The sequence below is a fragment of the Equus przewalskii genome, chromosome 10 (assembly GCF_037783145.1).
Source record: "Equus przewalskii isolate Varuska chromosome 10, EquPr2, whole genome shotgun sequence".
NCBI classification, from domain to species: Eukaryota; Metazoa; Chordata; class Mammalia; order Perissodactyla; family Equidae; genus Equus; species Equus przewalskii.
Window position 1 is genome coordinate 22,545,009 of NC_091840.1, and position 118,398 is coordinate 22,663,406.

Genomic DNA, 118,398 nt, shown 5'->3' on the forward strand with positions numbered 1-118,398 from the left:
AGTTCTGAAATATTATGGCCATAGGCTAGTCTTTTCACAGATCTTAGCCTGGATTTGCATCACCTGGGTGTTTCAGAGAAGCTCAAATAGCGAATTTAGTTTGAGGTTCCAGGATTGGTTGTGTCCCCAGATGCCTGTCAGAATCAAACACAAATCTTTTCTGAAGGAAGTCATCTTCATTTCCACAAATAATTTTTTTTTTTTGAGGAAGATCGGCCCTGAGCTAATGTCTGTGCCCATCTTCCTCCACTTTATATATGGGATGCCTGCCACAGCATGGCTTAATAAGCAGTGCATAGGTCTGCGCCTGGGATCCGAACCAGCGAACCCTGGGCTGCCGAAGTGGAGTGCATGAACTTAACCACTACACCACTGGGCTGGCCCCCACAAATAATTTTTTAAGGACAATGAGTGGTTCTCAATAAAAAATAACAAAGCATACAAGGAAACAATACCATGAGCAAGAATAAGCAGAAACAACAAACAACAGAAAGAGGCATATAAAAATATCAAATATTGGAATTATTAGACTATATCATAAAAATATGCTCATATGCTTAAAGAAATTTTAAAATGAGTTTGAAAATACCAATAACAAGAAGAAAACTATAAAAAGTGACCTATCATATTTGAAAAAGAACCAAATAGAACTTTTAGAAGGTAAATTTAGAAGAAAATTTTGATCCTACCTAAAAAACTTAATGGATCAGTTTAAGAGTATATTGGATATAGCTGAGGAGAGAGTTAGTAAAATAGAAATCAGAAAAAAAATATTCAAAATATAGTACAGAGACAAAAATATAGTACAGGAACAAACTATAATAGAAAAAAATGTAAATAATAAAACTAAATGATAAAAATTAAAAAACTAAAAAAACTACTATCAACAAAAAGAATACAAGAAATGAGAGAAAGAAAAACCTAGAACAGATGAAACAAATAAAAAACCCAAAAGAAAATGGTAGAATGAAATCCAAATGTATTAGAAATTACATTACATGTACATGGGCTAAATGAACCAGTAAAAATGCAAATATTGTAAGAATGGATAAATTTATCTACTTGCTGTTTATGAGAAATATCTAAAACATAAGGATATAAAATATTGAAACCACAAAGAAATATACTGGATATGTAAATACTAATGAAAAGGAAACTTGCATAGATATATTAATATTAGGCAAAATAAATTTAAGGCATAAATCATTATTAGTGGCAAAGAAAGTTACTTCACAATGATAAAAGTTTCAATTTACCAGGAAGATATAACAATTTTGAACTGCTATGCATATAATATAGCCTCAAAATACAGAAAGCAAACATCGACAGGTTGGAAGACAAAACAGTCAGATACACAACCATAGTGAAGATTTCAACACATTTCTATTAATAATTGATAAAATAAGCAGCTAAAAAGGTCAGTAAGAATATACACGATTTGAACAACATGATTAGCAAACTTGACACAATGGACATCTTTAGAAAGCTGTACCCAGCAACAACAGTAGAATGTACACCTGGAACATTTACAAACATTGTCTACATGTTGATCCATAAAATAAGTTTCAACATATTTTGTAGGAATGAAATCATACATAGCATCTTCTCTGACCACAATAAAATTAAGCTGGAAATCAATAACAAAAACATTACTAAATATCACCATTATGTTAGAAAAGTAAGGGACACATTTATGAATAACTCGTGAGTCAAGAAAGAAATCCTAATAGAAATTAGAAAATATTTGTTTTTGTATTTAACAATAAGAAAAATATACATATAAAACTTGTGTGGTTAAGCTGAAGCCATTTTTAGAGGAAAAAATATGTATCACCTTAATTGTTTATGTTAGAAAAGAAGAAAGGCTAAAGACAAAAAAATGAAAGAGTTATGTATCTATGTCAAGAAGCTAGAAAAAAAGCTAGCAAAATAAATCCAAATAAATGGAAGGAAAGAAAATAAAGAAAGAGCACAAGTTAATAAAATAGGAAACAAATAATAAGAAAGTTCAATAAAGACAGACCTTGGATCTTTGAAATGATTAATAAAATAGACAAACCTCTGACAAGAGTGATAAAAATAGAAAGAAAGAATGAGGACATATAATCAATTTCAAAAGTGAAAAGGGAACAGTTCTATAGATACAATAGGTATTAAAAAGATAAGAGAATATTAGGAACAACATTATGCAAATAAATTTGAGATTTTAGATGAAATGGGAACTATCCTAGAAAAGCATAATGTGCTAAAACTAAGCCAAGAAGAAACAGAAAATATGAAAAATCCTGTAACCACAAACGACATTATATCAATAGTAAAATATCTTCTCACAAAGAAATTCCAAGCCCAGGTAGTTTCTTCAGTAAATTCAATTAAGCATTCAAAAATAAATAACCTTATACAAACTCTTCCAACCTTATACAAACTCTTCCAGAGAATAGAAAAAGAGGAAACACCTCAAACTCATTTATGAATGCTAGTAAAACCTAACAAGAACAAGAGAAAGAAGAATGCAGGCCAGTCTCACCCATGAACTTAGATGCAAAAATGGAAAATAAATTAGTAAACCAATCAAGGAATAAAAAAAGGATAATACATTAAGATTAAGTTAGGTTTATCTAGGATTTCAAGGTTGGTTTAACATTGAAAAATCAATTTACGTAATTCACTACATTAACAATTTAACAAGAAAAATTACATGATCATCTCAAAAGATACAGGAAATACACTTGATAAAATTCAATTTCCATTAATGATAAAAATTCCTAGATGGGGCCGGCCCCGTGGCCGAGTGGTTAAGTTCGCTCGCTCCGCTTTGGCGGCCCAGGGATTCGCCGGTCCGGATCCTGGGTGCGGACACGGCACCGCTCATCAGGCCACGATGAGGCGGCGTCCCACATGCCACAACTAGAAGGACCCATAACTAAAATATACAAATATATACTTGGGGGATCTGGGGAGTAAAAAAAGGAGGAAAAAAAAAAAAAAAGATTGGCAACAGTTGTTAGCTCAGGTGCCAATCTTTAGAAAAAAAAATTCCTAGACAACTAGGAATAGAAGAGAACTTCTTTAATCTGATATGAATATTACAAAATATCTACAGTAAACATCGTATTTAATGGTGAAATGTTATAAGCTCTCTGAGATCAGAAACAAGACAAGGAGGCAGGTTATCACCTCCTCTATTTGACATTATATAGTTCTAGCAAGCATAGTAAGTCAAAAAGGAAACAAAATACATAACGATTTTTTTAAAAAAGAATATTGCATTACTTGCGGGTGATCCAATGTATACTACATATAGAAAATCCAAAAGAATCTACAGATACGGGGCTGGCCCCGTGGCTGAGTGGTTAAGTTCTTGTGTTCCACTTTGGTGGCCCAGGGTTTCACCAGTTCGAATCCTGGGCGCAGACATAGCACTACTCATCAAGCCATGCTGAGGTGGCATCCCACATGCCACAAATGGAAGGACCCACAATTAAAAATACACAACTATGTACCAAAGGGCTTTGGGGAGAAAAAGAAAAAAATAAAATCTTAAAAAAAAAAGAATCTACAGATAAATTATTAAAATGAATAAGATAATTTAGCAATTTGCTAAAATAAATATATATAAACCAATTGGTGTTTGTTTTTTTTTTGGTGTGCAAGACTGGCCCTGACCTAACATCTGTTGCCAATCTTCCTCTTTTTACTTGAGGAAGATTGTCTCTGAACTAACATCTGTGCCAATCTTCCTCTATTTTGTATGTGGGATGCCTCCACAGCTGGATTGATGAGCGGTGTGTGGGTTGATGCCCAGGATCAAACCCTCGAACCCTGGGCTGCTGAAGTGGAGCAAATGAACCTAACCACTGTGCCCCCGGGCCAGCCCCCCAATCGTATATCTATCTATCTATATCTATATCTATATTAACAACAAAAAATGAAATTTGAAAAATGCCAATTGTAATAGCACCAAAAATATGAAATACCTAGAAATATATCTAACAAAAGGTCTGAAAGAGTTCTAACACATTAAATTACAAAATCCTATTGAGAGACATGAGAAAACTTAAACAAAAGAGATACTATGTTGAAGGATTAGAAGATACAATATTGTAGAAAGGTTAGTTCTTCCCAAATTAATTCACGGATTCAATGTCATCCCAATAAAATCTCAACAGTTTTCTGTGTGTATAACTTTACAAGCTGATTCTAAGTTTATATAAAAGTGCAAAATAGCCATGATACTCGAAGAACAAGGTGGAAAACTTGCTCTACCAGATAACAAGATGGATTATAAAAGCTTTAATATTTTAGAGTAGAATTGAGGAGAGATAGACAAGTAGAAAAATAGAAGAGACAGCTCGGACACAGATTCTCGTGCATAAATGGGCACTGATATATGACAGAAGTATTGCTGCAGATTAGTGGGGAAAGGCTAGACTTTTCAATAAACAATGCCAGGACTACTGAGTAACCACAGGGATAAAAAATGAAATTTGATCCCTACCACACAGTATATATAAAAATTAATCCCAGGTGGATTTTAGATCTAAATGTGAAAGGCAAAACTGTAACTATATTACCATTAAAAACTTTTGTTCATCAAAAGATATCATGAAGAGGTGAAAAGACAAACTATAGAGCGAGAGAAGATATTTAAAACATACGTAACTTACAAAGCAATAGTATCCAGTATAGGGAGCTTGTACAAATCAACAAAAAAAGATGACCCAATGAAGAAATAGACAAAAGTCTTTTGCCAAACTTTTTGCAAAAGAAAATCCTAATGGCTAACAAATGCATGAAATAATAATTAACCTCATTAGTAATCAGAGAAATACAAATTAGAACCACTATGAAATACCATTACTTGCTCACCAGATTGGCAAAAGTCTGAAAGTCTGACAATTTCAAGTGTTAAGTACCTGAAACAATGAGAACTGTCATACACTACTGTTGAGAAGATAAATTAGTACAAGCACTTTGAATAACCGTTTGGCATTACAAATGGAAGATTTACCTACCCTAAGACCCAGACATTTGACTGCTAGGTATAAATTCTACAGAAACTAGTGCACATGTGCATCACATAGGATATACTTTTAAGAATTTTCCTTAGTAGGATGTTTTAACAGTTAAAACCTGGAAACTTAGGGGCCAGCCCCGTGGCTGAGTAGTTAAGTTTGCACACCCTGCTTCGGCAGCCCAGGTTTCACTGGTTCAGATCCCGAGCGTGGATATGGCACCGCTCATCAGGCCGTGCTGAGGCAGCATCCCACATAGCACAACCAGAGGCACTCACAGCTAGAATATACAACTATATACCCAGGGGACTTTGGGAAGAAGAAGGAAAAAGAAGAAGATTGGCAACAGATGTTAGCTCAGGTACCAATCTTAAAAACAAAAACAAAAAACAGGAAACAAATGTTCCCCAACAATAGAATGGATAAACAAACTGAAGTATATTCATATAACGGAATACTCTACAGCAACGGTTATCAATGAACTAACACTATGTGAACTTAATCTTTAGAAAGAATCAAGGAATAAAAATATATTCAATATGATTCTTTCCACATAATGTTCAAAAACAGAGAAACTATATTGTTTAGTGATCCAAACTTTGGTGGTAAAACTCCAAGAAAAGAAAGGAAATAATTATTATGAATCATTCTCTTTGGAGGAGGAATGATATGATCAGGGAGAGGCACGTGGGAAAGGGATGGGTTTCTAGGATGCTAGAAAATTTTATTTCTTCAACTGGGTGGTGGGTAGCTCAGAAGTTTATTTGCTAATTATTAATTAAGCTATACTTTTGTGTTTAATGCACTTTTCTGTATGTAAGTTTCACAATAAAAGTGATGAAAAAAAGAGAGAATGGTGATGTTTGCTGTTCCATTTGAAGCTTTGTGTGTGTGTGTTGCAGCAGTATAAAGCTTTCCTCCATCCTCTGAAATCTTCCCTCAAGTCTACCACCTAAATACTCAAGGAACAGAAGGTCCTAAGCTGCATCTAGTTTACAATGGCACTTAATCAAACAGCACTGTACTTATCTGTCTCAGACACTAGTCTGTGCCCTCCCTGGTGAGGGATGAGACTACTGAGCATAGTGCCTATAGTAAATAAAAGCTTAGTGATTCAATGTATACAAATTATGGTGAAAGCTGTGGATTCCTGGCTGTACAGAATTACTTATCTATCATAGCCCCCACAAGCTAATACAGAGCCTTAAAACTGTTGGTGTTTTATGATTTACAAAGTTCTTTCATATACATTGTATGATTACATAAAGTTACATTGTAAGAGAGGTTGAAAGTGGTATTTGTTTCCCCACAGCAGGGATGAGAATATATACTAGAAAATGATAGACCCAGGAGTAGAACACAGAAAGCCAGAGTCTTTCCATTGCAGTCTGCAGATGTCTTCCTCACTTGTTTTCTGTCATTCAGGGAAGATGTCTCTTGGGAGATGCTTTAAATCCATTGGATATTAGACTCAAACAGAGCTGGCTATAAGGAAGGAAGAGAGGTACACACACACACTTTCACCTTGAATTTAGTCTTTCCTCTGCATTTTAAAGTTTGGCTGACTTCCTTCTATGTGAGCCACATTCCAGAAAACTTCCACAGAAATGAGGTAGGGTCGAGGAGCCTAAATTAGAGCTGTTCAGTCAAAGCTGTGTGACTACATCTGCAAGATAAAGGACTTCAAGCTCATTTGGACTGAAGTGTGCTTCCTCCACCTTTTGAGTTGTATGCAACCTTTTTCATTCAACGGTCAGTGGTTAAAACCACTTTTTTCTCTTCCCCCCCCCCCCCCCCCCGTCTCCTTTTCTTTGTTTTCCAAATACCTTCATTGCTCTGTTTGTTTTCAGATTCTGATAACTGGTATCAATGTGTTACCCTGGGATGATCAAAGGGATAGCACAGAATCTGTTTATCTAAACTCCACCTCCCATATCTAGCAGTCTTCATAACAAACACTGCCACTCTGGAACTATACTTTGACACCAATCATGTTTCTGCAACCTCCTGGTCCTTCAGACCTACATAATTCATTATTGTGCTACAACTGTCTGGAGTTATATTGCTTCTGACAGCTGCAACCTCTGACTCAGTGAGAAATACAAAAGTTCTTTCTTTGGCTACTTAATTTTCAATTCTGAGGAATGGGTTACCGGTGAAATAATAAGCCTGCCATGGTAAGGAAATAATTTCCACCCTAGGCCACTGACTCTTGCACACACCTGGCATTGATATAAGTATTTTTCCCCATTATTGTAACTTAAAAATTATTTTTTCTTGAGATCAGATTTTTGTTGTTGAGGAAGACTGGCCCTGAGCTACCATCTGTTGCCAATCCTCCTCTTTTTGCTTGAGGAAGATTCACCCTGAGCTAACATCTGTGCCATTCTTCCTCTATTTTGGATGTGGGTTGCCACCACAACATGGCTGACAACAAGGGGTATGTGTAGGTCCATGCCCGGGAACCAAACCCAGGCTGCTGAAGCAGAGTGAGCTGAACTTAACCACTAGGCAATGGGGCCAGCCCCCAGGTTTTGTTTTTGACTGTAAAACTATTTCCACTCACAGAGCTAAAGGCAATCATACGAATCTGTCAGTTTATCTATTCTCTTCCTTCTGAGGAACTGAAGAAGCTTATGAAACAGAAGGAGGAAGGCAAGAAGGGCCCTGAGAAACATTTATCAGATGTGTGGGCTGTGGGGCAAGGAAAGTTTGCCAAGGGTGAACACAGTTAAGTTAAATATGGCAGCAAAATAAGGAGTAATAGGACATTGGAGGGTGAAAAACAAAATATAAAAGGAGAAAATAGCTTCCCAGCTTAGGGAAAAAAAAATTCACAAACTCAAGAGCAGTGTCTACATTCTGTGGGATTTCCTAAGGAGAGGGATAGAAAAGTCAAATCAGCTGACCTCATCAGAAAGCAGCAGGTGGCAATCTTGGGGTAGTCAATACCATCACTAGTTCACCCTTTATCTTGCACTGTTAGTTTTCCCTCACTGAGGTTGGTTAAAATTTGTATTTTGTTATATCTTATTTGCCTAATGGGTACTTTCCCATTAAACTGCTTTGTTTGGAGAGCTCATATAAAACGTTAGGAATAATTATTTCCTGTTAAGATAAAACTTACTATGAAAGACAGAATAGTTAGTAATTAAGACCCTAGATTCTGGAGACTTCCAATGCCAACTCTACCACTTACTAGCTGTGTGACTTTGGGCAAATTACTTAACAATTACGTGCCTCTGTTTGCACTTTATAAAATGTGAATAATAAGAATACCTTCCTACTATGATAAACACGAGGATTATTGAATAAATACATCAAAAACTTCAGAATAGTGCCTGGCACATAGTGCTATATATGTGTCAACTATTATTTGGTGGCACATACAGCTTTTCCCTTTGAACTCCCTAGGCATCTATCTCTCTAGGATGGTCCTGGTGGTAGTTCTACCTTCAATAAGATGACACTTAATTCTTAAGGAAACAGAAGTTTCCCTTTAGAATTCTATCATTAATATGTTCATATTCTGAATAAACCTCAAATATAGGATAGTGGTTACCTCTGAGGAGAGGCTGGGGGTAATGACATAAGGAAGGAAGATACAAGTTGATTTAGGCATTCATTTAAAATATTTATTAAGCACCTACTATACACTAGGCACCACTCTAGATCCTGGGCTTAGAGCAGTGAACAAAAGAATTGTGTGAATGTTCTTGTTCTTTAAACAGCTCATGAGTGTTCACTTTATTATTATGCTGTATAACTGATTTATATATTACATGTATTCCTTTGTATGGCTATATCAGCACATAAAAGAAAAAAGCTTCTGTTTCTCAATTTATGAAATTTTTCCATTTCAAAATAAAACATTATTATAAATCAAAAATAATAATGCGTTAGTCTATCTCAGGATAACCTTATATTCATTAACCTGTGTGCCCAATTTTTTTTTATACTGAGGGAATAAACCTGTCCAAACAACAGATTCATCCTTACTGGAATAGATACATATTCTGGATGTGGATTTGCCTTCCATGCTCCTAATGCTTCTGCCAGCACTGTCACCAGTGGACTCATAGAGTGACTTATCCACCATCATGATATACAGCATTGTGTCTGATCAAGGAACTCATTTCACAGCAAAGAAAATAAAGCAAAGGGCTCGTGACCATGGAATTAAATGGTCTTATTACCTATCCCGTCACCCAGAATAACCTGCATAACTGAAAGGTGAAATGGCTTACTAAGATCTCAGTTACAGTGTCAGTTGGAAGACAACACCCTGAAATGAAGGGGTTCTGTTTTATAGGATGCAGTATATGCTTTGAATCAGAGACTAATACATAGTGCTGTCTCCTTCCTAGTGAGAATAGTCCAGCAATCAAAGTTGGAAGTGGGAGTGGATCCTCTCACTATTACACCTAATAACCCACTTGCAGAATTTTTGCTTCCTATCCTAGCAACTTTGAGCTCTACCGGTTTGGAGATCTTTGTCCCCAAGTGAGGAATGCTTCCACCAGGGGACACAACAGTGGTTCCTCCCTTAATTGGAAGATGAGACTGCCACCTGGATATTTTGGTCTCCATATGCTACTGAATCAACAGGCAAATAAAAGGAGGGGGGTGTTGTTAATCTACTGGATGGAGTGATTGATCCTGATTACCAAAGGAAAATTGGGTTGCTATACAATGGTGGCAAGGAACACTGTGTCTGTAACCCAGGAGATTCTCTTGGGTGCCTCTTAATTCTTCCATGCCCAATAGTAAAGGTTAATGAAAAACTACATAGCAACAATAACAATAAAAAAGGGCAGAACAGTGAGGACTCAAACCCTTTGGGAATGAAGGTTTCGGTCATTCCACCAGATAAAGAGCCCAGAGCAACTGAAGTTCTGGCTGAGGGCAAGAAAAATATGGAATCAGTAGTTCAAGAAGGAAGCCATAGGTATCAATTACAACCTTATGAGCAATTACAGAAACAAAGTAGCTTTGCATATTTTCCCTTTGCTTGTTATATTCATACGTTTATTTTAGTACACTACCCATCTTCTTCTTCTCTCTCTTTCCCATTTTTATTTTATATACAAGTTGTTGAAAGTTAATTCTAAAATTTAGCCCACAGGTAACAGAATGGGACTGTGACTGAATTTGAGGAGTAATTAATATAGCCAGCAATAGAAACAATGACTTTTGGGACTACGTGTTTCCACATTTTTGGGAAAAGGTCAATATTTGTAAGATGGATAGCTGTTATCTTCTTCGGTAGAAATATAAAACTGCTTTGTTAATGTACAAGAGTTCAAATGCGTGTAGAAAGGTGAATATGGAAGCTGAGTAGCCAAAGGGTTGGACTGTCCCAGTTATTGCTTCTCAGTTCCAAATAAATACTTTTTGCCTGATTTGTAAAAATGGATCTGGGCCTTGTAGACATTTTCCTTTGCTGGCTGGCACATTAAACTCTGTCAGAAGAAGATGCTGGAGAGACACTATAGGAGGAAAGGAGTTTTCTTCCTGGTTCTGAGCTGTTCCCTTGGCAGGCTCTTGTAGCATGTGAATGTTTCCAGTGTCCATATCCTGCAGTGCATGGTGGCCAGTAGCTTTGCCAACAACCCCTTCTCCTTGTGTGGTTTTGTAGCAGAGCGAGAAATTTCCTCAAGAACAGCTTTCCTTGGCATACTAGAGGGTGGATCTCTGGAAAGTTCCAGAGAGTGAATTTCCAGCATCAGTGACTTTTCTGCCGTCTAGTGACCCACTGTTGTGCCCTCTTCAATAAGGTCTGGATCTCAGCCCTAGCAGATCGTGGCCCTTTCTTGGACACTTTATCTCAGTCCTAATGGTAGTAGCTGCTCTTTATATATGCTATTCCTATATTTTTTATGGTTCTCTTTATATCTTACTAGCCAATTCCTTGTTACTCTAATCCCCTGTTACAGTTAATAATTCTTTATATTAAACTTTGTTCAAATTACTTTGTGTTTTCTGTCTCCTGATTGGATCCAGACTGACACACATACCTATGATGTTAATACTAATACTAAATAACCCTAATACTAAAACCAGATAACAATATTACAAGAAAGGATAACTACAGACCAATATGTCTCATGAACATAAACACAAAAGCCCTCAACAGAATATTCACAAATCAAATCCAACAATGTATAAAAGTAATTATACACCATGACCAAAAGGGATTTATTCTGAATATGCAAGGATGGTTCAACATCTGAAAATCAATTAATGTAATCCTTCACATCAACAGGCTAAAGAAGAAAAATCCTATGATCATATCTATAAATGCAGAAAAAGCATTTTGCAAAATCCAATACCCATTCATGACAAAAACTCTCAGCAAATTAGGAATAGAGGAGAACTTCCTCAACTTGACAAAGACCATCTATTAAAAAACTATAGCTAACTAGCCCTGGTGGTCTAGTTGTTAAGATTCGGCACTCTCACTGCCATGGCCTGGGTTCATTTCCTGGCCAGTGAACAACACCAGCCATCTGTCAGTTGCCATATGTGGTGGCTGCATGTTGCTGTGATGCTGAAAGCTATGCCACCAGTATTTCAAATACCAGCAGGGTCACCCATGGTGGAGCTTCCAGACTAAGACAGACGAGGAAGAAGGACCCGGCCGCCCATGTCAGAAAAAAATGGGCCATAAAAATCCTATCAATAACAGCATAGCATCTGGCTAACATAGTACTGGAAGGTGAGAGGATGGCCTAAAAAGACAGGGCAGGGGGTTGGTCCTATGGCCAAGTAGTTAAGTTGGCATGCTCCGCTTCAGTGGCCTGGGGTTCATCGGTTCAGATCCTGAGTGTAGACCTACACACTTTTCATCAAGCCATGCTGTGGAGGCATCTCACATAGAAGAACTAGAACGACTTACAACTAGGATATACAATTACGTACTAGGGCTTTGGGGGGAAAAAAAGACGAAGATTGGCAACAAATGTTAGCTCAGGGTCAAGCTTCCTCACCAAAAAAAAAAGCATAAAAAAAAAAAGAATTAGGGGCCAGCCCTGTGGCTGAGTGGTTAAGTTCCTGCGCTCTGCTTCAGCAGCCCAGGGTTTCACCAGTTTGGATCCTAGGTGCAGACATGGCACCACTCAGCAAGCCATGCTGAGGCGGCATCCCACATAGCACAACCAGAAGGACCTGCAACTAGAGCATACAACCAGGTACTGGGGGGCGCTGGAGGACTGGGAGAGGCGGGAGAGGGGAAGGGGAGGGAGAAGGGAGGGAGGGGGGAGGGGAGGGGGAGAGGGAGAAGAAAGATTGGCAACAGCTGTTAGCTCAGGTGCTAATCTTTGGGAAAAAAAGGAATTACAAAAAAAAAAGGGCAGGGTTCCTCTCTGCTGTACACAGACTCGCTGGGAGTCAGAATCAACTTGACAGCACTGACAACAACAAAGCTAACATCATACTTAATAGTGATAAATTGGATGCTTTTTCCCTAAGATCAGGAACAAGGCATGGATGTCCCCTCTCACCATTCCCATTCAACATCATACTGAAAGCATCTAGTTAACACAATAAGACAAGACAAAGAAGTAAAAGATACACAGATTGGGAAGGAAGAAATAAAACTGTCTTTGTTTGCAGATGACATGATTGCCTACATAGAAAATCCCAAAGAATCAACAAAAAACTTCTTGGTATTAATAAGTGATTACAGTAAGGTCACAGGATATAAAGTTAATATACAAAAGTCAATTGCCTTCCTAAATATCAGCAATGAATGCATGGAATTTGAAATTAAAAATACAATGTCATTTATATTCACACCAAAAATTAAATATTTAGGCATAAATCTAAGAAAATATGTACAGGATCTTTATGAGGAAAACTACAAAACTCTGATGAAATAAATCAAAGTAGACCTAAGTAAAGAGAGAGATACCCCATGTTCCTGGATAGGAAGACTCAATATGGTTAAGATGTCAATTTTCCCGAGCTTGACCTATAGGTTCAATGCAATTACAACAAAACTCCCAGCAAGTTATTTTGTGGTTATCAACAAACTGATTCTAAAGTTTATACAGAAGGGCAAAACATCCACAATAACTAACACAACATTGAAGAAGATGAATGAAGTCAAGAGGACTGATATCAAATTTAAGACTTACTATACAGTAATCAAGGTAGTGTGGTACTGATAAAAGAATAGATAAATTGATAAATGGAACAGAATAGAGGACCCAGACATAGACCCACACAAATGCAGTCAAGTGATCTTTGACAAAGGAGCAAAGGAAATTCAACGGAGAAAGGATAGTCTTTTCAACAAATGGTGCTAGAATTGGACATCCATATGCAAAAAAATGAACTAGACATACAACTTACACTTTTCAAAAAAATTAATTCATCTTAGGCCTAAATGTAAGACATGAAACTATATAACTTCTAGAATATAACAGAAGAAAATCTAGATGACTTTGGGTTTGGTGATGAGTTTTTAGGAATGATACCAAAAGCATGATCTAGGAAAGAAAAATTTGATAAGCTGGACTTTACTAAAATTAAAAACTTCTGCTCACTGTACGACACTGTTAAAAGAATGAAGGGACAAGTCACAGAATGGGAGAGAATATTTGCAAAACAGGTATCTGATAAAGAACTTGTATCTAAAATATACAAAGAACTCTTAGAACTCAACAATAAAAGAATAAACAATCCAACAAAAAAAATGGACAAAGATCTGAAAACATCTCACCAAAGGAGATGACAAACAAGCATATGAAAAAAATGCTCAGCATCAGACATCAGAGAAAAAACGCTCAGCATCAGAGGAAATTTCAAATTAAAACAACAATGAAATACTACTATATACCTATTAGAACGGCCAAAAAAAAAAAACAAAAAAAACACAACTGAAGATACCAGAAGCTGGTAAGGATGAGGAGTAACAAGAACACATTCATCGCCAGTGGAAATGCAAAACAGTAAACCAATTTTGGAGACAGTTTGGCAGTTTCTGACAAAACTAAACATAATCTTACCATACAATCCAGCAATCATACTCCTAGATATATATGCAATTGAGCTGAAAACTTACGTCTACACAAAAACCTGCACACAAATGTTTACAGCAGTTTTATTCATAATTACCAAAAACTGGAAGCAACAAAGATGTGCTTCATACATCTATACAATGAAATATTATTCAGCAATAAAAAATGATCTATCAAGTCACAAAAAGACATGGAGGAACCTTAAATGCATATTGCTAAGTGAAAGAAGCCAGTCTGAAAAGTCTAAATACTGTATGATTCCAAGGACATGACATTTTAGAAAAGGCAGAACTATAGAGACAGTAAAAATATCAGTGGTTATTAAGGGTTTTGGGAGGGAGAGATGAATAGGTGAAGCATGGTGATTTTTAGGGTAGTGAAACTATTCTGTATGAAACTGTAATGGCGGACACATGTCATTATGCATTTGTCAAAATCTATAGAACTGCACAACACAAAGAATGAACCTTAATGTAAACTATGAACTTTAGTTAATAACATATCAACATTGGCGAATTAATTGTAACAAATGTATCATACTAATGCAAGATGTTAATAATAGAGGAAACTGGGGAGGGGTAAGGGCATGGGCTGGAGTGGGTATATAGAATTCTGTAATATCTGCTCAACTATTCTCTAAGTCTAAAAACTGTACTAAAAAAACAAGTTAATTATATGAAATTAATAAAATTATTTTATCTTATATTTTATATATAAATATAATAAAATTAATTATTTTAAAAATAAATTAAAAGCAAAGGGACCAAAAGAAATAACTTTTTTGGTTCTAATTACAAAGGTAATATATACACCTTTATATCATGTAAGAGTGATTTTGAACAAATTAATATATGGAAAGTATAAAGTTTTTATTACATTATACTTTCTACTTTTGTTGACCTTAATACAGTCTTAGGTACAGAGCAACAGACTTAATTTGTAAACAACAAAACATATTTCATTAAAAATCACCCACTAATACTTACACTTTCCTTTGTACACTGGAGATATTAGATTAAATGCCTTCTTAGAAATGCCATGTCAACAATCTTTTTAAAGTTTCTAAATTGTATGTTTTCCAATGTCTTGGTCTTACCGATCTTACTTAATGAAACTATCTATGATGCTCTGGGATGTAAATAAATCATCTTATCTCCCCACCCCCACAAGCAAGTAACAATGCTTTCACCTCTAGTCTTCATATTGCAATTTTTGTTTGAAGTTTATGGGCAAGATTTAGCTCCATAGATATGGACGGAAATGCAGGTCTGACAAGTAACATCAACATCAGGACTAAAAGTTCCAGGACTACAAACCACTGCAAAGGAAAACACATGGAGTAGATTATTATAATTTCGGTTAGAGATATTTTATACCAGTAACAGAAATATGCCTTCAATATCACACCATTTCTATACTGATGTTATACTGAGTAACGTTTAGCCAGTTAAGTTGTGGAAGATTACTTATAATTTTCAAAATTTTAATTTGATGATCTTAACGGTAGGTGAAAGAATCCTAACTATTTTTTCCATTATTATCAGAATTTTACATTATCTTCTGCAGTGCCCCATTTCTGAGTTCCTATTTCTAGTTCCTATTTCCAAGTCTCTGTTTTCTAAGTAGGACCATTCTGTTTTCCTTCACAGTACAGTAGCTTAAGCCAGAACACTACAGAAATGTTTTATAATACAAAAGAGCACATTAGGAAGAATTAATATACATGAAGATAATTATATTTAGAAATTATAGTAAGAAATTTTTATTTCCCTTTAGCTAAACATAATTTTTTGTAAGAGTCACTACAAAGATTTAATTCAATTATCCTTAGTGGATTACTTATCTATTCTTCTTATTATATAATCTACATATTTAGATATTTATATTTTATAGTTACCACAACAGCTAGCACAATTACTGTGTAGACCTTCATTTTTTCCAAAGCCTGGACGACAGCTATCCAAACGTATCACTTGAAAACTGTGGTCCACAAAATGCATGGCTGGTAGAGTTTTGTTAAAGTCGTGGTAGAAAATATAGGCTTGGCTCCGGAAAAATTCTTCTATCCGATCTCTTGCCTAAGATTTAAAAATACCAAACAGAAGTACAATTACTAAACTGTTAAACAAATTTCTCCTCCTGTATCAGAGGCAATGAAGCGTAGTATAAGCATGCCATGCTTTATACAACAGATGAATTCCTGAAAAGTTGTGGGTTATACTAAAATTAGTCTAGCCTTGAACTTATCAATTATTGCCAATTCATATTTACAATGGTTAAGAAAAATTAAATTGAGGTTAAAGAACACTTGCTTTGAATTATTTGCAGCATGTATATTCCATACATAGATAACTAGGAGTTCATTATCTCTAATTCCAAAAAGCCAAGAAAAATGGAAACCAAAACTTCTCTCTAATCAGCATTACAAACTACTGATGTAAATTTTATTTTATTTTATGAGCACAGAGTTTAATAATAACTAATATTAACTGAGTGCTTCCCATAAGCCATGCACAATATTAAGGGTATGGGCTCAGGAACTAGATCAAGAGAGTAAAAGGAGTTTTCAGACTATGTCCTTAACCTCTGAAGATGGCAGAAGAGAGAGCAACTATTATGACCAATACAGACACAATTTTGGAAGAACCACTGGTTTAACCTAAGCTGACATGATTGTGAGTTTGTTGAAAGATGCTGCTCAGTTACCATTCGGGGAACAAAGAACCCATCCTTCCATCACAGAAAAAATACTTTATATCAACCTGAGGAGCCATGTAATATTCCAGATATACCATTCCAAAACAAAACATCTTGAAGTAGCCAAACTCTATCTTAATTTAAAAAACTGAAACCAGTCGACCAGCCCAGTGGCACAGCAGTTAAGTGCACACGTTCTGCTTTGGCGGCCTGGGGTTCGCCGGTTCGGATCCTGGGTGTGGACATGGCATCGCTTGGCACGACATACTGTGGTAGGCGTCCCACATATAAAGTAGAGGAAGCTGGGCACGGATGTGAGCTCATGGCCAGCCTTCCTCAGCAAAAAGAGGAGGATTGGCAGCAGATGTTAGCTCAGGGCTAATCTTCCTCAAAAGAAAAAGAAAACAAAAACTGAAACCAAAAATCAGTAATACTTCATATTTAAGATTTTTTAAAAGAATAATTTAAATCTACTTCCTTAGAATGTCTTTACTATTGATGAATATTCACAAAATGGAGAAATAGATTTTTGAAGAAACTTTTTAATTAATAAAATGAAGTGTTTACAAAAATTTTTAAATAGGTTCACTGACTATTCAAACACTTTCCCCTTACCACTGAAATTCTCACCTGGAGGATATTATGATTAGTGATATCTTCACAGTCGATGGAATCCTTACAGGCACCTCTCCACCCTGGTGCAAAAGGATTAACTAGAGAGGAAAAAAACGGCATCTTCACAAAAAGATTCTATGAAGTTCCAAACATTCCAATAAAGCTCTAAAAGTTGAATTCAGTATGCATGTGTGCATGTGTTTAATCTATCTGATCGTAGTAATAAAGCAAGGTGCACGATTTGAGTAATGTATACATTATGATTTCACTCCATCTGGGGGCTAATCAAAGTAACTACAAGGCTTTAAAATGAATAAATTTGGTTTGGTTCCTCCCTTTTATTAAGTTTTCAAAAATACAATTAAAATTCTATAAGAAATTATAAGCCAAATGTTAGGTGCACAGTTAAAGCCCATATTTATAAAATGATATTGACTTCTATAAGATAAGCAACAATATATCATAATTGAAGGTAAATAATTAATGTGTTAATTTTAAAAACCATAACCAGGCTAAGAACAACAATATACTTTAGAGCTGAACAAACATTTAAGGTCTACTATTTGTAGGATATCTCATATTAATATGGTAATTAATTTTGTGATATATTAATTAATTAGTTGTTCAATATTAAACTCATAATGTTAAACAAATGTTGAAATTTTTTTACCTTGAAAGGCTATAAATAGCTCAGGAATGAGGCCATTCTTGGGAACTTTAACAACATGGCATTTATATGATGGTTCTATGACATGGCACGACAAATCAGAGATTAAATTATCCAAGATTTTCTTCAGCACTCTAAAAAGCAGGTCATTGTATCTTCCTATACAAGACTTTGTGGTAAAACGTACAGCCATCTGATATGAATAATCAGGTTCCCGATAGGCTTTAAAAAAAAGATGAGAATAAAAACAACTGTGCCTCAAATTAATTTCCTCTACCAATTTTCAAATAACATGTAATATTAAATCCCATCAATCTTGCAAATCAGTGTAGAAACTTATCTAATAAAATGTTTTATCAGTTTATCCTCACAAAATATATAAATCTAATAACTTTAACGAGAAAAGGTTACTTTCATCTGATATATCATCTATTCAGTACAAGAGAAGAAATGCCTTCTGTGGGCTGGCTATCTAGATAAGTTACAGTATCAAGAAAAAAAGATTTTGTGAGGGAAGGTCTTTTTTTTTCTTTGTTTGGTGAGGAAGATTGTCGCTGAGCTAACATCTGTGCCAATCTTCCTCTATTTTGTATGTGGGACACTGCCACAGCATAGCTTGATGAGTGGTGTACAGGTGCGTGGCTGGGATCCAAACCCACAAACCCCAAGCCACCAAAGCAGAGTGCGGGAACTTAACCACTACAACACCAGGCCAGCACCGAGGGAAAGTCTTAATTTGCAGAAAGTGTCATTGCTGTCAGCAATGTCCAGTGAAAAGGATCACTAATGTGATTTTACGGAATTAAACATCAGCTTTTAAATTACCTGGCAAAGTTGTGGTAGATTGTCCTTGCATACCTAGATAGTGGGAAGTGCGAGGCTGAAAGAGGATTATTTAGGATATACTATGTTGATGTCAAGTTAAGGATTTTCTGGTCAAATACACTCCAAATACTCTGTAAGTCATAATAATTATATATAACAGGCTCATTTTCACTAAATGAAAAAACTATACACTTAATTCTTATCCAAACTAAATGTATGTTAAAATGTGCCTACATTCTTACCAAAGATCATAAAGTCATATCTCTGCTTTACCATCTTTTCTTCTTGGGTTTCTGCTCTGACAGTCTTATAAGAAAGAGTACATGTGTAAAGTCCAGACAAAGGCTCCAGAAAATCTTTTACCATCAGCTTTCCTGTTTCAGTTATATTTATTCGGTAATTTCCTAAACAGAAATAGTAAATTATTTAGTTATTTAATGTATGACAATTCCAATACTATTTATTTGGGGTTACAACTAAACACATAAATTTAAAAATTAATGGACTATTTAAACTTCAAGAATTCAACAAAATCTTAATTCTGTCCTACTTCTCTATGAAAAACCACATAAGCACACTTTTCAAATATATCTTGGTTTTCTTTAATTCATTTCTTGACATCTAATTTTGACTGGTTTATGCCAGTAATTGAGTAAATGAGATTATACTGCCTTGTAGTACTATACGATTTCTTTGCATAAGACAGAAATTAATAATGCTTATATTCCAAGACACTCTTCTAACATCATGAAAAACTACATATCAGGTACTTCATCTCCTATTACAAACGCTACAAGCATAAATTTTAGGTTTCATAAAAACTTTTGAAGTAATACAGTTCTGGGAAATAGAGTACAAAAATTACTGCTTCGGTTTTTGCATAAAGAGAAAATAAGCCACAGATCAAGATATAACACGATTTGTCTGGGTATGGAGCAAGTGAAACTGCTGTTAAAATTAAATTTCAATTTGTTCATTCCAATAAGCAACAGTGCTTTTCTAAAATGATGTTCATATCATTAAAAATGATTCTAAGATCAAATAATTTACCTGTTAACTGCTTTTCATTAGGCCCAATCCATAAGTAGGTGGGGTCCACTGTTTCTTTTTCAGCGCGTTTAAAATCCATACAGACAAGGATTGGGCTATTGCGATGTAATTTTACATATATTTTTACTGTGTCAAAATAAAATATTTAACTACATTATATAGCAAATTTAAATTAAGAAATACACTTCCCCCATTTTGTCCCAAAGATACCCTCATTAATTCTTTTTCGATTTCACTATTTTAAAAATCAGCATACTGGTATAACATTTACAATGCTACTTTAAAGTCCTTTTTGCTTCTCATAGTAAGTTTTTAAAACTCTAGACTGCTAGAGTCAGTATTTTTTCATTTTTCTGTGATGTAACAGTTTTGTTTATAAAAATGTACATGATATGAGGCCAGTCCGTGGTGGCGGAGTGGTTAAGTTCCCGGGCTTCACTTCGGTGGCCCTGGGTTTCGGATCCTGGGTGCAGACATGGCACTTCTCATCAGGCCATGCTGAGGCACCGTCCCACATGCTACAACTAGAAGGACCCACAACTATGTACTATGTACGGGGTGGAGGTGGGGGGCTTTGGGAAGAAAAAGGAAAAATAAAATCTTTTAAAAAATGTACATGATACACTTAGAAGTTTAACATACAGATTCAGAACTCACTAGAATCATAATTTTTTGAAGGGTTAGTAGAATCAATTTAAAGATCAGAAAAGGACTTCAGCTTGGTTGCAAAACTATTTTAAAGATGATCATTGTCATCCCTAATGGAAACTTTATATTTAACTATAAATGTCCTCTGTTGGGAACAATAATTAAGCCCATGTGGGGAATACTAGGAAGATTTTCTGCAATGACCTACTCTGTTTCGGATTTGGTGGAAGCAACAATAGTCTGCTTGGAACCAAACCACTCTCACGAGATATTAATTTGAGAGCCTACTGAATGCCAGGCTCTAACTTATAAAGAAGACTGCATCCTTCAATTTGGTGGAAAGTGAGGAACTCTAAACATGGAGAGATTCCAAACGTGACAAACGCTATGAACTGGCCCAAAGTTATCTAAAGTTAGCCATGTGACTAATTTTCCTTGGAGAGTGTGGGAAAGTTTCATCACAGTGATAACATCTGAGCTGAGCCTTAGAGTATGCGTAGGAGTTCTTCTGGCTAATGAGGGAAGGGGTAAGGGTGTTGCAAACCGAGGCACTTCCAGGCTTGGAAATCACTCCTGTGAGTGAGCCTCGCAGGCTGCAAAGCAGCAGAGACACCTGGAAGTGAGGTGGCATCAGAGACAGACATCTGGATTGAATCCCAGCTCCTTACAGCTGTGGGGCTTTAGGCAAGGCGATACAACTAAGGCGTACTGGGGTCGCTGTAAGGATGAAACATCGCAGCCTTCGGGAAGTGCGGAGCACACGGCAGACGTTCGATAAACGTTCGCTCCCTTTCCCTCCGCGGGAAGAGCCTTAGCAGGTCCACGGCACCCCCAGCTCTTCTCTTAGACTCTGCGGGTGAAGAGGTCCTCATTACCTAGGTGTCCTGGCTTGCCATAAATGAAGCCTTTCTTAGTGCGTTCGGAGTAACGCTGCCGTCCAACTGCAGAGGAAAGAAACCACTGACTTTTTAGACAGAAGAGGAGCCAGGGATCAGACTGGGGCGGGGCGAAGCGGAGGAGGCAGCACGGGGAGGAGGGGAGAGGCCTGGGGCCAGGCGGGACGAGCCCCACCTCCTGTGAGGTACCAGAGCACCGCGAAGAGTAGGACCCACGCTCGCATCACGGCTCAGGGGCTAGCGTGGCGGGAGGCGTCGAGGGACGGGCTCCTTCCTACCTCAGCCCCGGCCCAACGCCTCCCCATCGCCCCGCCACACAGCGGAACAAACCACCGGGGCCACCTCCCCTACCCGTCCGCCTCTATCGCGGGAGCTGACGCGCAGGAGAGTGCGTGCATGCTCCAAGGCACGCAGGCGCGTGGGGGCGGGGCGCAGGCGCGTGGGGGCGGGGCGCAGGCGCGTGGGGGCGGGGCGCAGGCGCGTGGGGGCGGGGCGCAGGCGCGTGGGGGCGGGGCGCAGGCGCGTGGGGGCGGGGCGCAGACGCTGGGTGGGGGGGCGCGCGCGGGGCAGGGGGTGTAGCGCGCTGCGCTTCGCGCCTCGTGTCCGGCGCCATTTTCCCGCGCTCTCGGCGACTGACGTCTCTGAGCAGCCCCTGAGAGCAGGAAAGAGTGAAGGAAAGGAACCCAAGGCTTCGCGTTTCAGTCACTTCCTTAGTCTAGGGGCTGAAGAGATCGACGAGACCGTAGGTCCCAATTGGGTCCCAAGTACGGCGGTGAGGTAGGGCGGCGAGGGGGTATGCCATTTAATTATATTCGCGCCTGAGGCAGGGAGAAGCTGTGAGAATTTCCTCCTCACAGGAGACAGGGAGCCCCGCGTGGGAATTTCCTATGCCTTTCTCCTCATGAAGTCCGCCCGAAACTGTGTGCACAATCCTTTTCAAACGCTCACACCCAGTTTTTCCCTAACTGCATTCTTCTGCCCGCAAAGCGAAGAGCCACTAGTGCGCCAACAAGGCATGTCCAGGCCTTCCTGCCCTAGAGGAGCATTTACTCTTCATTTTCAACTTCAAGCCTCAGACGACGTGGAGACCCCGCATGCAAATTTATCTAGAGTTGTGTGCGGTAACATTGCTTTAAAAAGCGGGCCCAACTGAAAGGCGAGATGCCCAAATCTGCTTTTCCTGTGGGGATGGATGATAAGTCAAGATCAGAGAGCTCCAAAGAAACCATGCCCGTGTCTTTCATGGTTCCCTCTTCCCTACTCATTTGGCGGCCTGAAAGGCCCTGTGTGTTGTCTGTTTCTTAGCAGCGGGACACCCTCAGTCGTGGTTTTGAGTAGGCTGATGAGTAGAGAGCCCAAGGTTCAGACAGGGTGCAGAATGATTATTTGGGGGTGAGATTACGAGTTTTCAGTTTTATTTCCTTTGAGCCGAATATGTACTTGGACTCTCTGAGATGGTCCACGGAGCAACCTTTGTCAGTGATTTCATTTTTAGTCACTGTTAATTTTATCTACATAGCATAAGCCAGGAATGTGATTCAGTGAGTCAGATCCACCCCTGTCAGTTACCGCGTCTAGATTCATGGTTTAGTCTCAACTGTTCCCTTCTTAAGGTGATGCTAATGAAGACAAATTTAGGCATTATCTTTGATTCCCTAGGAGTTTATCAGTCCAGTTTTAGTCAAAGTGCATTATAAACCCACAGTGTTTTATTAGTTTCCCAGTTATAAGTAAGTGGTCCTTGTAACTCCTGTGTGATAAACTTTGAATACTGTGAGAAGAGATTTAACGAAATGAGTAGTTTGTTGAAAGTACCCATCCACTGTTTTAAAATAAACTTTAGAACTGTTTTAGATTTACAGAAAAATTGTGAAGACAGTACAGAGAGTTCTCATGTACTCCCAGCTAGTCTTCCCTACCGTTGACATCTTACATTAGTAGGGTACATTTCTCACCATTAATGAACCCATATTGATACATTATTGAAGTCTTTACTTTATTCAGCTTTCCTTAGTTTTTACCTACTGTCCTTTTTTTTTTGCTCCAGGATCCCATCCACGATGCCGCATTACATTTAGTTAGTCATCGTGTCTCTTTAGGTTCTTCTTGGCTGTGACAGTTTCTCAGACATTTCTTGTTTTTGATGACCTTAACAGTTAATGACAATTTTGATGACATTGACCTGATTTTAACTGATCAGGTACTTTGCAGAATGCCTCTCTATTGGAATTTAGTTGATGTTTTTCCTCATTATTATACTGGGGTTATGGGTTTTTGGGTGGAAGACTACAGAGGTAAAGTGCCATTCTAATCACATTGTATCAAGGGTACATACTATCAACATCCTTTATCACTAGCCGGTTACCTTGATTACCTGACTGAGGTACTGTTTGTCAGGTTTCTCTGCTATGAAGTTCCCCCCCCCCCCACCCTTTTCGTACTGTACTCTTTGGAAGGAAGTCACTATGTGAAGCCCACGCTTAAGCAGTGGGGATTTATGCTCCACCTCCTTGATGGTGGAGTAGGGACATAAATTATTTTACCTATTTACTTTTTTCTATCCCCTTAGGTATCGCTCTCTGGAGTTTGAAATACTCAATTCTGAACTAATTATTTACAGAGTAGTAACACGTTCCAATGTTAAGTATAAAGAACATTGTGATGGAAGATAATAAGTTTTTCATAACATTTTAATAACCAAATAACCATTCATCCTTACACCATCCCTGTGAAATTTTACAGTTCCTCTTCTGCTACTTTTGATGTGCTATTTTTGCTTTTAGAAACTAACAAACAACAAATTTCCCCTTTCAATACTAAAATTAGACCTAGTGTTTAGAGTATTTCTCCAAAATTGATATTATCCTGTAGAACTCCAACTCATGCAAGCTATGGAGATGCTGCATGGTGCCATGATCTTAAAGCAAATGCAAGTTATTCACTCATTTAAAAAAATCATACACATGTACACATATATGTGTATATATATCTTGACTTCCTATACCAATGCATATTTAAAATAAACTAAAATTCATAAAATTATGACATGCATACATTAACTCATAAGTGTGGATTTCTTCTAATGTGGTCTGCTGATGCACAAACCCCCAATCTTAACTCTCAAATATATTTTTATACAATAACAATGTAATTTTTTAACGAGTGAAGGTGGCCTTTTTGAGAATTATTCGCATGTCCAATTCGACATTACTGGGTACCTTTATAAAGACTCACCTCAACAATGCCCCTTAGACCTCAGTATGAAGAAAAGTTCTGCTTTTGAAAAATTATGTGGTCATTTCCCTTTGCCTTTCTCTACAGTCAGATGTGTGCTTTATCTCTATAAGGTGAGAAGGATGTTGGGAAAAGACAGTGACTGGTACATCTCTGTGTACGAACATCTTTGAGTTTACTATCTTATCATCCGCCTCTCCTTAGCTCTATTTTCTTTACTTTTCTGATATATTACATATGTATTTTTGTAAGCTGTCTCAGATCCTATTTGGAAGAAGGCAGGGTAGTAGAAAATAAACACGCATAAATAGAGTATGTAAGTATTCTGTGAGCGGTGGCAAGTAAACCAAGCAGTTCCCAGAAGGGAAAACAAAAGTGAGAGAATTGCATTCAAAAATGAAAAAGTCGAGGTGATAAAAGTGCCCAAAGCGTTTTGAACTGTCTTAGAACTTTCTGAAAACTTGGACCAAGAAATTTTATCACAAGAAAGGAGAAACTGAGAATGAAAAACATAATACTTCGAATGTCGTGAGTTTTCATCGATGGTATTCATGGCTGTCATCCCCGAATCTAGACCCAAAGTTCCAGATTTTGCTCAATTTAAGACACACCTCTTTGAACTTAAACTTGCGAGAAAGCAATCCAGATCGCCTCTCCCCCATGTGCTGGTACTCTCCTACCCATTATCCTTCTAAAATAGACATTTTGAGACAATGTACTGATGCGCCATTTCCATCCTATCGGGGTTCTCGGCTTTGACATTCAAAAGGGGGCTGGAGGAGCGGTACCTCGGGCGCTCGGCGGTGAGCGTCCTTTAAAGCCGCCGCCAGCCAGCGCCGCTGTAACCCCGCGCACCGGCCGGTCGCCGGTTCCTGCCCCTTTCAATCTGCGCCGACGCGGCGGCGGATCCCGGGGACTCCCCGCGCCGGGAATCTCCCGCCAGCTGTGCGCTGCGTCCCGACGACGGCAGGAGCACGTGGAGCGGCCGGGTAGCCAGAGCGGCAGCTCCAGCCCAGCCCAGCTCGGCGGCAAGATGGAAGGTGAGCCTCCAGCCCGCTTCTTTTCTAAGGGGTCTTTGAAAAGCTCGACTGGTGCACGCAGCAGAGAGAGTTCCTTCTGAATCTCGGTTTTGCTTCTATTTATTTCTTTGGTCAAAAGTAAATATGAGGCATTTCAGAGGGCAAAACGTGTAGGTTCTCATACATCTCTCATTTGCCCCCTACCCCCTCGCCTAACTTTGGAAAGTGATAACTTCTCCGCAGTTTTATTTCTTAGGGGTTGTCAGGGGTCAACTATAAGTCTGCAGAGGAAGAATACTTACGGGGCTACCCTGAAATGTCAGCAAACCTGGGTTGGAACAACTAGTCCTTTTGAATGTTTTTTCGTCCATGGCCTCAGTGTCCATTAGAATTAGGCTAATCTGAGTGACTTGATTAGAATGAAAAATGATTGTTTTTTTCTTCTAAAGGGTAAATGTTGTCATATGGGAAAGATAAATTTTAAAGTGGTTGGCACCTGTTCCCTTGGAACTCGATCTTCTAATGATCCTTCTTTACCCAAAGCAAAAATCAGGCTTAAATTAAGAGTTTCATTTGAATTCATTTTCAAAGTCATGAAATTATCCTTGCTTCTAAAAAATTTTTCAGTATGTACTTTCTTGGAATAACTAAATTTCACACTACTGTTGTAAACTTTTCAGTAGTCTTTTCAACGAGTTTCTTAAACCTTGAAAATGGCAGATGCATCTCAACTTGGGGGAGGTGGTGATATTTGGAAAATCAGAATTTGTGAGAAACATATTTATTCTATTAATAAATGAGATAGTGACACCTAATTAAAATGTCGATTTGATAAATATTGCAAATAGTGTGGACATTTTCTTCGCCATAATCGAAGCATCTCTTACTGCCAATGAACCTTGGTCTTTGGCGACTTTAGAGCTAAAGTATATGCAGTTTTCGAAATCTGATTAAATACTTTGGGAGACAAGATAAGTATGGTAAAGCTTTTGTTTCAACGGTATAATTGAGAACAATATTCTGGTCTTAAATCCTCAGTTTGTACATGGGTATGCTTACATTTTTTTCTTAACTGCCTTGGCCCATATAAGCATTTTTTTCTCTATGTAGAACGCCAAATGATAAGTCAATGAACAGTATGTATTTAGTATGTATATAGAAACTTTTAAATGGTCATTATTGAATAATGCTTCAAGTGTTTTCTCTTATGAAAAACTCCTTATGCTTTTAAATTTTTTAATTATCAGGATTTAAAAAATAGCTCTAAAAACTTGCACTTTGAATATTTGGAAAATGGTTTGTGAAGTCTAATTTTTAACATCTAAAGGTTTCATTGGCCAAGAACAGGAAAAAAAATTAGGCTGCTGTACTCTATGAAAAAATAATTTTAAAAACTCTCATACTTTGATTATTATAAATAAAATGCTGAATTTTTTTGTGTGAAATTATAAATCACTACTCCAGCACTAATTTTTCCTAGTCTTAACCATTTCACTGAGAGAATAACGTACATAATAGTGTAAATCAGTGGAAACTGAAATGTTTCTCTGTAAATGTTAACACTACTGAGTTAATTTATTTAATGTGAAATAGAGAAATTATTAACTAAATAGCATAATTTAGGATATTAAAGCCCTAATAGAGACTTTTAGATAAGCCTGAGTGAAGACTCTCTGAATAAGAAAGGAATGAAAACTTGTGTAGAATTTAATTTAGAATGTATAGACTATTCATGGGAAGAGATAGATTATAGATCAGTGATCAGTTGTGAGTTTAGATGACTAGATTAAATTCCTAGGTCCATAGAGCTAAATGGTGTATAGTATGCTTAATGCAGAAACTTCAACACTCTAATAAAAAAATTAAATTAAAAAAAGGTTAATGATGTGAATTTAGCTATTTGAGGACAGAGTTTTTGATGTAGTAAAATATCTGGTTAATTATAGCCCCCCAAGATTGACTAATCTGGTTTGTGTGTTTGATATTTAAAATAAAGTATTTTTACATTATTTTGATATTTTGGTCTCAATCTAGAATAAAGATTTGACCTCTAGTATGTACCTCACATTTCTTGGCAATTTGAGAAAGTAGAATACTTTATGGAATCCCTTTATTTTATGCCTAATTTGGGGCTCAAATTAATATGCTACAGTTTATTATGAAATGTGAGGCTGTATAGTCAGTCATTCCTTCAGCATATAAAATCTTTTTTAAACTCATTCGTCTTTTCATTCATCAACAGACATTTATGAGACTTTGAAGATGTCAGATGAAATAAGCTTTTGAAATAGAAATCTTGTCATGTAAAAATGAAAAGAGTTAATGCATATAATAAATCAGAAACTATAACTTTTTTCTTTTATCACAATCTGGGCCTAGATATTTTCTATCCAAAGTCTCTTTATGTTGCTAACTTTTGTTAGTTGTGCTTAATAACATCTCTTCTGTCTGGTATGGTTGAGAAATGAGGTGGTTCACAAATATGAATTTCATGGATATTGGCAAATGTCTCATTTAATATAAAACCTTTGTATTTAAACAATATCGGATAGAGATCTAAGTGTATTTATTACATAGCTCCCTGTTTATAAACAAGGTACACAAAAGATAACTTTATTTTGGTGACCCTGGGTCACTATTCTAACTATCAGGTAATGTATTGTTTTATAGTATATTCTCAAAGAGGTCTTGAACCATGTAGAGCTGAATGCCCCTACACTAAATATTCTCAGGTTATTGTGCAATTTTTGTTTCCTTCTTGATGTCAACTTCTGCTTCTCACCACATGGCTTTTGTGGTAGCCATTTTTCATTTCTAGGTCCCTTTCTATGCTCTGGATGTTTGAGATTTACAGAGATATAGCCTCCAGGTGGTGGAGTTTACTAGAGCCTATGAAGGTTGAAATGGTAAAGTTCAAAAGAAGAAGAGCCACAGAAAGGCTATGGGGTCCTGGTAGAACATGATTTTAGAAAGTTCCTGTTTATGCTTCCTATAATCCAATATGCTATTCCACACTTCCGTATCTTTACTGAAATTTTCACCCCATTCTTTACCTGGGTATGTCTCTTAATTTTTCAAGACTTCTCAGGCATCATCACCATGAAGGCCCTGCAGATGATCTCCTTCTTATGACCTTCCTTGGTGCCTTGTGGTGGTTACCCTACCCAGTCCCTCACCTCCCTCGACCTAGGCTAAGAGCCTTTCCTTTCTCCACATACCTCTGCCAATTATGTTGATATTATTTGTTGATTTAAGTGTTTATTCCCCGACTGGTCTTTAAGCTTCTGGAGGGCAGAGACTATGTCTTATTTTTGTATGCTCAGTGCCAAGAACAGTTCCTGGTTCGTAAAACACCCTCAAAGTTTGTTGCATTCAATTAAGAAAATGGTGCTGAAAAGTAATTTTCACTATGTTTATTATGATGCCTTTTATTTAGTTAATTTTTGTGAGTAGGAGATTGGTGCTAGCAATTCTTTGTTAGGACTCACAAATTTTTTTAAAGTACTTAAATGGTATAACAGAGAAAAAACCTTAGAAAACAAAAATGTTATTGGGTTTTTTGGCCGGACTATCACTTATCACTTAAAACCAAATCTTATCTATTAACTTTACATTAGATTTCAGGATCACATATTAGTCCATTAAAATATGGATCAAATATGAGCAGAAATTTGTTTTCTTAATCAGTAAGATGTAGATGGTGCCATAAAATTAGCATAAATATTTCCAGTGATACCTTTTTAATACATTATTATAAACTTGCCATTAATATATAAACGTATATACTTACATTTATTTAGGACTAAAAGATTGTTAGTAGATCTTTTATCAGACATCCAATATTAATTGGCTGCTAACTCAAGTTGTAGTTCTAGACCATGTATGAGAAGAACCAAGTGATTAGCACAGAAATCTGCCTGTAGTAAGTGCTCAATAAATATTTTCTTCTGTGCTAAAGATTCATTAATTATTGTGAAAAGAGACCCTAGACATCACAAGGACATAGAGTTCACTCTGCTATCTAGCCTTTTAAAAATACAGCTCTCCCATTAACTGGTACATTTATAGTAACTAGAAATCATAGGGAGGACCCTAAGCCCTTTTGAATCAGTTTTTAGAAAGATGAAATAATGAAACAATAATTATAATGTTCTATTATATGTAGGTCGTTTGAAAAGCGATCTGTAACTCAATTATTATTACTATGTAATGTATCAAAATACTTTAATCCCCAGTGATTCTGAATGAGAAAATTTTTTCATTCTTAATTGAAATTTGTTTTGTGTATCCAAAATAAAGTCCAAAGTGGTGTAGAGTAAATCAAAATAATATGGAGTTGATACTGTATTATATTGGATATGTGTCCTATCTAAGAGAGATAAAAAACTAGGTGTTGGGACCAGTCTGGTGGCATAGTGGTTAAGTTTGTGTGCTCCACTTCGGTGGCCTGGGGTTTGCAGGTTTGGGTCCCTGGCGCAGACCTACACGCTGATCGTCAAGCCATGCTGTGGTGGTGTCTCATGTACAAAGTAGAGGAAGATTGGCGTGGATGTTAGCTCAACAAGAATCTTCCTCACCAAAAAAAAGAAAAGAAAAGAAAAGAAAGAAAACTAAAACCACAAAATAGATGTTTAATAATGGATATGAAACAGAATAAAATGCACTTATAGAACAATACTCTTTACTCCTTGTCAATAATTCAAAATCAACTTACCTCCTGACTTTTATATCAATGAGATTGGCAACATATCACAAATTGTATTTATTAATGAGTGTTCTTAGGGATGAAAATTTTGGCACATTAGTTTATTTGTGAGTTTATAAAGAAACTTTTAAAATAAGAAATAGAAAACATTTCAATAGCAACACTGATGAAACAATGCAAAACTATATTTTCTGCTCTTAACTTTTAATTGTCTAAAGATTATTTAACTAGATTTCTTGCTTATTTTGGTCAGTAATATACCTGTAACCCTTTCTAAACTGTCAGGTCCGGAAGTTTATGGGTTTTTTTTAATCACCAGTGATAACTAGTACCCAGCCCAGTCCCCAACACATAGTAGATCCACAGTCATATTTATTGAATAAATTAATGAATGAGTTGCCTCTGTGTTTGGTCATATGACTGTTTATTTGTTCAGCTTTTATGGTAAAGAGAGTAAGAAAAACAGTGACATTGAAACTACTTAATTTTGCTCGTTGATTTGTCAGAGGTGCTGTTAAAGGTTCAGCAGAAGAGTTTGGAATGTTGGCTAAATCCAACAGGATGAATACTACCATCTTTTTATAATCCAATATTGTCTTTACACTGGGCAAAATAATATAATACCTTTAACTTTTGGATTTGTTTAAAAATTTTGCTACATTCTTTATTTCAGTGAAACTCCAATTTCCACAATAAATCATTTCTTCACAACAAATGTTTTGTTCTTAAAGTTGAGAATAACGTTTTACTTACTTGGAATTCTCTATCAGAGCGCTATCAGTTCATTTGTAACGTGATGTCTGTTTGAGAGACTATTATCAGAATATTTGGCACATTAGAACAATTTCCTGTAAAAGCAGTCATATAGATTCTGTGAATGTGAAAAAAAGATCATGCTCACCAAACTGTAAACATTTTTTATAGATGTGGAGTTACATCATAGCCAATATATATTAGCTCCAGTCTGAAGAACGGTAGTAACTAATTTTTATATTTAACAACTAGTCATTTTTGCCATCATCTGCCTTTCTCAAGTTAAGAAATCACTTGCTAACACTCGTTAATAGTTGATTATGTGCTTGCATACAGTGTCAACAGTACCACAAATGTGTGTTGGAGGCTAACTTGATTTAAATTTCATTTGACTTTCATGCATATCACTTAAATTTTAATGCATTGAAGATTATCAATGTATAAATTTATACTCTGACTTCAGAATAAAACTTTTTTACCAACTCCTTGAAAATATTAACATTTTATAAATATTTATAAATATTTTATAAGTATGACTTGAGTAAGATTGTGGTTCCGCACTAGTATGTTTTTTCCTGTGCATATTCACTCATGTAAAAATTATTTAAGTAGGAATATCACTAACTCTCCTATTCCCTGTATTTAATTAAATTCCTATGAAGGCTCAGGCTAAGGTGCTTGGGACATGCTTTTGTCACAGTGTAGTAATCAGCTGCTCAATAACAAGAACATGTAGCAAGGCACATCATGATTATATGTTATGAATTTTTTAAATACTTATTGTATGGTTGGGGTACTTCTTGTGTGATTTTTAGACATGTTCAGAATTAAAGGATGTGAACAATTGTTAGATATTTTTAGTGATTCAACTTTGAAACAAAGATTACTTACCATCTTTCAAGTTTCAAGGAACAGTTTAACTAAAAAGTATTCTGAAATAATATGGTGAAACACTTGTAAGTGGTAAAAGCTTTTATATATAGGCATCTTCATTTTTTTTTCATATTGGCAAATAAGACAAAATACAGAAATAATTTGTGCATTGAAGACTGATATAAAGCTGCAACTTTCATCCGTAACTCTAGATTTTTAGTTTTTGTCTACTAAAACAGCCTTATTATTCTCATTGTTTGGCTTTTTAGTAATTATTATATATTTGAACTTATTATAATTGTTACTGCTAAGATACTCCTTTATCTGTTTTATGTATGGTAATCCATGTAAGATTTCCTTTGAAAAAATGAAATGCCTCTTTTAAAAAATTTCAAAACTACTTGTATAGGAACAAATGCTTTCCTACTATGTAAGTAGTCTCTGGAAGCTGGTATTGTTTAAGATTCAGCAAGTTCTGTATAAATTATGATTGTCAGAAATTAAACACCTGGTCCCTTTGGCTTCCTTTGTAAGACAGAACTTCCTAACTTTGTTTTGGTACTGTGGATGTTATTCTGTACCATTCTCAAACTTTGAGAAATAGATGGCCCGTGGGCCTACAAAAAATACTTGTCTAAAGCAGTCGTGTGCCAGTAGATTCAAGAGGGCCAGGTAGGGGAAATTATTCAAAACTGGTATAAACTGCTAATTCTCTACCTCTCTTGATTCGTGAATCATCAGCAGGACAAAAGAGTTTATGGGCCATCCTAATCAACACACTTCTGCTTGCCACCATAAAAACAAAATTTCCCAGGATTAATAGGAATATTTTTGTGAGTGGATGAAAGAATTAGGATGAGACACCATTTTAATATTTTTTATGCATTCTAGAAATAAAATTGTGAACTTGTTTGGTAAACAGTAATTCAGTGTAAAATAGACCTTTGGCATTTGTGAATGCTATTTTGATTCTTTGCGAGTGACCCTTATGGAATACAATAATGGTAATTTGTAAATGTTATGGGTTTTGTAAAGATTTAAATAGGATAATGTATATAAAAGTTCTGGCTCAAATTTGAATTAGTAGGGCTGGGAGACTGAAGCACCCGAACAAATATGTGGCTTCTATGTTAGCCAAGCCAACAGCATTCATATACATCTTAATAAATGGAATTTGGAGAACCTCAAAGGACTCCACAGTTATCTGTTGTAAACATCAGTGACCTAATGTGGTCCTATTTGCCCCAAACTTAAACAACTAGGAAATTTTTACAGGTAATCTAATTTGGGGTTGGAGGCACATGCTGTATAATAGGACAAATAATGATTAAACAAGTTGATGGTGAGAGTATAGTGCTTATAGGTCTTACAGCTTCTACTCTATACAGTGATATTTGGTAGTTGTATGATGACCCCCTGAGCTATTACACAGTCTCACAGTTCAACAAGAATTAGGATGAGACAGAAAAACAAGACAAAATGTGTTTTTATCAACAGAACACCCTTTAATACCAAAATCTCATGTGGGACGGATATAAGTGCAATGTTCCAGTTGGGAGAGGGGAGAGGGCAAGCCACCACTGCCAGGCCTACGTAGCTGTTGACCTTTTCCTTCCCCTCTACAGATCAGCGCCTGTGGTAAACCTCTGGGACCCTGGAGTTCCACAGAACACCTTTTGGAAACTACTGATTCAGACTGTTAGATGTTTTTTTTTCTGCTGGTAATCCTGTATCTAGACTTGCCTCTTTCAGTCCATTTTGAGGATTGCTGCCAGAATGATCTTCCTCAAATATCAGTTTACTCCCCTGATCAAAAGCCATTTTAAGTCTTTCTTAGTTGTGCATTTAAAATAATCCACAATGTAGCTTCAATATCCCTTGCCAGTGGTATCCTCTGGCCTCTAATGTTATTATTCTGGACTACTTCATGTTGCCTGAACATGCACTGCTTTTCCTAACTCCCCGTTTTTCTAATGATGTTCAAACTCAGCAGATTAAAAAATGAACCCATTGTCCTTCCAACCCAAACCAACTCCTCCTGACTTCCCAACACTGTTAATAGCACCCTAATCATGCCAGCTGAAATTCTCCCTCATCATTATAATCTATCCCAAATGCCATCTCTTTTAGGAAGCCGTCCCTCATTCTACGTTAGAATCGCTCCGTTTTCTGAAACTTAGTAACGTTTTATGTCTGTCTAATGTCTGCTAGAACCTAACTCTATTTTATGTATAAACATGAAGTATTTTTATATGGTTTTAATACAATCTAAATTGTCAAAGTATGCAATTACTATATGAATTAAGAGAAGATGATTCTTTGTTTAGGTCAGAATCAAGACTCTTGTCATTATTGATGCAACCTGTACCCTTCTGCATTTTTAGCTCTTGTAGTCATGCTGATGCTACAAATACATCTGACTACCTTATTATTATGTCTTCTAGAATAATTGTGCTGGGACATTTACATATTGAAGTACAAATTATTTTATTATCATTTATTTTACCTTTATGTTATAGTTAGGGCTTTATTTAAAAAAATTATGTGTGTGGGTAGGTTATATTTCATTCATGATGGCAAGAGGCCTTATAAAATATTTTTTCTAGTGATGTTCAAACAAAGGGGACACCTGGTCTCGGTAAGGTTGAGAACCACTCTAAGTTTACTGTTTTATAAGAGACCAGTCACAGCCTAAATAAGATCATGTTTATGAAATCACCTTGCATAATGCTAGACACAGAGTTAGGGTCCAGAGAATGTTCAGTTCAATTCATAAATCATTTATAAGGATCCTTCAAACCCTTGCTAATCTTAGTATGGCCTGTGGACCAGGAGCATTGGCAATATAGGGGAATGGTTACAAATGCAGAAGCTCACGCCAGACTTGCTGAATCAGAATCTGCGTTTTAACAAGGTTCCTAGGGGATTCTTGTGTACATTAAAGTCTGATAAGCATTGCCCACAGTTTGAAAAGTATCAGTGAAACTTATCATCACTGTCATAGCACATGTTGGGTTAGTGGTGAGTCATCTGTATATAAGTATTTAGAATATATTTTTTATTGTTTGCTGATTTTAAGAGATAGTTGAACAACAAAAACTTTATAACATTTAGTCTTTACTTACCTTGTAATATAGCCTTTATGACAATGTAATTCAAAAGTCAAAACTCTTCGTTCATTCTTCATTCAAAAAATATTTATTGAATGCCTGTTCTGTGCCATGTATGCAAAATATTGGCGCTACAGTGGTGAACAAGACAGACAGTGCTTTTGCTCTTGTGGAATTTATGGTCAACTGAGGAAGACAGGTCCCCAAAACAAGTAAATTACAAATGAAATAAGTAAAATTAGGCTAAGTGCTATGAAGGAAATAAAGAGTGCTAATATGGAGAATAATGGTTGGGCCGGGTTGGTGAACCCTTCCTCTTCGGGGCCAGTCTTCCTCACCAAAAAAAAAAAAAAAAAAAAAAAAAAGAAGTCTGGCTAAAGACAGAAATTTGGTCATCTTCAGCACATAGATGATGTTTAACGCCATGGGAATGAATGGGATCACCTCAAGAGAAAATATTTTGTGAGAAGGGGGCTCAGGATTGAGCCCTGAGGAATATCTCATTTAGGTGGTCAGGTAGAGGAAGAGCTGGCAAGACAAGAGGAAAACCAGCAGTGTGGTGTAACGTAATTCAAGAGAGGAGAGGGTTTTGCTAAGGAGTGGTTAGCCAGCTATGTTGAACGTTGTTGAAACATCAAGTTAAGGTGAGGAGGACAAAAAGTGTGGGTTGGTTTTGGCAACATAAAACTTGCTGGTGACCTTAATAAAAGTGGTTTTTGTGGAGTGGTGGGGATGGAAACCAAATTGAAGTGGTTAAAGCAGGAATGGGAATAGAGGAAGTAGAAACAGTGATACCATTTTTTTCCAGAAGTTTAGCTAGTAGGCGAAGCAGAGAAATAAGTGGGATTGTTGATGGAGAGGAATGTAGATCAAGAGAGTTTGTTTGTTTTAATTTTGCAAAGATAAATGACAAGCTATTTTTAGCCTAAGTTTACTGAAAAAAATCAAAGACCAAGATTGAAACAGATCTTGAAATCTGAATTCTCAGGGAAGTTTGATTGCAGAATTAGCTATCACTGAAAATATCTTCTTATTTAGTTGGCACATGACATGTAAATGAATTTTCTCACCGTGAGAATTTTTAAGATATATGGTACCCATTCAGTGGATGGTTGGTATAGATATAACCTGTAAAGACTATAAAAGAATCATGAGAAACTCTTGAAATAGAAACTTTTTTCAAAAGTGGGAACATATTTCTTTAATTACATTTCTAAGGTTTTGGATTTTAGATATTTGAGAATGTTTGAGTGTTCATAGATTTTTTTAAAATTAAGGAATAACTTATGCAATGAAGTGCACATATCTTAGTTATATAGCTTGATTAAATTTTACCTGTATACACACTTTCCAAGATATGAAACATTTGCCTCACTCCATAAGGTTTCTTTGTGCCCATTTATAGTTAATATCCCCCCTTAGCCCCAAGTTAAACACTGTTCAGACTTGTGTCATTATAGATCAATTTTCCTGTTCTTGAATTCCATATAAGTGGAATCACACAGTATGTGCTGTTTTCATGTCTGGCTTCTTTTACTCAGCATACTTTTGAGATCCATCCATATTGTTACGTTTATTAGTAGTTCGTTCTATTTTATTGTTGAATGGTATGAATATACCACAGTTTATTCATTCTACTGTTGATAGACATTTGATTGTATCCAGTGTTTTTCTATACTATGAACATTCTTATGCATATCTTTTGGTGGACATATACATTTATTTCCCTTAGGTAGATATCTAGGACTAGCAATTCTGGGTCATACGGTAGGTGTATGTTTACCTTTGATACACACTGCCAAATATTTTTCAAAGTGATTGGACCAGTTTAGCCTCCCACTAGCAATGTCTGAGAGTTCCAGTTCTTCCACATCTTGCCAACACTTGCTATTGTTAGTCAGTCTTTTAAATTTTAGCCGTTCGTTTTGGTGTGTAGTGGTATTTCATTGTGGTTTTAATTTGCAGTTTTCCTGATGTTGAGTATTTTTCATGTTTATTGGCCATTTGGATATCCTCTTTCCTGAAGTGCTATAAGTCTTCTGTACTTTAAAAAAAATTTTATTAAAGTCATAATAGTTTATAACATTGTGAAATTTCAGTTGTACATTATTTGTCTGTCACCATGTGTATGTGCCCGTTTACCCCTTATGCCCACTCCTCAACCTGCTTCCCCTCTGGTAACCACTAATCTGTTCTCTTTGTCCATGTGTTTGTTTATCTTCCACATATAAGTAAAGTCATACTGTGTTTGTCTTTCTCTGTCTGGTTTATTTTGCTTAACACAATACCCTCCAGGTCCATCCATGTTGTTGCAAATGGGATGATTTTGTCTTTTTTATAGCTGAGTAGTATTCCATTGTATGTATATACACCACATCTTCTCTATCCATTCATCAGTCGTTGGGCACTTGGGTTGCTTCCGCATCTTGCCTATTGTGAATAATGCTGCATTGAACATAGAGGTGCATAAGTCTCTTTGAATTGTTGATTTCATGTTCTTTGGATAGATACCCAGTAGTAGGATAGCTGGGTTGTATGGTATTTCTATTTTTAATTTTTTGAGAAATCTCCATACTGTTTTCCATAGCGGCTACACCAGTTTGCATTCCCACCAGCAGTGGATGAGGGTTCCCTTTTCTCCACATCCCTTCCAACATTTATTTTTTGTCTTGGTGATTACAGCCATTCTAACGGGTATATCTCAATATGGTTTTGATTTGCGTTTCCCTGATGATTAGTGATGTTGAACATCTTTTCATGTGCCTATTGGCCATCTGTATATCTTCTTTGGGAAAATGTCTGTTCATATCCTCTGCTCATTTTTTGATCGGTTTTTTTTTTTTGTCGTTGAGTTGTGTGAGTTCTTTATATATTTTGGAGATTAACCCCTTGTCAGATAGATGATTTACAAATATTTCCCCCAGTTAGTGGGTTTTCTTTTCATTTTGTTCCCAATTTCTTTGCCTTGCAGAAGCTCTTTAGTCTAATGAAATCCCATTTGTTTATTTTTTCTTTTGTTTTCCTTGTCCAAGTAGACTTGGTATTCAAAAAGATCCTTCTAAGACTGATGTCAAAGAGTGTACTTGCCTATATTGAATTCTCGGAGTTTTATGATTTCACATCTTACCTTCAAGTATTTAATCCATTTTGATAATTTTTGTGTATGGTGAAAGATAATGTTCTACTTTCATTCTTTTGCATGTGGCTGTCCAGTTTTCCCAGCACCATTTATTGAGGAGACTCTCCTTTCTCCGTTGTATGTTCTTAGCTCCTTTGTTGAAGACTAGCTGTTCGTAGATGTGTGGTTTTATTTCTGGGCTTTCAGTTATGTTCCATTGATCTGTGTGTCTGTTTTTGTACCAGTACCATGCTGTTTTGATTACAGTAGCTTTGTAGTAAATTTTGAAGTCAGGGATTGTGATTCCTCCAGTTTTGTTCTTTTTTCCCAGGATTGCTTTAGCTATTTGGGGTCTTTTGTTGCCCATATGAATTTTAGGATTCTTTGTTCTGTTTCCATGAAAAATGTCATTGGGATTCTGATTGGGTTTGCACTGAATCTTTAAATTGCTTTAGGTAGTATGGACTTTTTAACTATGTTTATTCTTCCAATCCATGTGCGTGGCATGTCTTTCCATTTCTTCATGTCATCATCGATTTCTTTCAATAATGTCTTATAGTTTTCATTGTATAGCTCTTTCACCTCCTTGGTTAAGTTTATTCCTAGATATTTTATTCTTTTTGTCGTGATTGTAAATAGGATTGTATTCTTGAGTTCTCTTTCTGGTAGTTCATTATTAGAGTATAGAAATGCAACTGATTTTTATAAGTTAATTTTGTACCCTGCAATTTTGCTGTAGTTATTGATTATGTATAATGGTTTTCCAATGGATTCTTTAGGGTTTTCTATATATAAAATCATGTTGTCTGCAAACAGTGAGACTTTCACTTCTTCATTGAAAATTTGGATACCTTTTATTTCTTTTCTTGCGTAATTCCTCTGGCCCAAACCTCCAGTACTGTGTTGAATGAGAGTGGTGAGAGTGGGCACCCTTGTCTTGTTCCTGTTCTCAGAGGAATGGCTTTCAGTTTTTCCCTGTTGAGTATGATGTGTGGGTTTGTCATATATGGCCTTTATTATGTTGAGGTATTTTCCTTCTCTACCCATTTTATTGAGAGTTTTTATCATAAATGGATGTTGGATCTTTTCAAATGCTTTCTCTATGTCTATTGAGATGATCATGTGGTTTTTATTCCTCATTTTGTTAATGTGATATATCACATTGATTGATTTGCGGATGTTGAACCATCCCTGAATCCCTAGTATAAATCCCACTTGCTCATGGTGTATGATCCTTTCAACGTATTGCTGTATTTTTTTTTAAGTTGGGTTGTATTTTTTCGTATAGATTGTGTGGGCGTTCAAAAAAATATTTTGGAAAAATGCACTTTGTCAGGTGTGTATTGCAAATATTATCTCCCAGTCTGTAACTTGCCTATTTATTTTCTTAATCTATTTGATAATAGAATTCTTAATTTTAATGAAGACTAATTTATCAATAGGACATAAGTGTGCTTTATGTTCTATTTAAGAAATCTTTACCTACTCTAAGGCCATGAAAATATTCTTCCATGTTTTCCTCTAGAAATTTGATGGTTTTAATTTTCACAGTTAGGTCTATTACCTACTTCAAATTAATGATTATATTTTTCACCCCCGTTATTTTATAAGAAAAACTAGGCATTTTAAAGTTATAAAATGAAAATCTTACTTGGAATATGTTGGATTCAACCATTTTAGCACAAACTTTTTTTTAAGTAGCAATAATATGAAATGCCCATTCCTCTTTTTCTCTCTACGTGTTCATTTGGTGGCATGTGATATCCATGGTAAAATAGAAATGTATTTATTTTTCTAAAACTTTAGAGTAATTGACCTTTCAAGGAAAATAACACTGCATATTGAATTTTCTGTTTTCAACCTGTGCCCCATGGTCTATAATTTCCTTATTAGATATTTAATCTGGGGGTAAAAATGAAATAGTTTTTATGTAAAAGGGTAAGTTAGGAAGAACAGGAATGGTAACATGGGCTGCATTTGATCTAGTGTTCTTAGATAAGTAGTGTGATATTTCTTAGCCTTTACCTTAGTCCAAGGAAGAAAGAAAGGGAGTACTTCATGGTTGGAGGGATTACTCTTATTTTAAGGCATGCTCTTTGTTTATATATCTTCCTTTCCCCTCAATCTTAGTCAGTTGAGGTGTTTGAAATCAGTTAGGTCTAAAATCTGTTCTAGTTCTGACCCTCTTCCAAGATCTATAATCTATGTAGGGAAGCACTTGAAAACAGTGCTTAAGGGGCCGGTCCTGTGGCTGAGTGGTTAAGTTCATGCACTCCACTTAGGCAGCCCAGGGTTTTCCCAGTTCGGATCCTGGGCACAGACCTAGTACAGCTCATCGAGCCAAACTTAGGCGGTGTCCCACAAAGCAGAACCAGAAGGACCTACAACTATGTACTGGGGGGCTATGGGGAGAAGAAGAAAAAAAATAAAAAATAAAACAGTATTTAAATCCTTTGAAACAAATGTGAAACTCAAGAAACAAATCTTGCTTCTCTTCTTAATATGTCACTGACATTGTACCCTTGGACAATCATGTGACTTTATATTTTTTGTCATTCTTTGTGTCTTGAATTTTGTCTGTAGAATGGGGAGAATAATAAATGCCATTGTGCCTGTTTATCTTCCAGAAATGCTATGAGATAATATAAAATCTCATTCACACTACTGAGCTAAGTGCTTGGTGCCGTATTTTTGGAAGACCACAAGCAAACAGAACAGGGGAAGAAAACTCTCACCACGGTTAGGGAGCTGAGTGGTAGCATCTGAGTAATAACTTATTGTCTATGTTCCCCGAAAGCTGAACTAAGACCTGAAATGGACATTGCAGGAAATTTGAGTTGAGCTACATTTAAGAAGGAACTTTATTAACCATTGGAGTTTTTCTGAAATGGAAAGGAATAACTTCTATATTATTGGAAGTGTCTAAGCAGAGGCTGTACAACCCAAATAGGGGGATATTGGAGGAAATTCAAGCATCAGGTGGCAGAGGAAGGAGAAGTAAGCTAGTTAGATATCCACTCTAATTCTGATATTCTAATTTCGTTGGTTATAGGGATCGTTTTCATTATGCAGAACTGTTCTTGTGATGACAAGATTCCATAAGTGATTGTAGGTAGAAGTAATAAAGAGAACTGGTAAAGGACGTTTCAGAAATATTAGCTAACACTGTCTGGCATTTATAGTCCCAAGTGTTAATGTTGTGATTGTGAATACATTTTTGTAGTCAGTGACTCAGTTTCCAAAGCTTTTAGTTAAAAAGTAAATGTGGACCTTTTAGATAAGAGAAACTGTTTTTTTAAAAAGAGGCATGGGGCTAGGGGAGTCAGTTTACTGTTAATGAAGATAAAAAGGTATGTCAACATTCAGAGACAGCTTTGTGGCAGCTGTCAGGCACCAGTGCTGCTGGCAGCCGGCAAATTCAGTACAAGATTCTTTCTGAGATTTGACATTTTTCTCTCCTTTAGCACCTACACTTCCTCCTGGGAAAACAGACCAGTGAGTGGAAATCTGATCTCTGAAACTAAGATTAGAATTTTGTTAGCTGATATTCTTAATTGAATGATAATTACTTAACGGTATCAAAATAAAGGTGTTTATAACCATTTGAGTTTAAAATATGGTTACAAATTTCCTTGCTAACGTTAAGTATTTGGTTTAGTACATAGATAATTTATTAGAGCTAAAAGGTAAAAACATTCACGTGAGAACTTTGGTAAAATCTCAATTAACCAGACTCCTGCCATTTCCCAGTTTAAATTTTATTTGTCATCTATCACCTTTCATTTTGTAGCACATGAAATGCTAGAATCTCTGAGAAAAATCTTAGTATCTTAACAAAAATTCTAACTAGTGAAATTTTTTAAAATGGTGTCTTTGTCTATGAAAAGAGAATCTGAAGACATGAGAACAAGTTTGAAACTGGCGTCTCTCAGTAAGCATGTGATGAAGGCTTGTTTTGAATACTGGTAGAAAACAATTTGAGATTGCTAGTAAAGCTTTGAGAAAGCTACAAAGCTTGGAAAGCTACAAAAGAAATAACTTTTAACTTTACAGTCCACTATATTTATCAGCTGTCTCAGTAACATAATAATTATAAATTTTACAAGATTTGTTATTTAACAGGGAAGGTGTCAATAGAAAACACTAATGATTTAATTAAACCTAAAACGTATCAGGAAATTGGTTATTTAGTTGTGGGAAGGGCAGGAGGGCAAATGATATGAAAAAAGTATTAGAGTTTTCTGCTAGATTATAATTTTGGTTTTTAAATGAGATAATAAAAATGGTTTTATCTAATGATATCAAAAAATCCTAATGTAAACATAATGCTAAGTATGTATTTGTACACATACATATAAGTACATTTTAAAATATCTGTATTTTTGGCATCATGTGGTATTTGTTTTTACCCTCTGAAAAGTCACATTAATTTTTCAGTCAGTGAAATTTGTAAAATGCTGTGTATGAAAGATGCTGTCTAGATGCTTTATATCTTTGATTACTGCATTAAGGGAAACCTGAACTTTTTCCTAAAATTCCAATTGCAGGAGTTTGGGAAATATTGATAGAAGATGGTCATTGTTAAGCTGTTTCTTGGTATAATATCTTTAAAATTTTGATTGATATTCATTTTTTATACGTGGTTTGATTTATTTCTTTCTTCCTGATCCAGAGTTTTAATGTTTGTTTTAAGTAAGTAGCTTTACAGTGGTATCCCAGACAACAGCGAGATATTCTAAAACCTAAATCAGTGCTATTCAGTAGAACTTTCTGCAATGATGGAAGTGTCCTTTATCTGTGTTGTCCAATAGAGCCACATGTTCTGTTCAGTACTAGAAATGTGGCTGGTGCAACTGAGAAACTAAATTTTTTATTTTAAACTTTTAAATTTAAACTTAAATCACCATGTGTGGCTGGTGGCTACTGTATTGGACAGTACAGTATTAGTATTAGTGATAGATCTAGAACAGGACTTGGCAAACTTTTTCTGTAAATGACCAGATAGTGAATGTTTTAGGCTTTGCGAGTCATACGGTCTGTTTCGACTGCTCATCTCTGCTGTTGGAGTACGAAAGCAGCCATAGACAGTGCAGAAATGAATGGGTTAGGCTGTGTTCCAATAAAACTTTATTTATGGACACTGAAATTTGAATTTCATATACTTTTCAAGTGGCAAAAAACAGTATTCTTCTGATTTTTTTCAATGATTTAAAAATGTAAAAACCATTCTTGGTTCACATGCCAAACAAAAACAGGTGGTAAGCCATAGTTTGCAGAACCTTGATCTGGAGTGTTCAAAAGTAGTATCAATGATAGAGATGTAAAAATTCATGTGTTCATTCAACAAATATTTATTGAGTGTCCATCACGATTGGGTACTATTTTGGATGCTGAAGATATAGCAAAATAGCAATAAAAATGCAGACAACATCCCTGTTCTCACGGAGCTTACATATGGGGAGACAGATAAAAAAAAGGACAAATATATATCAGGTGGTGACAATGAAGAAATTTTATGAAGAAAAATAAAGCAAGGTAAGAGAAAAGAAACTGACAGTGGAGGATGACATTTTATATAGGGTAGTTAGGTAAAGCTTGTTTGGGAAGGTGACTTTTGAACACACACCTGAATGAAGAAAGGAAGTGGACCAGGTGGCTATCGTGGGGAAGAGCATTCTGGTCAAAGGGAAGGGTAAATGCAAAGACTCTGAGGCAGGAGCATGCTTTACCTGTTCAGGTGACAGGAGAGATGTAGAAAATTGGCAAGATTCATGTTTCAACAAAATTAACCAGCTTTGGAATTCTTCCATCATTTGCATCAGATAGGTATAAACATCAGTACAGGAAACTTTATTTCTATCAAAAGCAATATAGGGACCCTTCCTTCTTAGCTTTCCAGAACATTCTTTTGAATATTTTAAAGCTATATTGAGTGCCAACACATTAAAAAGACCCCCGTAGACCCCATCAAATGGAAACTTTCTGAGGGTTTTTTGGACTGAAGTATAAGAAATTACAAAATAGCCCATTAAAAACGTAAAAGTTTTTGCTGCACTTAGAAATACTTAAAAGTTTTCTGGTCTTCAGTTGGGAATCCCTTCACTATATATCCACTACTGCACTTCATGTTTTTATAAAGATCTTTAAATTCAGGGTGGAAAAATGTACTTCAATCTATTTTGTCCTTGTGTTTTAAATATTTTTTAGTACCTAAGAAGAACATCCATGTAGCCTGATTGTAGATGGGTTTAATGTCTCCTTTAAGTTCTGAATACTAAGATAATCAGAATCTACTTTTTCTCTTAGAAACTGTGCTCAGTTACTTCTGGTGTTATTTACAGCACACAAAGCCCACTTGAAAAAGTATTGAGAACTATTTAAATGTCATTGTCAGAGGGTTTAAAAGGTTCAGGGGACCTTTTTTATTTAGGTTATCAAATCAAAAGTCATCGTGCTCTATAGTAACTAAATGATGTTTTCACATGAAGATTGCTTATGTGAAACCTTTGAGCTAGTTTTCTTTCTTTTTTTTCCTGTTAAGAATCCCTTTAGTGTGCATTTAGAAGTTTCACAGTTAGCTTTTTTTCTTTAACTTTTTTTAAAAAAAAAAAAAAACATCAAACTTACAGAAAAGTTGCAATACAGGACAAAATACTATTTTTTCCGGAAATTTTGAGAGTAAGTTGCTGACGTGATACCCTGTCACCCTTGAATACTTCTGTGTGTATGTTCTACCTTCTACATAACCAGGAAAAACCATCAAAATCAGGAAATTAACAGTGATACATTACTACCATTTAATCCTCAGACCCCATTCAGATTTCTCCAGCTGTTTCTATAATGTCCTTTACAGCAAGAAGATTCAGCTCAGAACCACACATTGTATTTAGTTCTCACATCTCTTCACTCTCCTTCAGTCTGGAACAGTTGCTCAGTCTTTCATGACCTTGACACTTTTGAGGATTACAAGCCAGTTATTTTGTAAACTATCCCTCAATTAGAGTTTGTTTTTTCATGGTTAGGTTCACGTTATGCATATTTGGCAGGAATATCACATAAGTGATGCTGTGTTCTTTTCATTATCAGGTGGCATGTAATTTTTGTTTGTCCTGTTACTGATGATGATCACTTTGCTCAAAGTGGTGTCTACCAGGTTTTCCACTATATAGTTATTTTTATCTTTGTAATAGTAAATATTTTGGGGAGAAGCACTTTGAAACTATATAAATATTCTGTTCATCATCAGAGTTTCAATTTATTCACTTACTTATTAATGTCAATATGGACTCATGAAGTTCTGTTTTCTTCAATGGGTTATAATCCAAAACTATCATTATTATTTTGATGCTTCCTTGTCCCAGATTTGGCCAGTGGAAACCCCTTCAAAATAATTTCTATATCCTTTTAACGTATCCTCTTCATTCTGAGTACTTCCTTGCTTTCTGTCACAAAATGTTCCATACTCGTCTTGTACTTTCCCTGCCTCAATCCTGGAATTAGCCGTTTCTCCAAGGAGTCTGGTTCTTTTAAGTGGAGAATGATATTTAGGAGTTAATATCTGGATACTAGAAGCTGTTGTAGTGTCACTGCTCCTAGATGCTCTCAGTGACAGGACTAGAGACTATATGTATGTATATCATACGTAGACATATACACACATTTACACCTATATTTTATATCTATTTATATGTAGTAGAAGCCATGTGTTCATGCCAGTATCTCCATTTCCAATACAGTACCACAGATTTCCATATATGTAACTCCCTTCTCTGACAGAAAAAACTGGCCTTCATTGTCCTTATTATATTTTTCTTATTTGATCAGTCCTCCTTTGTATAACCTAGTCATCCATTGCCACTGCCAGCTTCTCCTCAGTGCAAATGCTCTCCTTGCCTCCTTTGGGTTCTGACATCCTTTACCATGGCCACTGTTCTGTGTGGACGCTTCTCAACTGCTTGGGCTCTGATATACTCATACAAGGCTGCCCCTAATATATTGGTGCCCTCTTCACCCCACTCAAGTTCTGACACTTTGCGCTGGACCAGTGCCATGCATAGAAGCTCTCCTCACTATATTTGGGCTCTGTGGTGCTGCCCCCGCCCCCCTGTCCCCATGTGGGTGCCTCGCTTACCCTGTTTAGGCTCTGAAACCCACACCAGACCACCTTCATGCATAGGTGTCCTCTTCACTATGCTCAGGCTTTGACTCCTCATGCTAGGCCGTCCTTTAGCGTGGATACCTTCTTCATCCATCTCAGACTCCAGCATTCCAAGTCAGGCAATTCTCCTGCCTGAATGCCCTTCTTACCCTGCTCGGGCTCTGATTTCCCATGCTGTCGGCCCTCCATGTAGAATCCCTCCTCACCTCATTCAGGCTTCCCATGCCACACAGGCACTCTCTTCATGCTGGTTGGTCTTCAGCAGCCTGCCCTGGGCTGCCCCTACTCCCTGCATGGACATTCTTCTCTCATCTTGCATTTTGACACCCCATACTTGGTTACCCCTTTGCTTATTTGTAAAATATGTGTATTTTCCCTGACTTTATGCTTTTCTGCTAACATCTAATGGGTGATGTGTTAAATTTTTAAAATGAGGACAGGATATAAGTACATTGACTGTGTTTTTTAAACAAAAATTGGAATATGACCAGATTATAGTATAGAATATTTGAAGTCAGTACTGTCCTGAACGGTTTTGGGCATATGATCACCATTAAAATAAAGAACAAAGGAGAGTTTAAATTTCTAATAATGGAGGAGTACCTCCTATGGAACCAAACTTCCAACAGCTAACAATTACAGATTCTGGACAAAATATGAAAGAAATATGTTATCTGAAAGCATTGGAAAGTGACCAAAACCAACCTGTTTTTATGGCTTTTTTGCCCAAGGGCAGGCCCCAGTTTTAGACTCAGGGTGACCAAAACTTGGGTAGTAAATCCATAGTTTTACTGGCTTAAAAAAACGTAGCAACTACAGCAGCTGGTAAGTAAGTGGAGAAATCTTGGAATGGAGAATACTGAGAAGGCTTTTTTGTGTATAAATTCTCTGGCTGATCCAAATCTCTAGCCGATCCTTGAACTATGCATATCTGGGTCACACTCTGAGCAGCCCATCTAAGGCTAAGAATAGAGATTTATGATTCTACAAGGATGACCAACTTGTCCCAATTTCCCTGAGACTGTGAAAGTTCTGTCATCTGGGAAAACCCTCAATCCCAGGCATGCTAGGACATTTGGTTACCCTAGGCTGCTGCCCACCACAAGTGAGACAGAACTTGAGTTTGAGTCCAGACAAGTTAAATACATGCTTTAAAAGTAAAATAAACAGGGGGCTGGCCCTGTGGCTGAGTGGTTAAGTTCATGGGCTCCGCTTTGGCAGCCCAAGGTTTCGCTGGTTCGAAACCTGGGCGCAGACATGGCACCGCTCATCAAGCCATGCTGAGGCGGTGTACCACATGCCACAACTAGAAGGACCCACAACTAAGAATACACACTATGTACTGGGGGGGCTTTGGGGAGAAAAAGGAAAAATAAAATGTTTTTTAAAAAAGTGAAACAAACAGAGAAAAATTCCTATACTCTTCAGAGGAATATAACAGAACCCAGAAATCCTGTAACATATCTTTACATTGTCCAGGGTACAAACCAAAGTTATTAGGTCATATGAAGAAGCAGGAAGATGTGACCCATACACAAGAGAAAAGGAGTCAATGGTGACTGACTGCAAAATAATATAGATATTGAAACTGGGAGACAAGGATCTTAAACAGCTATAATAATTGCACTCAAAGATGTAAAGGAAAATATACTTGTAATGAATTAGTGAATAGGAAATCTCAGCAAGAGAAACTATAAAAAAAGAACAAATTGGAAATTCTAGAACTAAAAATTACAATATCTGAAATAGATAACTCATTAGACAGGCCTAACATAAAATTAAGATGACAGAAGAAGGAGTAAGTGGACTTGAAGGTATATCAGTGAAAGTATTCAGTCTGATTAACAGAAAAAAACATTGTGGGAAGAAAGAACAGAGTCTCAGGGAACTTTGGGAAAATATGAAAAAGTCTAACATATGTATAATTCAAGTCCTAGAAGGAAAGGACCAAGAGAATGGAGGAGAAAAAGTATTTGAAGAAATAATGGCTCAAGTTTGCTGAAAAACATAATTTTACAGATAAGTTTAGTGAAGCCAAGTGGGATAAATTCAAATAAAATCACACCTAGGCATATCAGAGTCAAACTGCTGAAAACCAAAGGTAAAGAGAAAATTTTGAAAGCACTTAGAGAAAAAGAATACATTGTGTATAGGAAAACAACAATACAAAAATCACTGATGTCTTATCAGAAACAATAGAGGCTAAAAGATAGTGGAATGCCATCTTTAAAGTGCTGGAACAAACTATCAACCCAGAATTCAGTATCAAGTAAAAATATTCTTTAAAATTGAAGGCAAAATAAAGATATTTCCAAGTAAATGAAAACTAAGAAAAGTTGTCACTCACACAGTTGCACTACTGGAAATACCAAAGGAGGCTCTTTAGACTGAAGATGATACCAGATGGGAACTCAGATCTTCATGAAAAAATGAAAATCACAAATGTTAAGCATGTGGGTAAATACAAAGTACTAGTTTTTTCCTCTTCATCTCTTTAAATTACAATTGCTACATAGATAATTCCTGTTATTCTCCTTGAGGCATTTTTTTAGGGAGGATGTAGAGAAGGAATAGTCTTGCTGGGAAGAGGGAATCTGCTGCTAAGGCTTCCAAAATGGTATCCTTATTAAACTCAGAATGCTCAACTCTGAAAAACTTTACTCTAAGTTGCTAATATTTGTAATCCTTTTCTTTTCAGATATCAAACCAGATGTGGAACTAAAAAGCACTCAGGAGCAATCTGTGGCCACAGGTAATATCATGTCTTTCCTCTCTAGAAATACACCTTTAACTGAAATTACCAAGACAGAGAAATATTCTGATTGCAGTAAAAATGCTATCGAGATACTTTGGGGGAAAAAATGTGGTTGTGTCTTCCTGATAAAAAAAATCACTCATCCATTTAGAGCATGTAAGTTCTTTGGCATCATAGGGCCAAACCACACCCCACCTAATGTTAATCACTTTTTTTTTCCTTAAAAAAATTTTTCAACTGATTGGTTTTGAACAAAGATAGTTTTTGTTGAATAATGTAGAGGCTTGTATTTGAATGACTTGTGCTTTTCATCGTAGAACATAGTTAGCAACCTTTTCTTACAAAGAGCCAGATAGTAAATATTTTAGACTTTTTGGACCACATATGGTCTCTGTTGCATATTCCTCTTTATATTTTTTACAAACCTTTAAAAAAGTAAAAACCATTCCTACCTCCTGGGTTCATACAAAAGCAAGCCATGGCTAGATCTGGCCCTTGGGCCATAGTTTGGCGACCTCTGCTCCAGGATAAACTATAAACATTTAAAATTATTTCCTAAAAATAACTTCCATATTTTCTCCATTGATTAACTCACTTTGAATCAAAGGTTGTGCTATATTACAAAATTTACCACTTGTGCCTTTTTGTGTTATTGTGAGTTATAACCTTATATATATGTGTGTTTTTTAGAGTGAATTTCTTTTTTAAGATTGGCCCCGAGCTAACATCTGTTGCCAATCTTCCTCTTTTTTTTCTTCTCCCCAAAGCCCCCCAGTACATAGTGGTATATCCTAGTCGTAGGTTCTTCTAGTTCGTCTATGTGGGGTGCCACCTGAGATGGCTTGATGAGTGGTGCTAGGTCTGCGCCAGAATCTGAACCAGTGCTCCGGGCTACCACAGCAGAACACGTGGACTTAGCCACTCAGCCAGGGGCCAGCCCCTAACCTTATATTTTAATTTAAACTAAATTTAAACTAATTTTAACTGTACTTCATATTAGTTGTTCAGGTGTGCACTTTATGTTAGTCATTTCAGGCTTGAGAAAAGAGAACCACTGTTTAGAACAGTCTTAGGGTTCATAGAGTATATGTTACAATATGCAGGAATTAGAAACTTTACTTATTTATAAATCAAAACATGAGTTCATGATGACCACATTTTCAGAACCTCTTAGTCATGGATTTTATGAAATGTTTCCATTTTACTGCTGAATTCCAGTAAAAGTCCTGCAACATGTGTTTGGCAGCTGAAAGGAATGCCACTGCAGAGTTTACAGTCACCTCTGCTGCTTCAGCCCAGCTTAAACACCACAGAATTCAGTGTCTTTGACTATTTGTTGCATGTAATAGGTTCTCTGAATATTGAGAAGGAGTTTGATAGAAAGTGGGTAACTTTTCAGTTCATTTCTTCTGTTAGCATCTTTTGTTGAGCTACCATGCTTACATGTGAAATAATTCCAGCTACATTGTTTCTTTTTTCTTACTTCTAATATTATCAATATTTATTGTGCAAAATTATATTTCCATTAAATTTGATTTTAACAAGTTTGCTGTTTATTTAAGCATGCTTTTATTATGTCTGCTCTCTTTCACTAACGAACTCCCATAACACTTTGTATTTCCCTTAATTTCTTACGTTATAGATATATAATCTCTCTGCATTATAGACTTCTGTTATCTCTTGTTTGAGTCTTGCATTATAGTTACGGGCTTGTCTAATCTACAACTGCAAAGTATAAACTCCTTGAGGATAGGAATTATGCCTTATTCATCTTACCTACAGCCTTGTTAGCATTTAGTAAATGTTTGAAGAAATAAAGGATCTTGGGGGCCAATATGTTTTCCTCAGAATCACATTTATAATGTGAACAGACAGGGAAAGTAGGATTTGGTATACAGAAGCTCATATGCTTCCTCTCAGGAAAGTGTCTTTCCCAAATTGGATTATGCCAGTATTTTCAGGCTTACTATTTCTCATCACCATATATTAATACTTCTTGGTCATCAATAGCAATAGCATCCTGCTGAATATTGAGACATACCAAAGGAGAGAGAATGTCTGTCTAGAAGGAACTTGAGTTCATTTTAACTCAGATGAAGGAAATATTTGAGAAAATCTTGTCTAATGGAAAGGTACATCAACCCTGGACATGTGTTTCTAAACCTCAAGAGTTTTCATATATATCCCACTTGGAGTATATGTGAAAGAGATACTGTCTATCATGAGATTGTATCAAGCTGAAATGGGAGTCTACTTATTACATGTTTATAAAAACCCTTTAAAGTTGACTGCATAGTTAAAATTCTTTTTATCTCCCAGAAGGTCCAGTGATTTTGAATGACTACAATTTAACCAAACCTCATGAAACAGAAAATGTGGATAGTGCAGAAGGCCCAACAAATGAAGATGAAGATATAGGAGGTGAGCCATAGTGTACAGACTAGAAACTAATGGTTATAGATGTGGTCGAGGCTTAATATGAAGAAGAAATCTGGAACTCTCCAAGGAAAACTTGCATTTGTGGGTTAAGTTGGGAGTAATTCAGTTTTGTTCATTTTACAAATATTTACATTTAATAATTTGCTATAGAATATCAGCAAATTTTGAGAATTTAAGGTGCTTATTCAGTGTTCAAGTTATACTAACTTCATTTTTAAAATAACATTTATTTTACTCTTTTGTATTATAAAAGTAATGCACGTTCATCGTAGAAAGTTTGTCCGGGGTGTTTTGTAACACCAAGAACCAATTCTCCAATTCTCCAGACACCAACTGGGCATCCAGCAATCCAAACTCTCATACTAACTTCTAGAGTTAATGCTTGGTCTCACAAGACTGCCCTCACTTCAGACACCAGTTGAAAGTACCAGGTCCCAGGTTACCTGCACGTCTGTCTAACTTGGCTACAAATTCAGGGTTTTGCACAACCTCCCCTCAGATTCAATAATTTGCCAGAATGACTCACAGAACTTAGGAAAGCGCTTTTCTTGCCATTAGTGATTTGTTATAACAGACACAACTCAGGAAGAGCCAAATGGAAGAGATGCGTAGGGCAAGACATGAGGTGGGAGAGCGTGGAGCTTCCATGGCTTCTCTGGGCACACTACCCTTCCAGCACCTCTGTGTGCTCACCAACCCAGAAGCGCTCTGTATCTTATTGTTCAGGAGTTTTCGTAGAGCTCAATCTGCAGTCCCTTCTCCCTTTCCTGGAGGTTGGTGGATGAGGCTGAAAGTTCCAATCCTCTAATCACTTGGTCTTTCTGATGACTAACCCACACTGAAGCTATCAAGACGCCCCATCCTAAGTCACCTCAGTAGCATAGACTCAGGTGTGATTGAAAAGGGCTTGTTATGAATAGCAAAAGACACTCCTATCACTCAGCAAATTCCAAGGGTTTTAGGAACTCTGTGTCTAGAATCTGGGACAAAACCCAAATATTATTTTTTGCATTGTACCACAGGCTACCCGCTGGTCTTTGACCACAAATCCCTTATAGCAAAAGGACCATAAAAGTCAAGAGATACTGGCACATTAGTAGGGTCCATTCAGTCATTAATGATTAGTCCAGTCCATTATATCATATGAAAATGTCTCCCAAGGTAAAGGCCACTCAGGTTTGCAGGCTTCCATTTGATCTTGTCAGGTTCCAAAAGCAAGAGTAGTCTCAGCAATATATGCCTTCACCTTTTTGGTCATCTGGTATAATTGAGCTAAGAGACAATATTATTCTCTTACTCTGAGCCTCTCTTGAGATTTTAATATAATATTGGACTTCCTTCATTACATAAACCATTGCTTCATTCCTTTATCCTCAGCTACATTCTTCAATCTTTCCGTTTATACCTGAACTTTTCCACTTTTGGAAGGAACATTAGGTTTAGCCACTGTACTGCAGCAGCAGTACTAGTCTAACAAGTGCCTCCCCCTCAGTCCTATTCATATAGGGTAGAGTTACTTAGGTGCAGAACTAGAGGGCTTTTTTACCACTAGGCAACATAGCTGCATTCACTGCTAACTTCAGTTTTGCCAAATGGAGTGAAGGCACAACCTGCCCTATCAGGCCTTTAGGAATTCTGACATAAAGATTTAAAGCTATAGTTACAGTTTCTTGCCTAGGAATCATCCCTGTTTCCAGCACTTGTAGTTGCAGCCCTGGTCCTGTGACCACTGCATCAAGTAGGAAAGAGAAAGTTGAAGTGATGTGGGGAAGAAAAAGAAAGTATAGTCATCATACCAGTGTCCTCTCCCCTTGGGAAAAATTTCACAGTCATACTAGCATCCTCCTCCATCCCGTCTTCCCCAGATCCACCAGAAAAACAGAGGAATTTATTTAGTGAGGACACTCCCTTAGCCCCTCTCGTGTTGAGTGTGAGCACACACTCTTGAAGACATGTAAACCAACCCTTCATGCCCACGTCTCTCCCTGTCTTAAACAACCAGTGTTTCAGTTGCCTATTCCAGTTCTCGATGAAACTATTATTCTAAGGAAGGTATCTCTCTGCCCATTGTTTGACATTATGGGCTGTAAAGCATGTTCCTTGGCCTGAAGAAATGTGACTTGGTGGTCCAAATTGGTGCAATATCTTCTGTTCTGGTTGTTTTATAGTACTCTGACCATTTGCGTCAACCATCAGGTAAGCAAAGCCTAATCCAGAGTCAATGTTATCCTATCAAAACCCATTTGTAGCCCCTCTGGAGCTACTGGCATTGGTTCAGTGTAATCCACTTGCCGCTTAGGTGTGGAACCTTCCCCTGAGGAATTTTCCCCATAGCCACCTGCAGCTTCTGTCTTTCTTGCTGACAGAAAAGTTCTTGTTGGCACTTTGAGCCTCAGAGCGTGCAAAAGGAATATGTCCAGATTCAGCCCTTTGCCTTACTGCGGTCCCTAAATGTCTACTCATTTCATGGACCCATGTGGCCACCTCAAGTGAGTATACCATGATATCCACTTTTTGGTTCCAATCACCTTCCAAACCTGGGCATCAACATGTCCTACTTTAATGCAGCCCTCAAATTCCCGTAGTGATTTCCATAGGACCATGCCGCATTTGGTCATCCCCTTAATAGATCAAGTTTCCATTGCCTTTCTGCCTACATGGCCAGGCCATTGGCCATCATCCGTGAGTCAGGTAAAAACCAAAATATAGAGGCTTTTATCATTGTTCAGTTCTTCTATCACTGCTAGGAAAACAGCATGTAATTCATCCTACCAAGCTGATTTGTTTTTACCTTCTTCAATCAGAAGGGTGATTTTCCAAACAGGGTATTGTCCATGTATCTTAGAACTGCCATCCATAACCCAAGCACCTCTTTGTTGGTCTATCAAGAGCTGTTTATAGGGCACTGTCCAAGTAATGATAGAATCCGGCAGCTCTTCACACAGTTCCAAAGTCAGTCCTAGGAGAGAAGAGGCTCCCTGCTTGTCTGTATCTCCTGCTTGCATTCCCCAGGTAGCATAATCCTCTATAAACTATTTCCACTTTATTATGGAATTCTTCTGGGCATTGCCCTCCCCGTTAGAGCATTTCTCTGACACCACCTAAGACATCATGAGTATTTCAGATATTAAGAATTTTTTTGTCCTGCAATCATAGGGGCAGTTCCAATTAATGTCAGGTAGCAGACTAATAATTGCCCCTGAAATGGAAATTCTCTATTCCATAGTCCCAATAGTCATCGCTGGGAAGCACTCACAGGCTTGCCGTAAGACCCAGTCTACACTCCACATAGCGCTATTGCACAGAATTTGTCTGTACCAGCACTCCAGCTTCTCTTCTACCCTGTGTGGACTTGGGCAATCTTATCCACTCCCATTCAGCATATCCGATTAATATTGCTTGAAGGACCAATTTACATGCCTTCTGTTTTACAGAAAGTTTCCCAGTCGGACACAATGTCCGTCCACGTAATATGTTCATGTAAAAGAAACTCAACCACTTCACACATACCAGTTTTCCTCCAGATGTTCACCTTAATCTGTCAACCCTTACATTCATAACTGTAACCTCCATTAGAACTTCATCAACAGGTTTTGATTTAATAGAACTAGGTAGAAGTGTTCCCCAGTCAGACATAATATCCATTCCCACAAAATATTCAGGTAAAGGAGATACAACTTTTTCACATAAAGTCTGTTTAAACATTCCAATTTTCACCCAAACTTCTACCATAATCCTATCAACCCCTATATTTCTATACTCTCTCAGTCTAATTGAAGCCCCTTTATGGCTTTACTAACAAGTTTTGGTACCATAGTGCATGAGGCACTCATGTCAGGGAGTCTCAGAAACTTTTCTTCTCCACCCCCTGACCATTTTACCCCTTCATGTGCAAAAGGCTTTGGGTCATGAGTGAGAAGCTGAGCCAAGGGACTGTGGCCCTTTTGTCATGACAAAGATTAATCTGCCTGTTGTCCTAGGCGATTTCAGATTGTAATCTTTGCCTTCTGGCTTTTTAAATTCCTCCAAATGGAGTGAATAGAGTGGACTTGTTTGGGGCCCTTTAAGGTGGGAGAATCAGCAGCAGGTCCCTTGGGTCCACCCAACCTTCCATAGTGCTGTATTAAGACCTTTGTTTCAAGCCCATCAATGTCCATTTTATTTATCCCATTTCTTAATAACCATCTAAAGATTTTCACCCTGCTGAGACAAATCTCTTGACTCTCCCCTTTCTTTTTCTTCTTTGCTTTAGCCCTATCAATATTTCCTTTATTCATCTTATTTCTTTTTCTTTCTTTCTTTTTTTATTTTTTTTGCTGAGGAAGATTCACCCTGAGCTAACATCTGCTGCCAATCTTCCTCCTTTTTGTTTTTTTGTATGTGAGCTGCTGCCACTGCATGGCTGCTAACAGACAAGTGGTGTAGGTCTGCGCCCAAGAACCAAACTTGGGCCACAGAAGCAGAACGCGCAGAACTCAACTACTAGGCCACCGGGGCTGGCCCTATTCATCTTATTTCTTAATAACCATTTACAGTTTTCCACCTTGCTGGAATAAGTCCCTTGACTCATCCTTCTGCCTCTTCTTGTTTTCTTGTTCATTAACCTAATGTTTTTATTATCATGTGAAGACCCAATAGGGGAAGCTGAGACCGCAGATTCAATAAGGCTTCTAGCACTGTTGCTTGATCTTGCAGGAGTAACGGTACATGGGATGCCCACGCAAAAGGGGCCCCTGTTCTAACCATGTTTTCTTAGATTCCATATTTGTCTCTTTGGCATCTGTTCATCACAGGACCAATTATATTAACTATATTTTCTTATTTTCTGAATTTTTGATGCTTTGACATTTGAGGGCCTTACAGACCCAAGGAAAGACTGCCCCTCTCAGGGATAGCCAGTTCTTAGAGATAGTAAAGGGCTTGGCCAGGACCATGCTTTTCATATGCAAATTAACTAGTCCAGACTCTATACCCATTAGCCATCTCATTAACTAACTCTCATACTCTAAACTAGTATTTCCCCTTCTTGAATTCACCCAGGGCCAAGTACCAGACAACTAGAGACCACTCTTATGTCCCAAAGCCTGCTGGGATTATTCAAACCAGCCAATCCTAAACTGTTTATCCTTCCTGCTTTGCCTTTTCTCGGAAACTCCAATAAAGACTCTGGCCTAAGATTTTTCTTCACTCTTCTTTTCTGCCTCCTGACTGACACTGGTGCTTTCCCCAGTGGCCCTGTGTAGCATGTGGTGACCCCTCTCTATGGGGCTTGTGAATATAATAAAGTACTTCTTTCCAAGCCCCATTGTCATCTCTTCCAGTGGCTGCACCAACTTTACCATACCACGTCCAGCATGTACATTCTTAGAACACCCCCTTAAGTCATAGCATTTACCATGAGCTAGATAACAGGCATATTCTGTGGGTGAATATCTCGGTTTTTATAAAGCCAGTCCCATATGGTTGACCTACAAAGCATATCAGTTACTCCATCTAGAGTGTTCCATTGGCATTTATAGAGGGAATGGACAGTCTTCTTTTTCCGGGTAAATAAACCTTACAGTGGTTTTTATCCAGTCCACCAGCCTGGCTCTTCTCTCAGGAAAAACCTGCTGTAGTCTGGATCATGTGTAACTATCTGTGATTGTTCCATATGAGGTGTGGGTCCTGTGTCAACCCAAACATGCTCTTCCGTTCTGTAGCATTCAAAACCAAAGACACTGCCCCTAAATTAGTCACCCTCATGATCCATATTAATAAAGGTTCTCAGGAAGCTGATGATACTAATTCATAAAATAAGACAGCTCTTCCACACTATACCACCTGGTTTCATGGTTTTGCCCTCCCCCCCAACATGAACTACCTTTTGGTGAGCAGAGATCTTGGAGGTACTCTCTCCAGCATAATTTTTCCTTTTAGGGGAAGCTTTGATCCTAATATCTGAAGCTAAAACCAACCAAAATCTGAAACTGGTCCATCATCAAGGTCTGATCCAGAACTCTCTTTTCATTTCATTTTAGCTATTACAGATAACAGTAACCAAGAGATTGTACATTTCACTTTTTTATTAGTTTGCATTTCCTTATGCATCCAGTGAACCAGCTCCCCAGGGATTGGATCCATCACTTTAGTAACTGATCGCAGACAGCTCCTGCTCCATGGTCAGGAATCAGAGGTTCCTCATCTCCTGTTCTTTCTTCCTTTCTCATTCCAAACCACATGTTTCTATGAGCCAGGACTATTCTAGCAAGTCCCACTCATGATACCAATTCTGTGGTGTTTTCCAACACCAGCAACCAATTCTCTAGATACCAACTCACCACCAATTCAATTCTGATACTAACTCCTAGAGTTAGTGCAGAATCCACTGGTTAAGGGCTCAGTCCCACAAGACTAACGTCACTTCAGACACCAGTTGAAAGTACCAGGTCCCCAGGTTACCTGCACTTTAGCCCAGCTTGGCCACTTAGGGGTTTCCCAGAAATCCCCCTCAGGTTTGATAATTTGCTAGTATGATTCACATAACTTAGGAAAGTGCTTTACTTACTATTGCCGGTTTATTATAAAGGATAATATTCAGGGAAAGCCAAATGGAATCGATGCATGGGACAAGGTCTGGGGTTGGAAGGCATGGAGCTTCCATGCCTTCTCTGGGCACACTACCCTTCTAGCACCTCCATGTGTTCACCGGAAGCTCTCTGAATCTCATTGTTCAAGAGTTTTTAAAGAGCTCAATCTGCAATCCCCTCTCCCCTTCCTGGAGGTTGGTGGATGGGGCTGAAAGTTCCAATTCTCTAATCACTTGGTCTTTCTGGTGACCAACCCATACTGAGGCTATCAAGGGGTATCACTCTAAGTCACCTCAGTAGCATAAACTCAGGTGTGATTGAAAAGGGCTTGTTATGAATAACAAAAAACACTCAGCAAACTCCAAGGGTTTTAGGAACTCTGTATAGGGAATTGGAGATAAAGACCAAATATGTTTTTGTGTTTTATCACAGTTTGGAAAGTTCATAGAAGTAGAAAGAAAACAGAAAAACCCACCTCTATTCTGTTACTCAAAGATAGTCTGTATTAGCATTATGGAATACTTCTAGGCTTTTTTGGTGAATTTTGAGTACTATATTTATATTAACATTGCACACATTTTATGCTAATATTTATGTTGATAAATCTGATCACTGTTGCTTTATGAATGTCGCTCAGATCTCATCTTAGGTGTCATTCCTTCAGAGAGATTTTCCCTGACAACCCAGTCACTATTTTAACACATTACCCTATTTTAATTCTCTGCATGGCACTCACCACAGATAATTTGGGAGTTTTATTTGTTTATTGTCTCTCTCCCTCCACCCTTCTTGAGCCAGGAGCTTGGGCTGTCTTTTTCACTGCTAGGTATTTGTAGCACCTAGAACAATACTTGGCCCATAGTAGGTGTGCAATAAATGTTTGCTGAGTAAGTGACTCAATGAATGCCTTAGATTAATTATATGTGTATATATATGTGCTTCTTAAAGAAAGAAAAGAAAAAGAAAAGAATTGTTTCTTGGGATCTTTTCTTTTCTAAGAGACCAAGAAATAGAGTTCTATGTCTAAAACTTCAGAGATTCAAATCACAGCTTCAACTAACATTCCAGCTCTGCCTAGCTGTACATTAATTTGTACCAGTTCTTAACCACAGAGACTGAAAAATGCTGCCTGGCACAGGATGTGGTCATTTGTGCTGAGGAAAGGCGTATGGTGTTCTACCAGCTTTATGCAACTTCTTGAAGGTGACATCCATGGAGTCACATTCAGAATGAGGCAAATGATAGCTGTGCCTTTGGCTTGTGTTTTTCTGAGTTAGGGTTTCTGAGTTCTGGTAGGTAATGCCATTAAGTTCATGTTTGAAATGATGACCCCTATACAACTTTTGGTCTGGGAATTTATATTTTATGTTAGAATTTGCGCAGGGTTCAGAAATGGCCTATGAGTTTTATATTTTCAGGTAATTGGGGACAAAAACCAGAAATACTCAAACGTAAACAAGAAACCAAATCACTTCCATCCAACAATAGGAGTTTAAAACAAATATTGTAAAAACCTATGTGGTGCAGCACTTATCCTGGAGTCCATACAATAGATTGCAGGCCTCTGCATTTGACCCTGCTCCACAAGTGCTTCCAAGGAGAAAAGAGGTTCAGTCTCTGTGGTCCACTCAGTTTGAGTTATCTTTGACTGCTGTAGCTGCCTATGCTATTTCTATCACCTTACTTCCAACTACATGTCAGTGGATTAACGGGTTATCTGTATATTTTTCTCAGTTGTTAGGAGTCTGGGAGTGTCATTCAGTTCTTGGCAGAGACTAGAAGATATAATCAATCATTCTAAATAATTTGGGAAAGAGAGAAGAAATGGGATTCTTTTCTCCAAGCCTGACTTAGAAATGAATAGACTAAGTTTAGTATTGAAAGATGAATCCGTTATTTCATGATTAAGCTCCAAACTGATTACTCTTCTGTTAATCTTGGCACTTAATCTGGGTCATATACCTTTGGAAAAGGTTGTTACCAGGCGCCTGCTTTTTAGAAAGATTTGATATGATGAGTATATACAAATTATACATGCAGAATTATATAAAATAATAGAATTAAAAAGTACCATTGCCTGATAAAAGAAATACCTATTGCATAAAAAGGTAATTCTGCCATATGCAGCACAGGGAAACATTAAGACTAGAATTAGGATTATATTTTTAAAGGTAGTTAGGAAATTTAGCTATAATATAAAAATGATTATAAATAACTTTAAAGCATGCTTTAGAGGATCCTATTCTTTTCTTTTTTTTTCCTGAGGAAGATTCACTCTCAGCTAGCCCTGAGCTAACATCTGTGCTCATACTCCTCTATTTTTTAGTATGTGGGCCACCAGCACAGCATGGCCACTAACAGCTCTTAGAAAATTATTTTATAGAAAATTAGAAATACTATGTTATTGTTCTCTTGTAGAGAATTGTTTGAGAAACAAAATGACATATTTGGAAAATAATTTTAAAAGGTATTAACGTTTAGCATAAATTCACTTGTTTCCCACCCCACAGATATTTTGATCATTTTTTTTACAATATATACTGAGCCTAGCACAAGAGTTGCCAAATTTTTTCTGTAAAGGGCCAGATAGTAAATATTTTAGGCTTGTGGGCTATATGATCTCTGCTGCAACTTTTCAACTCTGCTGTTGTAGTGAAAAGCAGCCATAGAAGATACATAAATGAATGCGTGTGGCTGTGTACCAATAACTTTATTTCCAAAAACAGGCAGTGGGTCAGATTTCATCTGCAGGCCGTAGTTTGCTGACTCCTGGCCTAGTGTGTATGTTTATTGTGTGATGAGTTAAGAAAGCTTCTGGTCCTTGAAAGGAACGGTGTTCATATAATCATTTCAAAAGGGCATCAATGGGGACTCTAACACTAATATTTTTTAAATTAGAAAAACATACATCACTAAGAGCTCTGTTTATCACACACGTATATAGTGAGTATAGCTCTGTACCACTACAATTTGCATATATTAACTGATCACAAATAAAACCATATGTGGATTAAATGTTGTGTTACCACTTGATTGATTCCTCCTTTCTTCCTGAAAATTTACATCTAATAGACTAATGCACTGGATATATTTACATCAACTCAAGTTTATTTCCTCCACGAGGCCTCCTTGTACTACCCCAGCTTCCCCCAAGTGTAGTCTTAGAGCTGGGTTTTTGGAGTGTGTTTGATTAGTACTTGTTTAAGCACCTAATTATACCCTACCTGGAATTGTTTGTGCATGACAAACTTTCACCCCGTTACATTATAAACTTTTTGAAAAAAAAGAGCCTTAGTAGCCCACATTTACATCTTTCTAAAAATACCTACCTATGAAGTGATATAATCCACCTGAATTGAAAAGCACAAGAAATGAAGAGGTTCAGGGTTCTTTTTCCAGCCTGGTCCTTGACTCCTGTGAGCAGTGATCATTTCCCTTCTTAATGGTAACCAACTGCAACTGTTGTCAGACTGATCTTGAGCAGTAGGAAATAACCCAGGGATCCCCAAGTCTTTATTTTTGTTTAGTGTTGGGAATATCATGGGTACTTCACTGAATCTAAAGGATATTGAGACCTTCTTTTTGGACCTAAAATGTCATTGAAATACCGTAATGTCAAAAGCAGAACCTAAAGCAATATTTATAACATATTGTGAGAAAGAATTTCCCTATTGCTTGTATCTGGCCTGTGTTCACAGAGGATCACGATAAAATAAAAGCCTCTGGATATCAGGACTGTCAGACGTGTTTAACAGTAGTGTACCCAGGATTATAACTAGGTAGAGATGAGACAGGAGATGGTGGATATTATCCCAGCAAGGCTCTATGACAAAGAAATGCAGTTAGGGACAGAATGACTGAGGTGGAACCTCACAGCTTTTCATTTCAGTTTGTCTTCCTCTGAAATTGGGTCCCCATCTTGTCGTATCCCACTTAGAATATGGAAGGAAAGATTCTGTTATGAGCATGTATGTTCTGAGGTTGTGATTCTGCTTGCATATGCTGGTGGCATTACTTTTCCTCTTTGAATAATTAGGGAATATAAATTTGGTTACCAACTCCCTGCATTTAACACTCTACTGGCCCCCATTTTTCAGCAGCTCCCTAACAATCCCCATCTCTTTGTACTTACACTAGCAGTTTGTTCTTGAGCTGCTATGGGGCAAAAAGTACATAATATACTCAATATCCATCAGCATCAGCTTTTACCCTGCTTAAGTTGCACATTTACCCTTTGTATTAGTTTTCCTAGAGGTTCTATAATACATTACCACAAACGAGGTGGCTTACAACAACAGGAATTTCTTCTCTCACAGTTCTAAGGGCTAGAAGGCCCAAATCAAGGTGTCAGCACGGCCATGCTCCCTCTAAAAGCTCTAGGGAAGAATCCTTTCTTGCCTCCTTCTAGCTTCTGGTGACTCCCAGCAATCCTTGGTATTCCTTGGCTTGTAAACTACATCACTCCAACCTCTGTCTCTCTTGTCACATAGCTGTCTTGCCTGTGTGTCTCTCTGTCTATCTTCTCCTCTTCTTATAAGGACAACAGTCATTGGATTAAGGGCCCACCCTAATCCAGTGTGACCTCATCGTAACTAATTACATGTACAAAAGTCATGTTCTGTGGTTCCTGGCAGACATGAATTTTGGGGGGACAACTCAAGGCACTACACCCTTCATCTCACAAATCTTTACAACTGAATATCAAATATACCTGGTACTCATCATGAAATAGATTTCTTTTTAATTAATTGTACACTGGTGATCAATTGGTTTATTTATTTAATTATCTCTGTTGTAAAAGAGAATCATGCCGGATCCCATGAGAAAAGTTGAATTCGATAATTTTTTGAAAGGCCTTCAATTTTCTCTATTGTGATACCTTGTGTGATGCTTAGATCAAAAACAAGAACTTTAATTAGAAAGTTTGCTGAAAAAAATCATTCTTCCTCCCTTAGGAGGTACAGCTCCCATCTTCAGTAGCTTTCCATGTCAGAGTCTCAGTCTCTTTTGAGGTGTACGACTTTCTGCGCTCATGAGAAATACAAACTACTTTGATGCTTCTGAAAGGGGGAAGAAAAAAAGCAAGCCACATTTGTGGTTTATGGATGCTAATTACTGCTACATTTAGATGTGTGAAGGAGGGGTCTATGGCTGGAGCGAGCTGGGAGAGACCGAGTCAGCCTCGCCGAGGCGCTCACTGAGGTTCCAGTGGTACTGCTCAGCACACGCAAATATATGCTTCAAAAGGAAGTGCCGTTTTTTATCAAAATATTACATCTCTCAAGCCCAGATCAAGACCTGTCGCTCATGGGATGCAGGGGTTATCTTACAAAATCAGCAGTGCTTTGCTGCAGAAGTTCACTCACAGGGGATTTCTGTAAGTGCTCACAATGGGCAGAGAGGCTTGACGGCTTCTATTGTGTCAAACGGGTAAATTCTGCTGGTGATAAAACCCAGACACCTCTCCTTGAATCTTTTTAGCAAAAACATCTCTGGATTTTTTTTTTTAACCAAGCTATGCAGCACAGTGAACTAAAAGGAACTTATAGGAAGATATTTGGCATCTGCAAAAGATGAATGGACAGTTGTAATGATTGAAAGAAAAATGGATCTCCTCCCTGTCCTTAGTGGGTCCTCTGAGACTCTTCCCCTTTCCTTTTGCTTTTCTTTAACTGTAGAGCAATAGTGCTGATGCCTTCTCGGAGTGGAAGCAAGACAAGTGTGAAATAAAATGTAAATTCTAGTCCAGTTGATTAGGAGTATGTGTGAAACACCCGTATGTGCCTGCTAACTCTCATAGCATGTGGTCTTGCCAACTAAGTTTGGCACCAGGCATGGCGACCCGGGTCATTGTGTACTCTGGTATGGTTTGGTAACCACATGAAGGCACCCTGCTAAGGGCTAAGTGAGGAATCTCCATGGTGTGCCAGAGTCAGCTCATACATAATTGCTTGTTATATTTTCAGGAATTTTGTGAGCCAGCTGACTTCACGTTGGTAGCTTGAAATGGGCCATGGTATTTATACCACTGACATCAGCAAATGCTACAAATAAGCCCTTCCCTCACTCTGAGTTGGTTTTTAAGCATTTACCAGCATAATTCTGGAGTGAGAACTAAATGAAGGTTATCGTTTTTCATAATTTGTCAGAGGGGCTGTTTTTTTTTTAATTTGCACAAAGGAGAATAGTGTTGGAGATGAGAAGAGTACATGAGATCTCTCCACAACTAGGATCCAGAAATTTTTTTTTTAAAGATTTTATTTTTCCCTTCTCTCCAAAGCCCCCCGGTACATAGTTGTGTATCCTTAGCTGTGGGTCCTTCCACTTGTGGCATGTGGGACGCCCTTCTCAGCATGGCTTGACGAGCAGTGCCATGTCAGTGCCCAGGATTCGAACTGGCGAAACCCTGGGCCACCGAAGCAGAGTGCATGAACTTAACCACTCGACCACGGGGCCAGCCCCAGAATCTAGAAATTTTGTCTTTAAAATATGAGGGTCACATTATTGTGAAACTAATGAAATATGGGAGTTTTTCAGTACTTACTATTACAAAAAGCACAAAGCAACAACAGTGAAGTTTAGACCAGACACAACTGACCATACATTAAACTTAAAAAGTCCTAAATAATCGTGAGTCAATTACTTCAAAGTCCCAAAAAATCATGAGTCAATTACTTCCTACGAAATCCCATAAGAATTTTAGCTTGCGCTGGTCAGAGAAGGGAGGAGGAGTGGGCAGTTGTAGGCAATCACCAATCCAATTTATATCCAAATTTATAGATGTTGCATTGTGGCAGGGTCTTACTGCACTTTATTGTCTCTCAGAGAGTTGATGACATGGCAAGGACAGGGTCTTATTCTTCTTTTATGCCAAAGTTTGGAGTATACAGTAAATGCTCAGTATTTATTTATTTTTCTTTATTCCTTTTTTTTTTTCTGAGGAAGATTAGCTCTGAGCTATCATCTGCTGCCTATCCTCCTCTTTTTGCTGAGGAAGACTGGCCCTGAGCTAACGTCCGTGCCCATCTTCCTCTGCTTTATGTATGGGACGCCTACCACAGCATGGCTTGCCAAGCAGTGCCATGTCCACACCCGGGATCCAAACTGGTGAACCCCCAGGCCGCCGAAGCGGAACGTGCGAACTTAACCGCTGCGCCACTGGGCCGGCCCTCTTTATGCCTTTCCATCCAACCATCTGCTTATTTGTTTACCCCCTCATTGTTCCAAGTGCTCACCAAAAAAATTATTGGTTAATTAAATAAAGTGAAGAAGAGCAAGTGAGCACATTTTAACAATGGGATCTTTTTTAGCAGTATTCTTCAAACTGGGATATGGGAAGACTTTCCAAGGATTACATAGGTGTGGATAATTTTAAGAGAATCAATTTCCAATCTTCAACTACAGTATGTTCTCTTTCCTAAAAATGATCTACCCTTTAAGACTGCTGTAGTTGAAGTTCTTCTTTCCCATCTCCCCTTTTACAATGATCCTTCTCTACTTTCTAAAAGAAAGGCACATCTTTCACCCATCTCAATTCTTACTTTTTTGCCCTAAGGTGTAAATACTTCCAGGACACCAAACAAAGGGTCAATTAGATAATTTCTTTTCTTTTTTTTTTTTTGAGGAAGATCAGCCCTGAGCTAACTACTGCCAATCCTCCTCTTTTTGCTGAGGAAGACTGGCCCTGAGCTAACATCCTTGCCCATTTCCTGTACTATATACGTGGGACACCTACCACATCATGACGTTTTTGCCAGTCAGTTCCATGTCAGCACCCAGGATCCGAACCGGCGAACCCCAGGCCGCCAAGAAGCGGAATGTGCGAACTTAACCCCTGTGCCACTGGGCCGGCCCCTAGATAATTTCTTTAATCAAACTTTCATGAATGCATCTCCTCGATCCATCTTATTAAAAGATACGTTCCCAACAAATTTTTCTATTTATGCTTAACAATTATTGATCAAGATTTGTAATATACCTATATTGTTTTCATCAATTGTGTGCTAATAATTGTAGTGATAACTTGATCTAGAAGAAATTTTTTAACACATAGCACTTCATGCTAATAAAAATATTTTATTTATATATGTACATATAGATGTTGTTGTAGAGACACATGATAGGATGAGCAATAGGAAACTCAAGCATAAAGGAATAGTACAAAAGGACGAAATTCTGTGGGGAAAGCAAAATGCAAATAGAAGTTCAGGGAGACAATTTCTGACTTTTAAAAAAAATTTATGTATTTTTAAATTTCTAATGGAGTAAATCAAATCACTAGTACTTATATTCCATTAGATACATTTGAAAGGCAGCAATAACAGTTTTAACCATCATTATTTACAATAAACAAAAAGTGTGCTTTTGTTTAAAAATTTTTTGGGGGCCGGCCCTGTGGCCGAGTGATTAAGTTTGTGCACTCTGCTACGGGGGCCCAGGGTTTTGCTGGTTCGGATCCTGGGCACGGACATGGCACCGCTCATCAGGCCAGATTGAGGCGGCATCCCATGTACCAGAACTAGAAGGACCCACAACTAAAATAGACAACTATATACTGGGGGGATTTGGGGAGAAAAAGCAGAAAGAAAAAAAGAAAAAAAGAAGATTGGCAACAGTTGTTAGCTCAGGTGCCAATCTTTAAAAAAAATTTTTTTTTTAATCATGGTGAAAAATTGTCAATGTGATCTTAATATTCACAGAATGTCCACTATATATAAGGGAGAAACATAATTTTTCAAAATTCTTTTGAGAGTACTTGAGCAAAAAATTGGAAGGCTGTCCACTGTCGTATAAAGTATATAAAGTGTAGCATGGAAGAGTCTTCAGTTTAAGCCTGAGCCTATTTAAAGGCCTAATACAAAGATTCTCAACCTGAGATCTCAGGGTTTGAGGAACCTCTCAAAACTATGTGAAATTTTGTGTTTATGGGCATGTGTACATTTTTTTAGGTAAAGGGTATAGTTCTCAAAGAGCTCCACAACCCAGAAAAGATTAAAAAGCCCTGACCAAAGTGTATAAGGTCTTAAGGCTTCTTGATTTTGCTGTTTTTGCAATAGTTTCATATGTAAGGGACGGCAGAATTGCTTCCAACATAAACAATTTTGATTCAGTTCTGAATGTATATCAAATAATATATACTAATTATGAAAAATCATGAAATAGGCACAATATTCCTTTCTTCATCACCACCCTGAACTATCCTGGGGTGATCTTTTAATTTTATTCCTTGCTTATTCAAAGGCCTTTCCTTTTTCTTAATTTGGATAGGGAAAGTTGCAGATGCTTCATCTGTAGAAAAATGCTGGATGGCAATTTGGAAAACAGTTTGTAAAAGAATAGACATCATCTGCCCCTGACCATTCTGTTATGTGGTTTCTTCCAGCAGCTAATACTCAGCAGACTAGTGATAGGTTGACATAGTATTCAGGCTTAGAATTAGGAAGATTACATTTGGAAGTGACTGACAACACAGTATTTTAAATGTTTGGACTTTAAAGTGTCACACACAGCAGATGAATGAAGATGTCAGAGCCAGGCCTAAAGGAAGACCCTGGTAATCCAGCCCTTGGTGTATAACCTTCAAACACCAATAAACAAGATTATCTGGATTTAACATGTGACCTTTCTCATTCTGACTGGTAGGTCCAGATGTTTTCTCATTCCGCTGCCTGGTTGGAATCTGCTTTTAAACTGACTGCAAGTGGATCTAGATTTGAGGTTGCAGGAATGACAGTCTTGAAAAGTATATTCTGCAGTGGGTAATGCTGTCTAAACAGTAGCATATGGAGACCCATGGTTTAATAATTAAAAGTAACTTGTGACCTTACCCTTAATAGATTTGTTAATTATGTCAACCAAATAAGTAAAAATGGGATTGTAGTAGATATTTCGCTATATTAGTCAGTCTGGTGGCATTAAAAACATTCACAAGATTTGTTAGAACCAGCCTTTTCTGCACCTGTGTCTACAGAAGCAGAAATCCCAGTCATGCCTTTGTTACCCCTCCAGGAAGTTTATAGCAGCCCTAGAGAATGTAGGAAAGGCTCTTTTTTTTTTTTCCCACAACTCACCATTTCTTTTTTACTTTTTTTAAGGATTGGCACCTGGGTTAACAACTGTTGCCAATCTTTTTTTTTTTTTCTGCTTTATCTCCCCAAACCTCGCCCTGTACACAGTTGTATATCTTAGTTGCAGGTCCTTCTAGTTGTGGGATGTGGGATGCCACCTCAACGTGGCCTGACGAGCGGTGCCATGTCGGCACCCAGGATCTGAACCCTGGGCCGCTGCAGCGGAGCGCACGAACTTAACCACTCGGCCATGGAGCGGCCCCAGGAAAGGCTCTTTATTAGCTTCTCTTAGGTCAGTCTAGGCTTATGGCCATACTTTTCATCCACCAAAACTTGGACACAACTAATGTACCTGTATTACCTGTCTTCGTTGCTTGGAGCCCAGAACTATTTCTGGCATTTTTATATGAACTATTCCTTACTCATCATCATCTTGATTTTCTGGTTCTAGCCCTTTGAGTTGTGTTAGTTCTCTCTCTGAGGCTATATAGACAAGATAATTCTTTATTGTCTTATTTTCTTATGGGAAAACTAAACTCTCACACCCCTGAGTGAACCCTCAGAGAGCTTCCTCATATGCTTCATACAAACACTGCTGACTTGTAGTCAGGATAGTGCTTGTTAATTAATTAATAATCATAGCCTAGTAAAGCACACTAAATTATTAACAGAACTGAAAATGAAACATAAAAAGACGTAAAAGCACAAAATATGACAAAGAAGTAATACAATTAGAAAACCTGTATCTTTATAGATTTTAACACAATTTATAAAGACCAAAAGTCAGTAGTTACCTATCAAATAAAGTTGATAATAAATTAATTAATATGGGAGATGTCTTATGAGGCCAACTGTTGTTTGTTTTAGCCTCCTTTTCTATTGCCAAGTCGCAGATGTACCTTGTGTTTTTTAACTCAACACTTAATAATTTCTTTGCAAAGGGCATGAAATTAGTTGCACAGAAACAAAGGGAGTTAAAGATAGTCTTATGAGGATTAATCATAGTTCAAAATCTACACTTGTCACAATGCTGCTTGTAATAGTTTGTGAATGAGTAGCTAAACTCTCCACTCCTGAGACAGGGTCAGTATTAGTGTAGCTAGCCATCAGTTGTTGGTTTTTTGTTTTTTAAAAATCCTTATAAAGTTCTTTTTTAAAAAACAGCTTTAGTCTGGTTATAATTTACATACCTTTAAGTGTTCAATTCAATGATTTTTAGTAAATGTACAGAGTTGTGCAACTAGCACTTTGTTTTAGAACATTTCTGTGACCCTAAAAAATCTCTTGTACCTGTTTTTAGTCAATTCCCATTCTTACCCCCAGCCCCAGCCAATCACTAATCTGATTTCTGTCTCTCTAGATTTACCATTTCTGGATGTCTCATATAAAAGGAATAATACAATATGTAGTCTTTTGCTTCTGGTTTCTTTCACTTAGCATAATATTTTTTAAGTTTATCCATGTTATTGTATGTATCAATACTTGTTTCTCTTTGTTTCTGAATAGTATTCTATTGTATTGATAAAGTACATTTTTTTAATCAATTCACCAATTGATGACATTCTGATTCACCATCTGTTTCCATTTTTGGGCTGTTAGGAATAATCCTGCTGTGAATATTTGTGTACAAGTCTTTGTATGAACATATGTTTTCATTTCTTTTAGGTAAATACCTAGGAGTGAAATTGCTGGGTTGTGTGGTAAATTATGTTTAATTTTATAAGAAATTATTTATATTAGTTATCGATTACTCTATAACAAATTACCGCAAACCTTAGCAGCTTAAGACAATACAAATTTGTTATCTCAGGAATACAGGCACAGCTTATCTGAGTCCTCTGCTTCAGAGTCTCTCACAAGGCTGCAATCAAGTCATTGACATGGACTGTGGTCTCATCTGAAGGCTTGAGTAGGGAAGGTTCAACTTGCAAACTCACTCATGTGATTGTCAGAATTCAGTTCCTTGAGGGTTGTTGGACTAAGGGCCTCATTTCCTGACTGTTAGTTGGCTGGAAACTACCTTCAGTTCCTTGCCATGTGGACTCTCTAGTTTCTTCCACTTCATCAAAAGAGCACATGCGAAGCACCAGAGAGAGAAAATGAGAAGAAGATGAAAGTCACAGTCTTTTATAATCTCATGATAGGAGTGATTTTCTATCACTTTTACTATGTTCTTTTAATTAGAAGCAAATCATCTAGGGCCAGCCTACAATGATATGAATACTAGGAGTCAGGGATCATTGGGAGCCATTTTAGAAGGCTGCCTACTATACTGCTAAACTTTTGTCCAAATGGCTGCACCATTTGACGTTCCCACTAGCAACATATTAGGGTTCCATTTTCTCCACGTTCTCACCAACACTCACTGTTCTCTGTCTTTTTGATGCTAGCCATTCTAGTGGGTGTGAAGTGGTTTTAATTTGCATTTCTCTAATAACTAATGATGCTGAGCATCTTTTCATTTTCCTGTTGTTCATTTGTATAATTTCTTTGGTGAAATGTCAATTCGCATCTTTTTCACATTTGTTAATTGGGTTATTTGTGTTATTATTGAGTTGTAAGATACTTTCATTTATGCATCATGTTTGGTATCATATCTAGGCAATCTTTGCCTAACCCAAGGTCATGAGGATATTGTGTGTCAGCTACCACGTTAGGTCTTTCTGTGCATTATTTTGCCTAATTTAATTGCTGTAACAACCCTGTTAGGTGTAGATATTACCATCATTGCAAAATGAGAAAATTCACAGAAATCTAGTGACTTGCTGAGATCATATAGCTAGTTAGTACAACTTGAACTTAGACTCTGTCTCACTCCAAAGCCTTTGCTCTTTCATCAGAACTTAAAAAAACAAAAAGACATTCAAATCTATTTTCAGTGGACAGAATGAGAATGAAATACCACATTGTCCCTTCCTTATAATTATCAATACCCATTCTGATGTGCAATTTGGAATACTATTAGTAGAAACCTCTCTATTTGTGATCATTTGTTGTTAGTGCCGTCAAGTTGATTCTGACTCCTAGTGACCAGCGGAACCCTGCATCCCTCTCATCTTCCAGCATGCTCCACTGTTCTTCATAGGGTTTTCATGGCCAAATTTTTCAAAAGTTACTGGCCAGTTCCTTCCTCTTAGTCTTTCTTAGTCTGGAAGCTCTGCTGAACCTTGTCCACCATGGGTGACATGTCAATGTCATAGCTTGAAATATCGATTGAAATATCGGTGGCATAGCTTTTAGCAGCACAGCAACACACAGCCACCACAGTATAACAACTGACTAACGGGTGGTGCAGTTCCCTGACCAGGTCACGAACCTGGGCCACAGTGGTGAGAGTGCTGAATCTTAGCTACTAGACCACCGCGGCTGGCTTTGTGATCATTAGAAGTTGCCTTTTGAAGTAGAAATGGGCGTGTACTCTAGTTTCTTGGCTAGATTCCATCCTAGTTTTATTCTGCCAGACAATATTTCCTGCACAGGTTCTGGTCGAGCTAGGATGCATCTTTGCTTGCAGCCTTGAAGTATGTTACTGGGCAGCTGTTAAGCAGTTGTTGTACTTTTCCCCCAGGGACAAGCATGTTCCAGTGACAAGATAGCTTATTCCCTTATGTGCTTTTAATGTTGTACATTAACCTAGGACAAGTCAGTGCTGAGTTTCCTCCATGTTTCTCAGTGCTCTGATTCCACTATTTGAAAAGCAGAGAGAGGAGAATGGAGGAAGCAGAGAGGAAAAAAAGTCCAAATAATATGTAGCAGATGGTAAATTTTATATTATTTTGTACATGTTTTGTTTTAATTAATTTAATCTTAAAAAGAGCATGAATCTTCTCATACTCAATCCTTATACTCATTTCCCTCTCTTCCAAGAATCCTTTACACCCTTAGGGTCTGGTTGATATACCTTAAGTTAGAATTACAATTTATTGTGTTCCTCTGCTGTGACCTAATATGCTAGCCTTAGGCAAAATTACAATCTGTGCAATTTTTTTAAGACATCTCCAACCTTAATTTTGTACTTGAAGCAAAGAACACAGTAATTTTTCATGCCTTCCTTCCTTCTTGCCTTCTTTCCTTTCTTCTTTTTGTTCATTTGGTAAGCAGCTGCTGAAGCGTGTGCCAAGCACATTGCTAAATGTTAAGAGTGCAAATGGAATAATTTATAGACATTGACATTAAGCAGCCACTATGTATGTAGAGGGGAAAGTGGGGAATGCCATAAGAGGAGCAGACTTAGAAAGGAAGCAAAAAGGAGAGAAATAATGAGCTAGGTTGAAACTTGTTGCGTGTGAAACAAGTTTAAGAAATCCAAGAAGTGATTGGAAGTATCTCTTGGTTTCAGCAGGGAGGACTAGGCTGGAAATACAGATTTGGGAGTCATCAACAACAAAAAGTTGGATCAAGAGAATATGTCAAGTGAAAAAAAAAGAAGGGTCAAGAAATAGGCCCCTGAAGACCATTCACAACTAGGAGACAGAGAAAGAGGAGTAAACAGAGGAAATAAGTAAGTGATGTAGGAAAAGAACCAGGTGTGAATAGAGCTCAGGGAAGAGGTTCAAGAAGCAGGGACTGGTCAGTGGCATCCTGTTGCTAAGTGGTGGAATAGGAGGGGCAGAAGCCAGACCACAGTGGGCAAAGAAGTCAACTGGAGAACTGGTCATCACTGTGGGACTTGGGCTTTTCTCTGATGGAGCATGAGGAGAAACTCTGCATGCTACAGGTCAGCTTCAGGAAGTTGTAGACAAGTGGGGAGTGGTACAGCAAATAGACTTATTACTTCTTCCCTACCTGGCCTTCTTATTATCATTAAATTTGTTCAGGCTGCCCAAGGAATGAATTCATTTATTCATTTGTTCATTCATTCAATGCCTATAGTAAGTGGGCTCTCTGAAAGGTTCTGGGGACACAAATATTATTAAAACCTGGCCTCTGCCTTGAAGATACTCCTAGTCTATATGGGAAACAAACATGTTAACTGTCATATAACACAACACATACTGTGTATACCAAGAACTACTTCTGCTCTGGATATAGACTATAGCCATTTTCATTCTTTCCCTTACCTGTGATTCTGAGTTTGATGTTGTGACAGAATGTTTTTAGCCAATTTAATTATATTTGGATGATGTGTTTTGAATTTTTCTGAGAATTATATTTTAATATGCTTTAAATTTTATTATTGAATTATGTTAAGAAAGATACAGTGGATATTCTATACAAAGGAATTATGAATGAAAAGAAAGTTTTTTCTTCTGGATTTCTAAATGAAATGTCTGCCAGGTGCATGCTTTAGTCTATCTCTAGTATGTTCAGGCAACATCTAAAACCTCAACCTCTTTAAATGTATTTTCATTGGTTATTTTTCAATGGATAGTGGTTATTTCTCAGAAATATAAATATGAAGTAATATAATACTACATAGGTTAAATAATCAACAGAAAAAGTTCATAATTACAATAGACAGAAATGAAAAAATACTTTATATTTGTATACTGCTTTATAATTTAGAATGAACTTTCACGCATCGTGTTCTTCAGTCCTCACAACTCTAGATAAAGAATTCACCTGGCCCTATGATATCTGAAGAGCATAGCCCAACCGAGCAGCTGGACCCTTGCCTACTGCTGATATGTACTATATTCCTGTAGTTAAAAGTAATAAATCTCTTGTTCTAATGGGGAAGCAAAGAACTGCACTGAAATTATTAAACAAAATTATTTTTATTATTATGGCAGTGAATGAGCTATTTGATAGATAATAAGGCAAAGATTAATCTCATTAGTAAAATTGAAGTTGGTTCCTTTGCAACTAAAACTTTCTTCATGTTTTTGTGCTAAAGCTCTTGAATTTGAAGTGATATAATTTACTAATTTCTAGTTTAGATTCTTTGAGGGAAAATTTAAAAGTCTGATAAGAATATGTTTTAGTGAGAACTTAAACCAAACCAACTAGTATCCAAACTGCTATCTCTTATTTCACTGCCATTGATATTTTATCTCTTATTAGTCTGAGTCACCTTTTCCAGTTTTTTTATTAATTTTAAAATAGGTATTTAAAAAATACCAGATGTCTATCACTTTAAATTTTAAAAGAAGAGAAGAATGAAAGCATAATGGATCGTATACTAAATCAATGACCGAAAGTTTTGTTTTCATTGAAGCTTTATAATTTTACTGGTTAGCAAATACTGGAACTTCTTATTCTTTACTTCTCAAAATATCATTGGTTTTTCTCCCTCCTCACTTTACACATAAAATGTAAATTAGAAGATGAAAATGACCCATAATTTCAGTATTCTTGAAAAAGAGGCCATTGTGGAAAAGGAGTAGAGACGTTAATTTTATAAGGAAAATTGTTCTAGTTAATCTGTTCCTGCTATATTGGATGATAGCAACAAATTCTGTAGACTAAATACCTACAATACATGTATCTCCCATTTTGCTCTTTAGTGCTTCAAGCTTCTAAATCCTATTAACAGCTGTCAAAACCTGGTAAACTATTTAGATGCTTTCACAATTTGTTTAATTGGATAGTTAGAAAATGGCATGCTAGAAAAGCCCACCCCCCCTTTCTTTTAGCCTGGCTGAACATCTGTAGCATTAGGGCCTCATTATCTCTGAATTGGCATAGCAAATCAGTGGCATCATTAAAATGCCACATTAAGATGATTAAGCTTCTTTGTTATCCAGTTGACTTTTGCATGTGCTGAGGATTTCATGGTTATGACCCCCAATCCTTGTAAAACACTTAAACACATCGCCCTTTTGTGTCTTTCCTGTTTAACAGTCTCTATCTTGTTTTGTCCCTTCTCACAATATCCCTTGCAAACTTGAGGCTTTATCCCAAACTTTGCCCTTCTTTGAATTGGATTCTGAGATCTCATAGTTCAGGGTGGTAATTCAGAACCCCTTTTTACAACTGGGAAATTCCTACTAACATGCTATCCAAGACATCCAAGTTGCCTGTTCTGTTTGCCATCTTTGATAGGTTCTTCTCTCCAACTGAGCATTTTATGTGCCTGTAAAAACAAACTGAGGCACAGTTGGCTGAGACTGCTATTGCCCCTGAAGGATTTAGATGTTGGATCCTTTCCAAGACCCATTGTTTTTGCAGTGTCTCAGGTGAAACCAAAAATGTCTACTCTGGAGTGCAAGCCTTTCATGTGATAACCATCACCCCAGGAAATGAAACCATGTGCATCAGCCCCAGTGAGCCAAGGCTTTGTTCTCTTCAGCCTACAAAATTCTCTCTGGGGGGTGTGTGTTTGTTAGTGTGTGTCATCTTCCTAAGAGGCCTCCAGAACATAGGCAAAGATGGGAGCAATTGTACCCCAGAGTAGCTCCTTTAGAAAGAAGTTCAGTTTAATCTAATTTTCATGGGTTAGATTTAATTTAGACATCTTTTTTTCCCCCCATGGGAATGTTTTGCAATTACCTTTATCAGCAATTTGTGGTTTGGTATGTTCTTTGCTCCATGAGTTTAATTATAAAAAATTTACTCAGGAAGGCTTTAACATTTTTTATTATGAAATTTATCATACATACAAAAAGGCAAATATAGTTACATGTATAGTTTAAAGAATAGTAACAAAACAAGCATCCATGGACCAACCACTTGGCTTAAGAAATAAAATATTGCTGGAGCCTATGAAGATTCTTGATAGTTTTTTAAGCGGCAATCTAAGTTGTGTGTCTAAGAAACCTGATCCATATTGTAAGACTGGAATTCACAAGACTAAAATGGGAGATTATTCGCATTACAGAAGGTTTATTCACTTTACAAAAACTTCAGGATACTGTAAGCCAGTTCCTCAAGTATATTCAAGTTTTTCTCTCCAGATCTTTAATATCTTCTGCCTGTATTAACAGTTCAGGCATTGCTAGTCACTGACAACTGAAAATCAATGAAAAATGAAGGTAAACATCTCTGAATGTATAATGTAAGTCAGTGGGACAACATTATTGGTTTTTGTTTTGTTTTGTTTTTTAAAGATTTTATTTTTCCTTTTTCTACCCAAAGCCCCCCCAGTACATAGTTGTGTATTTTTTTAGTTGTGGGTCCTAGTTGTGGCATATGGGATGCTGCCTCAGCATGGCCTGAGGAGCGGTGCCGTGTCGGCGCCCAGGATCCGAACTGGCGAAACCCTGGGCCGCCAAAGCAGAGCATGAGAACTTAACCACTCAGCCACAGGGCCGGTCCCCAACATTATTGGTTTTGCACGTAACGTTTTATGAACACATTGGCTATATAAAGGTAAATCTGTACAGGTTAATGACATCGTGATAAATATAAAGTAGAATGAGGTAGGTGTATGAGAGAGCTCAGAAACAGGAGAATTTGTTTCTAGTTTAGAGTATCAAGGTAGACTGCATGGAAGAAATGGCATTTAAACAACATCTGGAAGTTTAAATACAATGTTGATATGGGGAAAGGGCATTCATTTTAGGTATGGGAAAGACTGAAAAAGAAACTTGGAGAACTGTGATTACATTGCTGCTGTGCTTCTCGAACTTTAATGTGTATAAGAATCCTTGAGTATCTTGTTAAAATGCAAATTCTGATCCACTAGGTCTGAGGTGGGGCCTTAAGAGACTACATTTCTAATAGGCTCCCAGGGGATGCTGGAACTGCTGATCCAAGGTCCTCACTTTGAGTATCAAGCTTCTAGTCTAGAGAAAAGGATGATTCCAGAAGACTAGTGAGAAATGAAATGATCAGATAGGCTCAGAGCAGGTTCTAAACAGGCCTTTGAATGCTTCACTAAGGATTTTGGACTTTATTCTGTAAGCAAAATGAAATCATGGAAAGTTTCTGAACAAGGGTTTTAGTGCTAGGGGATAATTAATCTATCAACAGGTTATAGTATAAAATCGAGGTCACATACACTGTGGTCCATTCAGGAGGCTCATGCAGTGCCATATTCGTGTACTAAGTATTTATTGGGTATGCACCTTATGCAGAGCACTGTATCAGACTCTAGAGCATTGGTTCTCAAACTCCATTATGAATAAAATTTACCTAGAGAACATGTTTTTTAATGCATATTTCCAGTCCCCACACCAAGATTAGTAGATCTACTGTGAGACCCCCCCCACCAATTTCTGTTTTAAAACCACACAACCTCTGGTCTTACAGACCAGGTTACAGTGTCATAGGGGACATTGAGTTTAAAAAAACAAACCTGTGTCGCTTCTGCTCTCAGATAGCTTACATGTCCAAATGGGAGAGGAGATAAGTTTATAAGTAACTCAGAGAAAGGAGGAACAAATTATTTTGCAGCTGTGAGAATCAAGGAAAGCATAGTGTGGGGGAAATGGCATATTAGTTTGGCCTTAAAGGACGTGTAGGATTTAGACCTGTGGCGAAGTTGGGGAAAGACCTTTTAGGCAGTAGAAATAATAAAAGCAAGAATACTTAGAAGTTGTTTAGTTTGGCTAAAGATATCTGAACATTCAAAATCAACATTACAAAGATAAGTTGGGGTCAGATATTGAAAGGTCTTTTAAATTCTTTGTTTCTGTGTTTGGACTTAATTTTGTTGGCAGTGGAGAATATGAAAGAATTTTGACAGGGTCATGATATGACCAGAGCCATAGTTTAGGAAAAACAAGCTGGTGAGAGTATACAGGATGAGCTGAAAAGGGGAGAGAGAAGAGGCAGAGAGAACAATGTGGAGGCTACCACAGTAAATCTTGGAGAAACTAATGAGGCTCTGAGATTTAGGATAGTAGATGTGCAAAATAGTGGGGAGAAGAATCAGATTGGAGAGAAGGTACAAAAATAGAACCAAGGAGGGTTGCAAGCAAGAGGAAGGAAAGATGACTGTAAAGATTCTAGCCTGAGTAATTGGGAAGACACCCAGGAGACCTTTGGGAATAGAGGATTGACGAACGAGAGAGAGAGCACACCTGGAGATATATATTTGGGGACTAATCAATAAAATGCTAGTTGAAGCCTGAAGAGTGGATGAAATTGCCATAGGGAAGGAGGTGTAGAGGGAGGAAAAAAGAGGCTTAAGGACAGTGATTAGGAGGCAGAGGGAGGAAAAGGAGCTAGAAAGAAGCCATCAGAAAGGTAAGGAAAGGAGGTACAGTTTCACTGAAGAAATAGAAATATAGAACAAGGAGTGGCGGTCAGTAGGGTCAAGCGCTACAGAGAAGATGGAGAGAGAGGCATAAAAAAGGCCTTTGGATTTAGGAACCAGGAGACTGTTGATGGTCTTCAGGGAAGCAGTTTCAGTGAATTATGGAGGCAGATGACAGATTACATGGAATTTTACATCAGTTTTGAGGATGTAGAGGCAGTAAGCATAGATTACTTTTTTAGTAAGACTGTCTAGAAAGGAGTGTTGAGAGAGGATGAGATAAGAGGCTAAACTAAATTGCAAAGAGAATTTTAGAGCCTGAGGGCATAGAATAGAGGTCTTAGAGACCTGATGTAGAGGTTGAAAGGAAAAGGATTCCAGTTTCTAGACTTGGAGACTGGAAGAATGAAGATTCCATTGTAAATAAAAAGTCATAAATTAGAAGCAAGTTTGTCATTCAAAGATGACATTTTATTTTAGACATGTTTATTAATATTTTCAAGGGATACTAAGTAGAATGCCCCCTTTTCCTCTGCTCCAGTAAATCTTCCTCCTAAGGGATGGAATGAATTTCTTCATTAGAGCGAACTAGTGTCTTTCCTGATAGTTTTGGTGGACTATATTTGGAGGCTGTGTGCTAAATCCAGTAATTTCTCAGGAATCTCATTAGTATCCTAGATACTCATGTATTCTAATATTCAACTCTGTTTACATTCATGTGGTAAATCATAATGAATTTTTGATCCCCAGTAACCATGCACGGAGGCCATCCAGGTCTTTTATCTAAAACTGGTAAGACTCCAAAGGCAAACCAACAACTGTATCAGGAGCTCTTTCGTCCACTAAGTACAAGGAACTTCCCTAATGCCCTGTCCATGTGACTCTCATGCTTTCTCTTAGGGCCCTGGGTCTCAGATACTGTCTTTCTTATTCTACAGTTAAGTCCTAAAGGACTAAAGCCAAGATTTTATCTTGACCCAGGTCAACGTAGTATTGAGTTCTAGGTCAGACCCATTAAAGGCAAAATCTGAGGGAAGGAGCAACTCTCTTGTGTCCTGTGTTTTCAGAAAGACCCCCACACATTGATTTACTAGTTTTTAATTGTCACTGACCACAGAATGGCCTGAGTCTGTTCATATTAACATTTTATAACTAAAATGAAAAGGATTCTTTTCTGCTGGCCCTTTCTATCTGCTGTTTTTGGTTTTCAGTAGCTGAAGTTTTCCGTTGAGGTTCTTTTAAACGCCTACATGCAAACTGAAGAGCACTCAAGCTTTGGTGGGATATCACCCACAGCTGGAGTGATGGAGGAAGGGAGGAGGGTACAAGCCTCAGGTGCATCCTTCTCTTAAAAAAATTCAAAAAAAACGAAAACCACTTAAAGCAAACAAATTCCATCTGAAAGCAGGCAAGACCTATCCAGAGAAAGAAGGGAATGAACCTCTTTCCATGTAGGAAATGGATATCAATTCATATATAACCCAGATGCATAGGATGGGCAAGTTTGAAACATGTTGGACTTATCCTACAGCCCTCCATCTCTTCTAATCAAAGGGTGAAAAGTTGTGAACCATGAACCGTGGTGAGAAGCAGTGGAACAGAGTTGCAGCAATGGCTCCTCTGTTGGTGGTTAGGCCCTGTCTTGCTCTATTAAGCAAACACAGTTAATATAGATGAAAGGTAACCTTGATAGAAGTGAAAATTGAAACTTGAGTTGAAGGTAACAAGCCAGGCGCAGCTGCGTTGTACTTCCTCCTATGTGGCAACAGGAGCTGCGCTTACTGGTGTTTTTTGGAAGGGATGTAGTTTTTTAAAATACCCTTTTTTCAGAGTGTTTTGGTTTTTAACGTCTATGCATTGGTAGGAGAGTGTGGAATATGTTAGTAAGAAGCCGCTTAGACTTTATAAGTCTAGTGTGTGAGGTCAAATCCAAGTTTAGCATTCTAATCACACATCTGCTGTTAACTGGCTATGTAACCTCGGACAAAGCACTGAGAATATCTCTGTATGAAAAACAAGAGGGTTGGATTAGATGATCTCTAAATTCCCTTCCAGCCCTAAAATCCCATTGATTTGTGATTCCTCATGGGAAAGTACAACTTCCAATTTCTAAGAGTGAATGTTTGAAAAAGTAAGCATTTATGCAGCATATTTTGTATATGAAAAATTCCTTATGAATGTTTATTATTAATACAGCCGGCAAATGTCTGGGTTTTGTTAGTGTCAGTACCTAATTTGCCTTCTTCATTTCTTATGTTCTTCAGCTTAAGAGTGTTACAGCTCTTTTTAAGATAATACCTGGTCACCCAACTCACTTGGGCCAATTGCTCCTCTCCTATCCGGTCCTGTAATTCTAGGATCTTGAGTTCATCCCTCCCTAACTTGGGTATAGGTGCCCTTCCCTTGCTTAGGTTGAGCTCCATTTACCTGTGTCAATGAAAGTGACTCCTTAGAAGGTTATGTTAAAGAATTACTTCTCCTTTTATCTTTCTCAACAGTATTTCACTAGTACTGCCAGCTTCCTCTACATTCAGTGTTGTCTCTTTATCAGTTCCGAGAGAGAGAGAGAGAGAGAGAGAGAGAGAGAGAGAGAGAGAGAGAGATAAGACTCTTTTAGCAGTTCATATACATGGAAGGGGAAGAGGCAAAGCATGGCTTAAAATCAGAAAAACAGTATTAACTAGTCAACTCTCAATCTTAGTGACTTAAATTGGATACATTTGAAGGATTAAAACAGTTTTTTCTTCTTGAAACCAAAGAGCACATCACCTCGCCTCTTAACTGCAGCCACCAAAAAAGGTACTAGATCTGAGAACCTTTCTTTTCCCCCAGTACTGGAGAAGAGTTGTGCAAAATGTTTTTTTTCATGGTTTCTTTGAGCAGTCATAGCTAAAATCTGTTATCTCTAATTTTCTGGGTGTCCTAAAACGCTGTCATCTATTTCTGTGTGCGTGTGAGTGTGTTTTCCCCTGACTGTGGTTCTGAATTCAAATAATGAGTAATCATCCTAGTGGCGTTTTCTTGTTTTGTAAATGTACAATATTATGTTAGCTTCATTTGGTATTTCATTGTCAGTTGTGAGTCCCTGCTCTTTGAGCTGCTTTGATAGCCCCAAATACAATCATTGTTCATTTCTTGCATTTTCCTCCCTGCAGATGATTCAATGAAAGTGAAAGATGAATACAGTGAAAGGGATGAGAATGTTTTAAAGCCAGAGCCCATGGGAAATGCAGAAGAGCCTGAAATCCCTTACAGCTATTCAAGAGAATATAATGAATATGAAAACATTAAGTTGGAAAGACATGTTGTCTCGTATGATAGTAGCAGGCCAACCAGTGGCAAGATGAACTGCGATGTGTGTGGATTATCCTGCATTAGCTTCAATGTCTTAATGGTTCATAAGCGGAGCCATACTGGTAAATAGTCTCCTTTATCCATTCTTCTGAAAACTCTCGTAATGCAGCCATGTGAGAAATGAAGTGGTGGAATTTGGGGTGACTTTTGATTACTTTCACTGATTTTTGCTATAATTCTGATGTATCTCTTCTCTCCATTTCCATTTAACCAGTGATTTTTAGTCCTGCTTCACCATGCATTTGGCAAACATACTGCAAATGCTATGAATAAAAACAAAGACTATAGAGGGCACAGTGTTCTAGGTCAGCCAAATATTTTTTTCTTGAGTTAATAAGTAGGAGTTGAATTGTGTGATTTGCTTCTTAGGCATCTTTCATATATTTTTACATAACTTTTAAAAAAGCAGATCTCATTATTGGGTTCAAATTTGGTAGATGAAAGGATGTAGTTTTTATGACCAGTTTAAAAAAATTATCTTCAGACAGTAAACAGGTAGTCTATAGAAATGCATACAATCACAACAATCCTACTGAGCCCAATAGATTCCTTCTGCAATCTGATATAAAGACTTTAAAAAGAAGCATTTCTGGCCCTCGATACTTTATTAGGACTTGAGTCTGTGACTCTTTTTTCAGACTGAGATTATATTCAAAAGGAATGCTAAGTAATGTAAAAACTTACATCCAGAAAGCACTTCTAGAGCTACTCTTGTTTCTTTGCTCTGATCCAAGACAAGATGATGCCTAAAACAGCCTTGCCTAGGGAGTGCTTTTTCTCTTCTAGAGGGAAGAGTCCATTAAGTCTTATGCTTGCCTTGAAATATAACTCCCAGCCAATCCCAGTATGAACAGAAACTGTCTAAACGATGAGCTTTTGCTAGAGGCAGCTAATCTGTGCATATGCTTCTCCACTTGCTGGTGATCAGAAATCTCCTTTTTGTCCTTTTTAAAGGTGAACGCCCATTCCAGTGTAATCAGTGTGGGGCATCTTTTACTCAGAAAGGTAACCTCCTCCGCCACATTAAACTGCACACAGGGGAAAAACCTTTTAAGTGTCACCTCTGCAACTACGCATGCCAGAGAAGAGATGCACTCACAGGTCATCTTAGGACACATTCTGGTAAGTGAGAGCAATGAGCATTCCATATCTAGTAAATGTGTGTTCCTCCATGCCCGTTGCAGAAACTAGAAAGAGTTAAGTATGGAGGTTTTCATCTGTCATTCCTGTTCTGAAGGGTTACAACAGCAGAGACCTCTAGGGCTAATTACACTCCATTAAGGCATTAATTGCTCTCCGTCTGGCTCAATGGGGATGATCATCTCCTTACCATCCTTGCTCCCCTAGAGAACAACACAGTCAGACAGGAAAAGCCTGCTCTATAAAAACGCCTTTTTAGTTTTTGTGAAGAAATTATAGCCATCAGTATTTTCTTATAGTAAACTTTATTAAAAGATTATTTTTCTAGGGGGCTGGGCTGGTGGCACAGCAGTTAAATTCGCACGTTCTGCTTCTCAACTGCCCAGGGTTCGCCGGTTCAGATCCCGGGTGCGGACATGGCACCACTTGGCAAAAGCCATGCTGTGGTAGGCGTCCCACGTGTAAAGTAGAGGAAGATGGGCATGGATGTTAGCTCAGGGCCAGTCTTCCTCAGCAAAAAGAGGAGGATTAGCAGTAGTTAGCTCAGGGCTAATCTTCTCCACAAAAAAGAAAAAGATTATTTTTCTAAAAACACACACACATTTTTCATTCAAAAGTCTAGACAAGCAAATACTGTACAGTTTGTAAATTATATAAAACTGTTAACTGGGATGGGACTGGCTCCGTGGGTGAGTGGTTAAGTTCGAGTGCTCTGCTTCCTCAGCCCAGGGTTTCACCAGTTCATGGCATCGCTCATCAAGCCATGCTGAGGTGGCGGCCCACATTCCACAACCAGAAGGACCTACAACTAGAAATATACAACTGTGTACTGGGGGGCTTTGGGGAGAAGAAAAAAAAACCCTGTAAACTTGGGTTAAATCATTATTAGAGAGTTACTTTTGACCATTCTGGGCTAAATTTGGGGAGTTTTTTGGCCATTCTGGGATAAATTTCTGGGTTTTTAAAATTGAAATATAATTGACCATATAACATTGTATTAGTTTTAGGTGTGGATGGGCTAAATTTCTTAAACCCAACTTTCTTCTTGATCAGCCTATTTATTTTTAATCTCTAAAAGATGAGCAGCAGTAAGAATTCATAAAAAGCTATGTTCTGTCTTGCTGTTTTTACTCCTTATTTTGACCAAGCAAGATAATAAATTTTTTTTCAACATTTAGAATTTCCCTTCTAGAAAAATAAAACTGAGTTTATTTTCAAATTTGGGACCTCATGTTCTTGATGTTATCTGACAAAATTTTAATTGAAGAAAAAAAAAAGGGTTTGTTTTTTTGTTAATCCACGTACTGCTTTGACTAAAACCCAGCCCCAAACCCGCAACTGGTCACAATTCAGAGAGTAAGGATTAAACAAGTCAGCCCCAACAAAACCTACTATGAGAGATCATAAGTGGCCAAAGAAGGGTTTCTTTTACAGCTCAAGTTCAAAGTAATGAATTAAGGCTGAGTTTGGTCCAAAAAATTAGAATAGTTTGCTTCTGTTGCTTTTTTCAAGTAAGATCCAACAATAGTAGTCATTTTTAAGACAGATTCTAGAGGACCCCAATTTATACAGAAACTTAACATTTTTAGCCCTAGCACACCTTTATTTATTTTAATTTGGGGTTCTATATGGATCTTTTAGTGCTTTACGTCCCAAAGGGTCTGTTTTAAACAGAGCAAGAGGATTAGAAAATAATAATCTCAGTCCCTAAAACTCTGATAAATTCATAAGGAATACTTTATCAACAAATCAGAAAGACCAGTCCTGCACACAAAGTTGAAGTTATTACCTACATATTTCGAGCAATAAAGCATTTGGAGGAGTTGGGAGGGTAAAAGTGGTCTGAATTGTATGGATGAACTTTTGAGGAAACTTTTGCTTTATCTTAGAAATGAAGATGAAGTCATTTTTTCAATTCATTTTTTTTCTATTATTCAGATATATCCTTGGTTAGCTCAGTTTTTATTGATTTAGCCCAGACTTTGCTATAGCTACTTGGCAAGGATGAGCCAAATTTATCCAAAAATGTCAATGCTCTAAAAAGGCCATCCGTTTCCAGCTGAATGGCTAACTGCCACAAACTGCAGCATTCTTTATTTACAGCCAGATGGATGTCACAAAACAAGAATCTCTTCCTATTTCATTCTTAAGCCACACTAACCTCCTTGAAGAATACCCTATTCTTTTCCCTAAAGAAACAAGATTGATCTGGAGCCAGAACACTGTGCTCAGTGATAATCATTAAATCTAAATCCTTTCATTTGTGAAAGGAGGCTATCCTTTCAGAGAATAGTCTAGCATAATAATCAATCGTAGACCTTAACGTTATTTCAGTTTAGAACCCAAATACTCTGGCTTCTCTCAGCAGTCTCATTCCTCATGGACAGTTTTCACAGAGCCCTAATACACCGTTTGTTCTATAAACCCTGAGGGTCACTGAGTGCCCCTTTGTGCTCTCCTTATAGTTGAGAAACCCTATAAATGTGAGTTTTGCGGAAGGAGTTACAAGCAGAGAAGTTCCCTTGAGGAGCACAAGGAACGCTGCCGTACATTTCTTCAGAGCACTGACCTGGGTGAGACTGGTGAGTTCATACAACACTCATTCCACATACATTTAGTGAGCATCCACTGTTCTAGGTGGTGGACTAAATAGTAGTGAATAAAAAGACAAAAAAATCCTGCCCTCGTGGAGTTTATATTTTAATAAAGAAAGACAGACCATAAACAAAGTAAATAAGTAATTTATACAGTGTATTGGAAGGTAGTAAGTGCTACTGAGAAAAACAAAGCAGGTACTAGGGATGGAGGGTAAGTCAGGGAAGGTTTCAATGAGGTGACTTTTTAACAGACTTAAAGGGGTGAGGAGAGAGCCCTACAGATAACTAGGAAATAGCAAGTGCAAAGGCCCTGGGGCTTGAGTTTGAAGAAGTGTAAATAGTCCTGTGTGGCTGGAGCAGAGTGAGTGAGTAATGGATGTGAGGCCAGAGAGAAAATGGAAAACCAGGCCTTACCAGGCCTTGTAGGTCATTGTAAAGACTGGCTTTTACTTTGAGTGAAATTGAAAATCTTTAGAGGGTTTTGAACAGAGAGGTGACATGATTGGACTTCTTATTTGAAAAGAATCACTCTACTTGCTGTTAAGAATAGATTGTTTTGGGGGAAAGATAAAAAATTGGGGCATCCAGTTAGAAAGCCATTGCAATAATACAAACAATAGAAGATTGTGTGTTGGTTGTGGTAGAGGTGGTGAGAAGTGTTCTAATTCTGTGTATAAAGATAGAGCCGACAGTATTTCCTAACAGATTGATGTGGGATGTGATGAGGAATGCAGTTGTCATTAACTGAAATGGCAAAGATGGAGGGTAGAGGAGCTTGAGGCGTGGCTAGGGCAGAGTTTATTAAAACCACAACGATTTTTTTGCACAAGGCCCAAAAGTCATATACTTGTCTACTCATATGATTTATTGTGATGCTTATATTTGGGTTTTGGAGTTTCATATTTTGTTCAGTATTTTGAATTATATACTGAATGGCAACTGGTTGAAACACTAGATGTCTTTCCATCTATCAATTGTGTTTTATTTATTTTTCATTATTAGTTGAAACAACCTGAAACTATTTTGTGTCACATCTCGGCTGTTGTCCTTTGTCCTATCCAGTTGACCATCAGTTTGGTTCTGCAGCTTGAATTGTCACACATTTTTATTTGGTTACTTGAACCAGTTGCTTGTTTAGAGTAGGTACAAATCCTCATGGGATTTGATGTTTGACAAAAGTAGTTGCGCTTGAATAGTTTGAACATTCTAAAGCAGAAAGATTACAAAAATATGACAGAAATAATGTGAAACTCAGGAAAAATGCAGTGGAAATCATGAGTAGTTTAACTGTACCAGTTTTGAGTGAGAGGAAACTTTTGTTTTAGATAAAGCCTATTTTATGGTGTTAGGAGCTGGCCAACTGAATTCCGTTGGTTTGCAGTGCTTCTGCTTTTTATCCTGATGGCATCTTTGGTTTTATCAAGGAGTTGGATTTCCTCCTTATTTCTAAAGAGAAATGTTTACTCTCTCTCTCAAAAAAAAACCTAAAACGGGTTTTGACATCTTAAGCAATATGCTTAAGGTCAGTCAGGCAATACTTGGGCATCTTTACCTGCAGTTCCATATTTCAGACAGTAGACCAACCTCTTACTGTGAGAAATTCCAAGGTTATGGAAATCTATTATATTCCAAATAGAATCATTAACATGTAAAGCTAGAAGGGTTAAAGAGAGCATCTAATCCTACCTCCTCATTTTAGAGGTGAGGAAATTGAGACTCATCAAAAATTCAATGACTTAAAAATCATTTCAGTAAAATCAAATTAGAACTTTTCGTTGTTTTCATGATTAGCTATAATTTTTTGTTTTCAAAAATGTATTGAGATTATAACTCATACACCATAAAATTCACCCTTTAGTGTACAATTCAGTAGTTTTAATTGTATTCACAAATTTATACAACCATCACCACTATCTAATTCCATGACATTTTTGTCACCCCCAAGAAAAACTCTGTGCCCATTAGCAGTCAGTCCTCATTCCCTGTCTCTCCAGCCCCTGGAAACCACTAATCTACTTCCTATCTCTATGAATTTGCCTATTCTGAACATTCATGTAAAAAGAATCGTACAATATGTGGCCTTTTATATCTGGCTTCTTTCACTTAGTGTAATGTTTTCATGGTTTGTCCATATGGTAGTGTGTATCAGCACTTTATTCCTTTCTATGGCCAAATAATATTTCATTATATGGATTTATCACATTTTATTTATCCATTCATTAGTTAATGGACATTTGGGTTTTTTCTACTTTTAGAAAATATGACTTTATTAGCTATATATTTTTAAAGCTTATATATTATCTGGTTAGCAAAAGAAATATAGTAACACACAGACTAATAGACATACACATATACATGAATGTGTGTCTTGATTCTCCTGGAAATAGGGGGAAAAAAATCAGTAAACTGCCCTCTATGATCAGTAAGTTCAAAATTGATGATTTTGAAGTAAGGTTACCTACCACCTTACTTTCCATCTCCATAACTTTTTTAAGGAATTTCAAATTAGGAAAGTATCAAAAGAAATATTTTTGGTATCTTCACTGGTATGAGGTGATTCAGGAAATGCTGAAGTACAGAAGTTAAGTTAATTTGCATTTCGTAGGGTGGTTTGATAGATATGTGCAGCATACTTTAAGTCTCAGCAAAAAAATAAAGGGTTAACTAAGTCAGCAAGTTTTGATTTTCTTTAAAAACAAATATGTTGTAATGGTGGTTTCAGGTTACAAAATGTATAAAGTCACAGCTTAATCAACTATAGTAAATACTGCATGTCAGTCAATATAGTACTCTTTCAAATAGTTCTCATGATTTTGCCTAAAATCCAAAATGTAAAGAATGTTTAATCTAACACAAGCCAATCCTTTAATTATTGCCACTGCTCTCTATATGGTTTCCATTTCTGTTTCCTTCTTAAAATTGGGAGTCTCTATCTGGACATAGTGTTCCATTCTGAGCCTGACCAATATAATATCCCCAGTGGTAGATCTTATCTCTTCATCCCTAGCTTTTAAAGTGATGATGCTCCATTACTACTGTGGATGCTGCCCTTGTTCATCAAGTGGCTTATTGTAAATTGAAATGCAGCCTTGTGTGAGAGCCAAGCCTTGGGACAAACCTGCCCCCATCAGGAAGCAGGCCTTTATGGAAGCAGAAGAGATGAAAAGGCCTTGGCCTAGAGACCAGTCTACAAAAGACTGCCATGTTGGGCAACAGGACTTCTGGCCTTGCTAAAATCATTTTGTTTTTTTCAGACAGCATTTGTTGGATTCTCTATGTGCCAGGCTCTGTGTCAGAGCTGTTTGTTAAGATGAGTGAAGGTTAAGCCCCTGCCCTTGAAGATCTTACAGTCCAACAAGGGAATGGGCACTTGGTCTATTAGTACAATACAAACGTCCAATAGAGACACATGTCCTATTGCTACTTCAGTCCAAGTCTCTACACCGGACATCACCAGTGACCTCATCATGATACTCCTCCAATTCTGTGGTCTTAATGGAGTATAACTGAAAAGAAGAAGGAACATAGAAGACCACGGATTTCATTTTCTCATTAGCTTGATCCTTACTCCAGAAAGGGACTAACAGCTGGTATAGAGATTCACTTAGCCTCATTTTCACACAAATTATGAGTACTGGGAGCGGGACATGTTTTTGTATGACAATGTTCTAGCAATAACGAGAGTTTTAAAGTAATTGAATAATTAAATTTATTTATGAATCTAGGAGTCAAAACCTTTTATCTGCATTATCACGGTTTCATTTGAGCTAATACAAGCATGAGAGTTTCAGAATAAACTTATATTTTTACCAAGTATCAGTCCAAAGAAAAAGTTTAAAATGTTTTAAAAGTCTGTTTTCCCAACAGATTATTCTTTTTAAAAATCAATACTATCTCACAGGTAGTATTCATTCTACTTGGTCAAAAAGGCACAGTTTTATGTAACTTTTTTGTTGGAACCTGCCTCAGTCTTTGATAGCAATCTCTTGTTAGACAATTCTTATTGCACAGTGACACCCCGTTGTTCCACACACTATTAGCTACTGACTGACCACACCATAGAAGAGACAGGAAGCAATGCCTCTTATTTGAGCTCCGTTTAACACTTCAAGAGCTAATGAAGGATTTTGCACAAAAACAAAAACACTACAAATTACATAGTTAAATCTGCAATCACTTTGAGATAGAAATTGCATCATGGAAACAGTTAACTAAAAACCGGAGAAACTATTAAGACTTGTGCAGAGATTAAAGGTAGTAACCTATTCTGTAATTATGACTTCCTATAAGTTTTATTTATTTTTTCAACATGTCTTTAAAACCATTTTGCTAATGAAAGTTGGTATATCTACTATAGAGTAGGCAAGTGACACCAAGGGGAATTGATCCAGAATTACAGTCCTACTCCTTCTATGCTCACTCCTGAACCAAGTGTGCAAATTGTTCCTTGCCCCTGTCCCATATTCCCCACACCCACTCCTTGCAACATTAAACTGCCAAACACCACCCAGGAACGGATTTCCTATTTCATCATTTAAACCCATTATCTTGTTCCCTTACTATCTTGCCAAACTGGTTTCCCTCCACTTACATTTCTGAGACATGATGTGGCAAGATAACAAGTCTAGACTATTTGTATAAATAGACAGTTGGGTCTTAAAGTTGAAGCAGAGGACCAAAAGCCAGTAGTCCTTTTTTTCTTTTCAGTGTACTGCCTAAACTCCTTATAATCCCAAAGAGATTGTCTAACTCCAAAGCATTTCTTTGTGTTTTAAAGAGTGCTCATTTAGTGGCATTGTGTAGCAGCTGTCCAACAATTGCAAGGCAAAAGACTAACAGTTTGGAAAAGAAAATGAGAGTGCACCATATTCAAATGAAATTTTAACCTTTGCGTAACTTGCCAATTGGAATATACAGTTAACTGAGTAAAGACTAACTTAATCTCTGGAGTGTGTTCACATATACAGTGAGGGTTGGGGTCTTGGAGCTTATGTTTTGAGTGAAGAATCCAGAGAGAGAGTGTGAGTTGATGGAGCCCTCTAGATGAGTTTTAGAGGATTTCTTTCACTATAACCAGAGTTGTGGAAATGGGAAAGTCTTCACCTATGCCTCAAATTATCTGTCTATCCATAAACACTCCAGAATTTTATCTTTTTAAATGTCAGGCATTTGGTCACTGATCTACAGAGTAAGATTATCTAGAAATGACTGTCAAGACAAGCTTGGTGAGTAACCAGGGATGAAAAGTGATGTTATCTCGGAAGGTTGCCATTTAGTGACATGCCCTAATTACGTTATTTAGGTCAATGTATCCCCACTTTAGCATCCTCCCAAATATAGAGGATATTGAGTGTGTGTCCTCAGAAAGCTGTTTGTGGGAACTGATAGTGACTTAGGTAAAATGTAGACAGTGACTGCCACGAGGCAGGTGGGAAAACTAGGCAGGCAGCATAATGCTTGCAGTAAGTGCTGGGACTGAACAGATAAATCTCTGGGTGACGACTGAGCCATTTGAGGAGTGACTGCCACAGACGAGTAAGAATAGCGGTAAAATGGGGATAAAGTTAAAAATTCCCAGAGTACTGTTTTTTCATTCTCATTTCGCTATAAATCTTTTTGGTAATAAATACAAGATGGAAGGGGAGCCTTCCCAGGATTTAATCCTCTCAAAGTTGCTCAAACCAGAATGAATGTTCCCAAAGCACAAATTTAGCTGCCTCTCCGATGCTTCTAAGAAAACGCCTCCTTATAACAGCCTCAGGAACTTATTTCAAATCCCAGACCTTTGTCTTTCATCTCTCTGCTCTTGGGGCTCTGGGTAGTGCCACATCTGGTGGTGGTTTGTGTGAAAGGAAATAATATATATATAATAGTTTCCTGTTTGGTCATTTAAACCTATCCCTGTGCTGGACAGAATTTGACCCACTTTGCTCAATAGCAGAGTCCTGTCACTAAAGTGCCAGTTATTTACAACGGTTGGTCAGACAAAGTTGCAGTGCTTTACCACGAGCCCAAAAGCTGCCCGGGCCCCTTATTCTGACCCTTATTGTTTAGACATTTAGACAAACAGTGTTGTTAATAGTTTAAATTGGAGGCTGGGATTTATTTCTTTAGAGCATAGAATTATTTTTGACAAAGTCTAGTAAATATGGTCATTACCATCATCCTCTTTGTTTATTCATTTTTGGAGCCAGAGTTCATTTTACTCCTGAATTTAAAAAACCCTGAGCTTTATAATTTATTGTGTAAGACTTGCATACATAGAATTTTAAAAACAAAACCAAAAAGATACTAATAATAAAATGAAAGATATTGAATACCTTGCATTCTCTTTTTCTGATTTGGCTTTGGTTCTCTCACTCTGGTCATACTTAACAGTCTTGCCAAGGACATCTTTCTCTGTCTCTCATTTACTGCAGAGGTGGCCAGCTTTCTTCTTTCTGGGCACGTCCATCTGTGGTGTTCAATGTCTGAGAGATCATGGAATTTGTGACATTATTTTTGTATATTAGAATCTCCTCACACAGAAAACTCTTCACCTACAGCAGGATCACTGACAATTCCTAGACTTGTATGTTTATATTTGGAAAAAAAATTCCGTTCTGCAATCATCACTTGCTTTCTACTCTAGTCCCTTAAACTAATTTCAATTTTTTCTTCCTTAGCGATATTAGAAATGTAGATACTTCATTTTTGTTTGGACCTCCTAAAATGCTTATTATAAACCAGGGGGAATTGTTTGTAGCATCACAATATGTTTGTTTAGGGCAGGGGTGAGCAAACTATGACCCTCAGGCCAAATGCAGTCAGCGGTCTGTTTGTACACAGGGGTTTTTACATTTTTAAAGGGTGGTGGGTCAGGAAAAACAACAAAGAATGTGGAACAGAGGCTATATGTGTCCCACAAAGTTTAAAATATTTACTATCTGGCCCTTTACAGAAGAAGGTTGCTGATCCCTAGCTTGGACTAGTATCATGTGTTAAAATTTAAAGCTTTATATTTAGAGCAGCTCGTATCTCTTTGAACTTGAGTCATGAACTCTTTTTGGGTACTGCCTGCTGTACCAGGGTAAACTATGTTATATTTATTCCAACTTAGTGTTTAGTTGATTAGACGTTGGAACTATTTATATATTCTTCTAGTGATTGTCAGTTCTGACTGCATTTTAAAATCATCTGGAGAGCTTTAAAAATACTGTTGCCTAGGCCCCTACACCAGAGATCCTGATTTAATTGATCTGAAGGGGAGGCCTGGGCATAGGTGTGTCTTACATGCTCTTCAGGTGATTCTAATGTTCAGGTAGGTCTGAGAACCACAGGCCTACACCACTTGAAAGTCTATTTGTGGACTGACAATTAGACCATAATCTTCGGCAGTTTTTATTCACATTTTTCATTAGAAATATAATAAAGATGCATTATACAAATTGCTCTTTAATTTCAAGACAGAAGTGTTGCTCAGGGAAATTTTAACTGAGACAATTTTGAAATGTGAAGAGCATATGAAACAGAAAATGCAGAGCCCAGAGAAATAGAATTTAAAAGATAGGAACTGAAAGGAGCATGCTGGAAAAGAAAAAAAAGAAAAAAACCACTCAAAATTTCAATACACAAATCACTGAGTAGATTTCTTGCTATCTGGGTAAGTGTCTATTTTCAAAAGTGCTATTAACATAAACAGAGCAGTAAATCTGGGGCACCATACTTTTTTTTCAAAGTTGTTAAGAAGAATTATATCAGTCTGCAGGTGTCACACGCAGTTACTCAGAATCAGAAAGAAGGCTGATCCGGGGTTAGAAGATCTCCTTCTATCTATCTTTTTGCAGCCAACCACGTCCAGGCTGTTTATTTAATACTTCCTCTTGCTAATGAAGGTACTGGTTGGGGATGGGTCGGGCTTTCCCATCTCAGCATAAGACTGCAAGATTTGAATGTGCCCTGGTGCTGGCTTCAGTGACCACAGCAGGTACCCCAGGCAAGAATCTGAGCAGTAATAACAGGTAACAACAGAGTGTGCATCAGACCTCTGACACTTTTCCTTCTAGTTTATTTCCTTTTCTCCCCATTTACCAACGTGTTCTTTTCCCTTTTCTTTTTACATTTTTCCAAACCAGCAAGTGTGGAGGCAAGACACATCAAAGCAGAGATGGGAAGTGAAAGAGCTCTCGTTCTGGACAGATTAGCAAGCAATGTGGCAAAACGAAAAAGCTCAATGCCTCAGAAATTCATTGGTAAGAATACAACCCTTTTTCCTGCTGTTGTTAGCAGATAGTTTGAATGAGATAACATAGAATGATTACTACACAGGCCCTTCCTAGATTAATCTCTGTTAAAATAAGGTAATTTGTTTTCCATTGTACACTTTTTATTCTTTGTTATTCATTTTGATAACTAGAGCAAATAGAATAAAATATTTTAACTAAAGAATCTATTGAAGATGGGAGTATTTGGTATCCAATTCCCTAAACGGAGTTGGTGTTAAAAATGCTGTTCCTTCCTCTTTATTCTGAATGACATATGTTGCATGAGAGAGTTTATGCAATTTACACCAGTAAGATGTTTGAGATAGCATTTTTGTAATCTTTTGTAATTGTATTTTACAACTTGGTTCCGTTATCATGCTCAACCTTTTTTCATGCTCTAAAATGTATTGCCATATTTTCTTGAATTTGATTGAGAGTTGGCTTTAAGAGAAAGTGGTTGGGAAATCACAAATTTAAATAACAGGGTTTGATTTAATCATTTGTCTTACTGGAATTAATTTTTATGCCATTGGTTTTCACGTTGTCAAAAAATACAGCAGAATGAGATGGCTAAGAAATAATTACGTCCATGAAAAGTGTTAGGACTGCCAAATGGCAGAGATATTTTGTTGAACTCTCCCAGATGTTTACATAAATGTGACCATGATATTTAAAATAGATTTGTATTTGTGAAGTAGGCAGCTGAATTGAATGTATCAGTTTTTCTATAAATTGAAAGTCAGTGATATCAAACAAAAATAGTTATCACGTGAAAATAGACCTCCCTCAATACCAATAATATTTTAGAAATCTGTTTTTCCAAAGCTACTTGCTGCTATTGATTTCTTCAGTCCTTTTGTGTTTATTCTTTGCAATAGCTTTTATAGATACTAACTGCCTGCCTGGTTTTTAAATCTGGTTAAATTTTATTCTGTAGTTTTTTTACAGGTAGGCATTTTATGTGAATTATAGAGATATATTGAAAGAACCCATATATTTCAAAATTACCTAGCTTGGTATTTATGCTTATTTATTTTATTTTGATTAGCTGACAACTTTTTGTACCATTTTAGTCACTTTAAGAATAAATTGTGTCAGACTAAAGTGCGTGCATTTCAGTTTAGAGATCCCCTCCTCCTGACCATCTTCTCTCTCCTTGGTGAGAAATGTCAGGGAGCATGTAGTGACTTCCATAGGGAGTTTAGGCACAATGGACCAATTGTGATTCCAAGACATTCTCTGAAAACATTGCTCATATCTTTTGAGCTTTACTTATGTGAAAACTTTATGACTGGAGTACAAAAGAAAGCTTGGATTGTTACTCTGTGTTTTGAGTGTAATTTAATTTGGGGAAAGTTTTGACTCTAGAAATGGCTGAAGCTGATGTGTGGAGGCACATGGGGAGAGATGAGCAAAAAAAAAGTAAAGTGACAATTTCAGTCGAGTTATGGTCAATACATTTTGGTCTAAGAGAACTAAAATATGAAAGAAGGTCCCTCGTTCTTACAGCTGCCCTAAACCTATGGGTGAGCTAAACCCCTACTTAATCTAAGTTGCTTTGGTATTTTCATGGGTTTAAAAACATGGTTCATCTGTCCAACTCCATGCCATTTGCCTGTTGTGTCAGGGATTCATTCCATCTGTTTATTACCATTGTGACCAGAGCATTTTCACTCCTGTGTTTCCAGACTCATGAGAGATGCTGATCTTGTAGGTGCTGATTTCCGTCATCTTCTGAACCATCAGAAGTTCTCTCTGTGCTAGAATCAGACCCAGTAGAATTAGTTCTTGATCTGAGCTGAGGTAGCAACTTCAGGGCTTCAGGGCCCCGAATAATTAGGGGAATTTTTTTGGTCAATTGTGGTATAGTGCAGTAGGAAGGGCACTGGATTAGAAGCCAAAAGACCCAGATTCCGATTCTAGCTCAGTCATTTCTTAACAGTGTGTGTTTAGACAAATCACATAACCTTTCTGGACCTCTGTTTACTCATCTGTGAAGTGAGGAGACTGCATAGGTGATGAAGTGATCAGGAAGGCACCTCCCAGCTCTATCAGTCTACAAGTCTGTGAGGTGAATTAGAAAAGGCAGCAATTATGAATACTGCTTTGTGTTTATAAGCCCATATGTGTAACTTCAGATAACTTTTTTCTCGAGGCTGTACAGGCATGGTGTTTATGTTATGAACTATATCATATATTTTAGTCTTTTTTAGGAAGTTGTTAAGTGTGAAAATCTATAAAACAACGGCATTAGCTCAACATTCGTATAGTTTACTTAGGGCATTACTACTTGTTTATTTGCTCTTATGTCCATTTATTCATCAAGATATCGTTATAGTGCTCCTGCCATATACAGTTGACCCTCTGTATCTGGGTTCCACATCCAAGGATTCAACCAACCTTGGATGGAAAGGCCTACAATGGTTGTGTCTGTACTGAACATGTACAGACTTTTTTTTCCTTGTCATTATTCCCTAAACAATACAGTATAACAATTGTTTACACGGTATTTGCATCATATTAGGTATTATAAGTAATCTAGAGATGATTTAAAGTATATGGGAGGATGTGTGTGGGTTATATGCAAATACTACGCCATTTTGTATAAGGGACTTGAGCATCCGGGGATTTTGGTGTTCGTGGGAGTCCTGGAACCAATCTCTCATGGATATCCAGGGACAACTGTGCCTGACATTCTTGTCCCTGAATACTGTTCTAATTGTCTAACATTGGCTTATATCCTGAATCTTTGTTTTAGAGATTTTTTTTTAATTAAAGAAACTCCTTTAATCATTTAACTGAATCAACCTTTTTGATAAAAACCAGTAATATCAAGGGGGGGGGAAGGAATATTATGACACTGTGCAGTGTATGGGATGAAGTGATATAAAACATATGGGGCTAATGTTTTCCTTCCTCTTCTTTTCTCTCTCCTATATTTCCTCTCCAAGGCACCATTTTCTGAAAAGGTTCAGCTGCCAGGGAAATGGCAATGGGTAAAGTGTGAAGGAAGATGAGTCACTCCCTTTAATCCTTGCTGACAGTTGCACAGCACTCAGACCTACCTTGGCTTCCCTGACCTCTTGAACTGTGAGGAGAAAGGTGAAATTACACCATTAGGTCAGCCTGTTAATTTCCCAGCAGGCTAGAGATAATTACCAGTAGGTAGCATTTTTCATCCATTAGAGGTGAACTGAGGAAGAGGGACGGATTGGGTTAAGTCTAAATGCATTTAGCAACACAAAACCATGCCTCTTGAAGAGTAAGAGTAAAATTAAGTTGCCCAAGTAGGAGAAAAATAAAGTCATTTTTTCCCTCATTCTCCAAGAAATTTTGTATCCCTTTCTGTAAAATGCGAAATAAATTGACCCACATTCATTGGAAATCAGCATCTTAACATCATCAAAGTAATGCTTAGTTGTTCTTTTCAAAGGACAAGACCTTACTTTTAGCACCTAACCCTTTTAGGGGTTGTCCTTTCTCTCAGTGCTGTTTTCTTGTTATAAACTATTTGACTATACTTCTAACTAGTCCATCTTCAAATCCTTGGCTCAAAACAGAGGCCAGGTTTCTTTCCTGGAGAGAGGAGGAAAGTGACTATATTTCTTTTTCTGATTTTCATTCTTTCTCCATAAACAGATGTGTTATTCAGACCAAAGTGGTTACCATAGCATCTCCTTATTTTTTTAATTCTGTGTATTACTTTATCAAAGGAAGTTTTCATGTTGAAAAGAACATGAAAAAAGATCTCACTTACCCGTGGTAAACATGTTAATGAGGTTTTGACACTTCAACAAACACCGTCAGTTCTGTTCACCCCGTGAAGTAACTAATGAGAGATTGTCTGCTTTGGTTAACAGAGTGACAGGAAGTAGTTTTAATACCTGTTTCTAAGAGCAAAAAGTATCTTCTCCTACCCCTTCCCAAAGGGCTGAAATCCATTATCCTATGAGCATTACAAAGTCATAGCATTTTAGAACTTGAAGAGAGATTCAGAGCCACCCAGTGAAGTTCTTTTACCAAGGAGGGAAGAAGGATGGGAAAGATGGAGAAACACAGCTGGTAGGTGACAGAGCAGGGCCAGAACCTAGGTCTATAAAGTGGTGCAGCATAAGTCTGCTTCTGCAGCACAAGAAAGCTTCTCTGGGAGGTCAGCCACAGCAACGCATGTCATGTCTGCTATCTGGGGGCTTTGGACAGGGAGGAGGCTAGTCATTGAAAGCTAGTGGGAGAAAAGTCCTTGAAGAAGGGCAGTCATTCTCTCTCAAGGGTATGTTTTCTTGAGAAAAGAACTGTCTTCCACTGGTGACTCCATCAGGACAGATGACATCCAAATAGCACTTCACAGTGTCTCAGAGGACAAAGGCTTCTGCAGCAACAAAATGTGGTCTCCAGCTCAGTTTTCCTCACCACCACCCCCACAGCTCTCTCTGTTCTCTCTCCTCCTTCCTGCTTCTTGTTCTGTGGCTCCCCTCTGCTTTCGTCCTCCTGGAAGAAGTGTTAGTCACTTTAGTCTCAATAAGATTGAGATCAGAGCCATAATTATCATCAGATATTCCACTTACCCTACTTACCTGCCTTTTTTTTTTTTTTTGACATGTGCTTGCAGTAAGAGTAAGTGATAATACACATGAGAAATTGTATGAAGATAGCAGCAAATATATTTAAGTGACTCGAAGAAACTTAAAGACTTAAAGAAAACCTGAATATTTCACATTAACCCATCATGATGACTGTAATATTGGAATTGTGTTATTTTTCTAATGTTCAAATCATTTTTCTCCCCTCTTCAAAAAAACCTTTCAAAGGCTCCCCATTGGAAGAAAATCCAAACCACTCAAGCGTTCTGAGCCTTCCGCAATCTGTTTCCAATTTACCTTTTCTAATTTTATCATTTCAGCCAACTGATCCTTTAATTCAGCCACAGTGAACTACTCCCACTTCTATGTAATACTTTTCCACTTCTATGTAATCGTTCTTTCCGTGCGCTCTGTCTGGAACGCCCTCCCTCACATCTGCCCTTAAAAGTACACGTGGGAGCCAGCCCGGATGGCCTAGCGGTTAAAGTTTGGCGCACTCTGCTTCTGCGGCCCTGGGTTTGGTTCCTGGGCGCAGAACCATATCACTCATCTGTCAGTAGCCATGCTGTGGCAGCGGCTCACATAGAAGAACCAGAAGAACTTAAACTATAGACAACTATCTACTGGGCCTTTTGGGGTGGCGGGGAAGGAATTAAAAAAAGAAAAGGAAGATTGGCAACAGATGTTGGCTTAGGGTGAATCTCCCCCTGCCCAAAAAAAAGTACACATGGTCCACATTCCCAATACTCTGCTGAGCTCTCTCGGTTCTGTCCTCCTTCTGCACTCAGGCAAGTTTAACACTCTGCTTTTTGTGATATATATGACTGTCTCCACCATCATCACTACCACCACCTCAGATTATAGGAAGACTTTAAGAAAAGCATAGATTAATATTTACCCATATTACAGCTGGCACATTTGAGAAGTGGTCTGTATTTTCCTCTCTCTGCTCTCTTGGCTACTCTATACTTTGTTCCACCGCATAGCATTAAGGATACTGATCTATAATGAAATTGCGTAAATGCTGCATCTCCTATTGGATTGCAGTTATATTTATATTCCTCAAAGCACCTAACATGGTGTGAGGCATATAATTATAATAATAATAATAACAATATATCACTTACTGAGTGCTTACATATGCCAAGCACTCTGTAAGCACTTTATAGACATTGGAACAACTCTGTGCATTATAGACATTTCTTGAATGCATGTGCTAGTCCATATGGAACAAAGCACAGTTGCTTTTCCACTGCATATGGGAACCATCCCAACAAAGAATCTGAAGTCACTGCCAGTGGTAGGATTGTGCAGCCATGGGCACGGTAGCAGCTGGGAAACAGCAGTTAACACTCGAACATATACTGAGATATATGGGGCCTTGGATTGCATTCTAGTTCTCTATTTACCAACTGGGTAACTGGAAAGTTAATCAACATGTTTACACTTTAGATTCTTCATCTGACTAAGAAATGATAATTCATCTTAGGTAGAATGAGACAATATATGAAGTACCTAAGACAGCACTGGGTTTATAGTAGGGGCTCAATAAATAGTAGCTATTCTTATTAGTATTATGTATAAAGCACAGGGCTAGGAACTGTGAAGTATAAAGACCAGAAGTAAACAGATTAGGGTGGTGGATCTTATCCTTTGACCCCAGAGGCAGAGGTCTGAATCCACATGCTCAGTTAAGGTCCCTTTTATCTCTAGACTGTGATTTTGTAATTCCAAGCTCGCACCTAGAAGCCAACAATCATATGCCCTCACCACATGGCAGCAATTCAGGTCAGGCGGTTGCTCAGAGTTACCAAAGCATGTATATTAAGGATTGGCACCTTTAAAAAGAATCACAGGTAGGGAATGGCCCAACCAGACAGCCTTGGTATCTAAACTTAGGACTTGCTGTTGCCGCTTATATTTTCATTGGAAGAAAACCTCTAATTCAGCCTGAAGCTGCTATCATTAATCATTCAAAGGTGTGGTACAATTTTGACTAGAAACTGGACTAGAGGCGCCATGCAGGTTTGGGAGCAGTTACACTCTTGTGGTTTGACTAACCTTTTTTATGAGTGTGTTACTAAAGAAACGTGAGCTTTTGGCTTTTCAATTACTGTAGCTTACCCCTTCTGAGTTTCATACACATTGAGTCATCGTGTCTACAGGTGACTGATAATCATCTGCACTACTCAAGTTACCGTAACTCAGAGATGAGGGGATCTGATGATTGCAGGTTGCGTGCACGTGAAGATCTGAGGCTCTCCCATCCTCTTAACAATGAACGATGGTCTGCCTTAACCACAGAACTCAGTCACATATTTCCACTCATCCAGGGGTTTATTTTCCTCTTAATGTTTTGCCTGTTACAACTTTAGCACTCAGCTGTTTTCTGACATATGCTGCAGGTGGTATAGGTTCTGAAATTATAGGCCTAGTTAAGTAAAGCAAACTCTTGGGAGAAAGGATAAAAGCAGAGTTTGTGATGTGCCTGCCCCACCCCGGAAACTTTCTGGAGCTTGTCTGTTAGGTGAAAAGATAAAAAGATTCTCAAGGACCCCCTGGTATTTGGGGAGTTGAGTAGAGCTGGCCACACTGGAAAATCATCAAAAACCTTGAAAAGGCCAAGAAACCAAAGTTCATCATTTCTGTGTCACTTTCAGGGGAATGAATATTTGTGACCTGAGCTGGCTTTCATGTTCTCAGCCTCATTCTTCCTCTTGATCAAAGATGTATCCAATCTGGAAGTTGAAAATAAGAACCATTGATTACTTTGGCCAAGATCTACTTTTCTGTTGCTTTTTATTGAGTTGCCAAGGCAGGGTGTTTTGCTGTGCATATTTTTTCTCTCAGGTTTTGTCTAGAATCTGTCACATTGGCTTTAAGGTAGTGGGGATGCATGACAAATCCATCTGATTAGATTAGATCTTTTAGCTGGTCTTTCTGGCTCCAGTTTCTCACTGTTCTGGTCCATCTTACACATTGCTGTTACATTAATATCCTGAAATAAATTTTGATCACAAGCCTCCTTTGCCCAAGGGTACGTAACAGTTTGCTGTTTGTTCAAATCCAAACCCTATGGTGGGTCATTCAGAATGCCCCTCATTTGGTCCTACCATGTGTTATCTTTTTTCAGTATCTCCCAAAATGTGAAAAGCAGAATGCCAGGAGGCCCACAGGGTATTTAAAAACCTTGATCCACCAGGCAAGAAAATTATTTTCTTTTTTTTTTTTTTTTTTGATTGGCACCTGGGCTAACAACTTGCCAATCTTTTTTTTTTTTTCTGCTTTATTTCCCAAACTCCCCCGGTACATAGTTGTATATCTTAGTTGCAGGTCCTTCTAGTTGTGGGATGTGGGATGCCGCCTCAACGTGGCCTGATGAGTGGTGTCATGTCCGCTCCCAGGATCTGAACCCTGGGCCGCCGCAGCAGAGCGCGTGAACTTAACCACTCGGCCACAGAGCTGGCCCCAAGAAAATTATTTTCTTTTTAGTTCTCTTTCAATCTCCCTGATTACACCAACGAGAAAGATTTAGACTTAATTTGAAGTTAGTGGTCTTTAACTAATCTCATACTTGGTAATCTCTGTTTTTAACAAAGAGAGAGGGGATCTTCGTCTCCAAGCACTCATAGTAGAATCTGATCAAAATTTAATAAAGTGCTCTGTTTCATTGTCTTTATTTATTTTCTTTTACAAATCCACAATTATGGGAAACTTTTTTTTTCTTCTCCCCAAAGGCCCTCAGTACATAGTTGTATATGCTAGTTGTAGGTCCTTCTAGTTGTGCTCTCTTTATTTTTCATATACCTTCAATTTGTGGCAAGTGATTCTGGTTCTCTGTTTATGTTAGTGATTATAAAGTTTCCTTAAAAAGCAAATTTACTTTAGCAAAAAAAGAAAGAAAGAAAATGTGAGCTGATTCAAACAAAACAAAAACCCTACCATTTACCAAGTGCTTTCTACGTGCCAGGCACTGCTGTAAGCGCTTACTAGTGACCCTGTGAGGTAGATGCAATTATTATCCCCATTTTACATGAGGACATGGAGCCATAGACAGGTTAAATAACTTGCCCAAGATCACGCAACTAGTAACTGATGAGCCAGCATCAAATCAAGTTCTCAACCACCACACTACCCTGGTGTGTGAATATTGCAGAATGTGAAGGAAAAAGTAAAATTTGAGAAATACTTTATTTCATAGTTCTTGATATAGCTATAGCCAACTCTCTTAGTCTTCCCTGCTTGTGTCCTGTATAGTCCCACTGCTCTGCCTTCACTCATGCTTCTCCCTCAATTAGGATGTCTCTTCTACCTCTCCAAAAATCTAAATCCTACCAGTGCATCAAGACCCTCCTCAAAATTTACGTTTTCTGAGAATGCTTTCCCTTCCCCAAGTACTCCTGAATTTTTGCATTCTCTTAATATTTAAATATACAATTTGTACCTTGCCCTTATAATTCTGTTTACAGATGACATATTTAATGCCTCAAACTTGGCATTTAGAATAAAGTCAAAGGCCTCCATAGAGCATGGCAGCCCTTTCACAACTTTTGTCATTTATTTTTCTCCAATTCCATATATATAGGTCTTATTTTTCTCCCACTAGGTTGGAAACACCTCAAGAGCAGGAACTGGTTCATCCAATCCTTTTGTTTTCCTGTGTTTTTTCATTACTGAACTCTTTCCTGTATGGCAGTGACAAGTTTTAGAACCACAACATGCCTAGGAAATGTTATAGAAAAGCAGATGTGGTTCAGCAAATCTCTCCAGAGTCCAATGTCTACAGAATGAAAGAGCATCAAAAGTAACCTTAGCCTCACTTCCAGCACCTGACACATCCTCCCTGCTTTCTCTTCTCTCTACCAGCTGCTCACCACTGAGCACATCTGCCATCAGTGCAGACCCTGCTCCTGCCTTCCCTGTGGCCAGAGAGCCTCTGTTTTCTAACACACAACACCCACACGCCCTGAAGGTGGCTAAACTCTGTTTTCAAAATTTCTCAGCAGTTTGACATGAGATGTAGGAAAGGGTGACCACAAATAAATTTTTCAGTTAAGTGTGAGATAGGCCCTAATGATCATATATGTATCAATGATATATTTTTTTCAAGCAAAAGAAGAATAACACGCTTTATGAAAGGGACAAAGTTCATGATCTTTCATCAAGGGAGCTTTTCTAAAACTTTCTACATTTGAAGCTCTTTTACTTAAATCTCAGTCATTCTGGTGACTGACATGTTTGGGGAGTGTTAAGTTGGAGTTTGGGGGGCTATTTTTTCCACCTCTGTAGCTATTTAAAGAGGCTAGTCGCTGACCATCCCCACTTTTTGCAGCACTTCTGTCCCCTTGGCTCCCTAGTATTACGAGCAGAAAATAACAAGGAAAATAAGAGTTTGGGAATTGACTGCATCGTAAGAGTTCACGAACAGCAGAAGTACAGAGGCCCCCATGCTCCTGCATAGTAGTAGCTCCCTTGCCTCCTCTAAATCCCGTCCTAGTATTCTCTTGCTTCCTTTTCTCCAGGGTTCCCCTCTGACATGAGCAGTGGAAACAATCACATTATAGCCTCAACTTAATGACATCTCTGACTCTCCCTTTTGCCTGCTGGCTTAATTTATTTTGACTGGCTAAACGTGCTGTCAACCACTGTCCCCTGAGACATCAGCACCGTATGGAACCATTCTGCCTGGGCTGGTGTTCTTGAGCAGGCAACACGTCCTTCCTCATTTTTCAAGGACTCTGGAAAATAATTTTACAAACTCTCTGCCTTTGTGTTGTTCCTTTTGTAACTCTTTCTTTAACTTGTTCTAGGTGACAAGCGCCACTGCTTTGATGTCAACTATAATCCCAGCTATATGTACGAGAAGGAGAGTGAGATAATACAGACCCGAATGATGGACCAAGCCATCAATAACGCCATCAGCTATCTCGGTGCCGAAGCCCTGCGCCCCTTAGTCCAGACACCACCTGCTCCCACATCAGAGATGGTGCCAGTTATCAGCAGCATGTATCCCATAGCCCTCACCCGTGCTGAGATGCCGAATGGTGCTCCCCAAGACCTGGAAAAGAAGAGCATCCACCTGTCAGAGAAGGGCCTGCCTTCTGAAAGAGGCCTTTCCCCCAATAATAGTGGCCATGACTCCACGGACACTGACAGCAACCATGAAGAACGCCAGAATCACACTTACCAGCAAAATCACATGGTCCCTCCTCGAGTCCGCAATGGGATGCCACTTCTGAAGGAGGTCCCCCGCTCTTATGAACTCCTCAAGCCCCCACCCATCTGCCCAAGAGACTCCATCAAAGTGATCAACAAAGAAGGAGAGGTGATGGATGTGTATCGGTGTGACCACTGTCGAGTCCTCTTCCTGGATTATGTGATGTTCACTATTCACATGGGTTGCCACGGCTTTCGTGACCCTTTTGAGTGTAACATGTGTGGATATCGAAGCCATGATCGGTATGAGTTCTCGTCTCACATTGCCAGAGGAGAACACAGAGCCACACTGAAGTGAACATCTGGTCCCAGAGATGATTTGCGCCTGAGCATTGAACATCATTCTTAAAAACTGATAAATCACTCTCAAAATAAACTCAGTTCCAAGCTCCTTTCCGTACCATTTTTAGCATCCAAAGGGTCATATTCACATGGGCAACAGAGAAACGCTGAGTTCATTCAGAAATTGTTTGCAGATATGTCATGTTACTACTTTTGTGAAACTTTTGTTTTCCCATCAAGGACTTGAATTTTATATTTAAAAGCCAATGAAGTATTTAGTCATTATCTTTTGCAGCAACAGAGCAGGCCTTCCTTGGAGTTTGTTGTGAGTCAGAAGAATCCCCTGGTTGTGCTGCATGAGACATTCTTTCTGAGATTCATCAGCCATATGTGGAAAAGCCTTTTGGTCATATGCCCAGGACCACAGAGAAGAAGAGCTGACCAGCTGACCTTGCTGGGAAGCCTTGCCTTTCTGCACTTAACACAAGGCTGAAGGGTTAGGATATAATCTCCCCATTCCAAATTATAGTCTATTAATAAGGAAAAGAACAGCAATAAGATAAGCATCTGTTACCAATAACTGAAGACCCCAGTCTCCGAGCATCAGATCCATTTCTTATCACACAAACCAAAAAAGAAGAAGTCATCTGATGATACTTCTGCTTCTACCCTTTACCCTCCCATCTCCAATTAAAAGCTGCTTTGGGCTAAACCAGTCGTCTATAGGGGAAATTCTATACCAGGAGACCCAATGGTTTTAAATATAGACTATCATTGAAACTCCAGGAAGTTGTCCACTGTGGTGACGGCATCCATTTCTTGTAATCAAGACTGGCAGAACTGGGCTCTGAAGGGTGAAATGCTTCAGCACCACCACCCGGGGGAAAAAAAACCCAGCTACCTGAAGTTCTTGGTCTCTTTCATGGAGTATCGGTGTACAGACCCAAAGCAAACTCGCCAAAGATTTTTTTGACAAAAAATACCAGAAAGTCCAAAAAGTGTGACTTAGTGTCCCCTTCCCCACAGGAGAGGAATCAGGGACAGATGCCATGAGTGCTGTTTAGATCAGAGCTGAACTTCATGATGGGGTGAGGAGGGGAGCACCTCTGCGGACAGGTTCTCCTCCATCAGACAGGTTGGGGTTTTCCCCCCGGTTTTCAGTGGAGTTGCTGTGTCCCACAAAGATTCCTGAAAGTCTAATCTTGGTTCTGCAGATGTATCAGTCATCTTACCGTGAGTTATGGGACATGCTATCAAGGAAGAGCACTGTGATAACTACAAAATTAGCGCTGGAATAGGGGTCACAAAATCGGTTTGCTAATTCCATGTTTGCCACTAACTAGTTGTATGACTTTGGGCAGACCACTTAATTCTTAAGACTGTTTCCTCAACCGTAAAATAAGAGTTGAATTCAGACATTCTGTAAGGTCCCTTCCAGCTTTACATTTATGTGATTATGCAGTAACCACAGTTAACTTTTAAGCCTCTTAATGTATGGATATTAAGCAGAAGAGTATGTATATGAATTATCTGTTTCACATTTCTTTGGTGTGAAAATGGTAGCTGTTGTTAAGTTTTTCCTTTAACCACTGAGTTGTGAATGTGAAGAGGATGGTGGGGAGGAACAAAAAACAGGAAGGTATTTTGATCTTGCCCCAAAGTGTACACACAAACTGGCACCTGCAGCTGCTTGCCAAAGGCTTTTTTTTTTTTTTTTCCCCTTTTTAAGAACTTCTGTTAGGGAAAATAAATTCTGCTTCAAGGGACAACTTCATGGAGCCTATTTACAAATTAAGAGTCAGCTTTGTGAACATTTCTACCAGAGCCAAGAATCCCAAATTCCTAGCAGATTAGTGTTTTATGTATCTGCCTTGATATTTCGAAAGGGCTCACGCATTAGGTTCAAACTCAACTCGTTCATGTGCTGCCAGTAATTAAAATGTTCCACCTCAGACTGCACAAATGGCTTATCCTTCTTTGTAGCATGGCGTCTGTCTCAGGAAAAAAGATTTTGTGAAATTCCATGGCAACAGTCCCAACATGTTTGAGATTTCAGCTAAAAGACTAGCTGTATTTCAGTGTGTAGTCTTCAGTGTATCACTGTATTTCCGTAATCGTAGGCTCCAAGCCATGCCAGGTTGCTTATACCCATTGTGAAAGAGGAGCTGCTTATTATATTCTTAAAACATCACACATCCTGTTGACTCTTCAGCAGACAAAAGAAAGAGAATTTGGAAGCAAGGACTAGTAGGAAAGAAAGCTAGGGAAACCAAGCATTTCCACCAGATTAGTGGGAAAGTCTGCTGAAGAGACCATCTTTTGCACCTTAAGATAGTGAAACTAAGGACCATCCCACTAACCTGGGGACTCTTTGTAGATATGACCCTCATTTTCCCTGTGACTAATAGATTTTCTGAATGATTTCCATTCTTCTGAGGTCAGTTTTCTGAGTGGGGTGACCACTCACAAAGGCTGCACTTTCATTGTAGCATTCTGAGTCTAGGTTGAGGCATGTCAAGTCTAGAGAAAATTTTTATGTGGAAACTCCACATTCTTAAAGTTGAACCAGGTGGTATATAGTGGTTACCACCTCAAAGGTAAACACTTCTGTAGGTACTCTTTATACTAATTAACGCCCTCCTCCCCCCAACTTGCTGGGTGGGTGAAGGAGAATCTTAGCAAGATACCTAGAGAGAAGGGCGGGATCGGGATTCACATCTGACCCTCTTGGAAACTGAATTCGTGTAGCAGCTTCAGGCAGCACATTTACTTTCTCAGCCAGAGTCCCTGTGAACGTGAGCCTTGTAGGTCTTCTCTCCTTCATTTCCCACCAACCCTCTTATTAGGCAGGCCTACCACCACGTACCCAGGAGGCCACAATTGGAGAAACAACCAAACCCATGAAGAGTTCCCTTGCAGCCAAGGTGACAGAATCTGGGTGAGGGTAGAGAAGGAAGAGAACTGGCTCTCCAGGTGGTCCTTCTCACTGTTTGGAGTGTTGCGTAGGTATTTTCTACTGGCCCAGAACTAAATAGAAGTGTCTCCTCCATGACCCCCGCCACCAGGAAAAAAAAAATATTAATAAACCCACCAGTGTTTAGATTCCTTAAGTCATTCTCCCAAAAAGAGATCTGCCTTGACATAGATAAGCTAGCTAATCTTATACTATGTTACCCATTCTGAGCTTTTCCTGACAGCTTTTGACTTTGTCAGTGACAGAACTTATTACCTTTTGAATGCAGCTCTTAACATTTTGCTAGCCCGTAATCATTAGGCCCAGATATAAAATGACCCCAGATTTCTCTTGGAAAGAGAAATGTTTAAAAACACAAAATTGTACTCAGTTGAAACACTGTGTTCTTAACAAATCTCACATCAACATGAAGTTTTTCCAAACAGCCTCTGTGTCACTCTTCTTATTCTCCAACTCTGCTTTATACACCCCCTCCTTCCCTCCCCCCTCCCACCCCCCCCCCCCCCCCCCCCGCTAAATGGGAGGTTTAGAATATTTTAAGGGAAAAAGCAGTACTTCTGATATATATCCCAGGGCAGGCAATAAGGCCGTAATGGATACGTTAAATGTTAAATTTTTTAAGTCCTAGCTTTAAAGTATATCCCACTGAGAATAGGTCTCTGGTGGAGATTTGGAAACTCCGGGGGGCCAGCCCAATGATGCAGCAGTTAAGTTCGCACATTCCACTTCAGCGGCCCGGGGTTCGCCGGTTTGGATCTCGGGTGCGGACTTGGCACCGCTTGACAAGCCATGCTGTGGCAGGCATCCCACATATAAAGTGGAGGAAGATGGGCACGGATGTTAGCTCAGGGCCAGTCTTCCTCAACAAGAAGAGGAGGATTGACAGCAGGTGTTATCTCAGGGCTAATCTTCCTCAAAAATAAAAGAGACTCCAGGACACAAGATTTGAGTCCTCAGTGATGTCCAAGTTCTTTCACAAAGACTCAGAATTAGGACTTGTGAGCTCAAGGAGAGAAAAGAAAATGGAGTGACGAAAATTTTGTCCTAGAAAATAGCATCAGGCTGTGCAGAAGAGAAGAGATCTACAGTGATATCTCATCTTTTAAAGAATCGGGAGCTGTTTTTGTGCTCAAACAGAAGTATAGTTCAGAGAATCGCTATAAGCAGAGTTCAGAAAAGCAGAATGATTTGGGATTTAAGTGCCTGTAAAGAGGACAATTTTGACCTGAAACCAAAGGTTAAACCTGAGCCATCCTAGCAATAGCACTCTGTTCTCTAAGGCCGAAAGACTGAACGGTTCTGAGAAGGATCACGAACCCAGGGCTAGGGACTGCTGCCTCTAAGGACTGTGGACTTGCAAGAGCCTAGAAGAGAGGTGTAGGCTTTACACTTTTCTGAGTTCTTAACACAAGACTGTACCTCTGTGTACCCAAGCTGTATATAGTCTGGACCCCAGCATGCCATCAATATGATAAAAAGGTCTTTGCACTTTGAAGAAGTTAGATGCAAGTTTCCTCTGACTATTACAATAGTGGACTGTCTTATACATTGATATTAAGTTGTTATTTGAAACTGGAATGTTAATGTTTTCATTAAACAATGTAAGGTCATAACAATGTCTACCTCCCAAGGATGTTGTGAGGTTTTATGTAATTTTGTCTATTGAGTAACGTTATGTTTTTTGAGGGGGGAGGGGGGAAATTATGTTGGATGGTTGCAAATTTTCCACTATATATACTGTATTTAGATTTAAAGACATGGAAAATATTCAAGACCATACTAGGACCATAAGAGTCATTCAGCTGCCAGTGGAGGCAACTGATCTCTAACACGCAGTTTCCTTCATTTTTTTTTAATGCATAAGAGTAGAGAACATGCTGAGCCTTAGAACCAATGTGAGTTAACCACATGCTACAGATACTTCACGGCTTTGCAGCCAGGGAAGTAGAATAGTTTTGCTCCCCTACTGTCCTATGAGCCCTCAACCATTAATTTCCCAAGCAACTTAGAGTTTCCTGAAATGGTCTTCACTGTCCATCTTTCCATTGACCTCCCTCTAGAAAGCCTGGAGAGCAGTCCCATGATGCCACCCACCTTCTCCCAAGCCAATTCGGTGCATCTGTGGGGCCTACTCCATACTCTGAACGTAACTGCAGCTTTGCTTACCCCTCTCCTAAAAAGACTGAGAAGAAACACTTTAACATGTTAGGAAAATGAGGCAGCCTGAAAAATGACTGATCCCATTGCCAGTGACTCATTCATACAAGGACTTTTCCAGGTTAGCAGACAAGGCCCTTTTTGGTAGGACCGCTTCTGTGAGTTCACAGAAACCAAATTACTGTGGGTTGCAAAGAATTAGCAGGTCATTTGAAAAGCAGACATCCCTTCACCCAGACTGTGGTTTTGTATGCTCAAGTTCTCAGTCTGTGAGCTTTGAAGGATCATTTTGGCTACTGGAAAAACCATAGCTTATTTTTAATTTCTGGTTGCCAAAGCCACCACACGTGTGGTCTGTGGATGACCCTTGTCTGCAGAATGATGGGGCGGGGGGAGGAGGGGAACGTGGTTTGGGGCTCAGGGTGGCCTTCCCACCAGGAGAGAGGGAGGGAGCCCTTGCCGAGCGGTTTTGACACAGCCTGTGCTCACAGCACTCTCATCTGGATTTCCCAGAAATGCCCTCCCTGCCCAGCAATGACCTTCCCTCCTGAATTCTCTGAGTTTTACCTGGAGTCCAATCATTTGGAGCACTGTAAGGTACCCTACTCATCTGTAAAGACTGTTTAAAAAGTCAGCTTCTGAAATGTAGCAATAATGAGTGCATCCTCGCGTCAAAAACAACCCTGCTGATAGTTTTCAAGGTTTCTTTATCATGTTTGATTTTTACACTGAAAAATAAAAAAAATTGGTGTGTTTAAAATTAGTCATTGTGCATGCCTATCATTTGTAGTTGCTGCTGTCAGAAGATGGAAAGATTTCATTCTGCCTCTAGGAATATTTTCTTAATTTAGCCCTCTGGCTATTTCTTAAAGTCCAAGTACCAAGATAAATGGAATTACCACCAAAATAAAGCATCTCACCTGACAGCTTCCTGAGCCTGCCATGATATCCTACTGCTGGCCCCCAGGCCCCCAAAGTTGGGTTCTGGTTCCACTGGTCCTTAGGTTGGGAGGAGGTTGGGGCCTGGACTTGACGGGATCAACACATTGAGCACAGTGTCTCCCAGTTGCAAGACACCACTCCACCTTCCCTCCCAGCAGGGATTCTTCCTAAAAGATAAGCAAGTCCTGACTTTTTCATCTCTGGGGGCTCAGAAACATCCACGTTGGGAAACTCAAGTTGCAGTTGCTGAACTCAGCCACATTTAAATGTAGTCTTTAGCTACTTGGAGGTCCACGTGTTGGGGGGGAACTCCTAGGAGAAGGGCATAGGGACCATGCAGCTTTCTCTCTGTCTTGATATCTTCTGTTCTCTCTTAGAAAATGTCAGAAAAGAGTCTGACAGGTGGTCAGGCCTTCTGCTCAACTTCATCCAAAACACCTTCCCTTTCCCCTCTTCTGTGGAAGGAGGAAGAGATTTCTGAAGTTTAGGATTAGTAAGCGTGGGGCCAGCTTTCGCTGGCTCTACGTTCAGCACCATCTCCCTCCCTTCAGCACCACCAGGCTGTTTTGAGGATCTTCAGCAGGTTCTCCAGCCTCAACACCAAGGGCAGGGAGAGAGGACCAGCACTGCAGCCTGTCTTTGTATTGTAACATTAAATACATTCAAAAATGGCCTCTTGGTAAGCTGATTTTCAGCCTTGGAGAGAATGGTATGTGGCTTTCTCCATTCCCAATCCCTTCTCAAAGCAGAAGCAGCTCAGGGAGAAAAGAGGGAGACAAGGAGACTCAGAGCCCCCTTGCCATGGAGCAGTGGAGAGCTCCGCAGCTGACTGCTGCTGGGGTTGGGGCAGAATGGACTTCCTTCCCGCCTGAGGAGGTTTCCTTTCCTAATTCTTGGGAACTAACTTCATGTTTTAGAAGGTGGTGGGCCTGGCAGTGGAAGCCACCCCACACCTGCACTCTCCTCCTCCCCCATCACTTGACACAACCAGGTCATTCACACAGGCTGTGGCGCCCAAACCTCCAGCTGCAGGCAACTGCCACCCAAGGGCAGGCAGGGGGACAAGGACCTATCTCTCTTCCCTCACCTCCCATCCCCTAGCATCCAGAGTCTGAGGAAGAGTGGAGGTGAGAGTTCTGGGAAGGCCAGGAACGCTGAGGGATGATGGAGGCACACATGCTGCCCGGGACACAAGTTTAGCTGCAGAGCATTCCTGGTCAGACAGTTGTTTGCATAAAAGCCAAAAGCCACTGCACCTGGGGTGGGGAGGCCCTCTGGGGAGGTACTCCCTGGCTTGGGGGAGAGGGGGGAAGGAAGGTGTCATGGAAAGTCCCTGAAGGACACGGGGTGTTGAATTTGCTGCGGTTTTGTTTTTAACTCTGCTTGACCTGTGAAGTAGGCAGCTGCCTCCCTTCCCCCAAATAACAGACCTTCCCCCAGAATAACATGAACATACCCAGGGAAAGAGCACTGCAGTGGAAAGAATGGAGGTTAGAGGGTGATGTAAACTGCCCCCCTTCCCCAGGACTGAGGGGGCAGGAAGCCCCAGAACAGCCTTTTCCCATCACCTCCCCTCCCCCACCTCAGCCCCCCAGCCCCCTGGCCCAGAAGAGCTGCCTAGTCAAATAAACCACAGCCCTGGGGGCGGCTGGTAGATGGGAACTAAGGGGGCAGATGCCACCGCCTCCTCCAGGCTCATCCTTCCACCAGCTCAATCCCCATGCCACCCCCATTGGAATCACATTCTCAGCACCCCCACCTCCCTCTCACTCATAGACCCTAACTGCCCTCTCTAGGCTCCTGGGTGCGTGTGTGTTGGAGCAAAGTAGGCAGAATCAGTGAATCCAGCAAAGCTCTGAAGTCTCAATAAAGCAAATGACTCCTGATGCAGACTCCAGCTGAGTATCTGGACTCCTGGGTTCCAATCCCAGCCCTGCCTCTTTCTGAGTGACCCTGGGCACTTGGCTTTCCCTCTCTGGGCCTTGATTTTTCCCTGGAGTCAGGGATCTCTGAAGTTCTTTCCAGCCAGGACTCAGTCAGGCCTTGCGTCTAACACCAGAAACAAGAGTAGCACAGAGAAAGAAGGTCCAGTTCCGGCTTCCTTCTCTTGCCACCAAACTTAAGCGGTGGGATAGAAGTGACGGCGGCTTTTCCCAAGTGGTCACTTTCTTAACCGTTCTATGAAATCACAATTCTGGCCCAGCGGGGTGTGGCGGACAGGGAGGTGACAGTGTAATTGTGGGAGGCTCTGAATATGGGCACTGAGGCTGGGTCTGAACTCTGGGCCCCCGTCGTCTCTCAGGATCGCCTCTTAATTCTGCGTGGACCCAGACACCAGATTCCCGGGTTACCGGTGCCTGGGAGAGGAAAGCGAAGGCCGGGCGGAGTGGGGGAGGGGTGCGGTGCGAGGTGGGAGTTAAGGGGAGTGTGAGGGGAGGGGCAGCTGCACTTCTGAGAAACAACTCGGCGTCTCAGCAGCCCGCAGCCTAAACCCCCGCCTGCGGCTTCACAGCTCGCTCCTCCTGCCGCCCACGCCGCTCGGGGCCTCTCCGGGGGTCGGCAGCCCCCGCGGAGGCGGCGGCTGCTGGGGAGGAGCGGCAGCTCCGGGGACTGCGGAGTGGAACCCATGCGGGGGGTGGAAAATGGAGGAAGGCGTGGGTCGCGTGACACCCCTGGAGTAAAAACCCATCCCTCGCTTGGGGTGCCGAGCGCTGGACCTCGGCATGGCCGTGTGTCTCCCCTCCACCCCCTCCCCAGGTACTCTCCCATCACACCCGGGGTAAGATCCAGAAGTGAAACTGCTAGGGTCACTGCCCAGCGCCGCCGCTGCGCCCCGCCCCGCCCTTCCGGGCACTGCAGCCGTGCAGGATCTCCCAGCGCTCTGGAGTCTGCAGGGGAGGAAACTGGGGGAGGGGAAGGGGAAGTGCCCCGCGGGACAGTCTGCAGAGCGCGGCCTTCTCTCTTGGGGGTACCCGCTCGTAACCACGAGTGGGAACCTCGCGGCGCGGGACGACCTTAACACCGGGAGAGGAGCCTGCACTTCCCGCCACGGCCGCTGGGTGTCACTGAAGCCGCGCGGCTGAGCCGGCTCGGCGCCGTCGGAAGGCGGAGGCGTGGGTCCCGGGAGCCGCAGGACCGGAGCCCGCCGCGTCGGCGCAGGTCCTGCCTGGTCTTGGCCCCTCAATGCCCCGCGACGCTTGGATGTGGCGCTCAGACCTTCCTCCACTCGCCTGCTCCCTACAGGCCCCCACCGACTCTCAATGAAGAACAAACTAACCCCCTTGCCCCGCGACGGATGGGCTCATTGATGTGGCGCCACGCGAGCCACCTCCCGCCGGCCCGGCGATCAACGGCGCGTACTCGGCTGCCCTGTGGGGCTGGGTGCGCTGAGCCCAGCCCTCGAAGCGCGCCCCCTGGTGAAATGCGCGGGGCTTCCCGCCACAGAAGCCAAGGCGGCTCTACCGAGTCCGGCGCCCGTCCGCGACAGCAACCGCATGTAGGCCGGGTTGTTCCTGGGGAGAAGGGAGCGGAAGGGAGCGGAAGGGCGGGCGCCGGATGCAGCGGACCTTCCGCACGTGCTGCCGAGCTAGAGCAACTGCGGGATGCGTCCCTGAGTGCATCCTCACTCCTATTCCAGCTTCGCCCAACTCTTAGGTCACGTGCTACTCACCCAGACGCCCCTCCCCACCCCGCAGCACACCCCTTAGATGTGTGGGAAGGGCTGGCTCAGCTGAGAGAAGGGAACCAGAAGGTGGGAACCTCTATCGGGACTGAGAGGTGTGAGAGGGCCGTGGGTGGGCCAAAGCTGGAAGAACAGAGATATCCTGGAATCTTTTGGAAAATTGGGGTAGTGTCTGGTAGGAATGCCCACTTCTACCGTGTCCTGGGTCTAACTCAGGGTGGGGGATTGGCTAGGTAGATGCAGAGGAACGCATCCGTTGGCCTGCGGGTCTGTGGGGGTGCAGGCGGCGCACTCTGTCCCTGCATACAGCTTCCCCTCCAACTTCAATGTCACAGGGCCCAGCTCCATTACCAGTCCCCCGGGGCATCCACATGGTGGATCTAAAGGAGTGACATGGGCCTCCCAGTCTCCCTCAGACTCTCCAAAACCACCCCAAATAAACCCAACCCAAGTAAAAAACTGCTTACCGTGGAAACACAGCTCCAGCTAAACAGCCCCCAGGTGCCCAACAAAGAAAACTGCCTCTTCCTTGGGGCGGACACAGCCCTGCGGGAGGTCACTAGACGCCACAATAGCTCAGCCCACGTGGGATTGAATTTCAGGACTCATTAGGGCCTGGCAGAGCATGACCCTTCTCAGCCCGAGAGTACCCCCACTTCCCAACCCCCCTTCCTGTATGGAGATCATGGGGAACCCCTGGGGACCAGCCTCAGCCCCCAGGATCACCCAGTTCCCTGTGGCTCTAGACTTCGGTCTGCAGCATCAGCTCCCCCAGAATCCAGCTCCCTCTCTTCCCTCCTCTCCCAGCTCCCCACCCTAGCTGGACGCTCGGAGTCCTCTGTCCTGAGAGGCCACTGCCCACCTCACTCCCAAGCCCCAAAGCTGAGGTTCTGCCCACAGCACAGGACAAGAAAGCAGATGCCACAGACCTCACCACTGTGCAATTTGCACCAACCCCTGACCTCTCTGGGCCCTGTTTTCTGTCTGCTGGACCAGATCAGTGGTTCAGTAGTGGAAGCCTTTTTTCCAAATATACCATGATGCCAAAGTTCCAGATTTAAAGGCAGTGCTCCCCCCCAACCCCACCCCAAGCTGCCCCCAAGCCCTACTGGAATCCTTGGGCTCCAGGAAGCCATTAGAAAACTGCTTGTGTAGACAGTTCAGAAGAAAGGATCCTTCCAAGTGGCCTTGGGCTCCCCTGCTTGTCTTCTTTTCTCCCTCCCTCCTCAGGGTGCCTGGCACTGGGGCATGAGGAAGAAGCCAGACAGGGTCACTGACCCAATGTTGAACCCTCCAGCCTGCAGGAGGAGGCCCTCTACCCTTAACTCAGGAGGCCACGTAGATTTCACTGAACAGGATGTCTGGGGAGCAGGGAGACCATGAACTGGCCAGAGCTTTGCCTTTCTGGATGCCCCACCCAGGGCATCCTAGGGGAGGCGGGCTCCGCTAGAATCATGCTCACCTGTTCCCAGAATCCAGAAAGTTGGCACCAGCCCTCCATACCTGAGCAGGCAGGGAGGCCGACCCTGTGGCCACATCCTCCGGCGGGCCCCTGGTGCTGCTGAGGATGGCTATGCATTCTGGTGCCAGGCTCACACTAGCCCACCAGCCCCAGGAGCTGGTGTCTATGATGCACTACAGGCCATTTAGGGCCAGCCCCTAGATGTGAGCCCTGCATCACTCTCTCTCGAGGCCTGGATCCTCCTCAGCATGGGGAGATTATGGGGAATTTCCGTTTCTTTTGCAAAGTCTTTTTCTGATTTCTGAAATGATCTTTAATAAGCACAATATTTTTTATAATCGAACCCAATAACTTAATATTGAAAAGAGTATCTGAGGCGCCAGCCCCATCTCGTCCACAATGCCCCACCTTCCTCCCACCAGCCCAGATTTCCTCATGACCACAAGCCTCAACTATCCAGCACTGCATAGCCTTGGCAGTCCCTTCTGCTGTGTGGCCTCTGTAGGCCACGCTGCAGCCTTTTTAGCAGGAGAGCAGCAGCCTTCCCACATCCTCAGAGCTGAGGAAACTTGCCCTGGGTCCCTCTGGGAGCTGGCCCTGAGGGGCCCTTGTCCCCCACACTCACAGCTGCTGTCTCTCCTCCAAGAAGCCAGAGATCTCAGCTACTCAGCAAGGATGTCCAGCTGACAATTTCTAGTATCCCGCTCAGGGCTGAGCCAGCTGCCACCTCTAAGGACCCCTAGCAGCCCAGGTTCCTCATAGTGGCCAGCACTGAGAAGGGAGGGGGCAGAGAACAAAGGGCAGGGCAAGGAAGCCTGTGTTCCACCACCTTCAAGATGGACTGAGTCTGATCTCTGTCCCTAACTCCATCTCTGACCTCAGGTGGGTCACCCTCTTTTCCCAGTTTCCCACATACACAATGGGAACAATATCTGTCTCACATACTCCGATGAGCTGATTGACATAGAAGGGCTTTGTCCCCTGCCAGTCCCTCAGGCTGTGAGGGGACACTGGGTCCTGTTTTTGTGCAACGTAAATCCCTGGACATGCTTAAGAGGTGACTCACTCTGACCCCTTTACTCTCACCCCAGCATGGACTCCTAGCACCCAGACCTCAGAAGTGGCTCTGGGCATCCATGGCTAGCCACACAGCCAGTACCAGCCAGCTTGGGCCCAAGCAGCAGCCAGAGATGGGATGGTTCTGAGAACCATGGCAGGTGGCAGGCAGCAAGTTGCACTGGTCCCTTCCTTCTCAAGTCCTGCTAAAAAGAAACAAAATCTGCACCCCTCTCATGCCTGGGCTGCAGTAAATTCTTCAGGGTAAATCCCTAGCAGGCTCCGGGCTGGAGGGTGGGTGAGGCCTCTCTGCCCAGCTCTTTCTGCCAGGCCTGGCTCCCCGGGCTGAGATTAGCCATGGTCGGGGGTACCTCGGTCATGAGTGGCTACCAGGGCTGCCAAGCCTGGCCTAAGGGCTGGCTGTGGTGGCTGGTCCTTCTCAATGTCACCTCAGGATAACCCCCCTTAGCCAGGGCTGCAGAGAATGGAAGGGCTCTCCAGAGGAGGACCCTCCTACGGCCCCTTAGGAATCCCACTAGGAAGTCAGCTGGGTAGGGGGAGCAGAACAGCCCAGACCTGGTACTCAGATTAGGGTTTCAATCGTGGCTCTCCCACTGTGGTTTGGGGCAGTTCTCCTCACTGAGCCATCAGTTTCCTCGCCTACAAAACCGGATTCCACCACCTGGTGCCCAACCAATCTGAAAGATTTCAGGAGAGATTCTCTATTTAAAAAAACTTATTATGGAATTTTCAAGCTTACACAAAATAAGAGGATAACTTAATGAATGCCCATGTACCCATTACCCAGTTTTAACCAATATCAACTCATACCCAACCCATGACTATACCCACACCCTCTCCCCCAGCCTCCAGGTTATTTTTAAAACAAAGCTGAGACATCATTTCACCTATAAATACTTTAGAATGAATCTCTTAGAGGTATAGGCCTATTAGCATCAATTCTATACTTTTTCCTCATTCCTAGAAATGAACTATTTCTGGCATCTTTTAAAAAACTTTTTTAAAGACTGTTTTAAAGAAACATAACCACAGGGGATGGCCCCCTGGCTGAGTGGTTAAGTTTTCATGCTCCGCTTCGGTGGCCCGGGGTTCACCAGTTCAGATCCTGGGCGAGGACCTATGCAGAGATCAAGCCACACTGCGCTGGCATCCCACATACAAGGACTAGAATGACCTACAGCTATGTACTGGGGCTTTGGGGAGGGAAAAAAATGAGGAGGATTGACAGGGCCAATCTTCCTAACCAAAAAACAAAAGTATACAAAAAAGAAAACCAGAAAAAAAATAACCACAATACCATTATCACACCTTAAAAGTTAACCATAATTCTCTAATATCATCAAATATCTCATCAGTTCAAATTTCCCCTAACCGC

The 118,398-nt window shown here is 39.2% G+C and overlaps 2 protein-coding genes across 28 annotated transcripts; one reads left to right on the forward strand and one right to left on the reverse strand.

The window, feature by feature from the left end:
• Positions 1 to 14,773: 14,773 nt before the first annotated feature.
• ZPBP2 (zona pellucida binding protein 2) lies at positions 14,774 to 21,875 on the reverse strand. Of its 16 annotated transcripts, none has more exons than XM_070560476.1 (8): positions 21,612 to 21,867; positions 21,416 to 21,481; positions 19,893 to 20,018; positions 19,085 to 19,246; positions 18,021 to 18,239; positions 17,366 to 17,448; positions 15,936 to 16,116; positions 14,774 to 15,356 (listed from the first exon to the last, which is right to left on the reverse strand). In XM_070560476.1, exons 1-8 carry the CDS (start codon positions 21,658 to 21,660, stop codon positions 15,262 to 15,264), a joined length of 981 nt encoding a protein of 326 aa, XP_070416577.1. In that variant the 5' UTR covers positions 21,661 to 21,867; the 3' UTR covers positions 14,774 to 15,261. The 16 variants fall into 16 exon arrangements, with proteins under 16 accessions (XP_070416577.1, XP_070416581.1, XP_070416575.1 ...); XM_070560480.1 differs by having other exon boundaries at positions 14,798 to 15,356; positions 21,788 to 21,875; XM_070560474.1 differs by having other exon boundaries at positions 14,800 to 15,356; positions 15,966 to 16,116; positions 21,250 to 21,481; positions 21,612 to 21,862.
• A 106-nt stretch (positions 21,876 to 21,981) lies between these two features.
• IKZF3 (IKAROS family zinc finger 3) lies at positions 21,982 to 109,333 on the forward strand. Of its 12 annotated transcripts, none has more exons than XM_070562077.1 (8): positions 21,982 to 22,213; positions 49,105 to 49,158; positions 51,481 to 51,582; positions 81,473 to 81,733; positions 82,626 to 82,793; positions 85,277 to 85,393; positions 93,523 to 93,639; positions 104,042 to 106,692. In XM_070562077.1, the coding sequence occupies exons 4-8, from the start codon at positions 81,481 to 81,483 to the stop codon at positions 104,743 to 104,745; spliced, it is 1,359 nt and encodes a 452-aa protein (XP_070418178.1). In that variant the 5' UTR covers positions 21,982 to 22,213; positions 49,105 to 49,158; positions 51,481 to 51,582; positions 81,473 to 81,480; the 3' UTR covers positions 104,746 to 106,692. The 12 variants fall into 12 exon arrangements, with proteins under 12 accessions (XP_070418178.1, XP_070418184.1, XP_070418183.1 ...); XM_070562078.1 differs by having other exon boundaries at positions 22,038 to 22,213; positions 51,484 to 51,582; XM_008518893.2 differs by lacking the exon at positions 21,982 to 22,213 and adding an exon at positions 25,116 to 25,710.
• Positions 109,334 to 118,398: the final 9,065 nt, after the last annotated feature.

Coding starts and splice junctions, on each gene's coding strand:
- ZPBP2 (XM_070560472.1), bottom strand. CDS start 21,412: ATGAGGACCTCTTCACCCGCAGAGTCTAAGAGAAGAGCTGGGGGTGCC. Junction 19,247..19,892: donor TAATGAAAAGCAGTTAACAG/GTAAATTATTTG, acceptor ATTTCTGTTTAG/GAAATTACCGAATAAATATA. Junction 16,117..17,365: donor CTAATCATAATATCCTCCAG/GTGAGAATTTCA, acceptor TTTAAATCTTAG/GCAAGAGATCGGATAGAAGA.
- IKZF3 (XM_008518893.2), top strand. CDS start 25,392: ATGCGCCATTTCCATCCTATCGGGGTTCTCGGCTTTGACATTCAAAAG. Junction 25,711..49,104: donor GCTCGGCGGCAAGATGGAAG/GTGAGCCTCCAG, acceptor TTTTCTTTTCAG/ATATCAAACCAGATGTGGAA. Junction 93,640..104,041: donor AATGCCTCAGAAATTCATTG/GTAAGAATACAA, acceptor AACTTGTTCTAG/GTGACAAGCGCCACTGCTTT.